At 48.2% G+C, this 135,795-nt stretch overlaps 5 protein-coding genes across 12 annotated transcripts; all 5 read left to right on the forward strand.

Annotated features, from left to right (window-relative positions):
• Window positions 1-6,842: 6,842 nt before the first annotated feature.
• On the forward strand, window positions 6,843-22,618 carry IFT27 (intraflagellar transport 27). Of its 3 annotated transcripts, XR_008822082.1 has the most exons (8): window positions 8,170-8,326; window positions 11,677-11,756; window positions 12,830-12,889; window positions 13,560-13,619; window positions 15,142-15,259; window positions 15,614-15,723; window positions 15,935-16,569; window positions 16,676-22,618. XR_008822082.1 is itself a non-coding variant. In XM_056340371.1 (7 exons), the coding sequence occupies exons 2-7, from the start codon at window positions 11,712-11,714 to the stop codon at window positions 16,031-16,033; spliced, it is 492 nt and encodes a 163-aa protein (XP_056196346.1). In that variant the 5' UTR covers window positions 6,843-7,155; window positions 11,677-11,711; the 3' UTR covers window positions 16,034-22,618. The 3 variants fall into 3 exon arrangements, 2 of the variants coding, with proteins under 2 accessions (XP_056196346.1, XP_056196345.1); XM_056340371.1 differs by lacking the exon at window positions 8,170-8,326 and adding an exon at window positions 6,843-7,155 and having other exon boundaries at window positions 15,935-22,618; XM_056340370.1 differs by having other exon boundaries at window positions 15,935-22,618.
• Window positions 22,619-33,464: 10,846 nt separating this feature from the next.
• CACNG2 (calcium voltage-gated channel auxiliary subunit gamma 2) lies at window positions 33,465-85,759 on the forward strand. 2 transcript variants are annotated; one of them, XM_056342098.1, is made up of 5 exons: window positions 33,467-34,112; window positions 34,656-34,801; window positions 80,640-80,723; window positions 84,510-84,650; window positions 85,154-85,759. In XM_056342098.1, exons 2-5 carry the CDS (start codon window positions 34,660-34,662, stop codon window positions 85,687-85,689), a joined length of 903 nt encoding a protein of 300 aa, XP_056198073.1. In that variant the 5' UTR covers window positions 33,467-34,112; window positions 34,656-34,659; the 3' UTR covers window positions 85,690-85,759. The 2 variants fall into 2 exon arrangements, with proteins under 2 accessions (XP_056198072.1, XP_056198073.1); XM_056342097.1 differs by having other exon boundaries at window positions 33,465-34,801.
• A 14,072-nt stretch (window positions 85,760-99,831) lies between these two features.
• EIF3D (eukaryotic translation initiation factor 3 subunit D) lies at window positions 99,832-107,664 on the forward strand. Of its 2 annotated transcripts, none has more exons than XM_056340024.1 (15): window positions 99,832-99,988; window positions 100,366-100,499; window positions 100,813-100,858; window positions 101,254-101,390; window positions 101,493-101,578; window positions 102,006-102,078; window positions 102,216-102,331; window positions 102,565-102,697; window positions 103,315-103,462; window positions 103,704-103,834; window positions 104,299-104,384; window positions 104,613-104,742; window positions 105,230-105,372; window positions 106,191-106,471; window positions 107,485-107,664. In XM_056340024.1, exons 2-15 carry the CDS (start codon window positions 100,377-100,379, stop codon window positions 107,496-107,498), a joined length of 1,647 nt encoding a protein of 548 aa, XP_056195999.1. In that variant the 5' UTR covers window positions 99,832-99,988; window positions 100,366-100,376; the 3' UTR covers window positions 107,499-107,664. The 2 variants fall into 2 exon arrangements, with proteins under 2 accessions (XP_056195999.1, XP_056196000.1); XM_056340025.1 differs by having other exon boundaries at window positions 102,219-102,331.
• A 263-nt stretch (window positions 107,665-107,927) lies between these two features.
• Window positions 107,928-117,075, forward strand: FOXRED2 (FAD dependent oxidoreductase domain containing 2). Of its 2 annotated transcripts, none has more exons than XM_056340028.1 (9): window positions 107,928-108,043; window positions 108,614-109,165; window positions 110,710-110,961; window positions 111,482-111,751; window positions 112,468-112,634; window positions 113,287-113,452; window positions 113,961-114,202; window positions 115,036-115,206; window positions 115,985-117,075. In XM_056340028.1, the coding sequence occupies exons 2-9, from the start codon at window positions 108,636-108,638 to the stop codon at window positions 116,248-116,250; spliced, it is 2,064 nt and encodes a 687-aa protein (XP_056196003.1). In that variant the 5' UTR covers window positions 107,928-108,043; window positions 108,614-108,635; the 3' UTR covers window positions 116,251-117,075. The 2 variants fall into 2 exon arrangements, with proteins under 2 accessions (XP_056196003.1, XP_056196001.1); XM_056340026.1 differs by having other exon boundaries at window positions 107,937-108,088.
• A 1,522-nt stretch (window positions 117,076-118,597) lies between these two features.
• On the forward strand, window positions 118,598-126,929 carry TXN2 (thioredoxin 2). Of its 3 annotated transcripts, none has more exons than XM_056340030.1 (4): window positions 118,598-118,719; window positions 119,394-119,593; window positions 121,210-121,333; window positions 126,181-126,929. In XM_056340030.1, exons 2-4 carry the CDS (start codon window positions 119,394-119,396, stop codon window positions 126,295-126,297), a joined length of 441 nt encoding a protein of 146 aa, XP_056196005.1. In that variant the 5' UTR covers window positions 118,598-118,719; the 3' UTR covers window positions 126,298-126,929. The 3 variants fall into 3 exon arrangements, with proteins under 3 accessions (XP_056196005.1, XP_056196006.1, XP_056196004.1); XM_056340031.1 differs by having other exon boundaries at window positions 118,666-118,687; XM_056340029.1 differs by lacking the exon at window positions 118,598-118,719 and adding an exon at window positions 118,807-119,009.
• Window positions 126,930-135,795: the final 8,866 nt, after the last annotated feature.

Below are 135,795 nucleotides of genomic sequence, written 5' to 3' on the forward strand. Positions count from 1 at the left end.
CCTTAACCAACAAATTCATAATTGTTTATGCTTTAAGGGACCTGCCAAGCTTTTAATGGAGTTTCATGGATCAACAATTTTCCACATGTCTTATTTTGGGAATCAATGGACTGGAGGCCATAACACCTGTTCACTTTGCAGAAGCTGAGCTAGGATTTATATTTACAGTCTATCCACCAGTCCTGAGTTCAACACTGCCTAATGTCATATGATTGCTTCCACACTTTATTCACTTCATCAAAGCAAAGCTTGCTTGTTTGCTTCTTTTGCCTTTTCTGACTTGGCATCTTTGTGGGGGAAGTAAGGACACTTTTCCCTAGTTTCTAAGTACTTTCAAAGGCTGGAAATCCAGTTCATGTTCTCCCTTCCAGCAACACACACAAAGTTTTATCAAAGCCTCTGTGCTATAGTATCTAAACATTAACAATATTCTGTCCAAAGGAGAGTTAATATTGTTATGGAATTAAAAACTGCAGCATGGCACAGTTTTTGCAACAAGTTCTGCCTCAACAAGATAACATTGAAGATTATGAATCTATACAAAGTTAAGTGAAGACACAAATTGGCCCACAACATTTTTATTAATGAGCATAGAGCACAGAAGAACTTCATTTGACTCTAAAATCACAGATTGAGATTTAAGTGGTCAGTGGACAGAGAACATATTCTTTTATTTATAAATCAATTGCAAATTAAAGAGAAATTATATGGCATGCATTAACACCCCAAAATTCAGCTGTGATTAGAGTCCATGCTGATGTTCTTCTAACACCACCCAGGAATCACTGGTAACAGACACAAGAGCACAGGCTCTAGCACATGCCAGTAATTAAAACACCTCCTCTAGGTCCTGGACTCTCTCATTGCTAATCTCTGCTTGAACCTGAACTGCTGCACCTTCATTCTGAGCCAGTATTTTTGACAATTTTCTTTTCCAAAGAGACACAAATCCCAACACTCTCTAGAGCTCCAACATTTAAAACAACTTTTCTCCTAAACAAGAGAGTGTGAAGCCAAATGTGTCTACAGCGGGTTAGCTGTGCATGTGAGATCAACCATCAAAACTTGCCCAGACTGTAGGATCTCCTAATGCAGGATAGTTACTTCACAGTGGAGGAAGTATGTTTCTGGACTTCACGGTGGAGGAAGTATGTTTCTGGTTAGTGCTCCTCTGGTCAATAAAGTAACAAAGTTTAACAAAGGTTGATACAGTTTTAAAGATAGAAGTTAATATAAATACAAATACTTTCCTCCACCCACCAGAGAAACAGAAGGCACTGCATGAGCTACAACAATAAATGGATTAGAAGATCCAAATAAAAATACTGGAAGATATTTAATAAGCCTATGGAACATGCAATTAGAAAAGTCATTTTTTTCATAAACTCATTTGGTCTTCCACCTCAGAAAATCTAAGTAAAAGAATCTTTTAAGTGCCTGAATCAGAATGTCCAACTCTTATTGCAACTACAGTTTTTAATTCTAGGAGATGCTTATCTGAGCAATTAATGTTTATGTACAAAAAATACAGTTGGTTTCACTCATGTTACAGTGGCGTGACACTGGCATTACCAAATGGATACTCAGGCCTTCAGGTGGTAAGAACACGTAACTATTAATCCCAACTTTGCCACTAGAGCTTCTAGACAGGTCATAAGAAGCACAGGACCAGAAGTCAAATGCTCAACCATTGATTACTGGAGGGAAGGTCAATGGGTTATGGAAAAGCCAAATGGCTCAGAGATATTTTCAGGTTTTGGAAACATTGCTTGGAAGGATTTTTTAATTCTAACATTTTAATTGTTAACAAACTCCACTTCCTGTATTTCCACAATGCAATGCAGTTTAAAAAAAATGTAGCACTAGAAAGATACTAAAACATACAGGTAATAGCAAATTATCAAGCATTTATTAGTGCTTTAATATAAAGAGGAATAAGAACTATGTGGCTGTGCTAATTTTATGCTTCCTTCTGCAGATGAATGAAGATTTTCAGTCTTAAAACATTTGCATTCCCCCTCTCCCCCCTTAAAGTAATTTTCAATTTTGCTGGATACAGCACAATTGCATCTACTTTCAGCTGCAATGGGTTGTTGAAATTGAGCTATTGCCCAGCACCTGCTCTTAGTCAGACAGCTGAAATCAGAGGTTAGGGGAAAAAATAAAGATTTTTTGTCATTGTAATGCAAGTCTCCTTTTAGCTTTGCTGCAGTCAGTGTTCAATTATGTTCTGTAACAATCTCCATTACCAGAGCCAGTGTTTTTCTGTTCCTCCTTGCATGTATTAACTTTCTTGTTCACACGTGACAGCCTTCTTAGCAAAGCAAAGGAGTCTTAAGAGATACTTGCCCATATATTTAATTAGTCTACATTCTTGTTTGGCCTGTTTAGGATCCTAGCATGTTCAAATGTATCTTTGTTTTCAGTGCTTCAAAGGAAGATAACTGATACAATAGAACTGAAATTATTTCTCACCAAAGGCAGCCTGATAGGTCAAAATTAACCTGAAATTTAATCTAGTCTATTGAATACAAAACACAGAACACATAACAATGAGGAATTCCCATGTAATTTTTTTCCTGGGTGTATCCTCTTTTTACAAGCTCAGGATCCTTCTCATTCAGAATTTTTATAAGTTCAGTATGTAGGCCAGATGTTTAAGACTTCATCAGAAGCAGGAACCAAGGCCCTATGTCTACAGGAACAAAGCCACAAAGCCTCTGACCAACAAGGCTCAGCAGTAAATGGGAAGGAATTAACTGGTGTAACAGCTACTGGGAGCACAGGAAAGGGAGTCTTGCTTTTGAAGTAGGAGAGAACAGCAATACACAGACAGCGAGCTCTGAGACAGAGGCCAGAGGGTGAACAACACAGAAATCTAGGGTCTGGGACTTGGGGAAAAGGAAAGCCAGAGCAGGAAGAATGGGAAATGATTAGAGGTAGGATTTGAAAAGCTAGAGCAGAGGAGGGTTTATTATAATATAAATACATTATAATAAATTGACCTTGAAAAGAAAGGACATTAATAGTGTGGAAAAGTTTATGCCTAAAAATTAACGTTAGACAAGTAAGCATGATAGAAACCAGAGTGTTGTAAACTCTCAAAAAATTAATTAGAAGCCTGAAATATTTCTCCTCTCCTTCCTCCATTAAACCTCCAGGTCCTGGAGTCACATGCCTGACTCAGTTTTCAGCAAGGGGAAAAAAAATCTAGCTGTCCTGCCTGCAGAGAAAACCTTGAACATTCAAACACTAAAACCATAAACAGAATATAAACCAAAACATAGTCTTCTATTTTGTAGTAAGCCTCATGATTTGAATGTAGTCAGTCTTACAGTTCTTAACATAAGATACAGCATTAGCTTAAACCTAGCAGCTGCTTTCTAAGCAGACAGCAGCTAGAGATCCAAAAAAAGATTCCCAGCTGCTATCATAGTCATCATCACCACATAATGACTGACATGCTGGAATTATGGGTAGCTTATTTAAAGATGTCATGTATTTGTACATTCTATATTCAACAGATTAACCCCTTCCCCATGATGCAGAAGCATACTCAACGCTCACTTACCAGCATCTAATCTCCCTATGCACGGGACTGTGCAAAACAGCGTGACAATGAGTGCTCCAATAATAGCATACTCACAGCTAAGAAAGCTTCAGGCCACACACAAGGCCACAGCAAGTCCTCAGTCTGTCATAGATATTCCCTCATGGAAAGATCTATACAACAGAAAGACCTTCTGTACGAAGTTCCAGATCCCTGATCAACTCTCCATGTCTAATGCTTTGGGATATATTATTAAAAACTAAATAAAGATTTAGGTTTTGTTCCCGGTGCTCTTCCTAGCTTACACGTACAGGAACAAACAAATAAAGATTCAAGCTGGAATTTTTTCAGACATGTGCAGAATAATTTTTCCCCCGAAATTCTCTTTATCTTTATCCTTGCGGATTCGAATGCATCCTTGAGAAACCTGCCCCTCATATCATATTCATCGGAAGAGAGGACAATTACAGTTACAATTAGCATACTCAAAGTTTACAGCCTTGTAGAGGTACCTACCCTACATCTAATAATTTATCGCTTTTCATTGATCCCACAACCATCATTCATTTCTAACTTCTACTTTCCCAATGCCATAGTCGACAGATATGCCAGATCAGTCAGAAGTGCTGTTGTAACTGCCAACAAATCCTTTGGCTGATTCAACCATTTCATAATCATCTTACATTTCAGTGCACCAAGTCTCAGCCAAAAAGCCTTCATATCTGTGTCTCAGTGCCTACCACAAAAGAGCAAAATCTGAAGACCTGGAACTATAATGCCATTATCAACAGTGATATAGAAAGCATCCAAATTCATACTTCTGTGCTAATAGCCCCACTCTGAAGAGAAACAAAAGGCTATTTTGGGGGATGCCAAGTGAAGTAGCCCTCAAAATATATGAAGTCTCTATTTATTCTACTGCTTGGCGAAAGCATAAGAAACGGAAATCTACAATAAAATTTACACATCCGTTCTTGCAGTTTTCAAAGCTCTCCAGACATATCAGTAAACACTCAGTCAATTCTGTAAGAATCTATACAGATTTAAAAGTGGCATGAACTTTGAATATTCATCCATTTGCAAGATACTTCTGATGTTGTCACTGTTTCCTTTTAGTAATGTAAGATTTAAAAAAGAACTGATGAAACACTTTGTATTTAAGAGATTTTTTTTTACAGAAAGATCTGTTTCCTTTCCTCAACGTTAATGCTCTCCTGCGAAGCACTGCTTACTCCAGAGAAAGTAGCTCTTATTACAGAGAAAGTAGCTTTTATTAAGCAGCATGTTCAAGTTACAGGTTGTAACCTGCTCAACTCTGAACATATCCAGAACATTTGCATCTATACACAAGTAACTATAAAAACAAGTCCTAGGAATATTAGTGAATTCTGCCTCACAAAAATCACTTTTTAACAGGTATATGTTGTGAAGGAGAGAACTAAATGATCTGCACAGTGCCCAACAGAATCTGAAGCACAAGCCATACATCAATCTAAAAGACTGTATGAGCTCAGTTTAACCCTTATTGTAAAGCCTTACCTTGCTCCTGAAATTCATTGCCACTCCTACTGGGGCTGCAGTTCCACCATCGCTGCCTCCTGTAGCCCGATGAAATGCAAGCCGCACACAGACACGTGCAGTTTATCTGCTGTTTGTGACCACTGCTAGAGGAACATGACTTGAAATTTCAGGATCTTGTGGCTGTTGGGGCAATTTACCCTGCTCACATAAGAGAAGGGGTGCTTCCCACTCATAGGAATCTTGCTTCATTGGAGGACGAAATGAAATGAGTGAATAAAAAGAATACTCTATTTCTCCTTAGCTGGTAAACACAGGATTTAAGCTCATAAACACTTCTCTAGGGTAAGGACAACATCCTCTGTTGTTTTTTTTTGTTTAAATCCACAGGGTTTCTCTTCCCCTTGCTTTCCCACGTATTCAAGATGAGACAAGCGTCAGTGAGCACAGCTACCAGTATTCCAATTTATTCAGTAGCAACCCCTGTGGACTGCTAAGAGCAGACTGCAATTCTGCTTGGATTACAAGGTGTAGATAAGTAATTCCATCCTTAATCTATCACTGCCAATGCCAGTAAGGGAACAACTTTTACCTATGAGAAGTCAGGAAGAGGAAAAGACTGAGACTGGGGGTGGGGAAAGCATGGAGCAAAAGGACAGCTGAAATAAGAGAGGACACAAGAGCTCCATTAAGAGCTCTATGTGCAAGTGCATGCAGATGAGGGAATGAAGGACCAGGGTGCTAATAGGAATGTAACAAAGGAGATAGCCAAATTCCAAGCAGAATTTTTCAATAGCAATGAAAATCTCACTTCCAACATAATCTATTCCTTCTATTACACTGATCCCAGTGTAAAATGGTAGAGAACTGCAACCTCAGAAAATGCTGATGGATACTACCACATTACAGCTATGATCAATAAATCTCAAGTACATCATAATGGAACCTCAAAGCCTTCCTATATAGACCTGTCAGTAAACTGGGACAATATTACAAATAGACAACAAAGGATAATGCAAAGATTGCAAAAATGGAACAACACAGAGACAGGTGAATTTCTTGGAGGATGGAGTGGAGTGGAAGGCAGAAAAGATGAAAAAGGAGGTAAGCTATTTAGATGTAAGTGATGGAGAACATCAATAACCGCACACCTGTTTTAGGTGATAGAGGATTCAGGAATGGAAGAGAAAACAGTAAAAGCAATAATGAGACATGGGATTAATTTTTCTTTTCCTTTTTAATGGTACCCCTAGTAGTGTCTCCACCACTATTTCACTACAGTCATCATCTACAATTAAAGCCACTGCCCACTCAGGCTACAGAAGTCCCTTTCATTTTTTTTAATCACAGAAACAATGCTTTTATCTGCATATAAAAGACTCCTTTGATTTTGCTATAGGTACTTATTATTTTTATGTTATTTGCTTGCCTGGTCAGATGTCTGGCAGATACGACATGTAGTCCCAAACATGTGAAATGGGTCACTCATACTAGGAAAAAAAAAAAAAAAAAGCAAAAAAAAAAGCAGCAGGGACTACCTTGAGATTAAAATAAAACTTAGAAAACATTATTTTCAATGTACTGTACTCTCGCAACATCCAATCGTATAACCCAAACATTGATGCATAATTGATTATTCTCTTCTTCCCAAGCTTACTTACTGCCTTTCACAGTAAGCAGATTCTGTGCTCCACAGTAAACAAACTAAGGTGTAGCCAAGCAAAGTTTATACCCTGAAAAAGTATTGTTTATTATTAACGGCATACTTTCTAACAGCATAAGATCTTTCGAAGAGATTGGAAGGAGGGGAAGACCCCCGAAGTTGCAGTCAGCTTTTTCAGCTCTAACCCAAACGCATTAAGTTTGCCTCGAACTGCTTAAGGAAGACAGAAGATCAGTATGAAGATTAAGAACAGGGCATAGAAATAGCTTAAGAGAAGTCAAGGCAGATATCAGGAAAAGTATTTGAAAAAAAAGAAGACAAATAATTGAAGGAACCAACCTACTGCTGTGTGAAAGACTACAAAAATAACAGTGGGAAAGGAGGAATAAAATTCTGAGATACTAAGAAAGCAACTAAGACACAGGTGAGCAAGGAACCCTCTCCCCAGGAGATCAGTAACATAGTCAAAAGCAAGACAAAGTACGAACTGGGAGAAAGGTCAACAGAGCAAGCGTTGGCTCAGGCCGAGAGGAAACGTTGCTCAGCGTCCACGCTGGACACGCAGGCCTCCTCAGCCGGCTGCTTTAACCGAGCGGACCCGACCGACACGGGGTCGGTGCCCGAGTTACAAGCACACGGGGATGCGGGGCTGGCTCAGAAGCAGCCGCAGCGAAGCACAAAGCGGGGCGCGGTTCCCGCCTGAGCCCTGAGGGAAAAGCGACCCCAAACGCGCGGCGCTGCAGACGGTGACAGGCCTCGGCCCGCAGACGGTGACAGGCCTCGGCCGGCACCTTCCCCCTTTGCGGGCGCCCCCGCCGCTGCGTGACCGACACCCACCCGCCGGCAACGGGCCGAAGCACGCGCAACTCCCCCGCCGTTAACGGCCGGCGCACGCGCCGATCCGCGCGTCCCCGCCGGCCGGGGGTGGGGGGAGGGGGACGACACAGCTGAACGTGGCATCGCGCGCATGCGCAGGAAGGCGCCCAGCCGTGCCGGCGGAGGGGCGCTCCGAACGGAAGGTCGGACTCCGCGGGGGCACAGGCGGGAAATGGCGGCTGCTCTCCCTCGCGCTCACTTGTCTTTTCCCGCCTTGGTGCTGCCGCACCCCTATCACGTAGCTCTTTGCCCGTAACTTTACTATTTTCTGCCCTGTCCCCGGTGGGTTAATGCGCCCCGTGGCACGGTCCCCTGCGTTCTGCCCAATGAGAAGCCGGCCCCTGACAGCGTACTTAGTTGCTGCGCGGAAACGACACCGTTGTCCCCGTAACACCACGGCCCCACCCGCTGAGCGCGCTGCCCACCTCGGCTACCCGAAGGGCCGGGGGGTCGGGTTTGAATGACAGCACGTTTGGTGGGCGGGAAAAGTCAAGTGACCCAATAACAACTCCGGGTAGCATTGATGAGCAGAGCTAACAGCCAACCGAGCTGGGCGGGCGGTCGCCTCCCCAAGGAGGCGGGGCGCTCGGTTGCTAGGGCCGCGCTGTTGCTAAGGCCGCGGCAGAGCGCGGCGACGGCAGCCGCTGCCCTCCTGTCGCGCTGGCGCCTTCCCCGGGCCGGGGCGATGGTGAAGCTGGCTGCCAAGTGCCTCCTGGCAGGTGAGTGCGGCCCGGGCGGTGCCATCGGCCCCGCTGGCCGCGGGGGCCCTGAGCGGGCTCCGTGGGGTGAGACGAGGCCGGCAGCGGGGCGGCGCTGGGGGCCCCGTCAGCGACGGGGGGAGCGGCGGGTGGTGGCGGCCGGGAGGCGGCCTGGCTGCGCTCGGCCCCGCGTCGAGGAGTCGCCCCGACGGAGAAGAGGTGGGGGAAGAGGCGACAGGAGAGAGGTGGGGACCTCGGCTCCCTCGGGAACGGTGGACATAGTGCTTGTTGTTAGCTACCCTGTGTCGTTCCCCTCCCACCACATGTGGAGAATCACGAGCTGCGTGGAGGGAGGGCGTGAAGCGGGGCTGGACCGGCTGAAATGCAAGGACAGGATCTGAAAGGAAGGCAGAAAGAAAGGAAAGAGTGTTTCTCCAGTGTGGAAAGGTGGGCATAACATGGGAGAAGTGTGAAGACAGCAGGATGGACAGCCGAGGCCTGCCTCAGACAGGAGGCTCCCTTTATGCTAGAAGCAAAAATCACATCAGAGGCTGGGGTGATTCTGAGAGTGTGATGGAAAGGTAGAGCTTTAGCAAAGAATAGAAGGGTGAAGCGTGTGCACTTCACAGAGGCATCTTTTTCCCCAAGCAAACTGAAGATTAACCTGGAAAAAAAAAGTGAGGTGAAGACACAGGCTGTTTAGTCAGGATGAATTATGGAGGTGCTGAGCATAAGTACAGCTGACTGTTAACACTAGGGGAAGAAAACTTTTCTTTTTTTCCTCCCTCTGTATATATTGAAGCTCTGTGCAGCCTCAGCTAGAAGCACAAATCCATAAAACCTTTCTGGGCAGACAACTCCCAGGTTTAACTCTGTTGCAATCCTCTTTTCTTTCATCCAGAATAAAATGTTTGCCTTTTTTTTTTTTTTTTTTACCCTCAGAAGCAGATAACTTGCACAAAGCCAGTGTGGTCTTTGGCAAATGCGCCAGAATGAATCTCCCTCGTGCCTCTGTTGACAGCTATCGTGGACAGCATGAGTATCTTGCCTGTCCTCCAGATCTGAAACTTACACATGGTTTCCAGTTTCAACGTTTTCAGGTCCCAATACACAGGCTTTGCTTAGATCTTTCCAGTTTTGCAGTTTAGTGTTAGGGAAGGCCAATTCCATGACTGTTCTAAATTCACATAGATTTTCTCTGGGTGACCTAGTTATGTGCTTAATCCTAATTGGGTCTGGAGCTGCCTTTTCAGTTCTGTTTGCAACACAACCAACAAGAAGGTCCTGTCCCATATGTAGTTCTCCTAAGTGCTACAATAATATCCATGTATTATTAAAAATAATAAATCAATGAAGCAGACCACGCAAAATACCTTCTTTCTTGCAGAAGAGACCAATATTGTGAAAGAGACATAAGGGATGAGTAACCACAACAACCTAAAGGGAACAAGAAAATGCAATTACATAGGTAGGAGAAAAACATCAGAAATAGAATAGGGAATTCTTGTGTACCTAAGGAAACGGTTATGAAGAACAGAGTGGCTCACAGGAGCTACACAAAGGTCAAAGAGAACAACAGGGGAAAAGGGCTTTTATTAGCAAAAGAGAGACTATTAACTTGACAATAGAAAGCGATTGCTGTGTTATCTCAAGGGTAATTTACAGACACACAGAAGATATTGTTGTTTGAACTTACTATGGAGACACTATGAAAAGGTTTTTGGTGTAGAAAGACAGTTGGCAGTAGCAGGCATTTTAGACACACTACAGATTCTGGCAGGATAACAGAAATATGGATGGAGTAAATACTGTGGGAGTACTGGCAGATGAGACCAAGCTAAATGAAAAGGGCAAGGAAACTTATTTTGAGAAAGTGTAGTGATCTAATGGGCTAAGAGGATGGCAAAGAATAATAAGAAGGCAAGAACAACTGGGGCTGTCAAATTGAAGAACGGCAACACATTAGTTAAGAATTTGCACTGGATGATGCGTTCACAGTTTAGAGCATGTATGCTTCTCTGTCTCATTTTACAAAGACAGATCTAATTGTCTATTGAAGTACAGAATAGCTTCCACTCAGAACAGACTGTTGTCTTCAGCACAAGTTGAACTGATCAGGGAACAAACAAGCTGGCTTACCAGATTTTCCTGTCTAAATATTATGAGCCCAGCTCAGCTCAAAGTAAGCAAGCATGCTGAAAATGTTTAAACAAGAGCTACATTTGGTTAATGCATCTAGGAGCAATTGTCACTATCCAAAACACCCTTCCTCCTCTATAATATTATGTGAGCAGATAGCTTCACCAATTTCCTTCAAAACAACATCTAGAAAGCTGTAATAGGGTCAATGTACTTCTCTCTGGGTTTATTTATTAACAACATAATGTAAAAGACTTGTATTCCAAGCTTAGCTGCCAGCAGTGTTCCTTTAAGGGTAAAGCTAGAACCGCTGCAGTATTTAATTCCTGGTTCCTGTCCTTTGAACTATCCAGGGTAGTGAGACAGTATGTGAAGAGAGAGTAAGCCCTTGGAGAACATTAAGTCTTTGTTTTGCAAGAATTATGATGTTATTCCTTGGAGTAATGTGGGCATATGTGAGTTCTGCAGTTCTCTGCCATTGCTTTGGATGTGATGGAGTTTTGTAACAGTAGGCCAAACCAGGCAGCTGCCAGGTTTGCCCAAAGTGTTGTGCAAGCCGTACCAGAAAGCCTTGGCTGTAGAAGAGCAAAAAGTAAAGCCCCTTGTTCTCCTTCCATATAGGGATGAATCAGCAGGCTCTTTTTCTCCAGCTAAATGACATTTGCTTCTGTTTTGCCTAGGATGCAACTAATGAGCCACCAGCAGCTCTGAGTCAGCAAGAGTTACTCTCTTAGCAGGGTCAGCAAGAAGAGTTCATCGAGGAATGTTACCAACTTAAGCAGCTTTGTAGTAAATAAATTACCTGTCTCTTCCCTAAACTCAGTATGTAACAAGGATTTGAATCTGGGGAAACGAGTAATCTGAGAGGAAATAGCTTCCTATGTAGCCCAGTCTCCCTATCACATTGCGTTTTTCTCTACATGATAACATATCTGGGATTTTTTAATTTTTAGTTAAAGGCTATAGAGTAGAGATAGATTTTAGAGCTAACAGCAGTTCCACTCTGATCTGGGAGGCCTTCACTGTTGTTCACAGAGCAGAAATCTGATGTCATAATGGCAGTATTAATTTCCTCACGTGGATTTTAGATTGTTTTGTGCTTCTTGTGACAGTTATCTTGCCTGTATTCAGAGTTCGAGCATTCGAGCTCTTATGGCATGAAGTAAAAGAACTGAGGGAAAATAAGATTCTCTAAGATGAAACAAAAATCTTTTATGTTCTTGGTTTTGCAGGAGATCCAGCTGTGGGGAAGAGTGCTCTAGCCCAGATGTTCCGCAATGATGGGGCTCATTTTCAGAAGAACTACACACTGGTAAGCATACAACAGCCTCAAACTGGTATCCAACATTTTTCTAGTTTGCATGAGAAAACTAAGAAAGTCTAGAACAAAATAAATACTACGATTTTAAGTTGAGGCATTCAAGGTGGAGTCTTACAGGGTTTTCTTTCTCTTACACCCTAGATTCTGAATAGAAGCCATTTAACATTCTGTAAGTCTTTATATTACATGGGTGCTGGTTTTGAAATTTAATGCAGAGTAATTTAGTTAATTTTGTAGTTTTCCTGCTGAACCAATGTTTTCACAAGCTTTTGTGGTGTTAGAGAGCTTCCTCCTTTAGGGAGTGCTCTGTGAAAAAGCATTGCTGAAGGAGAAAGCTTTTAATTCCAACTATTAAATGTGCGTGTGGACAGTGCGCTTATCACTATGCAAACACGAAGATGTGCTGCAGAGCCCCAAGATAATTATAATCTACAGAAACTGTTCCCAGATGAAGAGGATACAGTTTGCAGTCTTTCAGTGTGAGAATCAATGGTGATGACTAATCAGAAGCAGGATAAAAATAAAAGTAAATATAAGTAAAGTAAAAAAAGGAAAATATGAGTGTGGAGAAAAAAACCCTAAAATATGTTTATTCATTGAAATAAAGATGGAAACCAGAAGTTAAGGATAGAAATAGAACAAACAAACAAGCTACAAAGCAGAATGAGATAAAAGGTGGAAGAGGCACAAATAACTTCAGCCCCATATGTTAGTTGATCACATGGCTGGTGCTAAACATTCTAAGGCGTACTTTAGAGCAGCGTGATAGTGAACATAGCCCTGCAGATATCAGCTAAGAGTATTAGCTGTATATAAGCAAACCGATGGACATTGGTTCTTTTCTGTCTTTTTCCCTGCTCTGAGCAAATCTACGTGGCTTTGACATGTAGGTGGGAGTATGTTACCAGAACTATGAGGAGGACTGCAGAGTTCCCAGCAGTCTTATGTTTGATGGGATTGTAATGATTCACAAGAATTGCCTCAATCCAATGCACAGTTGGTATGCAGTCAGACAGGCTCTTAAAAACTCTTCTGATCCTTGTTTTCCTGATTCCTCTTGACAGACAACGGGCATAGAACTGTTGGTGAAGGCTGTATCGGTTCCAGAGACAAGTGATAGTGTGGTGAGTTTTTCTGTGACATAAACTGGGTCAGAAAGAGATATCCAGAGCTCAAACCTCATTTTAGTCTCATTCTGGTGGAAGATTGCTGTGCATGTTCATCAGGCCATTAAGTTGCATGAAGGAAATGAGGCTGATCATGTACAATCACTGATACTCCAGGGTTAGTTTAATTTTAAAAATATAAGTTTTACATACTTGTATCCAACACGATGTCTTAAACAAAAGCTGTTGCCAGCTTTTCGGATTCTGTTTTGTCCTTTAGGGCACTCAGGTTTAGTTCATGTTTCTTAGAACTACAGAAGCTGGAACTTACATGCTATTTTTCCTTAATGCCCTATACTCTCAGTAGTGGAATGTAGACCATATGTATAATGTTGTATAGATAGTGCAGGTTACTGTCCTGCTCCACGTATTCTGTTTCCAGCAGGGATGGAAACCAAACCTGGGGCTTTGGAGGTAACCCTTTTATTGGGTATACATGAAAATACCTATTTCTTTTCTCATACGATCTGAATTGGAGTATTCTCAGTGCAGGGAGCTTGCCCCTTAGTGATGCAACACTGCTGTACTGAACAAAATATAGGAGTTACAAGTTCCAGTATTTACTTACAAAATCTTGCCCTACACTGCATTTTTATGGCAAGAGCATTCTTTCTGCTTCCACTTTCAGGAATTCTTCATTTTTGACTCTGCAGGAAAAGATCTATTTTCTGAAATGCTAGAGAAACTGGTAAGTCTTATGTAACAGTCCTCTTCCTCCAAATAAGTGCTTTTGCTTTGAAGATCTGAACTCCCCAGTCTGGCAGATGTAGCATACTTTGTCTTTAGTGTAAATGGGAGCAATTACCTCAGTTGCCAATGCATCCTGTTCTATCTTTCTAAAACTTGTACAAGTACTAGAACTACTTTCTAGAGGAAGAAAAGCAGATAGTCATTCAGTTTTCTTACAGTAGAAATGGTGATGTTTAACTGAGAATTGCTGTCTACTGTCGGTTAAAGTTATTTTTATTCCTTAGAAAAACAGCTATTTTGCTGCTACTCCAACAGTGGGGTTTTTTTGTGTTATAGTGATGTGTTTGATCCAACAGGATTCGTTCTTGTCCTTGAGCATAATACTGCCCTTGTTTTTTTCCTTCACACATTTGTGTCCTTGCCTGTACAATTCTCCATTGTGTTATCTCATTTTGAGAGGTAGAATCAATTAATTGACATGAAATTTTTTAAGATGGTGTATTGGGTCTGGCTGAGCCCCACAGCATCCCTTATAGTGCTGTGCTTTGTATTGGTAGCTAGAAAGGTGGCATTTTGGCCACTGCTGAGCGGTGCTTACACAGCATCAGGGCTGTCTCTCCAACATTCCCACTCCCCTCACCAGTAGGCTGGGGGTGGGCAAGATCCTGGAAGGGAACATAGCCAGGACAGCTGACCTAAACTGACCAAAGGGATATTCCATACCATACGACATCTGCTCAGGTATAAAAGCTAAGAGAAAGGAGGAGGAACTGGGGGCATTCGTTATTTACAACATTTGTCTTTCGGAGCAACTGCTGCGTGTACTGAAGCCCTGCTTCCTGGGAAGTGGCCAAACATCACCTGCTGATGGGAAGTAGAGAATTAATGTATTTTGTTTTCCTTTTCTTCCGTGCCCACAACCTTTGCTGTTGCTTCATTAAACTGCCTTTATCTTGACCCACAAGTTATATTTTTTCATCTTATTTTTTCCCTCCCTTCCTGTTCTGCTGAGGAGGGGAGTGATAGAGCAGCTTAGTGGGCACCTGGTGTCCAGCCAAGGTCAACCCACCACAGATGGCTAACTCAACCTAATGGTTCACTGCTCCACAAGAGGCAATACCACTTCTGTCCTTGCACTAGGTCTGATTTGCAAGGGGCCCCTCTAGAAACTGGCTCAAACTGGAAGAAAATCTTCCTACTTTTTTCTCTAGGATTAATTTTGTGCTGATTCAGCATGAAGAATCAGCTTCCCCAGGGATCAGATGATTGCAGAGCCAGTGCAAGTAAAGGAGCAGGACTGTACAGACAGGAATGGGGAAAGAGAACAAGACCACCTCTCACAGTGCCAGCTACCCGTTTAGTCAGCTCAACTGAAATGTGAGACCTCAGCCAGGGCACAGGATTCCTGTGTGTTAGGCTTTTTATTTTTGTCTTAGCATCTGTGTATGCCTTGTTTACAGACTGGCTGTTGACCACATCAGTTTCATTAGAGCTGACAATGTTCCTTTCTTGCTGTGCAGTGGGAGCAACCCAACGTCCTGTGCCTTGTGTATGATGTCACTAATGAGCAATCTTTCAACAACTGTGCCAAGTGGTTGGACAAGCTGAGGGCTCACGCAGTTGGAATGCACATCCCAGGTAAGAAATAGGTGAGATTCTTGTTATCTGCTCTTCTCTTGTATGACAGCAGTTGTTCCCCTTAAGATGTGGCATAGAGCATTTCTTTTAAGCCAGGGGCAGGCATGGCTTCTTCCAACTCATTTGCTTTTATCACAAAGCAGATAAGGCATGAGTATGTTTCCTTTGTGGAACCTTTTCTAGGTAGTTGTAGACTGTTCTCCATGCCTCCAACTTTTTCAGCTACTTTTACAAATGTTCCAGCATTTATTGCTAACAAGTCAGCATTTCTGGGTTGTTGTTTTTCCTTTGTTTCAATCAAGGAAAATCAAAACGTTTTTGTTTTCCATTTGTTTCCTATGTTTTTTTCTGTAGGTGTCTTAGTGGGGAATAAAACAGACCTAGTTGGTCGTCGAGTTGTGGAGCAGAAACAAGCACAGGAGTGGGCTGAGAAACATGGCCTGGAATACTGTGAGATGTCAGTGGTGAGTGTCTGCTCCTTTCACCATCTGTGGAAGTGGGTGTTTGTGAAGTTATCTTCTCTTTCAGGTAGAGAAAGATAACTGGGGGCTCCCTTCCACTTGTCTGTCATCTAACTCGCCCTCAGTTGTAATCTGTCTTTTGTGAAGCAGTTAGAGCAGAAATAGTCAAATACTTATTCCATCTGTCATTCACAACTTTCTTGTTTCTTTACAGAAGGAGATGAAAAATTTTGAGGCCCCTTTCCACATCCTGGCAAAGTCATTCCAGCAACTGTACAAAGAGAAAGTGGAAACTTTTCACTCACTAGCTTGAGGGCTGTGACTGGCATGAGTTATTTATCTTCTAAGCTTCTTCAGGTGCCCAGAATCCTGCAGGATGGAATACAGTGAGAAGAAAAAAGATGAGCTATTTGCTTCTTCATGGTCATCTTCTGATAATTCAAAATTAACTAGAAATAAGCAAGTGGAAGGACTCTTCTGAAGTTGCTACCTCAGCATTCCTTTCATGTCCTCTAACTTGGTTCTCTGCTCGCTGGAAGTCTGCTAGGTTGGAGGAGGCAGGGAGTAAAAGGGGTGGGCAGAATGGAAACTGCCAGCTTTTTGCTTTGATATTGTCTTGTCTCTTGTCTGAGCAGACTTCCTGCTGCTACAAGCAAGTACTTAGAGGTTTGGAGAAGGTGAGAGGAAGCTGACAGAATGTTTTTCAACTTAAGCAACCCAACCTTGATACATATGTTGCAGGGCAGGACCGATTTGGCCTTGCTGCTAGAAAAGCATTTTCTGTAGGAGGCCTGTGCCCAAAAATCAACGTGTGGAGACTCAGTTGTGCAAGGACCAAGCTGGATTTAGGTGTGTTTCTAGGAGTGTCCAGAGTTTTAGACCTTTTTTAACAGTGTTACCCTTATCAGTTGTAGGACTGATATGCTAATGACTAATACATGTTTCTGACTTCTAGAATCTGGTTCTTTTCTTCAATGTGGCTCACTTTCACTGCCCGGTGGGAACTGTCTGGCGACTGTACTGTTGTCACTTGGTAATGCAGTGCCCTCTGCTGGTCCCAGGTCACAAGATTTCTCAAGAAGCTACCTCTTGAAGCAAGCAGGACTTCCTACAGGCACATCCAAATTGGCTTATCTGCAAAATGGGGTCAGATAGTAAGATACCTCTCTTATTCTAAACATGAGTCCAAATTTTAAAACAAATTATCTTTCCTTCTTCGTGTCTTTGTCATCTTAGGTGGTTTTATGTCAATTTTCTTTTTGTCAGCTGAACTTGGCAATACTATGTTCTCATTAGGTTCAATTCTCAGTCCCTTACTAGAATCAGAGTCCTCCTTCTTGTTAAACTTTCCCTGTTTGTCCTTGCATTTCATATTGAAGACCACAATTCTGATGTTGCTAGTGGAAACAGGACTAAGGAAATAAAAGACAGCTTGGCTAAGTTACTCTGACTCAGCTGTGTCTGGCTAGAAGTTTCATATCAGAAAGGGTAAAAGCCTAGAGAGAACTTCTCTTTTGTGTGGAGTACTGATGCTGCATGTGTAAGAGTCTATCTGCTAATGCATTATGTGAAAGCATCCACGGTAAGGTACTGCCTTGTTACTGAGTGCAACACCAAGAAGTTCAAAACTGTAACCTTTCTCTTCTCCCAGATTTTGTTAACCTCCTTTGGGCAGGGAAAGCTGAATTTTTTGGAGTGTAAGCACTGAGTGATTTTTCAGGCAGGCTTTTCAAGAATCTGTGTTTCAAGACTTTTATATGTGTGTTTTATAACCATTTTTATGCCCAATGCTAGGAAAAGTGCATCGGATTGAACGTAAGAAATATGGCTGCAGATGTTGTAGCAGATTTTATGAAGCACTTCAAGAATCTGGAGAAGCAGCTGGGCTCATTTCACTGGCAACAGTGTGTTGATAGGGAATTAGCCAGGGAGCATGAACAGAAGCTAAAGAGGTTAAGTAGGAGCTCAGCCCACAAGAAAAGCAAAGCAATAGGTTCTTTTGCTAGAAGCGACCTCAAAAAAATGACAGAAGAACTGGGAAGGCTCTTGCTTCCTCCAGAGAAGGAAGGACTCCTCTGTGGGCTTAGGGTAACTAGAAAACTCACTCTTTTGAACTGGATTAGCATTACTGGCATTTGTGTCTTTACAAGGGTTGTCTTGTTAATCCTGGCAAGTGTCTATTGATTCACAGGGGCTGGGTAGAGTTCTTGCCTGCAGGTGCTAGTACCTCTGACTATGAAGAATAAAAGTTATTTTGGATGCTGTGCTGATCTAGTTAAAGAACTAAAGAAGGTTTGTTTTGATTTGGTAGCTCATTTCCCCATAGTTCTATTCATGATGTGATTCCAACACAAGACAGATATTTTTTCATATTGAAAATAGCATGCCAGGTGTGTATGCCACCTGTGATGTATATAGAGGGGATGTACGCCTCGGGAATGGGCAATAAAATGAATTCTGTGCAATCTTTAACCAGGGAGTTCAATCTCTGCACCAGAAGGACCTCACCTTCAAATAAACAGTTTAAATGCACCAGTAAGATGAAGACTGGTGAACACTTTTTTATTAAATGAATGCAAAAGCTGGAGGATCTCATTAAGGGAATGCTTGCAGTGGTGATCTGTGATTTATGGGGAAGCTGCTTTTGAGAGGTTAGTGAAGAAAAATGCATCCCATGCAGGGAAAGATATATTGCCTGAGAGAGGAAATGTATGATCTAATTAGCTAGCAGTAGGGATTCACCCACTGCCCCTTTCCCTCTTTCCACAGGCCATGACTAGAATTAGAAAAGAGGTTGTGTCTAAAGCATGTTGTCCAATTTGCTTTTTAGAGGACTATTTCAAGCACTAATGTAGACACAATTTAATGTCCTTCAAAATGGTATGTTTGACAATAACCATCTCAGTCCTTCTGAATGTGTTTTAAAAGCACACTGTATTGTCCTTACTGGCTAATGTGCTATATAGTACCAGAATGAGGCAGGTGATGCTTGTTGCCATTTTCCTAGCTTATTTGTGACCTTGGTGGTAGAGGCTAGTAGTGAAGAGTAGATAGAGAACATGGGAGCCAGATAAGGGAAGGCTGTGGAAAATAGTTTTGTGTATGTGTGAATGAGTTTAGGGTGGTGAGTAGGTGAGCTGGACAAGCAGGATGAGTAAGAATCTGAAGCCATTATTGTTTCTCTTACTGTGTTCAGTAACTGTTGTGGTCACAGCTGTAGGGTGAGGATGCATGTTTGCTGCTTACAGCCTTAGCATTACTCTGAATTACAGACACTGTGGAGAACAGTGGGAGGAAGGCAGAAAGCCTGTCTGCTGACCGGCAAGCTTGTTGTCTTCTGACAGCTCCCTTACTTTGTCCAGCTGTGCAGTGCTGCAGGTGCTCAGCATGGGTGTTTACAACCCAGAAGAGACCCAGCTCAACCAGAACTGAAATTTCAAAAGAAGGGGGAGGAAACAAACAGGCCTTTAACTGTTTTTAAAATATACATGGTCCTTCTTTTTCCTGTTTGCTTGTTTGATGAGACAAAAACATTCTTTCCTCCTTGGGAGTCCCTCCTTCTTACCTTTCCTTTGGTCCTCATGGTTCTACTGCACAGAATCCCTGTTATACTTGTGCCCTGCTTTACTTAGCTTGATACATCACCAGCTGATTTTTTTTTATCCTTCTAATTTCTGCATTATCTATTCCCAAGGCTGCAAGACATTTCTTCTTAGAGAGATTAATAGATGAAAGAAAACAAAAGTGGAATTTTTAGTCAAATTGTCTTGGAAGAAAGAACCTTAAGAACAGTTTCTGACATTCACAAATTTTACTGGAAATTTGTTTGTGTAAAGTTGTCATATTAAAGATGCTTTAATGGTTTTGTTTTGTCTTGCCAGACATATTCTACTGCAGAGTGAAATGCAGAATGTAAAATTCCAGAAAGATCAGGTTTTATTGTGGGAGTTAATAGTTTCAAAGGTGATCATACTGTGATAAGATCTGCTAACAATGATAAGTCTTAATAATGGAGTGGTCACTGCTGTTCATAATAAAGCATTAAATATACTGAAATGGGGCTGTCAGAACAGTTTCTTCTGGAGATTTGTTCATTTTAGAGAATTAAAACTTAAGAAAGGACATCTTTCAGAAAACTGATCTGATACATGACACCATTTGGACCAGGGTTATTTCTAATACAATTTCAGTGACTTAAAGGGCCGGATTTAGTCTTCTATGCCAACTGGCTCCCCTGGGTAAGCTTCATTTCTTTACCCACTATACATCTTGGACCAATCTGACCTGATAGCAAAAGACACATGATGTTGTTGAAAATGAAATACTGCCCTGGGGCAGAAGGATAAACTGTGTGGCATCCTGAGGTCCTCCCAGCAATACTTTCTATAATTCTATTAGATTAAGTGGGGAAAGAAGTAGCGTGGAAAGCACAAAACAGGCTAAGTCATAAACTAGCAATTAAACTGGGAGCTGGGCGCTGGGCTACAGCAGAAAACGTACAATCTATCCCAATTAAGAGCTGTATCTCAAGAGAAACCAGGAGCCTGACGCAGGTGCTGACAGCAGGGAAAACACTGCATTTCTGTTCTGGAGGCAGCAACTGCTTTCTACTGGTGCTTACACAGATCCACGGGGGTCCATACCCTGCTCGACACTGTGCTCTGCTTGTAATAATTACTGTATCTATGATGTTCAGGTGGCAGCTGCTTGCGGTTGTTGTCTCATCTGCCTGTATAAAGCCAGCAGTGTGATGGCAGATTATCTGCTAGTAGCAGGACGTTCCTGTTCTTGACACCTGCATGATGGGACTCCTCTCTCCCCATGCCTTCTCAGTCCTTCTTTTCCTATCTCATATCCACTTCTTGATGGAGAATATCCACCTCTGCTTGTTCTAAGCAAGTAATTTTTCCATCTTGCAGACGGTACTCCATGGAAGCTGTGGCTAAGGGACTTCTAGGACCTTCTGCAGCAGAGGTGGAGTCTGAACAGGATCTCTTCAAGGGCCACATTGGGCCCTGCAATGTCTCTCTTTGCCTAAGGGCACATCATCTCTCTGCTTCTCGCATCCTATTTCCTCCTCCTGCTGTCATCTTGCCTTGAGAACAATGTCTTCTGCGCCAGTTGCCCTTCGCTTTGTTGACCCGGAACAGCAATGCTTGGGGGAGGGAGAAAGAAGAGCGCTACACAATCTCAAGTCTTTTCAGGGCTCTTTAGCTGTTGTGACTCCCTGTCGAAGCCACCTGAGAGACGGGGATGTTGCTCAGTCTAGAGCACAATTTCCTGGCAGGAGACCCCCCGCTGAGACCTGGCAGCCTCGTCTTGGCTCCTCAGAGCTTGCCGCAGTGTAACTTTCACAGACACTGGCTGTTCTTATTCTGACTTGGAGTTGTTATTTTTTGTTTTGTTTTGTTTTACTCCTTGGGGGTCTTTCTCTCATTCTTCTGTCACAGCTTCACATATTTCCTCCCCTGGAGCTGTTTGTCAAGAGAAGCCTGGAATTGCTCTCTTTCTTGGTCTCTGAGATCAAATCCAAATCTGGCAATGTTTAAAAGGGAAATGTGACAGACCCTACATGTCAGGCTGGGGTCAGGGCTGGGGTCAGTTTGATGAGTTTCCCTCCAGCCAGATATGCATCAATTGGAGAAATGTGGAGCCTGTAATCTTTCTGCACAAGTACTGGAAAAATATGCGATATGAGGGCTTCATGTTAGGGACAGTGAGCAGAAAGGTACAAAGGCAGAAATGGTTGGCTGCTGTGTCCCAAATGGGACACGCAGGAGCAGTAGGGGAATAGGAATATGTAGGAAAAGAGTGGGGTCTACACCTCTTCAGGAAGAGCCCAAAGGATTTGCTGAGGCAGAGTGGGAGGGTGGGAATTAGGGGTGGGAAGACCTAAGGCTTTTCCTGGCTTGTAGAATGATGTATGGAAATAAAGTGGGAGGACGAGTAATTTTTGCATGAGCCATTGAGGGAAAATGAGGATAGGGTAGAGCTGGATGACACTGCAGGTGGGAGGGCAGGTGGTAAGAATAAATAACTGAACCGAGATCTTCAGGGCCAAGATGTCGGGCCAAGGTCGGTTTGGGGAGTTCAGAGCCATGATGAGTAAGGTCAGTGGTAGCCATTGGGTTAGGTTCAAGACATAGGGCTTGCATTAGAACAAGGCAGAATGAATTGAAGTCTGCATGACAGGGTTGACACTGGGATTTGATAGGGCAACTACGAGAATCCAGAATGATAAGCCTAGGAGTAGTGTGGAGAGATAATAACAGCAAGCTGTGATGCTGTGAGGAGCAGTGGCTGGAGCAGGTGAGACCAGAAAAAGATGGAGTAGGTAAGCTAAGGACACTACCAGACTATCAGGGTGGAAGAGTGTGAAGAGGTGTTGGAAATTCAGATCAAGTACAGTTCGTCCGAGGGGATTTCTGAGTGGAGGGAAATAGACGCCTACAGTTGTTACCCACATGTATTTGTATCATTTAAAACACAAATTGGTTCCAGCGCTATCTCTGTTTTCTTTTGCCAGAAAGTGGGGTGATCTATTTGCTTAAAACTCTTTTTTTTTTTTTTTTCCTTTGGTGAGGGGAGGGGGCAATGCATAAATTTATGCCTAATTGTGCTGCAGCATCCCGAGTATATTATGTTCATCTATGCAGGGAATGGACACAGAACCTGCACCTCACCTGACCAAGCAGAAGTGCCCTCTACAATTTGAGCATTAACATCTCACAACAAAAACTTCACAATCAGTTCATACAGCAGAAGGTCTCCTCAGGGTATCAGTATTTAACCTCAAAAAACAGAAAAACACTATTGTGTGAGGTCATTGTAAAACAGATAGAAATCACTCTGTTCATGAATAAAATTACCTACAATAAAAAATGCTTTTCGCTGTGCATGGGAGGAATCTCTTTTATGTGTTGGTTTCCCTTCTCTGCTTGTGCTAATTTATTTTGATTTTTGTGGAGCATCACTTTCTCTCAGTCTAAGAGTTGTGCGTGGCCAGTGTGTGCTATTTCTAGGACTGTGGTTTTGTGAGGTTGGGTGGTTTCAGTCTGGGGACTGTGAAACTGGAAGTTCTGAAATTCAGGCTGCAGTTGAAGCATCAGGCATAAAATCAGCTTGTAAGGACAGCAGAACAGAGTATCCAGGAAAGACGTCTTATAGGGTTAAGATAATGTGTTTCAGTGCTGCTGTCAGCAGAGAGAGATCAGGCTGCAGTGAATGTGAAAATGTTAGTTGGGGAAGGAATGCTGGTGCGTTTGGAAATGGGTAACAAGTGTGGGTTTCTTGTAACTGAGGTAAATGCAGAGGAAAGGATGCTGCAAGTCTCTGGATGCAGATGTCTGGAGAGGTGGTGGAGGAGGTAAATGAGTATTCTTGGGCAATGTCATGAAACTGGGTAAAGGCAGGAGGACAGTTCTGGTAAGAGCAAAAGCAGAGTAATGCAGACCCTATCCTCTAGTTTCTGCACCTATTGAGACCTGGGGATATTTCCCTCATGTGGAGTAAGTCAGTTGCCCTTGATGGCCCTCCCAGCTAAGACTGCCAGGAGGGTGGCTTTCCCTCTTCACCAAGGCAGAAGTGATCACTGGATGCCATCTCAGTCCCCAACCATTTTGATATCTGGTTCCTTTACACTGTCCACACCTCTTGCCTTTTTCCTCCTAACTGTCTCTGCACAGGGACATCTTGTAACTATACGTCCCCACAATTCTGCTACACCTCTCCATGCTAACAGCCCTCCTCATTACCTTAAGATCCCCCCATGTACTTTTCTTGCTGGGACTATAAACTGCTGTCAGAAAAACCCCATTGGTCTTTCTATGCACTACCACCCTCTCCTACCCCTCTCCTCTCCCAGAGCTTGTGCCTTGTTTGGCTGGCTACTTCTGGCACCGAAACTGGGTGGGTACAGGAGTGAGAGAGCTGTGCCCATGTTGGATGTGTGTCTCTGCACGGGTGAGGGGCATCCAAGGCAGGCACTCTTTCCTCCTTTTATCAGACTGCACTCATTTATTATACCATCTGTTTTCCCAGTGCCGGAGATGATGCTGGGGATATGTGACTTGGGGCACTCAGGCAGAAACTGGCCTGCACAAGGCCGGCCATGTGTTTGCCTCCTAGCAATGCAGCGGTCAGCAGCAAATTCTTTGCCTCCGCCTCCTCTCAGTATGGGAGAGAGAACAAGTGTGGACCTGGGTGTGGAGGAGACACAAAGAGATGAAATGTGTGGAGGGGGGGGAGAAGGAGAGAAGGAGCAACTGGGGTACATTTGTATCAGCTGGAGACAACTGTGGGAAGGAGGAACAGGCAGACAGATGGGCAGAGTGGGGGAGAAGGAAAGAGGAATGGACTGTGGAGAGGGAAAGACAGACAGAAGAACTGGGGTGGGGGGAGACAAAGAAATGGACTGGGTGTGGGACAGTGAGAGAAGGGCTGAAAAGGAAGGAAAGAGGCAGATTTGGCAGGTGTGTGATGTGGAAATGGATGGATTGTGGGAGAGAGATGTGTGTCAGCTAGGTACTACAGTAATAGGTAAGTGGATAACTACAGATAGGTAAATGGGGCAGGGGGAGGGGTGTATGTAGGGGGGTATGTAAGGGGGAGGTGAACGAATGACAGTGAGGAAGAAGAGCCAAAGGGAAAGAGGAGAGAGATAAAGCAGAGGAACAAAATAGCAAGGCTGGAGATGAACCATGGTGAAAAGAGAGGCACGGGAAGGGAAGGCAGCCCCTGGAGTGCAGACAAGAACTGGGATCAGGCAGGGGGCTGGCAGGGGATTCGTATGAGGAGAAGGGAGACTAACAGCGCCCATGTGTCTGGGGCTGAGGTTTTCTTATGGGGACCGGAGAGAGGGCGCAGGGCAGAGATCAGAGCACGATTTCCCCATACTAGACAGAAGCATTTTTATGTATGCAGGGCTCATTGCCAGTGCCCGGAGAAACCCAGCAGACCTGGGAGTGTAAATGCCACCATGCTAACGCAGACTGTTTCCTGCCTGCTGAACTGCGATGTGTACCTGAGCATTTGCAACCTGTGGACCGCCTGTTTCCAGGGTACCTGCTTGACTGCTAGGAGCTGTTTAAGATGGCAGCTCAGGCATTTATTTATCCTTTTCTCCCCCCTCCTCTTGCCCTTTTCTTCACAGCGTATCCTCAGTGGAAAAGGAGACATGAAACAGAAGTGCCCAAATTCACTTTGAAGGCACCTTCTTAATTCTTCTGCCTTGTGTCATAGACACCACCTTGCTTTGCTGCCTGACTCAACATCCCCCCCTCCCCTCTGAACATTTGTTTTCTCTTCCGTTCTTTCCTCTGCCTTTTTTCATCTCCTCCTTTCTCTCTTCCTTCAACTTTCTATCATTTTAAATTGTTAGCCTTTCCTGTAACCCCATCCCCCTTTCTCTGTTGTGTTCTAGACTCCCAGTTTACACGCCTTCCCTTGTTGTTGCAGCTTATTCCTTCCAGTTGTCCTGTTCCCTTTCTTCTGCTCCTTTTTATCTCTCCCTGATTCCTCTGTCTCCTTCTGTCTGTGCCTGTCTGCCTGCTTTCTCTCACTCACTGTCTGTCTCTCTTGAACTGGGTTGTGAATTCTGTTGGCATCAGAGCGGGACAAACTGTAAAACCGAGGTTCCCGGAGGGCCAGGTTGTGATCATTTTATTTTTACAATGTCCTTGGATGTGTAAAGGTGTTTGTTTGAGGGGGAGGAGCAGTGCATGTGCTCCATGTGGGAGAAGAGAGAGGAGTGCAGGCCAGAACGAATGAAGCTTATAACTAATATAGGTCAGTTGCAGAGAAGAGTCCCAATGGTCTGTGAAATAGAGAAGTGCTTTGTCGCTTCAGACTGGCTACTGGGAAGATGGCAATGGAATAGTTTTATCTAACAGACACAAGCAACCTGGAAATGTGTCCTGTCAAAGAGTGCAGTAGTAGTGAGCGTGGGAGGAGGACCAGTTCTGCACAGGGGACTGCTCATCTCCCAGCCACCCCCTAACCCAGGGAATAACCAGCCTGAGATTCCCTTTTCCTGCTCTGAGCTGTCTTCTCCCGTGCATGTTCCTGTGCCCCTGACATGTAGTGGGGAGCATGGCTGAGATACGCTTGCCCATGCCCCCTGCCAGACTTGCTCACTGTGTCAGAGCAGACAACAACAGAGCAAAAAATTAGAGAACCACAAAGGAAAGCCATAACCCCACACCCTTGGAGGATGGCCTGGAGTGTTGGCCAGCCTCTGCTGAGGTCGGTGCTGCCAAGGAGACCCACATGGCCAGCAGAGAGGCATCATCAAGGCCCTGAGCTTGGACTGGTGGAGCTGCACGAGCCAAGTACTGCTGGGAATTGCTTTGCTCTGCAGTAGACTCCTCACTGCCCACGATTTGCCACTGTATGAGTAAATTCTGCTTTCAGACTGTTCCCAGAAATTTTCACAAGTGGTCAGTAGCTGCAGCGAATGACTGGAAGTGGCAAATCCTGATGAGCCCAGCATTTGGCCTTGGGACTTTTGATTTTGTTTCTACTAAAAATTTTGTTGTTATATGAGGTCATAGTTAATCTGCTAAATTGACATTAAGACATCAAAACAGACATTCAGATTTTCAGAGGTATTTGGAGCCTCTACACCTCTGCAAAATCAATGTGAGATGCTGACTGCTCAGCACAACTGAAAACCAGGGCAGTTCTTCGATGTCTAAATATGGAGTTAGAAGCCTAAATAGACATATGTGTTTTGCTTTCTTGTTAAAATAGGCCTCTATTACCAAGGCAGAGAATATCACCTCTCTACAATTTCTATCGATGGTATACTCTTCTGTGCATCACCATAATGCTCCAGTCTAGCATATGACTGCCTTAATCTGAGGTGTTTAACCTACTTCCTCTATAAGAATTCACATTGGGGATCCTAAACCATTACAATGGTAATGTAAAACCAAATCCTAGGAATTAATATAATAGCTCTGTGGACACAATATACCAGCTGGCTTTCTCTGAAACAGTGTCTAAAGTACATGTACATCTCATGGGATGCCTCCCTGATTATGTGAGACTACAGAAACAAACCCTTCTCACATTAAAATTGGTAGTCTGTTACTGACATCAGTGGGACTTGGTGATTTTGAATTTTCTAAGATTTCCCACTCACTGAACTCCTGAATAGGTGTTGGGATACGTTCTTTTCTTCATTTGTCCCTATGCAAAGTCAGTAGGACTAAATAACCTATCCCAGAGAGTAGCCCTTTCTCTTGTTTTTCTCAGGATGTTCCTTCAAAAGTGTCTTTTAACCCTGATTTGTTACCAAGCATCAGAGAAATTAGAAGTGCAATATTTCTCCCCTGATACCCTAAACAGTCTGACAGAAGAAGAGCTAGGGATGTCTTAAAGAAGACAAAAGTGTGTATGGCTAGCTGGCTTTCCGAAGGGTTACCTGTGTCAGTACCACCAGACCTAGGAGAGTAATTCTGCCCCAGCCCCAGTGATGCTTCTGTGGCTGCTGAGGGCCAGATGGCAAAAGCTCATGTTTGGGCTGGATTTTGGCTTTAGATGATGATACTGAATAGATAAGGCTGCACAGGATCTTCTTCTCTGTCCCCATCTGTGCCCTTTACACTGGAAGAAAGCCTGATATCATGGAATATCAATCGGTGTCAACATAATCCATCCTCACTGTAGGCCTCACCTTTCCTTCAGCATTTATCATTGTACCAATGCTTCTGGAAGATTCTGAAAACCTTCTAGTTCAGAAAAAAACCAAGGCTTTCCTCTTTCTTGCTTTATTCTTTCCAGTTCTCTGATTACTGCTATGTTTACATGCAAATAGGCTTTTTTCTTCTTTAAGAACCAAACCACAGCCAATGCACATTTCCTCACAGGAGTTTCATACACCAGTTTGTCAAGAAATTCTGGCTTTTTTAACTCATGGATCCTGAAGTTGACCAGGAGAGACCATCCATTCCATGAGAGGCAGATCAGGAGTGAGAATCTATTCTAGTTACAGTCAGTGGATGGATGGACAAAGGCTTTATTGGGAGCAAGACAGTTAGTTGTGCTCGTGTTTCATACACAATGGGCAGTGAGACCCATTGCTTCCTTGATCCATTCTGGAGACCCTTTCCCCATGCCTTGACCTTAGAGCAGATTCTGATTGCAAAACCTGTGCCATAATCTTTTCACCAACTTTTTGTTTCCTGGATTATGCTTCCAGGGTTGGGAGCATGTGGGTATCAGTGGGAACTATCTGTGCCGGGTTTTGGATATGAATGGGAACTAAAAAGAGGATTTCCATGAAGGATGTGGGGATATAGCAAAGGAGAAGGAATGGCTGTATGCTTGTGAGTAAGTGGGTGTCAAATTGAATTTCTAAGGTGTATAGTTTGTGTAGGGGTAAGGGTGTGTAGAGGCAAGTATTTATTTATACTGAAGATGATCCAGCATGAAGGTAGCCTGAGGTTATAGATCAAGTGCAGAAAAATGTGTGTTCAGGAGTGGGGAAGTATGAAGGATCGTATCTGGGGGTGTGTGGGTGGGCATAGTGTCTTTACCATAGCTAGGCAAATATGTGGGGATAGACATGCTGGTGGGAGGAGCGTGTTCTTACAACTTATTTTCTCTGCTAGTCTTATTCAGTAAGTTTGCATGTATATGTATGCATATATTCTCACTGAGGATATTTTACCAAATACTGGAATTCCAGCTAGAGTGGCTTGTTAGCAGCCTGCCCTCCGTTAGAGCTAATGGGTTTCAGGCATTGATTTTTTTTTTTTCTATTCCTATTGATTAGGAGGCTGCTGTACATACAAACCTCAGCACAGCATGGAAAGAGAAAGGGAGGCAAAACAGTTCACATCCCAGAAATTCATCATGGTGGAAAATTCATCCTGGGAATCCCAGTCTTCTCCCACTATCTCTTTCAGGTAAAGAAGGAAGCCTTTCCCTTTTTGAAGTAAACAACCCGTAAGGCTCATGAGATGACACGTTTTTTTCCCAACCGTCTTCAAGTAACAAACATTTCAAAGGTTACCATTCAATGGAAGAAAAGGTTGCATAAGAAAAAAGGAGTCTTGCACGGAGAGCACAGGAGTTCTAGCTTCAAGACTTGATCTGGAACAGATTTCTTTGGTATCCATGAGTAACCAACTCATTTATAACAGCACCCAGATCCCACTAAAATCAGTGCAAAAACTTTCACTTCGGGGGGCTTTGTGATCATGTTCTGAATTTTTCAGTGCCTTATTGCCTTTGCAAACTAATGACCGTGTTACTTTATAAGAGTGTTATGAGGCTAAACGAATTGTTTGCACAACATTTAGCTTGGAAGAGGATATAGGTCAGAAACTGAGGGAGTTAACTGTTGGAGCCTTATAACCTCATATTTGGTCCCTGCCAGAGTTCCACTCCTGCCTGACACAGGATTTTTTTATGCATTCAGGGCAGCACCAGCACCACTTTTGCATGGAAACCTACTAATTTTAATTGTTAGACCTCTGTTACCTGTATCTCCCTTCTTCTTTCTTCATTTTTGGTCACAGTGTTATATTAGAGATGACTCTTCTGTAATATTTGAATATTCAATGCTTAAACTGTCTTTTATGTTGATCTTTAAGTTATATGAACCTGAAGATAAGAAGAGAGGACCATTGAGGCTTTTTCCATCTGTATTTATCTCCCTATCTCTATCTCATCTCCATCTCTATCATCTCCACCTGAAGTTCTCTGGCAAAACCAGAAATCTTCTTTCCTTAATTTTCTAGTTTAGTTTGTAAGTTGATCTTAGAAAACCAGCAGCATGCAGATATTATGTGAATAATGTTTCTAAAGTGCTTTGGGACCCTCAGCTTTGGATGCCAGTGATTACTGCTCTGATCACACCCTCTCATTGTCTAACCATAGTTATGCGACTTTTCCAACTTTCTCCAGTGAAATCTCTTAACTTTGATTTCTCTTTCTGCATCATATCTCACTTCTATCTTCTCTGCCCCATTGTCTTCCAGTTCTATAATCATCACCCTAACCTCAATTTATTTTTCCTAACATCTCCTCTGCTGGTGCATCTGCCTATTAACACCTCTGCTCTGCCTGTGAATACAGCTGCACGAACTCCATCTCTTTTACATCTCATTACAGCAGCTCCTTCTGAGGTGGTCTCCCCTGGATGAAGATTCCCAGATACCAGTTTTCGTACACTATCGTGGTCTGATTTTCCCCTATGGACCGAAAAGCTCCACTGCAGCACTCAAACCACAAACACTCTATTCAGTTCCATTACCATCCCATGGAGTTGCTTCCGACTTTGTGCCCTTCATCTCCCTTCCTGCATCTTTCTTGTACCCCTTCTTTTCCTACAGCACTGCCCCTTCTCTCCACAAATAGCAGCACTCTTGGTTTGCCATTGGAAGCAGACTTCCTGCAGCTCCCTGTCTCATCAGCTTCTCATTTCAAGTAATTTAAAATGTAATTTAAAATCTCTCTATTTCCTCCAGACTATTAATTTCTCTCTCCTTACTCTTCTATAGATGTCATTCTGTGTTGCGCTGTTCAGTAAGATGCGCCTGTTGTAAAAACCTGCCACAGTGGTTTTATTCTGTACGCTTGTTTTGTATTACCATTTTTAATGATTCTTTGTAGGAAAGATGAAATCTCAGCACAGCATCTAGGCACAGCACAAGCAGTCACACAGGACATTCTGGCATTTGCATTGCCTTTGTTCCATTCTTCCTCTGTGGCATTTAGAACTGTAGAGGGATTATTGTGAATAGTCTAAGAGTATATAAGTAGGGTAGCAGGAAGAGAATTATTTCTGGAAATTGGGAAGTGTGAGGCAGGAAGCCGTGTTTAGTCCTGATCCTGAGATGACATGAGCCCTCACAGGCTGCACTCTTAGCCAGAGATGAAAAAGCTCACCACCCTGAAAAACTGCCCTTCTTACACTAGCAGTTTCTTTGGGGAGAATGTGCCCCTCTCCTGTTGCCATGGCACTTGAAACCAAACTTGTCAAAGCTGTAGAAATACATGATAAAGTCAACAGTTCTGGATCGGTTTGTGGGTCTCTGTTTTGGCCCAGCTGCTGCATCATCCTCTGGATCTCACCGGATTCGTTAAATATAAAGATATGTAATCCTGTGTTTCTTGTTATAGATGAAAGCTGTGATTCCTCACAGTGTTGGGGTCCTCTGCAAGCCCAAATCCACAACCACCGCAGTGACTGCTTGCTCACACTCCTAGTCTCACTAGGCACAGATACAAACAGAAGCAAGCTCCTCAGCCCAGAGCCAACCCCCTGTCTGTGCAGCCCAGCTTATGCTGAACCCAAAGCAGCACTACCATTTGTAACAGTAAAATAAACACACAATCACATGGGTGATACAGGTGAGCCCTAAGAGAAAACACACAGTATCAGCCCTTCTCTCCCTCTGCTCTTTGAATTACCCTGGCATGTAAGGACGGGTGAGCTTTCAGAGGGTCTAAGCCCTTTTTGCTTCCACTCACTCCAGCCAGGTTGCTTGTGTGGCATTGCTACAAGAGCTGTGCTACACTCTTTTGGGAGTACAGAGTAACTGAGGATCCCACCTTCCTTGGAGCTATGAGCTCCATGAATTTCCAGAGTGCCTTTCCCATCCACACATGTGATGGTGCCTGATGGATCTGAGTGTCAGAGTAACCAGCTGAAGTTTTTTCCTCTTCAGAGTCTTTCAGACTCCTGACCCAGCTTTTCTACCCTCCTTTGAAGAATGAGAAGACATGAACACAGGTTTGGGGTTGAGGAGGAACGGCCACCAACACAAAAAGAAAATGGCTTGGAGTCCCAACAATTACTACTCCCTTACGCCTTCCCTCATCAATGCTCCTTCCTTCCTTCGGTGGAAACATCTCAGAAGGAGAGGAGAGGTCCTCAGGTGATCTTCTTTAGCTTCCCCAACTAAAAGCCTCACAGAGCCTCCTTCTCAACACAGGCCATCCCTATAGAGCCATAATCTCCTGCCAGTTTAGGGGTCTTCTCTAAATCTCTGTCTCTCAGATTCCTTTGAATTCAGTACAACAGTTCAGAGAGCCTGTCCAGAGCTACCATCCTCCACACTCTTGCATCAGGCTGTACTCAGAGCGCTAAAGGTGTATTGGGGCCACCTCCCCCCTTGCCCATCCTCAGCCGTTTGGCAGCTCCACAAGTGCAGAAAGAGACCGCCAGATCCTGTGGCAGAGGGCAGGGCCAGGATTCCCCCAGGGGAGGCTAGGGACTGTGTTTGTCCCCCAGAAATGTGTCAGTTGTCCCAGCCTGCACTGTCTCCTACCACCCCTCCCTTCATCCCTTCTCCTGCCTCCCCTAGGGCCTTTTCCGTCTGCTAGTGGTGATCTGCATGCATATGGTTTTTGCCAGGCACCATGAGCGCTTGCTGGTAAACACCTCTGCCTTGGTCTCAGCTGTGAGGGAAGCCTGGTCTGTGCCCTACAAATGGGGGAAATGATTGGTGGTCTGTAGGGCAGCCAGTGGCCCCCCTGCCGCTTACTATAGAGCCCTTCATGTTCAACAGTCCTGGGGCAGCTTGTCCTGAAAGGGCAGTCCCGGTGTGCTCCCTGAGAGGGAGGAGAGAGAAATAGTTACAAAATTGCAACGTGGCTGAAGCCTTCCAAGTGGTTCAACTTGCCAGCACCCCCTTCCCTCCACCCTGCTCCCTGCTCCCCCGCACAGAGCAGCAGTGAACCTCAAGCAGCTCTTCTGGTCTCTTTTTCACCAAACAATGAATGTGATCAGAGAGAAACAAAATCACTAGCATCAAGAATTAGATTATTTCTTTTCTTTATGGTTGTTGCATTAATGAGCAGCTACATGTATAGAACCGGGAGGTGACTAATGTAATTAACCTGGTGTAATGATACTGCTGAGGAAGAGAGAGAGTATTATGACATACTTAGATGTCAGTATTGCACAATTTTGTATATGTTCCCGGTACTATCAGGTTGTGTCTGACACAGGGAACTTAAGCAGCGATAGATTTCAGTCTGCATCCATTCAGCTCCTGCATCTTTCTGTGTAAAACGAAGATGTGATGGGTAGATTGCTTTCTGGGGTTTGGGGGTGAGGGTGGGGGGAGGTATCCGGTTTTGGTGGTTCCTTTCCTCAACAAAATAATAGTAATAATAAATCGTCCTTTCTCGTGAAGGATCTTCCCAAAATGTCTGCTTTTTGGAGCAGGCATCGGGATTTCACAGAAAGCTACAAAGACAAAGTCAGAGCGCAGGGATTCACACAACACTGGTCAGGGGGAGACAGAGGGACGGAAAATGAGCAACACCAAAACACAGGCAACTTGCAGCACACCCGGGAAGAGTGAAGAGCAAGCACTCGGAAATCGTAACAACGGCAGCAGTAACAGCGATAAACGCTGATTTTTAAATTGCCCTTCCACGTTACATTTCACTCATCTCCCGGGGAGAGAAACGGCTGACCGAAGTTTCGTGCGGGTCTCACTGCGGTGTGCGGGTCGCGCTCGCAGCTCCGGCACGTACGGCGGGGACGCGAGGGAGGCTGAGCTGGGGGGCGGAGGAGGGGGGAAAGGCAGCAAGCGAGAGGGAAGGCGAGCCCGAGCCCCAGCTGCGCCTTCCCCCGGCTCCGCGGCCGCCGGCGGGGAGCGAGCCTGCCCGGGGCCGGCAGGGCGGGCGAGGCGCAGGGAGGGGGAGGCCGCCCCCGCCCCTCCCTGCCCGCCTGCCCGCGCAGCGCGGAGGAGGGCGGCCGCCGCCCGCGGATGCTGGGGCGCGGGCGGCGCGGGCAGGGCGGGCGGCGCGGGCAGGGGAGCTGTCCTTCAGCGCGGCGGGCCGCCGGGCGCCTCCCGCACCGCCGCCCGGCAGCGGTCCTGCAGCGCCGGGGGCCCGGCAGCGCGCCTCCCGCGCCGCCGCCCGGGAGCTGTCCTTCAGCACCGCCGCCCGCCGCCGCCGGGGAGCCGTCCAGCGCCGCGCCGCCGCCGCCGCCGCCTTGATGCAGTAGCGGGGCCCGGGAGCCGCCGGGGGCCGCCGCGGGGCAGGGGGTGCCGCAGCCGGGCTCCGCTCCGCGCCCCCCGCCCGGGAGGGGCGCCGCGCCCGTCCCCCTCCTCCCCCCACCCCCAGAAGCCCCCCTCTCTCTTCGCCCACCTCCGCCGGGAGCGAGCGCCGCGGCTGTGTGGAAAAGCCATGGGAGGCAAGACCTCGGCACCTGTTCAGCTGAAATCAAGGGCTTACAGTATACTGGGCAGTCTGGCTTGGTGGTAGGAGCGAGCGAAAGGAAGGAGAAGCGAGCGAGAAAAAGTGAGAGAGGATTGGAGCAACTGCCGCTGCCGGGAAAAAAAAAATAAAAACCCAAGGAAGATAACTGGGAAGGAAAAGGATTTTCATGGCGCAGGCTGCAGAGCTAAGCAAGAAGACTGAAGGTTGCATCTCTGCTCTTACAGTCTCTAACTGTCTAGGTCCAGATAATGAGAGATTGTGTTGAGGATGCTGCTGCTGCTCCCCTGTTCACTGTGGAAGCCATCTCCAAATTAGCCATTACATATGGAAACTGGAGACCAGAATTTTAGAAAAAGGGATTAAGGCGTCTCATTTTGGGGGGGGTTCTCTCTTTATTTGTTTGGTTTTTCTTGGTTCTTTTCTCTCTCTTTTTTTTTCTTTTTCCTTTTTCCTTTTTTTATATTTCAACCAGAACGTTTCCGATTTAAAAGGCAAGCCTCTTCCCGTGTGGTCTTTCTAATTTACACTCTTTTCCGTGGGCTTTCTTACCTCCCTTTTTTGATATCTATCTCTCTATATATACCCATTATATTATTAGTCGGAATTATTATTCTTTTATTTTATTAAACACACACACCCCAAGAATCAGAAGGCGGTTGGGTATTTGTATAATGAAGAATTATGGGGCTCTTTGACAGAGGTGTTCAGATGCTTTTAACCACCGTTGGTGCTTTCGCTGCCTTCAGCCTGATGACCATAGCTGTGGGGACCGACTACTGGCTTTACTCCAGAGGGGTTTGCAAGACTAAAACTGTCAGTGAGAACGAAACCAGCAAAAAGAACGAGGAAGTCATGACCCATTCTGGATTATGGAGAACCTGCTGCCTGGAAGGTATTTGATTCTGGATCTCCACACACACCCCCTTTCCTCTCCCACCACCCCACGTCTCTACCCCACCTCCCCACCCCCCCAAATAAATCCCTCCACATTCCACCATTTTCTCACTTCATTCCCTTCACCGTGGATCGAGAGTGGTGGGCTCAGTTACTTAGGGCACAGAGGCAAGAAGGCAGGCAAAACATTCTCTTCTCTGTTCCCTTCTCCCTTCCTCTTCCCCACCCTCCCCCCTACACTCCTTCCCAAAAATTCACTTCCCCCCTCTAACTGGAATGATGTGTGTGTGACAAAAACACTGAGAGACCCTTTCAAAAAGCAGCCGTGAGGTCTGCCTGTCTTCAGCTTGTTTGTATTGCCTGGGAAAGCAATGCCAAAATGCTGTATTATTGCTGTGCTCTGGCTGCAACCAGAGAGCGAAATAATTGCTCTCTTTGCAAACGGCTTATTTGCAAAGACAAGACTGGGAGTGAGGAGTGAGGTGGGGAGGGGGTGACTGCAAAGCGTTTTGGATGCAATTATTACTTCGCTTTAGGAGGGAAAAAGAAAGGGAAGCAACCCTGTTATGTCCAAAATGCCTCATACACTAAATCTAACAATTCCAGTCATCTCGAGCAGAGTTCAGAGCATTTCGTAATGTCTATAAGCAACCACATCTCTCTGGGCTGGGTGCAGGGGGGTCTAGTCGGTGGCTGATTGTTTTGGTTTGGGGCTGGGATTTTTCCCCTGTCTGTTTGTTGTTGGGGGGGTGGGTTTTTGTTTGGGGCGCTTTTTTTTTTTTTGCTTTTTTTTTTTTTTTTTAAGGTTTATGGTAGAGGCTAAAAATAAACAAGTCTCTGAATGGAAAAATCAGCCTAAGTCTGATGTGGTGAAACTGAACAGCAACTCAGTGACATGTCTGATGGCAGAAGAGACACCGCTGCAGCCAACTTCTGGAATCAGACGTTCCTAAGGGAGGGGGAAAGAAAAGAGGGGCCAGTGATTCGCTTTTAAATATGTGTTGCTCAGTACTGCGATTGGCGTGCATGTGGGCTGGGGAGGTGGTCTTCAGCCTGTGCTGGAGGGACAGGGGCAACCGATGTAAATGCGTGGTTTATGTTACACACGTAGCGAGGAGAGTGAGAGCACAGGAGCGCACATTACAGCCCATTGTAAAAGCCCTGTTTATGAATCAGCTCCCAGCTGGAGGGTGGGCTGCCGGGGGTTTATGGACATCCAGGGATAATGTCTGTATCTGTCAGTGTCCACCAGAGCTGGGTGTGCCTGGAGCTCCCAGATGGGAGAGAACGGGGAGTGGGTACCGCAGAACTGATTTTCTAAGACCGGCACTGGGAGATAGAAGACAGGGGGGAGGGGGGAATAAACTATGTATGTACTGATGTCTCTCACCAAAGCAAGCTAAAGCTGCTGTTTGGAAATGGTTGTGTCCGGGAAGAAGCGCGAATTTCCCCCCCATTCTTGGTGCAAACGGTTGAGTGATGGCTGGACATGTTTTGAATAGCTAAGTGACTTCATTGAGCGATGGTCTATTTGACGCATACTGCATTTAGTGCCCTTTGTCAACCCAAACTGCTGCCTTTTAACATATCCTGCAGAGGAGCTCTATGCTGAATACTATATGCTGTCTCCACGCCAGAAAATCAATAGCGGTAAATTAATGGGGGATGTTTTAAACACACTCGCTCACACACACGCACACATTTCCTCTGAATAGATAAATATATAGAGGTATATATTAATAAAAAATGAAAAGCCTTTCACACAGCTATTCATTACAACCAGGGAAGGAGACATCTCCTTAATTAAAAATTAATGAGAGAGGGAAGGGGAGGAAAAAAAAAAAAAAGCCCAAATGCAAAGCCATGCGGGGAAGGGAGGCTGCAGGGAAGAACTCCCTTCCTGAGCCGTGTCCCCAAGCTGGAGGGCGGAGGGAGGCTGGGGTGGAGACAGGAGGTGTGAGGACCCCAGCCAGGAGAGGCAGTGAATTCAGATCATGTCTATCTGCCCACAGAGCCGTACCCAGAGGGACTCGGTCTGAGGGGGAGGAGGAAGAGGCGGGTGAGGTTTGTCAGATCGGAGGAGCTTGGGGCTCCTTCTCCTTTACATCTGACAGGACCCCACAGGCACTGTGGAGAAGTGGCTTGCACGGCCAAGGAATGTGCCAGGATGCTTCCAATTAAAAGCTCTGAGGTGCCCCCAGCCCCCCCAGTGCTGTGCTGCCAGCCCAGCCCCCTGCCCTCCCCGCTGATGCTCTCCAGTGTGCTCAAAACACGGCCCTGCACAAGGGGTGTGAAATGCAGCCTGAGCGCAAGCTGCATGGCCCTGGCAGGGTGCTCCCACTTGCCCCAGCCATGTGAGAGTTGGGCTGGCCAATTCCGCCATGCCCTGGACACCGGGCAGAACTGGTGAGCAGGGCAGGAGGGTGCAATGCACCACACAGGAGTGGAGCCCAGTGCCGAGTCTCTAGCCTGAGGACACAGGTTGCACCACAACTTGGATAAAGGCTCAGTAGCAAGAGCATCTCAGCAGCAGGCAAAACCAGCCCTATGGCCACATGCCGAGCAGGACCCAGGCATGGGTTTGCCTCGTGGGGTGGCACGGCACAGGTCTGGCACCGCCACTGCCGGGATGCCTCTGCTTGGCTTCGCTCAGCCCCACGACCTGCATGGGCTGGTGACTGGCTCTCTCTTGCTCCCAGGGCAGCACAGCCAAATATCCCCAACAGCCCCTGAACAGCAGGCCTCTTACTGTGATGTCTGATAACCTAGCGGGGGTTATTTTCTTTCTCGGTAGAAGGAATCAGAAAGGTGTCCCTGGTTGACTCAGTCTCTGTGCTGAAAGCTTCCTGCTGGTGAGCAGGAGGGAGAAACGTGCAGCAAAGGCTCCTTTGCCCCATGATATGGAGAGTGGGAGATTTGTGGAGGAAAGGGCTTGGTCCTAGGAGGCTGTAAAAAGGGCAAAATCCTTGGACTGTGCTCACACCCTGCCCAAGGTGTGGCAAAGGCACCTGACAGGGTGTGGGACAGACTTGTTTCTACTGCCTGAGGTGCGTGTCAGGGCAGTCTATAGGGTGGGGGGAGGTAGTGGAGGGCAGGAGGCTTTGTAACAAGAAATAATCAAAGAAGGAGCCCAAACTGCCTCCTGCTACTGGTACAAAGCCTCTGATGAGGTTGCCTTCATTTCTGGGGATGTGGAGGAATGCTGGCATTAGTCAATGCTGTAGACTGTCAGAGATGGTGGACTTCTCGTGTTCTTGTTTTGTGCTAAACTGTCTTTTTGCTTCTTGGCCAAGATATCCAGTAGCAAAAATGGATGTGGGGACTTGGTCTCAGGCTGTACACACAGATACACTGTGGTCAGAATTGCAAGTTGTTCTTCTTGGAGAATTTGGTCCCCAGGCTTCCAATTTTCAGGTTCCCTTATTTTCAGTCATTCTGTTCCCCACTGCAGACTTTCAGTCAGCATTTTCAGATCTTTGTACTGCTCCAAAGAGAAGTGGGGTATTCCTCTTCTATCAGGATTTCTTTCCCCCTGTTCTTGTGTCCTACAATGAGCCCCTGCTCCATGGTAAGGCTAAAGCAGAAAGGTGATGTCAGTTCACATTACTGCAGATCACACGTCTGATTTTTTTCCTAATTTTCCTTGAGATAATTCTTTTTCAGACTTTGGGGTTGCCCAAACATGTCCCCAGTCCATTCAAAAATCTTTGCCCTTGAAGAAAAATGGCCTTTCTCAGCTCTTTAACTGTGTAGGCAGAAAACACACATGTGCACCAAGCAACTGAGATCTGCAAGCTCATGCCACACATGGATACTACACCTCTTACAACTTCGAAATGGCTGCAGATCTTCCAGCCTAATTCCTTCTTGGCACCAAATGCTTTAAAACCACTTTTTATTATGAGTGACGCCTTGTCTAATTCTTTCATTAGCTCCTGCAGATCTCCTACAGAATCTCAAAAAGTGAGCAACGATGTCTTATCAAGGTCTTATGAAGCAAGCAAATGAAATGTATTTTATATCTGTAGGTTATTGGTTTTGTCATGTTGTCATTATTATTAGGAAAGGGATAGGTCTGGGAGGCTTTTATGCTGAGAAGGAGGGAGAGAAGAGTCCAGGGCAGGCAGGCATGAGTGATGCACATGGGGTTAGACATCCCTGTAGATCTGACGGGTGTGAAGGCAAGTAATTGAACGGATGTTGGTGCAGAAAATAATTCCTGCCTAGAGACCCTTCCCAAGGAAAATTAATGAGCTGATCTGTTCCCTTTCCAGCTTGTTATATCTGAACAGTGCATGAGAGTTAAGTGCAGTTCCAGTGTTTGCAAAAATGAAAAGCTGACAGCAAAGTGAGGCAGGGCACAGGCAGTGGACATGCTTCTGCCAGACAATTCTGGCGCTGCGTTGCTTCCTTGCCCTGCCTTATCCCACTGCTGTTTGCTCCTGGGCCACCTTTCCTTTCACACTCATCTTATGAGTGTTTTTTTCCTTAACTTCCCTCTTACCTTTCCCAGTTTCTTTTCTTTTACCCTTCATTCCTGTCAGTGTCCCTAGTTTTGTGCTGCAAAATTGCCTGCTGTCGTTTCCGAGGATCCACAAATCTACTGGGGTCCATTCCCCTGACTCTTGCTGTCCTAATCCAGGGGCTTTTCTGAACACAGAATTAAAGTAGCAGTAGGTTATGTCAGGGTCTGCATGTCTTCGCGGTTCAGGACCAGGAGCAGCCTAGCACAGCCCTGAGATGCAGCAGGAGGCAATGTCCCGGCACATAGCTGATTGCTGCTGGTGTTGCATCTGCCGGGAAGAAGGACGCTGCAGAGCTGGACAGGCCTTGGATGAAGAGGAAGACAAAGGATCTTTAAAAGTGGGGTGGTGGATGGTGAGGGAGAATAACTCAGGGTCACAGACCTGGGTGGGTTTGGTTCTCCTCTCAGCTCAAATTCACACCTGGACTGTAAGATACCGTTCTCGGTATCGAGATCTGAGGCAGGGATCGATCTGAGAGGCTGAGACCAGCAAGCTCAGTTCCGTTGTAAGATTTCACAGGGAAATGCCGTTCCTCCTCACTGAGTTGCTAGCACCAATTTTCAAATTGCTTTTAAATTATAAATCTTCCTACTGATAGTGAAATAGGAATGGGTTAATATTGTCCTGAAATGCACCAGAAATTGCCTTGCTGAAGAGAGTGAGAGCGAAATGCAGTGGGAGGGACATGGAGATGCAGTGTGGCAGCAGTAATGTATAAAGAAATTACACAGAGATAGAACAAATGTCTCTTTGCCAGGGAGACCAGGAGCTATTCCTATCCAATGTTTTCTCTTTAACCCATCCCTTTCCCCACGCAGCCCACTGAGCCCCTGTCTCACTTCGCTGTGGTTTGGTACAATCTAAGCAAGAGTTCTGGGGAAGGAGGACCGCTGAGGTTTGACAGCAGAATCTCCTTATTTATTTAATTCCAAAGCAGTGTCGAGGAGGTTGCCGGGGGGAGCAGGGAACATTTCAGGCTCTCAGATGGCTCTGCCCCCTGCCCCTGTTTTAAGAGCAGATTCCCAATCAAGCATACCCGGTTTATCCCAGGGGGAGCCCTCGATGCTCCATTCTGCGCTGCTTCTCCCTTCCATATTGCACTCCCTGACAGGGGATGTGCTGCTGCCTTCCACGGGCACGAAACCTTCCCCCTTGCAGGGGGCTCTCAGGGAGGGAAGGGGGCTGCTGCCTGGGGAATAGGTTAGCAGCGGGGCTCTCACCCCATCTCCTCCCCGCACAGACCCCATCACAGGGTGACAGCTGCCCAACAGGGGAAACAGAGCGCAGAACGGGTCAGGCATACCCAGACCGTGTTGTAAATACAATACACCTAAAAGTTAATTTCCCCTTGCCTGTATCCCCAGCTTTTTTCTTGCCCTCCATCTTTGACTCATTCTATCCATCCAAAAGAACAGGGCATGTTCTTTTTTCTCTCCACTGTTTTTCCTCTTTATTTTTCTCTTTCATCTTCATGTCTCTTCCCTGCTTTCTCTCAAATGCAGCTTCTCCTTCATTATTTCTCCCTGTTTCTCTCCAAGTTCTCTGAAGCCCATCCCCCCTTGCTCTTTCTTCTGTTACATTATCTTGTCCTTGCTCTTCTCTGTCTCCTTTGCTCCCGCCGTCTCATCTCTCTGTCCTCTTTCCCCTCCTCTCTGCCATCATTTCCCCCGGCTTTCCCCTGTCTCACACACAGTCACTCCCCCTGGCTTTCCCCCATCTCACGAACAGTCATTCCCGCCAGCTGAAGGACCCTATTGCTTTGGAGCTGTGTTGCCTTTATGCTCTAAAGCAACTCTTTTCCAACCCCTCTGTGGCTCTCCCTCTCCTCCTGTCTCCGGCCAGTGTCCCCCTTCCTTGAAGCAACGTATGACACCAGTTGCTGTCACTGTCTTCTTTTGCCCCCAGGGCAGCCTGGCTGCTTCTGAGGGGGGTGAGACCCAAGCCCCTCCTTCCGTTCCCCTCATTGCTTGTTGCCCGTGGTCAAGCCAACATCTCTCCACTTTGCTGCCTCCAACCTCCCATGGCCGGAGGGCTCACTGGCAGCTCAGCTGATGAGCTGGCTCATCTGCATGCAGCCAGCAACTGGGCTGGAAGGAGCTCGTGGCAGCCCTAAATACCCTCCCTGGCAACCCTCAGACATGGATCAGGCCAGGATCCAAATGGAAAATAAGGGTCTCTGTAGCCATAACCCTAGGGCAGTTGTTGTGCACTACAGTGAAGGATCTCTGGTTGTCAGGAAGAAGTGTCTCAGCAAGCAGCCATCCTTTTCAAACTGTTTACAGGGGGATGATTTTCTCTCAGATTCTCAGGAGCTCCTGAGGGGGTGAGGTGAATGGGGCTGGGGTCTCCAGGCCCAGTGGATCGTGATGATCAGCAGAATGAACCTCAGTGAGTCAGCTCAGAGGGTACTGCTGGCTGGTGGGAAAAGGGGGACTGTGTACCGTGCAGGGCTCTGCATGAACCATGGCAGCTCACTGAATGCCAGAAACAGGGATATTGCTGCTAGTGGCCCAGTGCAGCACATGGCTGTAGACAGAAAACCCACCACCAGCAAGTCCCCAGGCATAAGGATTAGAGTGAGGGGACAGCAGAGAGTTGAGGAGCAAGGGCCATCCAAGGTGGTGGGGCTGCAAAGTCAGAAGAGGGCTCATAAAAAGGGGACAGGGATGAGGAGGAGTAGGAAAGGCCGTGTGTATGAAGGCAGCCTGCAAGATTAGATGTGCTTGCCTGGAAAAGAAGGTGAATGAAAAGGAAAATGATTGGATTGTATTGAATAATGAATGGGCTAGAGAAGATGGATCAGTAGCTCTTGATTTCCCCATTTTGTAACACACAGACAAGAGGACCTGACGTGAGTCACCGGAGACCCAGTTAAAGCTTTCTCATTAGATGTGTATCAGGGCTGTGGAACTCATTGCCACTGGAGCTCCCATGGCCAAGATTTTAACAACATTTAGCAAGTAAGTGAGCATTTACGACAGAGTTCACGAAAATTAAGCGTCCTCCTAATGGATGTGAACAGCATTTTGGGTGTTTTGTAATTCAGCAATTAAGCCAGTCGCCATAAAAAACTAGGATAACATTTCACAAGGGCAGTCTATCCCCTATCTGACTGCCATGTGGTTGTTGCCTCTTCCCTGAAACATTTGTCAGGGATTAAACAGAGCTCAGATTTACTTAGTCTGGCATTTCTTTTGTTTCTAGGTGCTATGCTATGCAGATGCGATGTAAGATGCAAACTAGGCCTGTGTTTCTGCTGGTGTCAATGACTGCTCTAATTTGACAAATTACCAGTGAGTTTAGGTATTTCTATCATATTTTGCTAGGAAGGATCTGAGACAGAGAGCAATTAAGAGCATATGGAATTAAGTGGAGTCCTTCTTCTTCACATCCCAGGGTGTAAAGTAAGTACTTAGCGATGAAGGGGCTATATATGTGCAAAGAATTATTATTGTTGAAGTCCCTGCTTCCCAGAAAGCAATAGGCTTTGGGTCTCTTTGATGTTATCATGACTAAATTAGAAACAAGGTTGTCTCTTTCCTCTTGTATCTGTGGAAGTGATTACTGAACTGGCATCTGATGACGTACAATACTGTAGTGTTTCTATGCACAAGAGATGAAGGCCCAATTCTCCCCTTGTTTGCACTAATGCAGCCTCACTGACTCGGATGGAGCCATGCTGCTTACGCTGTCGGTGCAGACAAGGGGAGAATGAGGCTGAGGAAGGGCTGTGCATGCTTTAAACAACCATGTCTCCAAAGCCACCGTGTGTCCCCACTTTGCCAGTGCCATACCCAACAAACCAGGGGCTAAATTCACTTCCAGTGTGGGGCAACAGCCCCAAAGTTAATGAGATTCTGCATTTATTTTTGCCAGCTGTTCATCCAGTCCAGCAGTTCCTTCTTTAACTACTTCCATTTTCATCATCTTTCACCCTCATTAGAAAAATTCAACCTGGCTGCCCTCCCTGTGGGGCAAAAATCCTCTTACGGGCTCCTCACCCTGGATCGGTGAGCGTGTAAAATGGCAGAGGTGATCATGAACCCCCGGTATTCATCTTTCTCTTTTTCTTCTTTCTGCATTTCTGTCTTTCATTGAATATTTTTTATTTTCTGACAGCTTTCTGTCTCCCAGCTCCGTTTATCCTCTTGGTCTTACAGAAAAGCTCTCCCATAAAATTCCAAAGTACACCATCAGAGTCTTCATACCAAGCCCAGCAGGATAGGTGAAATCCAGTTCTGTTTCTGTGGCACAGGCTGCTGAAGTTTTTATACTAGCTTCCTATCAAATCTATAACTCCCCAGAGAAGCATATGGACTTTATCCTACACCTCCTATTCCCCCAGAGCATATACTCCTACCTGCTAGCTGTGAAAAACAGAAAATGAGGATGGTATACAAAAACTTGAGAAGGCAGAACCATGTTATCCATGGGTAGGAATTTCTCTGATGTGTGTTTTTGCTAGAAGCAAACAACTATAAATTTCCGATTTAGCTTGTTGTATAAAGTATACATTCTGTCAAATAAAGAATAACACTACCCACCTCCGTCCCCTGGATTTTCTATCCCTTTCTGATTTTTCTCTTCTTATTTCTCAGTTTTCATTCTCCTCCTGAACATGATTTTTTTTTTAGTGTCTGTTTTCTTTTTCTCCTCCCACTGCTTCATAACTACATTTCATTCTTAAATTTGCTATCGCTCAGAGAACTCCTTTCTTCAGGTCTTGTTTATACCACCAGTGTGGCTGCAGTGCAATGGATCACAATTGAACACTGAATATTCTCCAGGTTTATGGTCATGCTCATTCAGTATCATAAACCAAGCACTGTCAATCAAATGACTTTTGATCCAGACCTATTTGCTGCCTCCTGCAACCTTACTGTGACCTGTCCATTGTAACCAGTAAATTTCTAAGAGCCTGTTCCTGGAGCTTTATTTTCTCCTGAAGAGGTTGCCTCATACTTTTATTTCTTAATTTCAATTTTTCTTTTCATTCTTGATTTCAATTTTTCTCCATTTCCTCCATCATACCCTTTCAGAATTCATTGTTTCTTTTCTTACCTTTTTCTGCACATCATCTCTCATGTCTGCCATTTTCTCCCCTAGCCCTCACCCCTGATGATGTTTCTTCTCTTCCCTTTACATTTCTAGCCCATAGTCTTACTGGGTAGGAGCTACTTACTCCCCTTGATCCCATCCCATTTAGCCTCTTTGGAGAGGTGGCGGAAAAGAACTGGCAACTAAGTGTGTTTCATGGGTGTGTCTGTGCACACGTGCACATGTGCATCTCCCTTCAGATAGAGTCGGTATGAAAGCTTGGTGGTTGAGATGAAGTGGCCTGGGTCTGACTTTTGCCTTTCAGGCAGCCATGAGGAGTCATTTCCAAAGGCAGATGCCCCACAGAACTGCCTTCAGAGTACAGGGTGTCAAGGGATCAATCATCAAGAATTTCTGCTGCTTCCTTTTAGATTCAAGCATTGCCCTTTTCCTTAGTCTGAGGGTCATGGATTTTTGAAGGGCAGTGGCAGAATCATGAAAGAACATTTTTCTCTTGCTCATTTTTGAGTGAGGGAGTGAATGAACTGTGATAAATATTTTTCTGTATATAGCTAGAACTGTCTCAAAGAAGTGGCAGAGGAAACAGATGGCAGAGGCCCTTTATAGGCAGCTGCTGTTGTCTCTTAAGGTGTCACCATCACAAGAAAAGTGGTTGTAATTGGGGAACTTCAAGATCAGCAGCGCCTGAAAGGACTCGAGGAGAAAAGAATGTCAACCTGCATGAAGACAGGGGGAAGGGAAACAGAAATCAAATATTCAGAGACTAAAGAATGGTGCTTGAGAGGTAAAATAAAGTACAGTGAATAGGTTGAAGCAACTATGAAGTTTTACTGAATGACATGACCACAGGATGGTTGGCTTTTCTGCATTTGGGAGTTCATACTTGACCACAGACAGTGGGAACATTGTAGGCAGGGTGAAAGAGTTGGTTTAGAGTATTTGGGGGAGAGCAAGATGGGCTGGTGTCCAGAGGGAACCACTGAGTGAGAGACAGAGATCCCAAACACACTATGGAAATGCAGCTGATGGGAGAGAAAAGGCCCAGGAATGGCTATCTCCAGGCTCCTATCCCCTCCAGCCTGCTTCAGGGCACCTCTGCAGTGTGCTTTTGGCATGGGGTGTGTGCGTATGTGCTAGAGTTTGGTGTAGAAGCTTCTGTCCCAGATATTCCTCAAATAATTTGCCTGCCTGGAGCCCTATCATCTCAGTGTATGCAGCACAAAGAGAAATTGTGTGTTGACCTGTAAAATAACAGAAGTGGAGACATGTTTGCTGCTCCCTCAAGAAATAACCAGGGCTAGGTTCCTTCATCTCTTCCAGGCTGGGAAGGAATGTACAGTGGGCTAGACCCCGAAAACTTCCAGTCATGGAGAGGAGCTGTTTAAATCTCTCCTGCTCCCCTTGTGTCTTCAAAAGTAGGAACTATGTATTCCTCCCAAGGAAGAGAAAATTCACATAAAATTTCAACAGGAGGGGAATTTGGGAAGAAATCAGGAGGATTACAGAGAAGTCACCTATCATGAAGTGCAGGGGTTTGGCGTAACGGAGCGGCTGTGAACAGGCTTGGTGTTGGAGATTAATTGGAGCTGAACGCTGCAGTGTGCTCTAGCTGAGACACCTCCATTGCAACCGTACTCAACAGTCTCAAAGGAAACTACTGCCAAGAGCAGAGCAGAGCAGTGCAGCTGTTTTGCTGTTGGGAAAGGGAGCAACAGAGAAACTAATATGTCTACCCTGCCGAGTCAACTGCAGCACAAACAGCAGCACAGCACACAGGAAAAGCATGGGATTGACAATTTTCCTAAATTTCAGGTGACCACCTAATCATTGCACCACTCTTGCCCAATCATCACTCCATTCTTCCCCTCCTCAATCATCGCTTTGTCCATGTGTTCACAGAAAAGCATAACACAGAAAGGCCAAGAACGGCTTTCGAGGAATTAATTCCAAGGGCTGTCTAAGATCACAGGAGAAAGGTGTTTTTTCTGTGTGCTGCATCATTACAGCTTGGCCCACATTTACAGGAACAGCGAGGGGGAAAGCATTCAGAGCAAGGCAAGACTGTGAGAAAGAGCATTGTGAGGATGTAAAGGCACTAGGGCCAGGGAGGATTTATGCTCTTCCGCAGAAACTGAAGGGATAGGTTGTTTCTGGGAGTAGACTGACTCAGCTGTAGAGCAGAGCACCTCTGCATGCTGGAAACAGGGGAATGGCTGGGGCTGGAAGGGTCTGTGGCAGCAGGAAAGCACAGCTGGCCAGAAGGAAACACTAGGCAAAGGGGACCCAGAACCTGGCCACAGCATGGCATGGAGAAGGGGTAATAGGAATGCAGTGTGAGTACTGGGAGGAGATAGTGGAGAAATAAGGTCTGAAAGAGAAGGATGAGTCAGGAGAAACCCTGGGACTCGGAGGCTCAAGAGGCTTGGATTGCTGAGAGAAGAAGGAATATCCGCTGGAGCTGATGGATGGAGAGACGGACCTCCTCATCCTTCTTCTCTGCCTTGTGGAATGGGACAGATTTTCACCTGTCTGATGCCAGCACCTGCCACCCCTAAAGGCCTTTTCTCCCTCCCTCCTGCTGCAGCCCATGTTTAGGGTTTAGACACACATAGACAGGGCAGGACCAATCACACCAACCAACAAATGATGGACCTGCAGCAGCTTGGAAAATGTGACTGGTGGTCACAGCTCCATGCAGTGAAGTGTGATAAAGGAAAGCTGGGGAGAGGAAGCATCAAATGAGCTGAGTATAACATTTTTGTCCCAACTTGGTGATGCCAAGAAATCTATCTATATAAGCAACTCAAGGCAGACATGGCCACCTCCTACACTGAGGCTCTCTGCTGGTCTCACAGCTGGTAAGAACATGAGTTAGTCTTTCTTCCGGAGGCCTGGGGTACAGTTTTCATGGCAGAGAACCCATGGTTTGGCCAGACTATCTTCGGTAAAGCAGGAGGACCAAAACTTAATGCTCCTCTCTGGCTGCTACTCTTTGGCAGAGGGTTTCTGAGTATTTCACCTTTTATTGCCGTTGTACCATTGGGGCTGCACCAAAACGTTTCATGTAAGGTGGAAACACCTTTATGCTAGACGCTGCGCATACACAAAAGTTGTTGTCCCTACATCAAAGAAGTGACAATCTAAGATGACAAATGACATATGAAAGGCAGCAAAAATGTAGAACTGGTTTCTGCATTGTTGCTTTTGACATCAGTAAGTTACACCTATAACCGACCTCATCTCCTTCTCCAGGCAGAGCAGAATGCAGAACAGAGCACGTCTGCCCAGTGCCAGGCAGTGCTGGAAGGAGATACCCAAGTAACTCTGAGCAAGCTAGCTTCAGTATTTCAAGCCCTAATGGCTACTCAAGCATGGTGCTCTGCACAGGCAAATTAGCAGTGTGTCTGAGAGCTGTCAGGATGCAGCGCTTACTCAGGTGTGCTGCTTCCAAGCCCTGTGCAAGGTCACACCACATTGTGCCATGGAGACTTATAGTGAGAGCCCTTCTCAGCTCTCAGTCCAAATCTAATTCCTGTATCCCCATATGGACATCCCTATGTGATTGGAGGGGGTCTTCCCCGTACCTGGTAACCACAGGTGGTCTGAAAGGAATGAACGATCACATCTCATTCCATTCCAATAGGAGGGGTACCATATTACCTGGGGTTCTGGAAGGAAGCTTGGTCCCAGATGTGTCTCCAAGTGCTTGAGAAATCTGGAGCCAGAAGATGCCATCACAGCTGGATTTCTCTTTTGCAGTCTTAGCAGGCAGGGCTGAAGGACACAGAGACTAATCTCCATGTGACCTGCGGATCCTGTCCTTTCACATGAGGGCTGAAGCTTGCTGAAGAGGCAATGCTGTAATGGTTTTGTCCATGTGGCATCTGCCCTGGGGATACATGGCCACTTCCGTCTCTAGGGTTGTCACTTACCAGTGAAAATTCATTGGATTCATGACAAAACTGCAGGATTTATCAGCAAAGAAATAGTTTGTTCTGAAAATAAATAAAATCTGATCTGGAGGTGGTAATTTACTCAGACACCCAAGAGATCACTTATTTTAAGTATCTTGTTCAATTCTCACTGAGACTGCTAGTTTTCTGTCATTCTTGATCTTAGTTTTCTTGGAAAAAGGTGTAATATGTTACATGGCTTCCTCCCTGTAACAAAAACAAAGGGAAGGACTCAAGGAGAGGAAAGCTCCATGGCCATCACTTCTCTGAGCTGCACCACAGCAGGGACAGAGGTTGAACCCACATCCAAACAGATTCTTAAGACCTAGATAAATCCCTGCTCTTCTTTGGGATCCACATGAAGAATTAGATCTCTGCAACAGATACACAGTCAGTAGCTTTTCCCAAATAATGAACTAATCAGAAATACTAAAAATAGGCTGCATTGGAACATCAGTTCAGCCATTTGGAATGTAGAGCAAACGGCACTGAATGTGTTTAATGAAGTGAAAGAGCTTTGTTTTTAATCACTGAGCTATTGATAAATTGTTGATAGGTGATCACATGTGGACTTTGCTTTCAAATTGTGTGGCTTTATGAACCTGCCAAGACCCTCTTGAGCCACCCTTGTTCTTTTCACTGCTAATGTAGTAGGACTTCCTGCCCTTTTCAGGACCTAAAATAAGAATAATTGTAATGTCATCCCTTTTTTTTCTGGATAACAAACATTTAGCCTCCGGGCCAGTGATCAATTTTCAAGAATAAACGTTCATAGTTGTACAAAACCGGACCCTGGGAACTGAGTTGGATATGTGAGGGAAGATGACAAGAAGGGAGGCAGATCAGTTCACATCTCTACATGCTGTTATGAGAATAACACCAGGGTATTAGCTTAGGAAGATGGTGAGAGGGAATGAGGGATAATCTGGGTTTTAATTGTACAGCAGCAAAATGAGTGGGGACTTGTGATAAAGCCTACGGCTGAGGAAAGATTTCATTTTCATGTAGGGAAGGAAGTGAGCTGGGACCTCATGGATGTTAGACCAAGGGACATGCTAAAGGTGTAAGGGAAACTGAGGCTCTAATAGGAAAAATTAAGTCTATTATGAGGATTGAGACAATACTATTGAACCAGTCTAGTTCATGACAGATGCTGTTGGCTGTCCTTCACATGTGGACTGGATCTTCCAGCATGTCTGGATTATGCTCAGTCCACAATGACAGAGGAGGAGAAAAGAGTCTTAAACTACTGTCACATTCACATGTCCCTGAACTTATGTCATCCAGGATTTCCCCTACATACAGAATGTCTTCAGATGGAATTTAAGCAAAATTCTTTGCTGGTTTTTTTCTACTAATTGGGGTGAAACAACTGGAATGAATTTGAAGGTAGCCCTATATCTATGCTCTTGCTGACATACGCCAACACATTAGCGATCTTAGTGGGCAGTTTGCTATGCACCTTGAAGCTGTCTTTACTTTTCCTCCCAGTGGAGAAGAACCACAGTGTCTTTCTCATGGTCTGATATTTGAGATATATTTTACACATTTTGCAACAACGTTTTAACACGGGTTTGCTTAGTACACACAGTCCTTAAGAGTTCTCTCTTAATGTTATTGGGGTGGGGGACATCATCCAACTTGTGTGCTAAGCCAGTATAGTAGTTCATTAGGTGACTGAACAATTGTATTCTTATTATAAACACACAAATTATTCAATTCTATCCTATTAGAAACCAGGTTTTCCTTTTAACCTCAGCTGCAAACTAGCTGTCCATCAGTTCCGATGTGCTCATACCTTAGGGTGATGAGAGCAGCAGAAAAGCCTAAATGGGTTGCTAGAAAGTGCTACAAGTAAAATAGAGATGTATTTCATTAGTGTTAGGAGGATTGGCTGCTTTTTAATTGGATGAATCACCCAATGGGTGGTTTCCTGAAGCCAATCCGAGCATGCCAGTTCAGCAGAGCCACAGTGAGCAGCACTGCTGCATCATTCGGCATTCTCCAGCGAGTGATTAAATCCATGTCACTTGTAATAAATCAAATGTTGTCACAGGGTCAATCTTGTGGGTCATGCTAGGTTGTGGTGATTTTGCACTGGTTATATCAGGTATTGCTGTGTCATACAGGTTTCTGCAGGGTCATGCTGGGTTCCTCGGATACCATCTCAAACTCACCAGGAGCCCTGCTGGAGCACATCAGGGAAATGATGAGAAGGGTTTGCACGTGGCCTTCTAGTGCACCTGGTTAAGGCCTCTTCTCATGACTGAAGTATCTCTTCCCTGGAAAATGTGCATTTGTCTCATTTATCAGTTTAAACAGATGTTGTGACTTTTGTGATTTATCCTCTCCAAAACAACACCTGCCCAAGGCCCAAAACAGGCGAGATCTAGTCTTGAGCCAGTGACTTCTTTTTTCAGAACAAAAGACATCATTTTATTATCAGTTATTATCAGTTAATTATATTGCTGCCTGACTCCATAGAGTCAGAAGGAGATCCTGTCCTCTGCTAACATTGCTGCACATCACTGGTTTAAGTTCCCTGTTATAAGGAAACCCCCGCATGGACAAGAAATGCATAAACCTCCCCTCAGTTAGGGGATGTGGCTAAAGGAGGAACAGTGCAAGTAACAAGTCATCATGTTCCAGGAGTCCCCTGCTTCACTGGTACCACCTTTTGAGTTATGATTTGGTCAGGTATATGTTAGAACAGCCCTGATGTACTCTTGACTTGCATCAGAAACTAAGCCAATCTTTTCTGGTCTGATGGTCAGAAAACTACAGACACAGCACAAAGCCACCTTTAACCCCCACACCACCCATCCTGTTTCAGATACCACTAAGAAAGCTGGAAATCCACAACTTCCCTACGGAAGTCACTTTGCACAGCAAGAGTTTAAATTGTTGATTTTTATGCATAGAAAGACTGTTCTAGGAATTTTTTTTTTAGATCATTATGGCCTCCTGTGAGGTCTGTCTGGTTAGTTGAGTAGTAACTGATGCTTGCTTTTACAGAGGAGCATAAGAATAGTCTCAATAATATTTTTAAACCTCTCAAAATAGATTTATTTTCCATGACATACATGGCACCTCCAGAATAGACAGTGGCAGATTGTGGTATGCAAGTTTTACTGGTACCAATCAGGATGACATTCCCAACCCACTAGTGCCATCGCTGGTCAGGTAAACAAAGACTATCAGATGATTTACTGAAGGAAATGCCCCATTTTTCATCAGCAAAAACAATGCTGCTGGTGAGGTTTCAACTTGTGCTTTCAATGCATGCTATTGCTGTCCTCTGCTCACAGCAACAGAAGTCATTCTGCTAGTGCATGGTTTTTCACTCCTTGATGCATTTCATCACCCAGTGTCCCTGGAGCATAAGAAAATGCTCCCATGCCCGTTCCATGTGTGGAAAATTTCAGGCGCAGGAAGGTTAAGTGGTTAGTCAAATATACACAAGGACTGCAGCAGAGCTGAACTCACTTTTTGCCAAGTCTTAAGTCCATACCCAGATCACTCCACCATCCCTCCAGAGCACTGTTTCCCTGGCCCTGCTGCCTATCACACTGTAGAAGGGTGTTGCCTGTCTTCCAAGTGTGAAGTACATAGATGATGCCTAAAGCACCATGGAAATGTCGTGGATTGCAATCAGCAATGTATTAGAGCTGATTCAAGCTCTGCAGTACTCCTTGCAAGCTCCCAGATTCTTTGAACATGGAAGGTCTCTGCAGGAGTCACATCAGATCTTGCTGGTCTTCTATTGGAGTCAGTGAGTGAGCCAGGAAAAAAGTTATTCCCTCTGCAATTGAAACTGAACTCATGTTTTCCTCTGCAGAACTGTTTTAAGTCATTCATTATTATCTTTTTCTCTCCAAAGCAAAGCCCGTTTGATACTCAGAGGTTGTTCGAACCAAAGGGGAAAGACAGAACTCTGGGGTATTGCTCTTGCTGCAATTGCAGGCTTACTTGGCACCTAAAAAGAATTTTATTAAAAAACAAACCAACTCTACAATGCTTTGAGTGAGAAGAAGAAAACAGCAAGGGAAAAAAGAAAAAGAAAATCCATGCTGTTGAAGTCTTGAGCAGTGTCGGGGAAGTAAGGCCTGAAGTTGACATATTGGGTCAAATCCATATATATATATATGGATAAGCTACTACAAATGAACGTAAACGACTGATTCTTATGTTCAGTGATGATGCGTGTGAGGCTAAAATGCAGATTGTCTCATTTAACCTTTCTGATGTAAGAAGGCTCCAATACTGCATTCACTGTGTTCCTGTGTACATCTACAACAGATGGTGTTTAATAGCAACAACAGTCACGGTGGGTATGCCTTTCCATGTCTTGCTGAATTCCAGCTTTCTCCTCAGGCTTTCCATGTCAGTTGTAACTCACCTGGAGAAATTTTCAGGCGTGTTTTTCTACTGCAAAAGCAAGACATGGAAATGCATCCACGTTAACTTGCCAGCCCAGCACAGCCTCCTGTGTTGCCTTTGACGCAAGGCAAAGACACAGTTTGGCATCTCACGTTGCTTGCTTTCTTCCACACACCAGCACAAGGAATCATCTCACCATCCTCCATGTCTTTCTCCACCTGCTTCTCTGTGGGTTTTTTTCTTTCTCATTCATGTTCAGCAGGTGCCTTCAATTCCCAAACATGTTCCCAGATCTTTTCCAATGTCAGCTATGGAGCTAAAAAGGGATTTTCTGAATGTGATTGATCAGGTTGTCACAAACCTGGCTGGGAGCCATTTGTTGGACACTAATCATATTGCTGCTGCAGAGTCCAGCTGCTGAATTTCCAATGTGCTTTTAGCTTCTGGAGTGTAAAGAGAGACAAAAGCACTACACCTGACTGGGCATCTCCAGGGATGTTTGAGGGGCACGAAGCCTCTATCGACCATCCATCCAGAGAGTCTGACCCTGCTGAAGTTGACTCTCCCTGCAGGCTCACACAGCTTCCCCAGGTAGCTTAAGCACAGCCTTTCACAGAATCCTATCGCAGGGCATGAGCCGTCTGGTTTACACTTTAATTCATCAGGCACACTAGATGTTATACATGTGATAAAGATGAGCTTGGCACATAAAGTCTCTCAGAAAACACAGATCATGAGAAAGCAAACACAATGTCCCCACCCACTGCTCCCTCTACCCCTTTGGATTGCCAGCTCATAATTTGTCTTTTCTGAACATGGCTATTTCCTTTGCTAAACTAGGCTTTTTTCTTTCAAAAACTGTCCACTCCCCTCACTGCCGTCAATTCTCTCCTGCCTCTTGCTGATGTTTCTGGTTTTGTTCTTTGCCTAAGCCTTTCTGTAATCCTTTCCACCCTTACCTGGCTTTGTTCAGCTTTTTGTAATATGCATAGGGCTCAGCAATACCCCCACCCCATGTTCAATCTCAATCATCACCCACCAGGGTTCAAAGACCAGCTACTGTTAATGATGTACGAAGGACTCTTCTGCCTAATACTGAGCAGGCATCCACACTGAAGCTACTCTCATGGTTACAGCAGTGTAATAACACTGTGACATCAAGGAGAGTGCATAATTCAAGCAGAGGTCCCACATCAACGTGAGGCTCAGGACCAGCTGTTCAACAGCTAGCACCCAGGGAAGAGGCATTTAAACCTAGTGCTATTCTAGTAGCATTGCAGGCTCAATAAGTACAATGACTTTGAAAGAGGTAGAGATATCTATCTCAACAAGCGATTGGGGCCTTCAGCTGCTCATCTGGCAAGCGTTCAGAGCTGCTGGTTCTGCCCACCCGCTCACCCGGATCTTCTCCACCCATTCAAGTTCCCTGGAGCAGGAGCTCAGAGCAAAAAGACAAGATCAGGACACAGGTTGTCTTCCAAGTGTTACATGAGTCAGGGACCCAGTGCACAGCATAACCTGCATGTTTTTATAAAGGGGAATAGGTGGAAGCATTACGTTAGCTGTGGCTGCAGCTCAGCAGATGCTCCATTTGCATACCACAGTTTATGAGCCGTGCTGAGGTATAATTTAGAGGACAGAGGACAGAGTGCTCTGGTTTCATCAGGGACATGGAGGGAAGGGAAGGCTTCCCATGAACGGGCTGTGAATACAGCTCAGGGTATGAGACAGAGTCTTCTCACGCTGACATGCCCACACACAGACCAATGCACAGATCACCCTTGGAGTAAGGATGACTCGATGGGCTCTTATTATAAATGATCCTTGGCTAACAACATAGACAAAGTAATTTATGGCTCTTCCTGCATTTCTGAATAATCTTTAGTAGGCTGAATTGTCCATAAATCTATTGCTGTTCTTTGGATACAGGTGTGAATCCAAGGACTCTCTGACTCTTAAAATGATGAAGTTTGGCAAGCAGAAATCGCTTTTAAAATCAAGGATTCACTCCTCTCTCATTTACATCCTGCAGGAAGTGGTGACACACTTACAGGAAGTAAGGTCTGATTCTGGTAAACTGGGCTGAAATAATGCCATTTTCAGAGAGGGATGGAACACATGGCAATTATAATGCAAGAAGCTTTATGAGGATGTAACTGTTTAAAAGCTGATTATGGAAAAGAGGGACTTGGCATCCAATCTGGAAGGGTAGTAGAGGGAGGGATGGCTGCATGGCAGGACCCCTGTTGGTGTATGAATGTCTGCACCATGGTGGCATTGTTATCCCCTTCTTGTCCTGACAATATACAGTCAATGGCACTTCAGGAGGTGGGTGGGGGACATCTGGTTAATGAGGAACAGATGGACATCATCGGACGTGCACTATACCTGCTCTTTCCTTCGCTGCTCCCTCACTCGCTCTCTGATTTTTCTATTCTCCCCTGCAGCTAAGCTCTTCCTTCTCCTTCCTTTTAAATGGGAGGGAATGTTTGTGTGTTCCTGAGAAAGAGCAATGAACAGCTCTGGTCACAGTCAAGTGCAATATCAGCAAATGCAGTTAGGAGATGTCTCAGCTGTAGCATGTGCCTTTCTCTGTGATCCCTACACGCTGTGCTGGTCCCCACTTACCATGTCCCCTTCCCACTCCAGTTCCTGGACCCATCATGACAGCGGGCAACAGAGGCCACTTTCTCATCTGTCATTTCTTTGATATGACCTGTTTAACAATTTGAGAAGGACTTTCTTTAAGTCCATCATTTTGGACTTGCCAGTTTATCCCCCTGCGAAAAAGTATTTGTTCATCCATCCTGGCTCTCCTCTCCTTAGCTGATGGGGGTGATTTTTAGAAGAGGTGCAGTGATTAGAGCTGGCAACCTGAATTTCCCTTCTATCCTTCTGGTTCCTTCACAGCACGTAGGTAGGATTTGTGCCTGTGCTCACATGTTCTCATCCAGTTAACGCATGCCAGTAAAGTGGGTTTGTTGGTCTCCCATAAAAATCTGAAAAGCTGAATAAAAACCAGATACGGAGAGAAATACAAATTCCCAAAGGCTTGTGCATCTCACAGCTCAGAGGAGACAGCATAGCATTCCTAGATATGCTTCTACAAAGGAAATCTTCCTAAATCCCTGTGTTCCAACCAATGCTGACAAAATAGCAAAATAATTCCTATCAAGTTCCAATTGGCTTTCATTAATACTGGTGGTTTTCATTGAGATTTTTCCCTGAGAAATATGACAGAAAAGTCAGTCCCTAACCCCCTTCTTACTCCTTCTCATAATAATTTTGCTTCACTACAGTTATTCCTGCTCACAGTTACAGAGTTGAACTGATCCCTCAGTTTAAGTTACACGATGTGCTCATGTAACACCAGGACAAGGTTTTCCACCATCACCTTCCTCTAACTCACCAAGTGTTTTAGTGTGGGTAGGTAAAGCCCTCTGAATCAGTCCCTTTCAAGGGCAGCAAGCAGAGGTACAGTCAGCAGTCCAGCCGTGCTACCTTCTTCTGCCTCTCTAGGCTGAGAGCTTTACAGTGTCCAAAAACGGGATTCATTTTCTGTGTAGGTCTGTTTTGGATAAAAGGCTTCTGTGTTCCTTCCATGGTTTCTACTCCAGTTGCTTTTGAGACACATTGGATTTTATATATAGGGCAGAAACATAGCACAAATGAGGATGGAGAACTTCAAAGGAGAATGCTTTAGCTTGGGTGAGGTGGAAACCAAGTTAATTCACTTGAGCTGATCATTTCAATGAGGAAAATGGACTGAGTCCCCATGGTATTCTCACCATAGGACACAAATGCTGAGTTAGCATCCAGATCCATTCTCTGCCAGGATCTTGACTTTATGGGCAACTCGGAAGTATTATTCAATATACATCCCAGCCAAAGCATTGTGACTATATCTGATTGTCCTTGGCTTTCCTTCCAAGATCTTTTCCATACTGCCTCTTTTTCTGCCTTTTCCCAAATGAGCTCTCGCTCCTCTCTTATATCCATGGGGAATTAACAAGCAGATTTTAACACAGTGAGCTAGCAATACATCAGCAGCTGTACAGAGTCAAATAGCAACTGGCAGGATGGGGCAACAACAGGGAAAGCCGGTTCACCCCTCTCCTTTCACCATTCATCAGAAGCTGAAGCATGCCTGTGTTAGATTTATTTTGTATGATCCCCCAGGACTCTTTTCCTGCCTGGGATATTTCCTTCATTACAGCAGAGGAGTCAAGATCCCAGCCCCTGCCAGAGTAACCTCTAAAGTCCAGAGTGGCAAGACTGTCTTTACACTATTCCTCTTCCACAAGCTACTGAGCATGGCAACCCAGTTTGGAACTGGTGTATGCTTCATTGAGTTCACAGGGAGATCCCAGTCTAAGGATCCCATCCAGATGTCCTCAGGGAGACAATGCGCTCAGCCATCCCTGGCAGCTCATCTCCAGGCTTCACCATGCACATACAAACAAGTCTGTCAAGCCAATCAGTGCTACCACTTCCCATCTGCTTGGATGGCTGTAGATTCTTTCCTTAGATACATCTCATATCTCTCCTTGGACACATTCCACAGGGACAAAAAGTTCTTTATGAAGCTCTCTACCCCCATAAAAGAAATATCTGCTCAAGGTCACTGATCATTCAGTCCTCCAGCTGCAATGGAGCTGGCATGGTCTGGGAGTTTCTTACCAGCATAACTCTCTGTTTGACAGCTCCCTTCCCTTCAACCCCAGGGTGCAAGTCTTGGCAATAATGCCATCTTCAGTGTTCCACCTCTAAATAGCCTTCCATCTGCTGAAGAGTGAAAATTGGTGTTGGTGCACCTGAACCTGTTCCCTCTCAGGGAGATTTTCTATGCACTGCCCCAGATTTGTCAAGTCCATTATGAAGAATCCTGTTGTGCAGAACTTCAATTCGGGACACACTGCTTTGCAAGATAAATGCAGGTTGAATGTGTGCAGCTGCATGCTTAGAGAAAAAGGCTACAATTCCCCAGAGACCCTTGAAGGTCCAAGGTAACTGCAGTCACAACCTCATTGCCTGCACCAGTCTCATCGGTGCAGTAATGGAATGAACTTGTACAAGCCCCACTGGAGAAGGGACAAAACTAATAATCCTGATTTTCTCTCCTGCAGCAAGTGTGTGCCCAGAAATGACCTGGTGTGCCTCTGAGGAAACCTTATGCCCAGGGCTAGAGAGGGAAGGAACTAGGGTTTGCTGGTGGTTTTAAGAGACAGTGGATTTTGGATTCTTGCTGTAATTTCTTGTGAACTACAAGCAGATTTTTAAATTTCCACCAGAATGCAGCAATATCCAGTGAAGTGCATTGCTTTTTGGCAGCTGAGACTGCTTCCCTGGGATTTCAGGATTCCAATTTTCCTGCTCTGTGCACAGCACTTCTCAAATGCTGACCCATGGTCACCTCAAGCCAAATAAAACACCCCTGGCCTGAGTCAGAGTTCAGTTTCAGTCCTATTTCTCTGAATCAGTTTCACTGGTAAGTTGGAAATAATAATGCATCACAAATCTTGGGTGAAGTCCGAGCTTCCATCCCAAAATGTTCTCAGAGGCTTACCAGTTAAGAAGAAAGTCATGACCAGCTAATGTGGTGTATCCGCTGGAGCACTCATCCTTCTCCTGTGTTTAGACTAGCACGGAAGTTTCTTTTTTTACTTTAATATATGATGCACTGACAGAAGTCTGTCAATATGTTGCCGGTTTGGGAAAGTCTGTTTTTCCCTGTATATGTTCTTCAATCTGATTCCTTGATTCCTTTCCTCCTTTTAAGTTCTAGTTATAACACAAGTTTCAACAGCTGGGTCCTGTGGTGGGTTGAAATTTTACAGTTGCTCCATAGGTATTTATAGTCTGGTCATTATCGTGCTGTGCATGCATTTTAGCACTGGCTTTCTAGGCTTTGCAATGACATAGCACTGACTTTCATCTCTGGTTGTGCTTGTTTATATACATCCTCCAGTTGCAGGGCAGGAGGTGTTGGTAAAGAAAAGGTCAGTCGGACAGTTGTGTTAGTTAAGTTTGAATCATAACTGAAGCATTCAGGTGGGAAGGGGCCTCACAAAGTCCCTAGTCCAAAACTACTGCTCAAAGCAGGGCTGGCTGTGAAGTCAGGCCAGGTTGCTTAGGGCTTTATCCAGCCAGGGCCAGGTTTGATGTCATATCCCAACAGAACTTCAAATGAATGTGGTACATCACTGAAGAACAGCCCTGGTCAAACTTCCACAGGCACATAGCTTTTTAAAAAGTAATACTTTGGTCTTAGTGGTTTGTGCATCATGTCTTTGAAACTTATCCCAGCTCCTTGCTCTAGCAGTCCTCAGTAGGTACAGATCAAGAACTGAAAATAGCCCGTCTCAGATCTCAAATCAATATAAGCTGTAAGCCCTGCTTGGGCCACATACTTGTAAGAAAACTACAAAGGAAGCACCTTGTATGACTTTTCCTAGGTGGTGCACACAAGTAGAGAGAAAGCAGTCCTTCATCTACCATATCACAATAACTAGAGAGTAGCCGGAGAGTGAGTGATGTAGGAAAATGTGATCTGCAGTATCAGGCTCCCTGGGAGCTCACAGTGTGCATATTAGAGGCTGTGAACCCATGTGAACATCTCTGATGCCTCTGCAACAGTAGGTGAAATCCCACACACCCTGTTTCTCGTTCTGGTAGTCAGGTGCACATGGGGCTCCCCTCTGTCCTGGGGATGAGTGGACCCTTCTTACAGCCACATCTTACAGGTTTCTGCACATGGAATAGGAACTCATGCCTTTCTGTTGGCAAAGGGTTAGGCTGGAGGAATCACTGTATCATAACCCATCCCAGTCATCCTCAGAGTCCTGGGAGCAGGGGTGGGTGTATGAGTGCAGTGAAGTTGCCTTTGGTCAGCATGGATGCTACTGGATTTGGATTCCTGCACCAAGGTATAATACCTGGTCAGGAGGGACAAGGAGAAAAATATCCCTCTGAAATCCTATTTATTTGGCTCCTTATTCAGAAAATTGTACAACAGCTCAGAGACTATGCTACTGTCATCATGCAGTGCAAAGTAGACAGGAAAGTTTTAACAGCAACACCAACCAATGTGGCTGTTTCAGACTAAAACTTCTTTTTTTTCCCTAAATGTGACAAAGGATCATAGTCCCCATGTGCTAAGGATCTACTGCTGTAGGTCTCAGAGCTGCAAAACTGTGTCAGCCAGGGCTGCTCAATAGTTCAATGGTCTATTGGACAAACGAGAGGATAAGAGACACAGTAAAAGGCAATCTGAGACCACGCGAACATCCGCCAGCCCGTGCCACTGTTCTGGAAAACCCTAGGTTGTAATTAGAAACATTTCAGGATATCATCATAGAAAAGTATTTCATAAAGCAGTATCTCCTACTGTGATACATGTTAGATAAACACCAAAAAAAGGCTTTAGGCTGGCCCACAGGATCTAGCCCAGCCAGGGCACTCAAACCTGGAGCCAGAGAAGCCTTCCCAAACTCTGGGCTGCTGGGAGAGGCTGCATCTCTGGGTGGCACGGCACACTGATGCTCCAGAGACAGCAGCCATAGGGCTGCAAACAGTTTCATGCAGACCCCTGGTAACAGCTTGGGCCTCTCGCATGATCAGAAGCTTTCCCCTTTGCCATAGCAGTGGCTGCATTGGTCACAGGCATCTCCTCCTTACTGTCACCTCCAGTAATTCCTTGCACGCACACATATGGGTTACTGTCAGCTCCACTTTCCTGGAGCTGGTTGCCTAGGCCAGCTAGGAAATGCGGCTATGTTAGAGAGAGATACTCTGCTCCAAACCTAATGATGTGCAGCCAGAGGAACCCAGTCAAATGACTTTGCAAATGGCCCAGAATCTGCTTGCTTGTATTCACTAGCACACCCCATGGCACCGAGTGTCACCGCGCTACGTATGGTAGATGAGCACTTGGTGTTTTGTTGGGTTTGAAATGTGTGTGATTCCCAGGGCTGCTTATCGGTTTTATAGCTGGCTTATAATCTATATGTTAGGCATGTAATGGTGTACAGTAGCATCATTGATCCAGAGCTAGATGTGGTGACACTGTCATCTCTGTCATCTCTCTTTTGAACAGTTCATCAGATGTTTGCAATATAAGTCTCCAATACCAACTTTATTTACCCGCAGCCATTACTTTGCACTGCAGCCATTTCACTGCACACAACATCTGGGATTTAATTTCAGGACTTCTCCACTCAGGAGCAAAGGCCTTTCATCCAGTGAGCTACAAGAGCAGTTTCACTGGCTTGGATGAAGAAGATGGAAGTTTATAACTAATAAAAATGCCAGCAAATCATATACATTTGGCTACATTCACAGTTTGAGCTGAGAGAATTGGAGGCAGTGTGAGCTCTTGTAATGTGTCATTTTCTCTGTCCTGCCAGCACATAACTCACACAACTTAAACTATCTTAACTACCGCTGGACTCCCCCGCACTTGTCCCTTGCTGCCCAATAAACAGGATAGTGATGTGGTGCTCCTAATAGCACCTGTAAGACTGCCCTGTACTACAACAGTAGTGTTCCCGGAGCAGCCAAGAAAAGAAACATAGCTTGGCAGACCAGTAATTGAGAAAGCTGATATATTTCCACCAGAAGAAGGTAGCAATTCATACCCTCTACCTATCATTATCCTTCAGTATTGATTCTCCAGTCACATTTTCTTTGTTAAATGGCTTATTTCATCAAGGAGGGATTCTGTGGTTGCAGTCAAACCTTGACTGAGCATATACGTGCATTTGGAGTGAAAAGTGCACATGACCTGAATTTTGGACTAACCTCTAAAACTACCCTTTTAATGAAAACTCAGCATGCTACATCTCCCTGTTAACTCCCACCGTTTGAAGGGACAGGTTATGCTCTGATGGACCTGTTGTTAGGATGTTGTGTCTTACTTTGCAAAAATTGTGTGGTAGTTATCAGATCGGCAAGAAAATAGGTTGTAGTAAATAACACATAAAGTATTTGTGTGTGATCATTCAGTTTACTTTAAACAAATTTGCTTCACTTGTGTTCCCACTCCATTTGTCTGCCTTCTGTGGCTCTTCCAGCAACATATTTACTGGCACTGGATTTTCACTCAAACAGCAACGTTTAAGTGAACATGTTCGTAAAAAACAAATGTTGGATCTATAATCAAATAGTACTCACTCTGATAAGACACTACTATTAATGAGTTAAAGCCACTACGAAATTTTTGTCTGAGGGAAACTTAGAATTTACACACAATTACAAGAGATGCAAATATATCTGTTTTTCTAGGCATATTTTTGATATATTCTTTTTTTTGTGGAGGCAATGGAAACTATTTCATGTTGATGGTACAGGATAAAAGTCATTTAGTGTGCATGTCAGTCAGAAAAGAACTGAATTTTACATTGCATATATGTAAAATAGTGCTGGAAGAAATGGATTAGCAAACAAATCAGAAGCTGACTTGCCCTTATGTTGTCAAAAAATGTCAATCAACAAACAAATTATGGGAAATTATTATTATTTCCCTCCAAGATTTATCTGAAAACAGATGGGAGTGAGGGTTAATGGTGTTGAGGGAGTGGATATCTGCCAGGGTCTTTGAAAGAGAGAAGGGTTTTCTGTTGATCGTGCATGGAGTTGTACTTTTACATCGCCTTTCAATCCCATCTTTTGTAACATTTGTACTGTGTGCTAGAGGAACGCAGGCTGGCCCGGGTTCACAGTGGAAAAATACAAGACTAAAGTTTTTAAAAAACAACTGAAAACAAATATGAGATCAATTGAAATCAAGACAGAGAGGAAAAAGAAAATCCAAAAAGCAGAGAGATAGAAACACTAGTCCAGGCCAAGGAAGCAGTATTGGAAAAAGATATGTCAACAGCTGGAGCTGTGGGACACTGAGGAAGCCGGCGGTAGCAGAGAATTGTGAGTAATGGCACAGACTGGAGCAAATCAGCTCAGAAGATAAAGGAGAGGAATCTCAAAATTCACCCCAAAACAAGTGGGAAACTGAGAGTTTTAGATGAAAAGCAAAGACGCAATACCAGTTGTGTTTAGTTGCTCACACAAATTTGGGAAAGCCTTGAGTAAGAACATTTCAAAGGTCAGACCATACTGTAGACATTGTGACTGGTAGATTTGCTGTTGTGACATACCTAGCTAGAGAAGACGAGTTAAAAATTCACAGAAATGCCCAGGTTATGCCTAGCATATGCAGAATGGGTTTCAAAGAAGGACAGGAAAGAAATATACATTATTTGAAGCATTTTAGAGTATTCTACCTGTGAAGGAGTTACCTGAGAAAAGCTGATACAAATCCAGAAGTCTTCTTAGGCAGGAAAGGCTACAGGTAAGCAGGGAAGAGCCAGTGCAGTTATAAAAGGTGTGTGTATTTGAATACTGCTGACATTAAAGTGACTGCTAGAGCTCACAGGAATTTTTTACTGAAACACATCTTTTGTCTGTGAATGTCAGTTTGTTGAAGCTGACACTCTGCAGGAACATACTTCCCAGTCTCAGCGGAAAAGGTTGCTTAGATCTGAGATGGGACCACTGGTCAGAAGAAGAGAAAGGCAAGAGGCAATCAGAAGAGACAAATAATTAACTCACTCATCTAGAATACAGGAAAGCCAGGGTGAAGTCTTTGCTGGGTGAGAAGAAAGATTTTCAACCAGTTTCCACCATTTCAATATTAAGTCTAGCTCCTAGATCACTAATTCTTCTAGGGCAAGGTTGTTTCCTCCCTTCCTCACAGAAAAAAAACATCCAAGGAGGTATGGATATGTCACAGCACAAGCTGAAGATTTATTCTGAAAGCTTTAAAATACCCTGATGCTTTACACCATCACATCTCTCCGCCACTTAAGGCAGAAAGTTGACCCTGAAGCAGCAGTATCCCTATGAACAGAGGTCTCTGGCTCTGACGCCCAAAGTAACTGAGCTCTGTGTGGACTTGATCAGATGGTATACAACTACATTTTCATAGGTACTTATTTCTCAGTGCCTCATTTGAGACACTTTGCACCTACTGTTCTATTCTGTATTGTTCAAAGGTGCTGAAGACCTATTGCTCCCTTTCAAGTCCTACAGCAAAGCAATTAGGTTAAGTTATTTCAGACTGGGTTCCCAGAAATGAAGATGCATAAAATGAATGAACACATGAAAATATTGGCCCTAATATCTCTGTGACTCAGCTCTTCCATCTCTACAATGGAGAAAACAATGCTTACTGATTTTGCAAAATGCTTTGAGCTCTACAGATGAAAAGCAGTATGAATGTTAAGTATAATTACAATTTTTAGTAGAAAAAGATGTAAAGGATCATTTATCCCCAGAGAAGGGATCCCAGCACAGAGGGGGTATCTCTGTCTGGAGAACTTCTTGAAAGTTGAGCAGTTGCTAAGAAACCAGAGTACCTTCATTGCAATGAATACCCCTAGATGGATGGAGTGGGCAACCATTTCACAAGGCTGCAACGAGGTAAAAAAGAAATGGGACCAGGCGTCATTAGCAGAAAGGAGATCATTAGATTTCTGCACTACAGTCTGCATGAACCTACAGCAAAAATGGACGAGGACAGTCATGTAGGAGAGATAGGAGGGAGTGACTCTCTTAAGTGCTCTATGAAGAATAAGGAGGCTCTGGGTGCTTGTTAAATGGAACGGCGGTGTCGATGGAGGAGCCTGAGGACACAGCAGATAATGGCTTATTTTCAAAGAGCTGAGCAGAGTACCAGAAGCTAAGGAATTACTGGAAACAGGAGTGAAGTAAAAAGCTGGAGTAAGGAGATAGGCCTAAATGATGAGAGGTACCAGGGTCAAGAGAAGTAGTTGTTTTCTTGAGCGACTGAATTATGTCAGATGTTTCCAGGGCTGCAAAGAGAGTAGGAGGAGAGGCATGAGAAAGGCTCAGGAAAGGGGGGTGTTAAGTCTAAGTGAGATAAATCAGGGCAATCTGTGACTGAAGGATGAAAAAGGTATATTGTACTTTTCTGGAAAAGGGCTAGGAAGTGAGAACAACATGGAAGAAGCACATGGAAGTGCTTGGAAGAATCCCAGTGTCAGAGAAACAGGGAGGAAGGGCTAACAGCAGCTTGAGAAATGAAGAAGGAATAGGAACACTATCCATAATAAAATGCCCTAAGCCTCCTGCTGGATATGAAGAAGGGATTCATACTGTTGTTTCTGAAAATATAACCCAGACGATTGAAAATCAGAGACTGGAAAAAGCATCCTGAATATCTTGAAGTGGTGGATTTTGTTTGGTTTTGGTTTTTAATGCACACCGTGTTGGACAGAAATAGAGATTAACACAGCACTGCAGGTATTGCTATAAAGGACTGAGAGAGGGAAGGAGGGAGCCAGTCAGGCTGCAGATGTGCACTAAAAAGCATGTGGGGAGAATGCTTGAAGGGGATCAAAGGTTCAGTGCAATCCTGAGATGAAAAGACAACAGGGATTGGTGCAAATCAAGCAAGGCACCGCTGGGCAGGGAGGGAAAAGTTGGGCTCATTAGGACAGCATCCCAGAGATCAGAAAGGTAGAGCTGAGAAACTGTGTGCCAATAGTTGGGAAAGACGAAGAATGAAGAAGGAGTAGCATGAAGAAAGAGTTACCGCAGCTGGAGTAATAAAGCAAAGACTGTAAGAAGTCTGAAAGATCACAGAAGGTAAGAAAATAGAAGAAATTCACATGCAGAAAATTGCTTCAGGATTGAAAAGAGAGATGAACTGTTAAAAAAAATAATACAACCAAGACATAGGATCTATTCAGAGTTTCAGAGAAGGAGGATGGGGCTTCTTCCAGGAGGGAGCCAAAGGAACAGGGATGTTTCTTGCTCATGCTACAGTTCTGTCCTGCAAGGACTACCCCTGGTAGGACATGATCTAGGGAAGCTGCAATAAACAACAGAGACAGTGGTATTGATCTGCTTGGGAACCTGCTGAGTGTGGAAAATGCTCTAGTGCTGGGATTATCCCCTTGGTCACCTTCTGGCAAGGTCCTGAGGTTGGAGGCAATCCCACTGCTTTCCTCTCTATAGAAATGCTCTGCACCCTACAACCTGTGGGCTGGGCTGGGAGATCCTCAGCTCCTCAGTGTCCTGTTGTTCCGCTGCTGCGATGGCACCCATCCCACTGCTCATAGACAGCCCTTCCCTGTGACTGCCTTCCCTTACAAATTAACACTCCTGATGCATGGCTGATTGATTAGGCAAAAACAATATAGAGACAATGCTTTACCAAGCTATTTAGACCAGATCACGAAAGCACAAACCCACTCAATTCTCAGAGCCGGAGAGGCCCAGCAGGACTATAGGGGAGGCTTAATACTGACACTAAAACACCCAGCATGCAGCAACTACATTACCTCTTCCTTACCTGCTGTTCCACTTGTGTCACTCTCTTCTCAAATCCCTGTGCTGACTTCCAGTCTCCTTCTACATCAAAGTTCAGTTCCCCATTTCATCTTTAAGGCCTCACGTGGCTCTGTCAGAGCTTGCTCCCTCCTTCTTCTCCCACCCTACTCAGTGCTCAGTCAGCACATCTCCCCCTCCCCGGCCCCCCTCCATCTCCCTGCAGCAATGACTCTGCTCCTTCTCTCTTGCTGCCCTCTCCCCTCACCGCACAACCTGGTTCACCTCCCTCGTGCCTGCCCTCAGGACTCATTTACTGCAGCTAGTCTTCCTGCATTAATGACTTCTACTTCTCCTATGCCTTTGGCAAGATTTGCCCCTTATGACTATTAACTTTGTTTACTATATTACATCTTTAGAATGGGGAATGATTCAGAGATACCCAGCCAAAGCCAGGAGCAAACAAGACACGAACATGCCATCGCTCAGCTCATGACCTTTCTCGGGCACTTCCTTCCCTCATTCCAGCCTGCACGTCTCAGACCTAATCTTGTCCCCACTGTTTTCCCACTGACCTCACCAGAAGCAAGATCCAGGCCTCACAGTTGCTGCCTAACAGCTGCTGAGAGCCTCTTCTGAAAGGTTGAGAAAGGCTGGGGTCTTTGTACTGTGAAATCCTGGGGGGCAAGATACTGCCTTTTTAGCTGCCAGTAAAACAGCATATACACATGATGGCATGTGGAAATACATAATAATGCTTAACACTACGAGCAGACAGCATTAGCAGGGAAAGGCTTTCCCCTCCCACTCACCCTTTGTCTATGCTTCTTTCCTGTTGTCAAAATTTAGCATCCTCCACTGAGAGACTCAGTTTTGCTCTGATGCTTGGAAGGCATCCAGTCCCAGCTCACTCGCTTTCCCTGCCAGTCTCCACAGGTATTCTGTACACAGGGCTTCCAGCTAGTCAAGAAATGCTCACTCTTCTCCCCCCCACAGGGGAGTCTCCGAGTGCCGGGGTTGTTACAGGATCCCAGTGGTTAGGCAAAGTCATTCATTCTTGCTCTGATGTTTTAATCGCCTCTGCTCCGCAGCGCACCATGAAGTGCACTACAGGAGAAGAGGAGCCCTTCAGCAGGAATGGAGGGCAGCCCTGAAGAGGCGTTTACACAATGAATTGTTATGTCAGGTCACAGAAGAGGCGACAGGAAAACTCACACGGCTGTGGTTCTAGCTTGGCCAAAACTCATTTTGGTGTCCACTAAAAGTGACTCCAGGAGAGACAGTTTGGATCAGAGACTAATGCGTAGACGGAATTTCATGGTTTAGGTTGACATAAGTCTAACGCTGGCTCGGCAAAACCAAGGCCACAGCTTTCCCAGGCTGTGCTGATCAAGAGGGCCAAGAGGTTCTTGGTACACAAGGTATCTCAGAGATCAGTTGGGAAGAAGCAGACTGATAGACTGAGATGTGGCAACTGTGGGTAGAGTTAAGCCTAAGTCCCCAAGGGCCAGCTGTACTTTCAACAGCCACAGCTGTCCCAGCAGGACCCAGAGAGAAGCTGCAAACATATGCTAAATAAGGTGCACAGTAGCTGACATGAAGTCTGGTAGATGAAGAGACCAGGCTGAAAAAACATGAAGAACTATTTTCCTGCCCCACAAAACTCTGAAATTAGAAAGCTTCCTCTTCTGCACCGGGTTGGGACAAAGACGGTTTTTAAAGGCTTTTTTTTAGACCAAAACCGTGAGTTAGATGCACTGAAATTGTCAGTAAGCCAATAGTTCAGGTATTCACCTTATTCACCTGGGATTCAGATGGTCAGGTCAAAGTCTCTGTATCCCTCTGAGAAATTTTCATTGAAAAACTCTGACCAATTTCAAGAGACAAAGACTTTCAGCAGTGGCTGTAGCATGGGCAATAAAAGGGATTTTATTCATGGAGGCAAACACACAGTGGAACTGAAGTGCTGCCGTTCTTTATCTTGGCACACTTCCTGACTGGCAGCTCCAGTTCAAAGGTAGGGTAATGAGGTTAAGATCTAAGGTGCGGCACAACATTTGTTGTTGCTTCACAGACTATAACTATAGCTATAGCAGTAAATTAGAAACTGAGGAAGGGGCTGGAATGTCAGACCAGCAATTCCAGTGCAGAACTGGTGATTTTTTTCCAGGGAAAAGTGGGCAAATATGGAAGGAGTTTGGGCCTTGGCAGTCTTTCAGAGACAAGTTCTTTTTTTACAGACTTAAGAGTTTCAGTTCTGAGACCTATGTTACTCTGTGTGGGGGGTAGGTGGGGAGGTACGGTTTGGTGTAAGAAGCTCTGATGGGCATGTCTCTAGGTAGTACAATCCTGGCCACAGAAGGTGGCTTGGTACCTGGCTTGGACTTGATCCAAAACCTTGAAACAGCCTTTCAGGTTTCTAACTGAGTGTAACTGGACCAGATCACATTAGAAATAATATTCCTTAGTCTAGTATTGCGAGTAAATTTTATCCCATTATGAATAGCCTCCTCCCCAGGATGCAAGAGTGATGTTATGTGTAGAGAGCAGCTGAAAACGCTTCAGAGATCAGCCCTAGCACATAGCTCACACCTACAGACTCTTCCGTAATAAATTAGCGTGCTCAATGGATGAAAAAATATTGGTGCAGTAGTGCGGCTTGCAGTCAAGCTTCAGAAGGGTTATTATGACTGAGCAACAGTACCTGCTCCCCTGTACGTCTTCTCTGGCTGCTCCACAGGTAGTTTCACACTCCTCCTTTGCAGCCTCCCCTTCAGCCTCCCCTTTCCAAATCATCCTTCCCTCACTGACCTCCTCTCATCTTTCTGGCACGCATCACCCTTAAATCTAGCACACTTCTCCCCTCCATGGTTTTCTTTTAAAAGCCAGCATAAACTAACAGGATACACACACACACACACACAACCATAAATGTCTCATGATCCTGTGCTGCCATAAACCTCCCTCTTCCAAACACCCTGCTGGCACTGTTTGCTTGTTAAACAAGCCCAGTGCTGTGCTTAAGTCTAACTTTTGTTGTAATCACTTCAGGAGAGGGCCAAGTCACTATGTTTCCTTGTAAATCACTGGGGTAACAGCAACCCAGAGGAAATAACAATAATAAAATTATTAATGTTCTAATAGCAGCCTCTAAAAGCTAACACCACTCGCAAGGCTTGACATTTGTTTTTTGCTCAGCTGCATAAAAAGGAACCTAAAATCAAATCCATGCAATATCTACTTTAACACCCAATGTTTGATGTGGATTATGAGTAAAGCAGCAAGTTGGAACAGCAGCAGCTCATCTGGAGACATTGAGAGCCACAGCATAGCTGTGCTAAAGCAATTTGATCATACTCACACGGGCCAGCTACCCTGTTCAGCCTGGTGGGGTATAGACTGTGTTTACCAACACTTTCTGAACTCCAGCAACCCAAGTAAAAAGTAAGCGTAATTTTTCTTTCGTGTGTAAGATAGGAAGCTCTGTGTCCTGGCCCTTTTAGCACAGAGAGCACTGCTTTCCTACAGCTTTCACAGACCAGGCCAGTTGTTACTCCAGATACTTGCCCTGCCAGCAATTGCACCAAAATAATCCCAGGGAATCAGGAGCCTAAAATTCTTTGGGACCCATACATGCAACCCATGCAAATCTTCAAATCCTGAATCTTAGCATAGCTGGGAAATGCATGAAACAATATTAAGCCGTATTTGGATTCAGTGTTCAGGCTGATTGGGAAGGGGCTGCAATGGAGGCTGTCCCCACCCTGGGGACATGGCCAAGGCAGGGAGCTCCCCTTTCTGGGATAGCTGGGGACACCAGTGGCTTCCTCCCCAGCTGTCTTCAAGAAGGGGTTTACTGTACATCAGATCAGCCATCCACTCCTCCTGCCCTGTCTTCCCCCCAGTTTCATATTCTTTATTAGTTGAGGAGTATTTGGGAGGCTTTGGATCGTTTTGTGAGTGAGGCCCAGGTCAGGAGTGGATTTACGGGAGGTGAGCATCCTGAAGAGGTTCGGCACACTCACATTCCCCTCATCCCGGGCTGCCCCCAGAGCACAGTGCTGGGCAGCCCTGGTCCGGCTGGGGAGCTTCTCTGGGTTGGCTTCTCCTGAAACACCAGTGCTGCAGGCCAAGATGTAGCGACTGCTAGAGGAAATTGCAAAATTAGAAAGTCCTGACCCCTTCCTCGAGGGTTTCAGTTTCTGATTTGAAGTGGTGCATTTCAGGGCATAAAGGGCACAGGGCAGAAAAGCTCCACGAGTGCATGGCCCTGCACATTGCAGCTCAACCCAAAGCACTGCAGTCAGCAGGGCTTTCTGCCAAGGAAATCCTATGCCGAGTTCCCTCCTGGCCATCTCTGGTGGGCTGCCTGAAGGGACAGCAAAAATTCCAGCATGCTTTCTGAACAGAGTAAGGGATAACCAATATTCCCTGCCTGGGTAAATCCGCCTCCACTCTCCGAGGGCAAGCGTGTGTGAGCTCAGTGAGCACGTAATGGCTGCCATGCTCCTCTGCAGAGCCACTGCGCTGGGGGATCTTTCTCAGTGTTGCATGAAGGGCTTTGGGTTCCCTGGGGTATAAAAAGTGCTAGAGAAAACCCAGCCCTTCCCTTGTTCTATTTCCTCGCCTAAAATAAACTTCACACTCACCTGCTGGGCTGGAATAGCCAAAACAGGTTGTGCATCGCCAGTGGAGCTGCTCACCCCAACTCAGGCAACCGTGGCCAGACCCCGAATTCTTACCCAGAGGTCATTAAAGGAATCAGACAGAGCCTACCTGCCCAGTCCTTTTCCCAGGGGCAGGGAGAGCAATGAGGTGAAAGGTCCTGAGAACCACCAGGGCAGGGCTGCAGTTTTCCCATGGGAAGCAAGCTGAGGAATTCCCACGCCCCGCTATTCTCCAAAATTTCTACTGCTGACTGTCAATTACATTACAGATTTGACAATTCCTACTGCAGGCTGACGATGTTGTGTGGGAGAACACAGGAGACTTGCTGAGACTGCCAAATTGCTAAACACGTGATGGGGGTCTCTCCCTTCCTCCAAGTGTCTGAGCTGTGGAGGGGAAGGGAAGGAGGGTTTAAGTGGCACAGAAGAGGGAGGATGGAGTGAAAGCTGCCTCTGTTGTTTATTTGCTCCACTCTATGGATTATTTCCCTGGGGTTCTCATGTATTTTTATCATTAATAACTAATAATATTTTTTATATAGCGCTTTGCATCCTGAAGGACCCTAAAGCACAACCCTTACTTCATAAACTAATTCCCAGCTGTGAGCCTATTTCCCCTCTTGGTTGTGACCGTATCTGCTGAAGGAGCAGCTCAGAGTCACACTAGATTTACACCAGTCTAACTGAGGACAGTGTGTCCCTATAGATCTGGCTGGGTATGTCAGAGACATATGCAGCGTGGAGTTGCAGATGAAAGATTTGAGTTGCCTTTTCTCCTCCATATTTTAAAAACGACAAAGGAAATTGCATTCAAAAAGCCTTGTGAATGCAGCATTACAATTGCAAGGTTCAAGATCTGGAGTCTGGGAATAGCTAAACCCAGGTTCCTACTGGGGCAGGGGCTCAGCCGGCATCTGAACCAAGGCACTGTACGCCTCGTGGCTGTGTCCCAGGCTGTGCACATCACTTTTCGTGGTGTAAGGAGGGATGGTTTTCCTTCTTTTTTTGCCTGGTAAAGCCATGCCTAGTAAATACTGTGCACAATAACTTCCAGTCACCCCTAGAGTTACAGTCTCTGACCCAAAACACGACCTACTGTACAAGGTGAGCCTGTCTCTGTCCTCTGATACATGCTCACGGATCAGCAGCACAGTTATATCTGAGGAGAAAAATGTAACCCGATAGGATGAGATGAATTATAAATTTTCTGGCGCATGGATTTTCTCTACATACTTCTGGGGAGAGACTAATCCATCTGAGCTCTAGGTCTTTGAGTTCAAGTTGGAGATGGTTCAGCCCTTACGCCCCCATATGGCTAGGATGCTCTGATTTCTAAGAGTTTAATGTTGTAACCCTGTATGCAAAACAATATTGTTGCTGTGATAGAAGGGGGGGAAAAAGAGAAGCAACAGCTCTTAAATACTCCCTTCATCCCATCCACCCCTTTCCCTCCAGGCTTACATTAGTATCTCCCTTCCTGTGACATCTGGATGTGCAGCCGTGGATTGGGATTGCCTGTGGTAGCTATGGAACATCTCCTCTCCTCCCACACCTTATGCACATCATTTCTCTCTCACTGCAGATAATTGCATCACCCTTCCTGTCACTCGGCTCACAGTTGTAGTGTCACATTTGACTCATTACACACATACACAAATGTTCTTGGTACAAATTGCCAGTTTTGGTTTGTTTTACTTTAATCCTTGTAATCTCTTGATTTATTTCACTTGCCCTTTCTGTTGTGCTTGGACTTCTCTCAATGTCCCGATCAACTTCTGCCTTTGCTTTTCCATCCTTCACTCCAGCAGCTCCATCCCTTAAGTTGCACTCCACGAGTTTAAAACCCAGCATCATGTTACAGCATATGAGCACAACTATTTTCAAACTCTTTTCAAGCTCATTTTCAAACTATTTTCAAGCTCATTTAAAGACCAGTTCTGCCTCTTCTTGCAAGGTGAAAGCAATAGCTTTTACCAACTCAGCTGATATACTTTGCAAGCTCTGCAACAGGGCTCGTATGCCAGAAAGTTCCTATGTTTTTCCTACCTACAGCGACACTAGTCACTCTAACAGCTGTAGAAATCGTTTCTAACCTCTTTGCTGAGGAATCAGAGATACTGTCAATGCTTTACACATTCACTGAATCACACAGGAAAACATCAGTTAGAAAAAACAAATTATTTCATTGACATAGATATGAAATCATAACATGCATTTGTTATATAAGTTTATATAAAGCTGTTTTCTATTTCAGAATGCCAGCACAGCAGGGAAATGTGAGAAATACAATATTAAGAGGAGCAAAGTTATCCACAGCTTTAGGTGATCTAGATGAGCCTAATACATTTTTGTGTTTAGCACTATTTTCAGAAGAAATTCAGCTCAGGTTTGATTCCGGCGAAGTCTAGAAAATAGAGGCCATTGTTTACTGGGGGAGATGTTTGTACTGGATGCATGCAAAAATTATTTTTTGAATTATTTTTATCATTGCTGTGTTGAGGTTTTTCATTTGTAACTTGGACAATTGTCTAGCAGTCCCTGAAAACCAGCCACCCGCAATGTTTCAGCTTGTAAAGCTCAAGCATGCTGGATTTGTGTTTGCACCAAAATGTGTTCCAGAGCCTTTGCCCAGTTTTCCCAGCCAATCTCACTCTCTGCCGGTGACAAAGCATGGGAAATTTCAAACCACAGTGAGGATATTTTTGAAAGTTACAACCCTGTAAAAAGAGGGTGTTTATAAATGGAAATCTTCATATAATCTTAATAATAGGTTTTGCTACCACTGCATCTCCACCCACGTACAAGGAATAGCTATAGCCAGCTCTAAGGCAGAATCTATCAGCTACTTAGCAGCATGCAGCAGTGTTACGGAGTGAGGTGGGAAGGCGAGGAGGCTGCCGCCTCCAAGGAAAAATGCAAAACAATTCAAGGCTGAGAGCAGGCGCAGGGTCCGGCCGTAATGCAGTGCAATCCCCGTTGCAGCTTCAGCTGCAGCGCCAGGCAGGCAGAGCGCTGCTGGGGCACCATGCGGGTGACGTTGGGACGTGATGGGGCTTTTCTGCACTCCCACGCTGTAAAGGCTCTATGGAGGGTATCCGAGCCGCCTCCAGTGGCACACGTGGTGTCTTCTGTCATTAGCCCCCTCTCCTTTGCCAGTGTCTCTCAGGGAGGGCTACAGAGAGCAAGCGAGGAGTAAGTGCTGAAAAAGGCAGAACAGGAGCTTTGTATTGGCTTGGATGGGACTTTTCTCCCCAGTGCTCGGTGGCCATTCACAACACCTCTTTCCTTCCACCTTGTCATCTTCTCTTCAGTGCTACCCCATACTGGCTTCATCCACTTTTTTCTCCCCTGCCCATCTATGTCTGTATTTCTTTTTCTATTTATTAACTATTTCCTGACTAAACTCATCTCCCCAGGATTGGTATTATCAGGCCATTTTACTGATGTAGCCTTGGTCATTCTAATGCGCTGTGATATACCCCTTCCTTCATGCCCGTCAAGGCAGCAATGGTCTATAAGGCAGTGTTTGTACCATATTTACTGCAGTAAACTCCCTTTATCATCTGATGCTTGGCAACAGCTGTAATAAACATGATTATTAATAATAAGGTGAGGAGAGCTGGTATAATGGTTCTACCTTGCAGGCAGCAGGGATATTCTTTCATAACCATAAGATTAATTTTTGTTTTCCATCAGTTCTTTTACAGGCTTCTTCACCACAATATCTGAATGATTTCCAGTGGCACACTAAGTGATGGGGCTTGATAACAGTCACATGTGGTTTGTTCTTTTATCCTCTCCCCAGGGAGAGAATTATGTATGCAACATACTGGTTATGTTGCTAGGGTTTTGTTTGGGTTTTTTAACATATGCACTGCTGCATGTTTGTGTTGGGGAAGACCGCATCAAAGCAGGCGCACTGCACTTAGACAGGAAGGTGGCAAGATTTCTGATGGTCCTTTGTTCACATGAGATCTCTGCTATCGTCCCAGGCTCATCCCTGCAGACCTCATTTGCTGCCCCACTGAGCTTTACCTTGTTCCTCTGCCCCTAAGGAGAGCTGCGAACTCTTTGGTCTTAAAACTAACTGCCTGAGTCAAAAGGTATTGCCACCAGCACAGCATCCCCAGCTGCTGTGCAGGGTCAGAGCTGTCAGAGCAGCACCTGCTCAAACCCCAGAATGACCATCCCTGGCAGCACAGTGGCTCTGTTTGCTGGTATAGCCCTACACCCTGTAGCCAAGGCCTTTAAATGCACTGAGGCACGTAAAAAGATGGTCTCATTTTTGTAAGGTGCTTATCTATGGAGAGATTCCCCAAAAGGGATAATGAACACTTTTGAAAAGCCAGCCTTTCTTCTGGGCATGTCAACCAGGTGGGTAAAAGCAGATGCCCATGAGCCCTGTCTGTGCTCCCTGCTGCTGTGCTCTTCATCAGCTCCACATCCCCCAAAACAGTGAGTACTCTCAAGTGCTTCATTCTTGGAAGGGTGGAGAGCACTCAAAATGCCTTCAAAGGGCTTTTCCTGTGCTTCCCTTGACGCTTCATGAAACCTCGTGAAGTCATGTCAGGTTGGGCATTAATAACTCAGTGCCACTTGTGTCATTCTTTGACAGGGACAGCAGACCTCCTTTCCTGGTTTGGAAGCCCTTTGCCAATACATGTAACAAAGACATGCCAACGGTTTGCCATGTAGCTGTGGAATTTGTCTTCCAAGCCCAGAGGCTGGCTCTGAGCCCCACTTCACCACCTGGTACCACATGGGCTATGCTCAGGAGCAGGGTCCTGGACCAGAAAGGAATGTTTGTGTCTGACTGCCTGCCCTTCATGCGCCGTTTCTCACATTTCTTTTGCGGCTAGATAGTAAATATTAGTCTAATCTGCAACGAAGATTACTTCTAAGGCAAGAATCACAAGTGTGAATTTGAGAGAGCTTTCACATGCATGCAGCCTTCACATTTATCTGAGAGAAGGTCACATCAAAGATGAGCACATCATGTTTGAACTGGAAGGTGGGGAGAATTATCTGGCCCAAATGATCCAGTGTCTGATCACTTCCATATTTTTAATATAAATATCCTCAGGCTATAGCCCTGAGGCAGGGAAATACCATTATTCTCATTTTGTGTGAAAGAAAAGGAGGGTTAAGTGACTTGCCTAAAATGATACAGGGAGTGTGTGGGAGAAAGAGGTACTGAATTCTTGGCCAACACCAAGCCATCTTTCCGAGCTTTCAGAGACAACAGCTATATCCAGCCCCCTTTATTTATTTCTCTAGAAGCCATCATGCCAAAACCTCTGCTAAATTAGAGAGTGAGACTGAAAGAAAGCTTTCAGTGGATTGCTTTTTTCCATAAATGGAAATATCACAAATCATTCTGGGAAAACAGGTCTTTCTGTTCTCATCCCTCTTTGTCTGCTTCTCTCCTTTTGGATGTCTTTTCCTCTGCCTCTGGCTCCCAGTTTTCAGATGTACAGTCCTGGCCATTTAAAAGTGTTCTTACCCCGCAGGAAGGGAGTAGCTTTTCATTCTTTGGAACTTACTATTTTGTGATGGATTGCACTCTGCAGGCAAGCGAGACCTCTGAAAGAGACAGGGCTGCACAAAGCAGCACAAAAATAAACTGTATTACCAACAATACCAAGCCAGGTTCTCATCGGGGGTAACTCAGTCTGACTCTCGCTGCAGCAGAGCTGACGGCTGCCAGCTGTCCTGGATAGACAGCCTGTACCCAAACGATGACCTGGCTGCATTGGAGAAGGGCTGATTTTCATGCATCTTAGACGTTCAGTCCCTCTTGGCAGCATGGCAGCTTGTCTCTGCTCTTATTGCCCCAGCTGGGCAACTTCTGTCCTGGTCCATGCACTGAGGGGATGCCTGTTGCACCAGTCCTAGCTCCTCCAGACTGCATTTTCCAAAGCTTGGGCAAGCAACAAGCAAAGAGTGAGGATCTTGTCTAAGGACTCCCAGTAATACCCAGGGCACTTGGGGGATGTTCTGTGATTTTCCACGGACCTGGGCATCCCCAGACTTTCTGTCCTGAAAAAAATCCAAGCTCCTCCCTGCCTCCTCTGCAGCCTGCACATCCCAAAGCAGGCTGCTCGAAGGATGCCCACACTGATATGCCAGGGAGAGGGAGGTGGCTGCGATGAATGAGAGAGACTGAGAAACAGGAGGAAGATCTGGTGGGTGAGCATGAGAAAGAGGATGAGAGGAAAGTCCAAACTGTGCTGGGAGAGCTGCAGGGAGGAGGTGGAAGCGCGTGGCTGAAGGTTCTCAGAGAGACATGCAGGAGAAGCCAGAGTGCTCAACACCAGCCTGTTCCAGGGTTTGCAGCATGAAATAGTTCAAGTTGGAAAGAATGGGAAGGGCAAAGGGACACAAATGCAGAGGAGACATTGCTCTCACTCCCTTGAGGGGCTCTCAGAGCCCTACTCACCTTCCCAAATAATGATTTGCTTTTGCTCAGGCATTCAGGAATATTAACTATAGGGTGGAACATGGCTTTTCCCTCCCTGGCTCTGCAAACTGCGTGTGCAGCACGGGAAAAGGCTGTTATGTCAGATCTCGGCAGCACTGCTGAGCTGCTCCATCCCCCTCCCCGTGTGTGGCCACAGCGCTTCCACCAACACAGGTGCCAGGGAGGCTGCTGCACCATCTCAGCAGGCCACAGATGTCTGTCAGAGAATTGCCGAGTGACCTTGGCGCAAGAAGCGATATCGAGGCCTTCCCTACACCAAGAAGGTTTCTGAACTGCCACCATCCATCACCCACCTACTCCATGTGCTTGCACAGCTGCAGGCACCAGCACACCCACACCATGCCCTCTTTAACGCATCCCCGCTCGGCACAAGGCAGAGCAGTACGGTCACCCCCATTTCACAGGGTGGGACTCTAAGGCAGAGGGAAAAAGCGGTTTTAACAGCATGCCTGTGGCAGAGCAAAAACTGAATCTTGTTCTCTTCTATTCCCAGTTAGCACATTAATGACCTAAATTCTGCATCCTTTCCCCATCCATTCCCCAGAGGAGCTAGGAGGCATTGGATGAGAGGGTGTGGTAGCACAGGCAAATAGTCAGCATCCAGAGTCACGGTGCTCTGTGCTGAGCACAGACAAAGCAGGGACTAAAGTGGGACCCACGCTGCCCACCCTGCCCTCATGAACCTTGGCAGGGTTGAGCCAGGGAGGGGGATCAGCCTGGTGCAGCATATCAGGCTGTGGTGAAGGGCAGCTCCTCAATGCCATGGCATTTTAAGCAAGCCAAGGCTGGACGTCCCAGTGGCCAAGCACCTTGCTGAGCTAGATCAGCAAGGCTTTTTGGACACTCAGCATCAGGAGCAGATGAGCTTCTCACAAGTCCATATAAAAGACTGCACAAGATGCAGCATCTTTCCCAAGCAGCTCGATTCTTTACATAGGAATTAATCAGGCTCAAATACAGCAAGAAATGGAGCAGGGGAGCAGGGAAAGGATGGCACAGAGTGAGGGGGTTTCCAGGTGCAGTGCCTCTTCCCTCTCTGGCTGATTCCAACTGGGGGGCTCTGGCTGTGCGCTGGAAGCCTCACCTGGGAGGTGCATGCAGTCTCTACCTGCCCTCCCAGCATGTATGGGCAGGAGGCATTCAACGTTCAGGATCTGCTGGGCAAGGAGCTGAGATCTTAGGCTGGAGACTTCCCCAGTGCCTCGGAGAGTGGCAGTCTTCACGTGCACTGTAGAGCAGTGACCGCAGCCAAAGGACCAGGGTGACGAGCTGCTCGTCTGTCGCTGGCAGGTGGCCCCAGGCAGTCAGGGGCAAGCAAGGGATAGGGCCCCCTTCATGCCGTATTTAAACGGGCGCGTTGCAGGGTGGGAGTGTGCAAGGGAATTTTCTCGGCTCTGAAGCTTTTCTTTCAGAATAGCCATGGCTGAGATGCAGGCACTTCTTGAATGAGGCAACTGGATTGGGGATGGGTGGTTAATAAACTATTTTCATAACCCACAGTTTCAGTGTGGAAATATACTTCAGAGGTACAAGGAGAGGCTTTGTTCCTACCTTCTTCTGCTACTACTTACCTCTTACATGCACACACACTCCTCTCTACTGTCTCTAGCCTCTTCATGGAAGCTCATTGAACTAGTAGTTAAAGGCAATAGGTATCTCAGAAGCATCAGACACAAGCTGACTGGATGCAGAAGGAGCTGAGCTTGGGGGCTGACCCACCTGCCTTCTACAGCTATTTGCTCAGCACTGCCTCCCAAAGCATCCCAGACCTTGCTCCAGGAAGACTTGGTCTCAAGAAGAAAATCCTTTGAGCTTGGTCCTTCTCTCAGCCATTCCCAAATCCCTGAAAGATCACTGGAATTTATCTGGAATAAACTTTTCAAGACATGACTCAGGGACCTGATATGATACCTGCAGGTCTCAGCCTGGGTAGGGTTGGCCTGGAAGAGCTCTGGGTTCCTCACGAGCAACCCTTCCCAGAAGCAACAACCACAAGTGTGGTGGCTTCACTGTCCCATCACCCTGCACATCCACCTGGTCCAGTGGCTGGGCTCAGGGCCTTCCCAGGTTGCCACAGCATTTGTCACTCTCCAGACTCAGGCTTCAAACTCTTCTGCTGACGGATCAGTCAGCCTGACCCACTTTGGTGGCTGACCTCTGGGGAGGGGGCCCATGGGATCACCATGCCTATCCATACACCTCATGTGGGCACTGCATTCCTCCTTTCTGGACAGATCATGCCCATCAGTTCTGTGCAAAAGTCCAGAGGGAAATATAAGGGAAGGCAGGATAAAAACTTTGGGGGAGCCCCAGAAGGTATAATGAAATTGCCTTCTGCATGATCACATCTGTTCAAGCATGAACAACCTGATCCTTTGAGATACTAATCAACTAGTGGTCGTGATGATGTGGCTTAAGGATTACCTGGAGTGGTATTCCTGATTTCAAGAGGGGAGAGACATGAATGATGAAAATAAGAGCCTGGTAGACATCCCAGATGGCAAAAGACTGGGAAGATGTCACTGGCTTCCTGCTGGGGTAGCTTTGCTGTCATGGAGTGTGTGAAAAAGGGTGGCCCATGAATAAAGCCAGCAGAAGGCCCTGTACATAAACCAGCCTGACAAAACTGAGGGTGAGCAGCCCAGCTTCCCTCACTTGTGGTGGAAGATTTTACTCCCCCATTGCAAAGGGTGTTTTGCTGCATACACACACTTGCACCAAGCTTCTTGTAGCCTTAGTCTTCAAATGGACACAAGAGGAGGCCTGACAAAGGTATGCAAAAACAAGCAGTCATACAGAGGAAGTAGATTAAGAGCTTTTGTTCTTCTCCTACGGGAGCAGAACAATAGCATGTATCCTGTCTGTGAAATGAATAGGCAGCAAATTCACAGCTGAGAGAAACACACGCTTTTCCACCCAAACCTGATCACCCCGCCGTACACAGCACTGCTGGGATCCACCAGGACCACACCAGCTGAAACACGAACACCCACAGTTATGCCGATTGATGCTGAGGGAAAGGCCCCCGAGCCTCATGCTTCACAGCCTGACCCAGACTCTGGCTTGTCTTCCCATCCCACCTCCCTCAGAGGTGGGCAGTGCTCTCCTGTCTGTTGGTGGCAGGAGTCACACCTGCTAGCCAAAGCCTCTGGTGCTCCCCACCGTTTGAAGCGAGGGGCATGGGGCTAGGAGGGCACCAGGCTTGATCTAGACAGCAAATCACATGTTCCTGTGCAATTAAGAGGGTATTTGGTGTATGAGTGTGCCAGGAGGGTACCTGGGCATTTAATGGGCATCCATACATGAGCGGGTGTGCTGCCTGGGAGGAAGGCAGAGCAGGCACAAAGGGCGACGCAGAAGGCAGCTGTTCTTGTGAGGCAGGTTTTGGTGTTCTCATTTGTTCTTTTTTTCTCTTGTTCCCTAGGGAATTTTAAAGGTCTGTGTAAGCAAATCGATCACTTCCCTGAGGATGCAGATTATGAAGCCGATACAGCAGAATATTTCCTCCGTAAGTCTGCAGGCTCTTCTCCTTGCAATGGCTTGTAGATGTTAGCATCGGGTGCCTTTTGCTTTCTGAAGGTAGGGTGGTGGCGACACTGGGATTTGTGAGGCTCACCAAGCCAGAGGAGGTGACCCCAGAGCCTTGCCACCACCCAAAACCAGCTCTGCTCACACCTCCCTGGGGCAATGCCCATAAGACAGTGCAAGTTTCAAACTCATAGTAACAACCAATAGTATAGTATATTTTTTAATAACACCAATTAATTACAATATAAATCCAGAGTCTTAATTCAAATCCATTGCAGAACTGCTGAGTGAGCTTCAGGTCAGGACTGGGCTAGCTGGGGCAGTGTGAATGTGTGTGTGTGTCCTCCTAAAGCAGAGGAAGGCCAGGTTGGATGTGGCTTTGAGCAACCTCATCCAAGTGGAAGGTATATCTGCCCATGGCAGGAGGGTTGGAACTAGATGATATTTAAGGTCCCTTCCAACGCAAACTATTCTGTGATGATATGATTTCCTTACCTGATATTCCAGTTGCATCAGATTTAAGAAATCAGCTGGACTGTGTCTGAAGAACACCTATTTCTGTCTTCACCTTTCCCCAAACACCACTAGAGGCTGTAAATCGGATCTTTGCTGGTTTTAGTGATTTTAGTGATGGGAATGGTAAGCAGGAATAAGGACAGCCAGAGCCCTTTGAAGAAAAGACCTGGTGCTCACTCAGGGCCCTGAGGACAGGTGCTGTATGCCAGGCACGTGGCGCCTCTGTAAGGAAACCTAACCTGAGCTCCAAGCCCAGCCTGTGATGTGCAGATGAAGCTCTCACTACTTTGTGCATGGGAACAGGGAAGGCAGCCTGGCCAGTGGGGCAGATCCACATCGTGTCATCACAAGTCAGCATTTTCACCTGCCCCAGAACAAGGACTTGCTCTTCCTTTAGCACAGCTGAACAGGGTTCACTCCTCCTCTTAGGTCCCTACCTTGCTACCCTACCCTCCCTCCACAAGCCCAATGCCTTTTGACATCACAAGAAGAGATCTTCTCCCTTCAGAAATCTGACATTTTGACCTCCCAAGGTTAAGTGTCCAAGGTCTCCAAAGGCTGGGACCCTTTCAGCATAAGGGTCCTTGTCACCCTGGTGTGCTCCAAGCCAGATGTGGAGACCCAGCCCTGCGGTAGAGAGATAATTTAGTCTCTGTGAAGCTCATTTGTATGTCAAAAGAGGCAGATCTTATGCTGCTTCCTCTTTGTTTCTCAAACAGTTCTTCATCCACTGTAAATAACCCAGGGAGACTGCTTCCTTCAGATGCCTTTCTGCAGCGCTGGTCTCTTAATCGCTGCATGGCCCCTGAACAGCAGAGCTGAAGACTGGGGTTTGATCCGGTTTGGCACAGTGACTGTGCAGGCTGCCTCTGAGGGCAAACCAGCTCTTGCAGAGTGCTTTGGGAGCAAGGACTCTGCTTGCAGCATCAGCAACACTTCAGAAAGAAGAGTTGGGGGGAGGGGGAGAACATCTTGAGAAGTCTCAAGGGTCTGTTCCCTCAGAGGGAACAAGATCTGAAGACAAAAATTGGCCCAGTGTCAGGACCTGACAGTATCCCCAGGGTAGAGCCCTTTTTAAGAAAGAAGCAGGTTCAAAGAGGGATTTGGCAAATCAATAAAGGACTGCTTGGGTGACTCTGGAGGGAAGTGGGATTTCTGCTGGCTTAGACCTGACTGGACAGGGACCCTACTGAACAGCTTCTTCCCAGGACTTCTGCCAAACCAGAGTCCCTGGGCACTCTGCATGGGCAATGCCTGGCAGTACTGGCAAGAACGGCTAGGAAGTTGTTTATTAGTATCAGCCCAGGCGATTTCCTCATTCAAGGGACCAGGATGATTGTGGGGCAGTGCCCATGGTCTGGCTAGAAGCGCTGAACTTTATTTCTGCCAGCCATCCACACATGTCTTTTTGAAATCAGGTGCCTGTTGTCAGAGAAGAAGCAGAAGCATCCCTGAATTTTTTTGCTAGAAGACACTTGAGTTAAGAGTAGATGGATGATACGAGGGAGCATCCAAACACCATCTGAGCCCCCTTCTCTATAAACCAAAGGCTCTGGACCCAGGAAGACTGGATAAGATTCTGCCCCTCTCTGGTATGGTCCCCCTGAGGGGCAGAAAGCAGGAGCTGAGCAAGGCTGCTGTCCTCCTACATCACATAATGCCCACAGCTCCCCATGTCAGCCAGCAACTTTGTGTCCTCCCAACAGATGTGAATTTCACAATTAAGACCCAGATAAAACTGATGTGGTCAGGGCCAGGTTGCGGGACTGACCAAGCATCCCTCTAGAAACCCCCTAAACAGTGGAAGTCTGCTTACTGCCATTTAAGCTTCACATTTGTCAAATTCTACCTCGCTTTCCAGAAGCTATTAAGATGGTTATTATCACTATCCTGTTCCCTGAAACACAGACCAGCAGAACTGGAAAGCAAGCAAGAGAGGTTTCTCCCTGCCTTTTGCACTCCCCATGTGTAGGCAGTGGGCTACAGCCCTCCTCAAAGAGCTGACTGGTTGTGCCTGGTAGGATCCTGATGCCAACAGGGTCTTTGAACCACAGTCTCTGCTCACTTAAGAAAAAGTCTTGCGATTGCTTCAGTTCATTCCTGCAGGCAAGGAGGGATTAGCTTTCATCCCCCCTTCCAGATCTTTGCTCCACAAGCAGAATTGCACCACAACCCGTCTGATACCTTTGTTACCAAGCAAGGCTTCATTTCACACTTTAGCAGCTTATTTTCTTTTGGGAATGGAGGAGGGAAGGCCTTCCTAGTTAAAAAATATGAATATTGGCAACACAAACTCAGGCAGACTGTTGGTACCCACTGAACAGCCCACGAGCAGTGTGTGCATGCGTGCGTGTGTGGGGGTGTGTGTATACACAGTCCTGGCCTTTCACTGCTTGAGTACGAGAGAGTCCCCCCAGAAGCTCTGGGGTATGATTTGTGTGTGTGTGAGTATATACGTGCATCTATGCCATTGCCCTCTGCTGGCTGAGCTCTTCGCGTATCGACCGATGGAGAGCGTGCGTGTGTGGGAGCTGGCACATCCGAACCCATCACTGCCCTCTGGAAGGAGCCCAGGCATTTAATCACTAGGATAAGCCCCGTGTTTCAGCACGCAGGGCTGAGACTCGCTTCTCAGTCCTCACTGCAGCCACAGAGCAGTGCACAGCACCAGGAGCTCCTTCCCAGCCCTTAAAAAAAAAAAAAAAATCTCTCTCCTTGAGATGCTCATGCCCTTTTGGGAGGATTCCAGATTGAGCAGCTCCACAGGAAGCATTTGGGTTGCTGCTCTTTGAAGAGTGGGCTTGAGCGGCAGCGCTCTGCAGGAGGAGAAGCCAGAGTGCCAGGGCTCCCCATGCAGCCCATAGTCCCCCCCAAAAGCAGAGGAAAAGACAGCACGAGGAGGGACAGGCAGCACAAGCAGGCTCCCAGCTCAGCCACTAGCCCCCTCTGCCTGCCCACACCAGGCCACTGGCTTCACGGCAGCGGCCAAAGCACAGGAGAGTTTCTTTGGACCACTCTCTTTTTCTGACACACTTTGTTTCTCTCTCCCTCCTTTTGTCCCCCAATGCCTTTATCCCTCCTTGAATTACTCCCTGCCTGCATGTTGCCCTCTGTCTCTCCCCTTTGCCCCCACCCACAAAATGTGCTCGCATCCCTCTGTCCCCCCACCCCGGCGCTGTTTCTGTGCCCCTTTTTCCTCGCTCTCACACTTGCACTGTTCTTTCTTCCCCTTTCCCTCGCTCCTCCACAGGGGCTGTTAGAGCCTCTAGTATTTTCCCGATCCTGAGTGTGATTCTGCTTTTCATGGGTGGACTCTGCATTGCAGCCAGCGAGTTCTACAAAACCCGACACAACATCATCCTTAGTGCCGGCATCTTCTTTGTGTCTGCAGGTAAAGGAATGCACAGGGCCTGACACCCCAGAGATGGGCTTGCGGCGGGAGGGTAGGGGGACTGCCCAGCCAGGGCATCCTGCAGGGGCACGGTTACCTAGGCTGAAGTGTGTGTGTTCCCCAGCCCTGATGAGCCTTTTTCGGGGTGAAAGCAGCATCCCAAGGATGCCTCTCCACCCTGCCTGCTTGCCTGGCAGGGGCAGGCAGCAGCACCCTGCAGGTAGGGGCTTTCCTGCTGCTTGGGAGCTGCTGGAGGGAGAGGGTTTCCTTACACCCAGCATCTCAGGGACCAGCTGGGAATGCAGTCCAGGGATGTGGCAGGCACGCAAGGAGGGTCTTGCCTGGGTTTCCCAAGGAAAGCTTCCCACCAGGAGGGGATGGGTGGCTGGGGACCCTCCCGTCCTCACCTCCCAGGGACAGGGGCTCAACCCCACAGCCCCCACCACTGCCATGTGTGACCCTTCTGACATCTCCCTCTCTCTCCCCCACTGGCTGGCTGGCAGGTCTGAGTAATATAATTGGCATCATCGTATACATATCAGCCAATGCTGGAGACCCCTCCAAGAGCGACTCTAAGAAGAACAGCTACTCCTATGGCTGGTCCTTCTACTTCGGGGCCCTGTCCTTCATTATAGCTGAGATGGTGGGAGTGCTGGCTGTCCACATGTTCATAGACCGGCACAAACAGCTGCGTGCCAACGCTCGTGCCACGGACTACCTCCAGTCCTCCGCCATCACCCGCATCCCCAGCTACCGGTACCGCTATCAGAGACGCAGCCGCTCCAGCTCCCGCTCCACCGAGCCTTCACACTCCAGGGATGCCTCTCCTGTTGGGATCAAAGGGTTCAACACCCTCCCATCAACAGAGATCTCGATGTACACCTTGACCAGGGACCCGCTGAAGGCAACCACCACCCCCACCGCCACCTACAACTCCGACAGGGATAACAGTTTCCTCCAGGTTCACAACTGTATCCAGAAAGAGAACAAGGACTCTATCCACACCAACACAGCCAACCGCCGGACCACCCCGGTATGAAGCCGTCACCAGGAGCTGAAAATGGGGCAGGAGCAGGCAGGAGGAGACGGGGTGGGCTGTGGGGTGGGGAGGGTGGAAGGGGTCAGGGGGCAGAAGAGGAGTGGGAAGGAGGAGGTGGAAGCACCCCTTGGGGGGGTGGGGACCTTCCCAACGCGCAAAAAAAAAAAAATCCACAAAAAGCAACAAAAACAAAAATGACAAAAAAAAAACAAAAACAAAAAAAAAACAACGAACAAGCAGATAAGCAGACAAACAAGCGAGCAAACAAAAAACAAACAAACAAATGAAAAGGAAATGTGAGGAAAGAGACAACAGTGAAAAAAAATTCTTTAAAAAAAAAAGAAAAAGAAAAAAGGAAAAAAAAGAAAAACTTTAAAACTGAAAGAGATTTAAAAAATAGAAATAAATTTAAAAGAAAATGCATGATTTCCCATGTACCATTATTTTAACATTTAATAAAAACAGACTTAAAAAAAATAAAAGGGAACCAAGAAACAACAAATGACAATAAATCAAGTGGGAGGAGGAGGAGAAGGAGGCAGCTCTTTGGATTTTCGGGGGTTTTATTCTTTAATTTTACAGTTCGTTTCCCACTTACCTTTAACCCAGCATGGGCTCCTCGGGGGACAGGGGATGGGACTTCGCCTGGCAGCAGCTTCAGTGTCCTTGGGCCAATTACGGAGGATCCTGGGGTGCTGGGGTCAACTGCGACCCACTCCATTGCCCCAGGATCCATGGGGATCTGCTCCATGCCCCCAGGATCCAGGGGGATCTGCTCATCCCCTACAAGTCCGTAGGGGTTAAGAGTGACTCCTGTCCCTAGGGAGGGTGGGAGCCAATGCTGAGTCACCCCTCCGCAGAGTCCCCAGAGGGGGCCCACTCCCCTGGCCCTGGGGACCCTGAGGTTAATGGTGACAGTGCAAAAAGCAAACAGACACAGTAAACAAAAACACACACACACAGAGACAAAAAAAAGGACAAAAAAAGGTTTCTTAAAAAAAAAAAAGTGGCAATTTTTTTAATAAAACAACAGCTATAAATAAATGTAAATATAATAAGTGGATTTACTTGCAAGAAAAGCAGATAGTATTTTTTTCTTTTCATTTTGTTTTCTCAAGCTTTAAACTGTGAAAAAAAAAAGAAAAAAGACAGTGGGGAGCAGGATGGGAGGCACAGGGAAAAGGTGGGGGCTGGTGGAGGGGAACTGGGGCTCCCATCCTTTCAGGATGATGTTGCTGGGGGTGGGGGGGAGGCCCGGGAGGCCAAAGCCGAGGGCAGCGTGCTGATGCCAGGGGTGGCACTCGTGAATGCCTGTGAATGCTCCGGAGGGTCCCCAGGGCAGCCACATGCTCCCTACAGCTGCCCGGATGCCCTTAGGTCCTGCCTGTGGGGGCACGGCAAGACCCACCCAGCCACCCCGAGATCATTCCTGTCCTCCCCTGGGCACAGCCAGCCCGCCCTGACCCAAAGCTGGCTGCCAGCTGTTCGGTCTTCACACGTCCCCCCCCCGGCCCCCATCCCAGGAAGCCCCCGGCTCCGGGCTTGAGCCCCCCAAGTCCCAACGGCCATGCCAGGGACAGGTGTGAAGCTGTCGGGCATCTCCATGCCTGCTGGGTTTTGTCCTCGTCCCCCTGTCGCTGGGGGTCCCAGCCTGCTGTGGTCTCATCCGCAGCAGTGAGCTGAGCTGAGCCCCCACCATCTACGCTGGGACCCCTGGCCTGGCCGCAGCCCCCTCCCTCCCTGCCGTGGCGGGGGAACAGGGCACCGGCGGTGCCAGGAACAGCTTTTAACCCAGCTCCCCCTCTGAGGACACAGGCAGGAGGGGAGGCAGTGGCAGGGGAGCGCGGGGCTCTCTGTGACACCCCGAAAGCGCCAGCCTGGGGCAAGGACAGGGCCCTTGCGGGTCTGTGCCCTGAGCCGGCGCAGGGCCGAGGTTTTGCAGGATGGGGCCGCCAAGCCCTTCGGCAGCTCAGACCCACTTTTTGACTTTTTTTTCCGTCCCCGTTCCTGCTGCTCCAGTTTTAGGAGCTGCACAGTCCCCCGCTTCGGGTCCCAGCGGGATTTCTGCTTTAAAGCAGCCTGATCCTCCCTGCACCTACCCCCCCTCGCTGCTTTAACCCCCCTCCCCGCTCCAGGGCAGGGCAGGGGGCAGAAGTGGGAGGGAGTCACCCCCAAAAAACAGCATTACAGGGCAAGAGGAGGATGCAAGCGGCTTGGCCGGGTGTTCAGACGCACCCCTCACCCTCCACCGCTGAAATCCCCTCCTGTGACCCCCTAGCCCTTTAAAAAAGATTCACAGGGAACCCCCTCCCCGCAGTGGCCCCCAAGGAATAAGTTAAGTCAGTTTTGCAGACCCCAGCATAGAGGGAGGGCAGCGTTGGGGTGTCCATCCCCAGCTGCCCTCGCCTGCCGACCCCTGCCGTGGGGCTGGGGAGCATTCACAGGGCCGAGGGCCCCCCCAGGGCCAGGCAGGATGGGGGGGCTGCGGCAGCGTGCCAGAGAGCACATGCGGGAGGCGAGGGCTGGCCGAAAAGCTTTTTTCTGAGGGTGTTGCTCATGTCCAGCTGAAACCAGTACAAGAAACCGACCTCCATTTTCTTTATTTTTTGGTTTTTTTCAGACTGTTAAAAAGAAAAAAATTTTAAAAAGAGAAAATGACAAAAAAAAATCCTGGTACATGAAATAAAGATTTTTTTTTTATAACTTGGTCCTCGTTTATGTGGCTTTATTGGGGCGGATTTATTGTCCCACTGTGCCAGAGGAGTACCTCAAAACCCAGCAAAAAAGTCAACTTTTCCAAACACTTTTGTCCCCTTTGGCGATTCAGCAGACAGGCTGCCTTCAGCTGCTCTTCTCAAGCCAGTCTTCAAGATAGAAGGAGGAAGGATGAGGTAAGAGGAGAGGGCTTTGCCACAACTTTTTTTAAACAAGAGTGGGTAAGCTCAAGTCACGCATGTGGGCTTTCCTTGCTGCCCTCCAAAACGTCTGCTCCAGCCCCCACTTAGCCCCCAGTGCCACCCCTCCAGCCCCATTCCTCCCAGGGTGGTGTTACCACAGGGGATGATGCTCCAACTCCCACCCGAAGACAGCAGCTCTCATGGCAGCAAGCCAAGGACCGCCGGCGAGCTCAGAATTTGCACAGGCTCGAGGGCTCAACAAGGAAAAAGAAAAGGAAGCAGGCCTAACATTGTTTCAGGGCTTTGTTCAGCCACTCATGCAGTTTCTGGTGATTTCCTCAGCAGCTGGGTTGGCAGTGGCTGTCTGGTGGAAATGCTCAGTGTCAGAGCCCAGAGCAGGGGCTGGCTTACAGCTGGAGCTGCAGACCCAGAAACGGGTGAGGCGGCAGCAGGGCAGGGAAGCGAGAGTACTGCAAAAGGCCCGGCCTCCCGGCATGTCCCCTCACCCCCCACCCCACCAGCAGCAGCAGGTGTGCCAGCAACACGCTGAGACCCCCTTGCCCACCACTGGGCTCCTGCTTGCCATGGGACCGGCCATGGCTTTCCGAAGCAGATGAGGATCCCCACCAGACACCACCACCAGCAGCTCAGAGAGGTGACAGGGAAGGGCAGCCACCTGAGTAAAAAAGCCCCTCCAAAATGCAGCCAGGGTTTGACCCATGGAGGGCAAGCAGGACCACGAGCTGAACAAGCAGGTGGGACCAGAGGGTTTAATTCAGTGGTGGCAGGGGGGCAGTGGGGTGAAGGCACACCTGGTATCCCCATTGGTCACAGTGCAATCCCAGCACCGCAGTCCTTCCCACCGCCTGATGCACCCTGTGCAGGCTGATACCAGTACTCAGCATCCAGATCCCCCGGCTGGCACCTCTGAATCCCCACCTTGGCCCTCCCCAGCCCCCAGCCTCCAGCCCACCCCCCTCCAGCTCACCCTTCTCCTTTGGGCCCCTGGCAGCACCTCACACCTCACGCTCACCCCGTGCCCCCCCAGCGAGCCTCTCAGCACACGCATTTCGTGGGCCCGCCGGTGGGACGCTTCAGCACTGAGGTAATTGGGGGCACCCGCCGCCCTATTTCTGCTCTTCCTCAGGGACCCTTCCCGGGAGCAGCTTCGGCAAGAAGGAGGGCATGAGGAGGGAAGAGGCCACAAAGCAGGCCAGGCACCGGCTCCAGGGGACGTGGGGAGCTCCTGGCCCTGCCATGAACACGTCTAGGACGCAGCTGCCTCCCCGCTCCGTCTAGCTCACAGACCCCAAAACTTTCTCACCCCTTTCTCATCCTCTTTCCTGGCTCTGAAGCCACCACCAGCGCTGAGTACCCCCACCCAGACATGGGTGGGATGAGCTGGAGAACCCCCCCCGCATATCCTCCATCCTCCCTGCAATGCTGTTAACACCGGCCCACCACAGAACTGGGGGCGAGGGGGTGTTCCCTCATCCCCAGCCATGCCAGTGGGGCACTGGGGAGATGTGTCTCCACTTCCCATGCGATGGCCCACCTGGGGGTGCATGCATGGCTCAGCCCCCCTACACAACTCCATGAGGTGCTCCTTTCTTGCAGGGTGCAGATGGGCTTACTTTTCCCTCTCTGCTTCTTCCCATCTCCTTCTGGCTTTTACAGGTTGGGGCAACAGAGGGGGAGAGGCAGGGAAACTGCAGCACCCTGAAATTAGGCATGGGGAATGCTGCTCAAACAGGGCCAGCCTCCAGGCCATAATAATTAATAGTAATACTCAGCACTTATACAGCACTTTTCATGTTCAAAGCACTTTACAAACATTAACTAAATAAAGCTGTCATATTAAGTGATGTCTTAAAGGGGTGTCACTGAAAGCAAAAGGCTTGCGCACAGGTGGGAGCCCTCATTCCCCCTCTCTCCGAGGGTGCATTAACACTTGGTGGGTGCAAGATCCTAAAATGTTACCCTGTGTCCCTCCTGGGTCTTAGTGCTCCCTGTGCCACTTGCTTGCTTCTCCTGGTGATGGCTGGTGCTCTGGCAGGCCCTGGTTATACCAGGGGTGAACAGGGCACCAGGGTCTTCTCCACAGCAGTGAGCCATTGAGGTCCTGGAGATGCCGGACACTTGTGACTGAGAGGTCAGTTAAAACATTTGGGTTGGAAAAGTCCCCCTGCCTCAGTCCCAAGATCCAGCAGTGGAGGAGGAGAGCCACCAGGCCCTTTGCAGTGGAGCAGGAGAAGAGATGCAGCAGGAAAAGCCTGGCCTGATGCCTTCAGCCAGGTTCCCATTGCACTGCAGTCCTGGGAGCTCTGTTGGGGCAATGGCTATTCCCTGCTTTCAGGTGCGGGAGGAAAGCAGCTCCCAGCCCTGCATGGGGCTTATTTCTGACAGCCCCCCCCCTCTCCCCCCGCCCCCCCCCAAAATCTGAGGACATACTTTCAAATGCTGGCCATGGATGGGTGGAAGGCAGGCAGGGCATCTGCCAGGGAGAGTGCTGTCCCAGTCAGATGGAGCAATCCCCTAGGACAGCTCTGGCAGAGGATCTGAGCTTGAGAGGGCACACTCTGCCCACAGGATGCTGGCCAGTGCTGGCAGCAGTGCCAGGTCTTCTCTTTCTGTGGAGGCAGCATGGCTGAAGAGGGGGCTCCCTTTGGGAGATGGTATGGGGTGAGGGAGTGCTTCCTGCTGAGTAATGCTCAGGTCCTGGCACTGGTGGGTCTGACATTAACTTATGCTCACTGCTCCCCTGCTGCCTCTCTCGTATGGACCACAGCCAGGGCTGGCTGGGTCTGTGGGAGACGCTCTGAGAGTTCTTCATGTGGGGAAACCCAGATACTTGGCCATTAAATTAATGTCGGGCATTTAACAGCATTACTGAAATGGTTTAAACACCTAGAAGTGGTAATTAGTAATAACGGTTTGGTGAGGGAGGAAATTAAGACCGAGGGTTGGAGCCCAGTACTTTTCTCTGCAGATAATTTTTAGTGCCAAATGACTACAGAGAGGCCAAGTGTCAGAAACACAAGCCTGCCGTCTCGCTTACGTGTGAGGATTGACACAAGGGGAGGAAGACAACTACATATCTCACCTTTCCAAAGCCAAGCACCAAGGCCAAGGATGGAGAGACGCTCAAGGAGAGCTGATGGAGAAAGGGGGCCTGTAAGGAGGTACAGTCAACATAATGAAAGCTGCTAGGTAAGCAAGGCTCTCAAAGGGCAGGACAGCTGAACGTTGTGGAGGTCTGTCCAAGGGGTAGAGGTGGCTCCAGATGACTCAGCATCTGCTCCCCGGGTGCCTTCCAGCTGCTGGGGACTTCCCCCCCTCCTCTAGACACCCCTGAAGAGAGAGAAAGAAGAGGAAGCAGGTTTTGTAGGGAAGGGAGACAGAGGGAGGGTAAATTTTAAAAGTAGCCAAGGACCTATACAGATTAAGGGGATATGAATTAAATGTCGTCACCAGCCTGAGTTTCCCCTCCAAGAGTAGAGAAGACATCATCCCTCTCGCTAAGCCAAGGCATGGAACTGGACCCCACAGGGGCTGCTGCACCCAGGCAGGACATTTACAAGAAGTCCTAAACAAACTGAGTGCATCTGCACCACAGTTTGGTGGCTCCACAGAGATCCAGAGCAGCTGTGCAGCCAAAATACCCTACAGAGAGAAGAAACTCCCCTCCAGCCCGGGAGATAGGACAGGGACCTGTCCCCAGGACATGGGACAGGTCCTAGAAAGACCTTTTCTTGAGGATCTGTGCCCACAAGGGTAGAGCGGATATCTGTAATGTCCCAGTGTCCACAGTGGATACTCCATCCTAAAGCCATCAACCACCAGCCGGTAGAGGGGTGCTGAGGACCTGCCAGGCATGGAGCTGCAGTGAGGAGCCCATCAGAGGAGCCAAGATCCCCGTGGACCATGCTGCTTCACGCAGGAGCAGAAGCAGGAGAGTGGCGGCTGGGCACTCACCCAGCCCGCAACTTCCTGGGCTGCAAATCCCAGCTTTGACCTGGCTCCAGCAGAGCCAATACAGGCATGAACCATTCTGGCAGGGTATTGTCATTTGTGCCAGTTTTACACCGTAGAGAGGAGTAATGTGTGAATGACGCTAAACCCTGCTGGCCTAATTTCGCTTGCCCTTTATTGAAACCTCCAGGCCTTGCACCCCAGGCACAGAATGACAAGGGTGGAACAGCTTGTGCGTGCAGTCAGGGCTGGGATGAGATGGCCTTGGCATCCTCTGCAGAGGTTGGCTCTTGACATTGCAGAAAGTCCGCAGTGAAGGAGCCGGCTGGCCCGGTACTGACAGCTTCAGCAAAGGGGTCAAGATATACGGGTATGGGCTGAGTCCCAGAAACAGATCTGCAAGGGCAAAGCACTAGGCTTGGGAAAGGGTTTTCTCTGCTGCTGCTCTTCCTGCTGCTCCTGATCCCCGCAGGGATGGAGAAAACAAGGGACTTTGCTCTCTAGGGACCTGTCAATCAGAATCTGCCACTGCCGTTTAATTTGCTGAATTTATGCCTGCCAGGAGCGCCGGCCTGGCTGCCCGTTCCTGAGCAGGCAGTGCCATCCCGTGGGACAAGCTTGGCACAGCAGCAGAGTCGCAAAGCCGCACAGTGTGGGAGCCGGAGCAGCCACACAGCTTCCACAGGAGACGCGGCAGTGGGACCCTCGCCCAGTAGTCCCACTGGTGCACAGACGTGGCGAGGGCCCACTTCCAGTCTGCCAGGGCTCCTCATGACCTGCTTCCCCTCATTCCCTCTTTCCTTCCAGCTGGAAAGCTCAGAGGGGCCACAACAACGTAACTCACCTGGACATGGGGGTTTGGCTCACTCCCACCTGCGACAGGCTCCAGCCAGCCCAGAGGCAGGTATGATTTTAAGTGGGGAAGGCAGACAACAAAGCTTTTACCCGGAGCTTGGTGTGGCCGTGAGGCTTGAGTCAGCATGTCCCAGCAAGCTGCCTGCCATCAGCAAGCCTCCCCATCTTTCCTCCCCTAAATTTTGCAGCGCCTCTTGTCTCCAGCTGGTGCGGGGCTAGTGATCATCCAGGAGTGTTTAGCAGGGAAATACTTCACGCATGCAGAAAACAGAGCGATCCCACAGAGCAGTTCCCAGGTCAGGGAGCCCCATGGCTGCCCCATGTCTCCTCCTGCCCTTGCTGCTCTCCCCCAAGGGCTTGGTGCTGCTTCTGGGCCCTTTTAGGGAGTGAGCAGTACAGGGAGGGTCCCTTCTCAGCCCCAGCCCCTTCCCATCCCCTCCTGCAGAGGCCACAGCAAAGCCTGAACCTGACCTTGGGAATCAGCTGCGACCTTGGGAAGTGCCTCATCCAGAAGGACAGGCTGCAGACAGAGAAGAGGAAAGGAAGAAAGACCTTGGGCTGCTGCAGTGGAAGCTTTCTGGAGCAAGGCTGAGAGTGCACATCCTTCCCAGCTGCCTCAGGCTGCCTGACACCCTATGGGGGACATACGCAGCATGGCTTTGCCGGAAGGGACAAAAGCGCCCTGATGACTCCTGCAAAGACAGAAGAGAGCAGATGGCACTGAAATCTGCTCAAGAGGAGAGGAAGGAATAGCCCCGAGGCTCTGCACTCCCTGTACCCCGACAGGCACATTTGTCCCCAGCCAAGCGTGTCAGCCAGACCCATCTTTGACTTACTGAGGGGCAGGGAAGGGGATGGCAACTGCAGGCTCGCGGGGCTCCTGCACGTCCCTTGCCACTATTGTCTTTAGCAGAGACTTTTCTGAGAGTCCCTGGGAGGGGAACAGCATGCTATACATAGGTAGCATCTGCATTCTGCTCCTTACTTTCTTGATAACTAGGTCTTGCACAAATGGGGTTCAATTCCCTAGCAGAAATCGCTTGAACTCTTTCTGCCTCTTGATGTCCTGTTAGACATCTTTGCCTGGCTGGCATAAACAGTAAGCCTTCCAGAGGAGGGACCAGTGAGGCAGGAGCATTTGCAGAGCACGTTTAGCCCCAGAAGATTCTGATTTTTCACTGAGGATAACTTAACACTGATGATGTTCAAGGAAATAACTGAGGGCGCTTCTGTGCTGGGCAAAAGCCCTTGTATAGGAAGCCTGTGTTGCCTGCGGTTCTGCTCACACACACTAGGATCCTTTTCAGGGCAGCGCTGAATATAACTCAGGCATTGCAGAACTGCAGGGCATGGAGCGGGGCTCCTGCAGCTGAAAAGCAAACTGCTAACTCAGTGGTGAGAAGGCACAGCATGCCTTGCACCCTCCATCACCCAGGGCCCCATCCTCTTGCCTGCTGTCGATCTGGCTGGATCTACACAGCATTTCCCAGATGCAGCAGCCGTGACCTGCTTCTGCCTCTGTTGACACAGTTCCCCATCACCAGGATAGCTTGTATCGCTAATGCATTTCTCCTCCAGTGAGGCAGGGAAATGTCTCTCCCTGTGCAGCATGGAGGTGTCAAGCTCCCACTGGGGAGGCTTACCAGGGTGGCCTGGAGGACAGCCACAGAGCAGGGACTTGTAGCTCAGCCTGCGGACTCCCAGGCTCATACCCCAGCCACTGCACCAGCCTTCCGCTCCTTCTGCAGGCTCAGAGCCAGTAGGGACACTGCCAGTGCCAGCTGCTCTAATTGAGCTTTGTAGAATAAACTTGTAGAATTAGCCTGTTGGCTGCCGGGATAAAATCCAGCCCTGAGTGCAGATCAAAGGAGGCAATCTTGCTGACAGTTTGCAGGGAGACAGCTGGACCCAGGCTCCTTCTACAGCTCTGGAAAGGGCAGTGTTCAGCAGCGGAGGATGAGGACAGAGCATGATATGCGCTGCCTCTTCGCAATACATGTGGCCCAGGCCCTGATGGTCAACGCTACAGAAGCCTTGGGAGACATCTGACACTGGTGATAAATTTCTGGCTTATCCTGGTAGCATGGAAGATGCAGACAACACAAGGCCAGGCTCTGAGCCCAGCCTACAAAAGCAACATGGGAAGGCCTACCCTTGTCAGGTTTCTGTCTGTCCTTGAGGGCAAGACGGTATGGCCCAGCAGTCATAGGGAAAGCTCAGCATGACAGGAGGAGGAGGAGGGAGAAAGCTTGCAATGAAAACAGTCTCTGATACCAAGAATAATAAACTCAGCACATTCCCTGCATGGACCTTACTGTATGGACATGGCTGGTATGAACACATGCAGCAAATCTGCCAGGTGCCACCTGCTCCCAGCCCCACTAAATTGCACAGGCAGCAAATTAAAAAATCAAATTTGCAGCACGTGCACAGTAAAGTTGCTTTACAGTCATTTTTCCAGGGTTCCTGAAAATCCAGTCAAGCATTTCACCCCAAAAGTGGCAAGCAACTGCCACGCAAGGAGGGCAGGTTTATAGTTCAGCCTCCAGGGCACCCGGGAGAGGGATGAAGGCACTGGAAAGGAGGCCATGCATCGCAGCGAAGCACCTGGCCTGGGAGAACAGCGGGCTGAGAAGGCAGATAAAAGTGCAATGGAAAAGATGGGATGCAAAGAGGAAGGCCAGGGAAGGACGGAGGGCTTCCCAGCCTGTGAACCCTGGCTGCCCTGTGCCAGGAGCCCCAGTTCACTCACAGCCAAGGTCAGTTGCAAGGAGAGCCTAGGAGCCAGCAGTGCATTTTGCTGTTGTAAAGACAACAACGATGACTTCAGAAGAAGAGTCTGACCTGAAGAGGTGTGTAAACATCAGGCTTCTCCACAGTGAGAAGGCGTTAAGGCTAAAGACTATTTCCCTTGGTTTCTGGGTTTGTGAAGAAGCGTGGGGAAGTGGAGACTAAGCATATGGCACAGGCATACGGTGTGTTTGTTGTTTAGTGAGGAACAAAAAACCAGCTGGCTATTTTTGATGCATTTAGTATAAGAATGAGAAAAGGAACTACTGGAAAATAGTGGTTTAATGTGAACATTAGTCTTCCAATCCTCAGCTGCCTCTTTAAGTGGAAGTATAGTCATCCAAGCCAGAAAGCAATCCCTGTCTTAAGGCTTTCTGAGGCATAATCAGTCAAGGCAGATGTGATCTATTTTCTAGAAAAGGACCCTAACGGGCTGGGCGCTTCAACTTGCTTTCCTTCATTTAAACCTGGCAAACCTCTGGTAACAGTGCCCAAGCTGCACGTTGTCCCCACTAAGCAGGAGGAGGCTGCTGCTCAATGCAGAGCCAGCTCAAATTGCAACAGCCCTCCAACAAGCCTCAAACTGTGCTGGAGGCTGATGGTGGTGAAGGTTTTGGTGCTGGAATGCCCAGGGTGCTGGAACAAGCCCTTTTTTTTTACAGATCTGCTAATACCAGCACACAGCCCAAAACCGGAGAAGTGGGAGACACGAACAGAAAACCAGATGGGAGCAATTTATCCTGGCTGTTCTTATGACCGTCTTCCAGGGAAGAGTGATTACCCTTATTAACTGATTAAGTGATTAATTAACTGATGAACTGAAATTATGGATCTAGGATCAAATGATTGCAAGAAAGTGTATTTTAAGTACTTTTCCGGGAAATGACATATCTCACGTGCCTTTAACGAAAGCTAGAGTAGAGGCTGGGTGGCGAACCATTTGCAGCCATGATGCTCAGGGTCAGCAAGACAGGACAAGAAGTGCAGGCAGTTGTGGGGCACTGGCTGCAGCATGGCATGGAACACAAGAGGTGCAGTGCCTGGTGTGAAGCAGAAAGTGAGACAGACCTGCTCCCTCCCCTCTTCTAGTAAATTTGACCTAAATGTGGCAGCAAGTCTCACCCACTTCAAGACTATTTTTTTTTCTCATAACCTTTCTTCCCTTTGATAAGAAACTAGAAGGTTATGTCTGTGCCCAAAGGAGCATATATCCCACGCTGCTCCCTCCTCTGACCCACACCTGTACCCAACTGTATCCCCAGTAAAGGTAGCTTGATGGGCTAAGCCTCAACTGCACATGATCTCTCATCTCTGGGAGACAGCAGCAGTGTTACATTCTCTTGTACACTCCTCACGCAGGCTCAGGAGCAGAGGTGAAGCCGTGGAAGGAAGGGATTTTCATTTATCAGTCTATTTGTCATTGCTTCTCTTCAATCATTCCTTAGTCCACTTTTTCCTTCAGAACTTTGTACTTTTTTCTGAGCCCATTCAGCCCATTGCCCTGGCTCAGGCAGGGTGAAGGACAGGCACCGTGGGGTTTACCCGGAGCTGGGATTGCAAAGAGCCACTGCCAGAGACCCACAAGGCAGTTCCAACACTAATTATGTTTATCTCCAAAAAGGCTGCTTAGGTGAGACAGTTACAAATTGTATTTTATAAAGTGTATTTCTATAAGTGGATCTTTTTCGCTAGCAGGGAAAAGTGCTTTAATAATCCCACTTCTGATTAATGGCGGGGTGTCTTGGCAAAGCAAAGATTGCTGCAGCTTCGGTTCTTTCTCAAGGAGGAATTATAAGCGGTAAATAAAGAAGAAAACGCACATCTCTGCCTGGAAAATATTGATCTAGGCTCTTCTTAGCTAAAAGATACCCGGTAAAATTCTCTGAAGAGGAAGAGTTAGTTTTTAGCCTGTGTGCTGAACAGATCTGTAAACTGGATCCTGCTCTTTTTAGGGATAGAGGAAATTACAATCATTTTGGCATGTGAACATCAGAGATTTCATGATTTATTGCCCTCACTCCCTGAGAAGAAATACTATGCCAGTCACAGAGACAGGGATCTGAGGCACATGCTGTATTAAATCACTGGTTCATGGTCTCCTAGAGAGGCTGTAGGGCTGAATCCTAGCTTCCAGGCCTCCCCTCCAGGTCAAGGAAAACTATCAGGGACAACGAAAACCTTGAATACCTCATTGCAAATACAGCAAGGGCAACATGAATTCCAATTCTTCGCATATCTTTACCTCTCAAAGCCAAGTGCTTTGTAACAGCCTCTAAAACACAAAGTCAGTTTAATAATCATACAACCACAACCTGAGAAGTACTTGCTTTTCTATAAAACCATTGCATAGTTTGGGATACATTTTTATTTCAAGAGGCTGTGTGTAGGAGAAAATCAAGAAGCACAGAATTAAGTCGTTTCCTCTCCTGACACATGGCTTTATTGATACACTTCATGCCCAGAGCCCTGTAAGTCTGTTCTCTATCAAAGTCATAAATCTCTCACTTTATCTCATTCTATCTCCACTTTCATCTGTGAAAACAGAAATTTACCTACCAGACTTTACAGCTCTGTCTCACATCTATAGAGCAACCTGGCACAACCAGACTGGGACCGAATGCTAGTAGTTGAAATCTTAATTTGACTAAGCTGAAGATCAATATTCTCCCAATGCGTTGTTTTAGGACAGCTAATTTTAATTCAAGTTCTTCCAAAGGAGAAAAAAAAATACTAATCTTGAGATTGGGCAGTCCTTTGTGGGGCCATGAAGCCCAAGATATCTTCATGAGTAGAGGACAGCCAGGAGGCGGCAATCTGTTAAACCTACCCCACTGTGCTGCTACTGGGCGAGTCATTTACACCAAAACCATTCCCAACAGACATTCGCCTACCCTAGGCTTAAATACTTCTGCTAAGAGATGTTCTGTATTTCTAGTAAGTTTAATCATCATTACCGCTGGAGGAGATGTTTCTGACACCTTATCATTGCTTGTTTGAGCTGCAGGCCTTTCAGCAGACACAGAAAACAATGTTTTCTTCCTCTTTGTGACAGCTGGGTACAAACCAAATGGTTTTGTCATCTGTCACCCCCGGCTTTTCTGCTTAAAAGCCAAACCCAAGCTTTTTAATCAATAGGGTGAATTTACTGTCATTAATGTCACTCTCTTCCCTCTCCTACGCGTTTCTGTTATTAAGCAGCAATTAAGAGGGAGCGAAATTTCGGTAAATGATACTGTAGTGACAGAAGGCACAACAAAGCGGGAGAGGCAGAGCGGCCCGGGCGGGCACACCTCCCACGGGAGGCAGCTCCACGGCGTGCGGGGGCCCCCGCGCCCCCCGCTCCGCGCCAGCACCCCGCGGCCCGCAGCGCCGGCCACAGGCAGCTCCAGCGCCCCCGACCACGAACCCGGCCACGGAGGGAGCAGGAGACAGGGCCGCCACCCGCCGTCCCCCGCCGCCGCCGTCCCCCGCCGCCCGCCTCGGCCCAGCCCCAACGGATCGTAGAGACTCGCATCTGCCGGCCGCGCGCCGCGGCTTTTCTAGCCCGGCCCTCCAGCAGCTCTATGGCCTTGGCGTACTGCGTGCGCTAAGGGAGGCGCTTTACGGCAGCCGCGCTCGGCTCCTTCACGGTTGGGTGGGTGGTTTTTTTTAATTTTACGACAGCCCTGTCGCGCGGCGCTGACGCGGAAAGGAAGGGCCCGGGCTGTGCGCGGCCTCTTTCCTTCCCCGCCGCTGCCGCCGCCTCCGCCATCCGCTGCCATCGGGGCCGTGACGGGGCCGCGCAGGTGAGGGGGGCGCTGGGGCTGCCCTGGGACAGGCCTCCTGCCCTACCGACACCTTCCTGCCAGCATCGGGACCCCCGGCCCCGCCCCGGCGTTGCCACCGGTTCCGGTGGGGGCCGGGTCCCCGCCCCTACCCCGACACTTACAGTGACAGCGGCGACCGGGGGTCCCCGGCCCACCCCGGCCGCTCCGCTGGGTGCGGACCCGGCTGGCGAAGGCGGCTCCGCGCCCTCCGCTCCCCTCGCGGCCGCGCCGGGGCCTGCACCGGGACAAGGCCGCGGGCCCCCGTGCCCCACTGCCGCGGGCGTCGGGGCGGGCGCGGGGCTCGCCATGCGGCGGCCGAGGGTTTAGGGGTTATTCGTGGGTTTTCTCCCCTCTAGAAGTTTGAAAAATGGCGAAGTTTGTGACACCCGTGATCCAGGACAACCCCTCCGGCTGGGGCCCGTGCGCTGTGCCCGAGCAGTTCAGGGATATGCCCTATCAGCCCTTCAGTAAAGGAGACCGCCTGGGAAAGGTAACGCAGTCGTGCCATGGCATGTTGGGCTGCTGCTGAGCAAGCCCCGTGTGCCTTCTGGCACCCCACCCCTGCACACTGCCCCCGGTCTTACTACTGCGGTTGCTCTTCTGACACCCTTTGCAGCACATCCTAGCATGTAACACACTTGTGAACAGTCAGCAGGGCTGGCAGGCAGAGGCGGGAAGTGAAAGGATTAGTTCTGGACCATGCAGTGGTGTTTGCTGCTTGAAGTCCTGCATATATGAAGTCAGAGGTTGAGGAGGAGGATGCCTAACACTAACTTATTTTGACTGTTTATGCTTGTCCTTAGGTGGCTGATTGGACAGGAGCCACGTATCAGGATAAAAGATATACAAGTACGTGTTGTCTGATGGCTGCTCCTGTGGTTTGTTTCCTGCCGAGTTTTCTCCAAGTGGCGTTCCTGCTTTCATGTCTCACACCCTCTCTGGTGGTTGCCTGCACACCTCAGCAAGAGAGGCTTCTTAAATTAGGAAGCACGCGTCACCCAAGGGAGGGCTCTGTGGGGCTCTCCCTGTCCTTAGGGCTTACTCATTATTTTTGTGCTGCCTCATAACTGGGGCTTCTCAGGGAGGCTTGGAGGGGTGGGAAGCATGCTGGTGTAAGGCAGGAGTCCCTATTTGTGCATCAGACTTGGGTGAAGGCAGTTGGAGGGAATTCTGGGGGAAAATGGGCAAAGTGTCAGAGGGGTTTTCTAGAAGCTTGGTGTCAAGGTGCTTTGTTTTATTTCCAGACAAGTACTCGTCACAGTTTGGTGGTGGAAGTCAATATGCATATTTCCACGAGGAGGATGAGACAAGCTTCCAGCTGGTGGACACAGCACGAACACAGAAAACAGCATACCAGAGGAATCGTATGCGATTTGCACAGGTAGAATGTTTTCAGAAATGGGCCCAAAGGAGAGCTTCAGCAGCACAGAATTACGTTTGCAATGCAAATGTTTTGGTTTTTTCCTTTGTTTCATTTCTGCAGAGGAACCTTCGGAGAGACAAGGACCGTCGGAACATGCTGCAGTTCAGCATGCAGACACTGCCAAAGAGTGCCAAGCAGAAAGAGAGGTGAGGCTGCAAATGTGAACATACCATTAACTGGGTTGGACTGTGTGAACATACTGTTGATACATTTATGAAGTTACTGTGACAGAACCCACTAGGGTGAACAGTCACAGCCAAGAAGAATTTCAGGATATAGGAGAATTTTTGAATCGTATTTGAAAAGCAAACATGGTGTTTTAAAGCAGAGCTTACCCTTTCTTAAAACTTTGTTGCAGTCTTTAGAGATGAAAATACTTAAAGAGCCGCTCAGAGTAAAGAACAGAGCTTTTAATGCTTCAGGTATCTTGATGAGCAGACAGCTCAGCAAATGTTTCAGCAGCTTGATGCCTAAAAGTATTGCTCCTCTGGTGGTAATCTAGAAGCACAGGAACGGTTGTGGCATGTAGGAGTTAATTTCTCTTAATGGCTTTGCTCATATTTGTCATTTTAGAGATCGTTTGCGTCTACAAAAGAAGTTTCAGAAGCAGTTTGGAGTGAGGCAGAAATGGGACCAAAAGTCACAGGTAAACTAAGAAGCTTTCTGCCCGCTGCGATGATTTGGTTCTCTGGTGATGCTCACGGGGCCCCTCCTCTTGCACAAATCCTGATGTGCTGTGTCTCTGTTTCTCTCTCCCTATCTGTCCTCCCTCTGGCTGCACAGCAGAAGCCTCGTGACTCCTCAGTTGAAGTTCGCAGTGATTGGGAGGTGAAAGAAGAGATGGATTTCCCTCGGCTGATGAAGATGCGCTACCTGGAGGTGTCAGAGCCACAGGACATGTGAGTTCACAAAACAGCCATTTGCTTGCTTCCTGAACTGTTCAAAAATGAACACATTTTGGGAAAGCAGCAGGGCAAGGGTTTCCTGGCCTGGTCGCAATGTTCTTTCTCACTGAGGTACCAAAGCAGTGGGAGGTAATGGAACACCCAGCGGGCCCCTCAGTCCTGGGCAGTTCATGGGTGGTGTTACATGTAGTGGGTGTATCAATGTGGTGCTCCTCTTCCCTCTGCAGAGAGTGCTGTGGAGCTCTAGAGTACTATGACAAAGCCTTTGACCGCATTACAACAAGGAATGAGAAGCTACTGAGGAGCATTAAGCGCATCTTTCACACCGTCACTACTACTGATGACCCAGTTATCCGAAAGGTGTGTTTCCTGCTTTGTAAAACGCAGTAGTGTGTTTCTCAGTGCCTGCTGTTAGAGACCAGCTGTCACCGTCAGACCAAAGTTAAGAGAAGGGCAGAAGAATTCTGGATCCCTAAGCTTGCAAAGAAGCATTAGCTGGTATCGTTATTTTTCTTGGGTCCAAGGCAGAGCTAGAATAATGCAAAATGAGGAATACTGGCAAAGGAACAGCTGTAATTCTGGAAGGGCAAGCAGACCGGTACTTGAGATCTGTTGGGAGAGAAACTTCCATATAAGAGACCTGGTTCTTGAGGTTTCTGCTTTTGGAGATGGGGAAAGCTTGAACATTTTTCTGTGTGACCCAGTCGGCAATAAGGAGCCATGCCTTTTCCCAACAGAATTATTTCATAATGCGTTTCTTGCTTTTTCCTTGTTTGGGTGAGGGTGGGCCTGGATTTCTGGGTAGTACCAAATGTTTTGTCTAGCTGTTGGTGGTGTACCTACCAACCCAGCTTCCTCAGCCTAGGAGAAGATATTAATCATCTGATTTGCTAACACTTTTCATCCTGGTTGGGGAAGGGAAGGGGTGTCTGTTCTGGTTGCTGAAACACAGTTTTCTCCTCCTCCTGTGTCCATAGCTGGCCAAGACCCAAGGGAATGTGTTTGCCACAGATGCCATCCTGGCCACCCTGATGAGCTGCACTCGCTCAGTCTATTCCTGGGACATCATTGTCCAGAGAGTTGGATCCAAGCTTTTCTTTGACAAGAGGGATAATTCAGATTTTGGTGAGGAAAAGCCCTGAAAGAAATTTCTGTTACAGTAGCTAAAGGTTATGCTTTTTTGAGTTCATTCTGTGTCTCAGTGTCCAGACTGATACCCCTGGAACAAACTGATTGCTGCAGTACAGTTGCTGGCTACAAGGATAACTTCAGTATTGATTTGCTCCCGCTTGGGGCTGGAGACTCGCTGAAGCTGATGTATTTACTCCCCCCGAGTATAACCACTTGTGCCTGGTTTTCTTCCCAGACCTCCTGACAGTGAGTGAAACAGCCAACGAACCACCACAGGAAGAGGGCAACTCCTTTAATTCTCCACGCAACCTTGCCATGGAAGCTACCTACATCAATCATAATTTCTCCCAGCAGTGTCTGAGGATGGTAAGGTTGAGCAGTGTTGGCTAGTAGGGTCTGTGTTTCAGAGTCTTGAGACTTCGTTAAGGCTGCTATAATAATGCAGCACAGGAGTCGTTTAATTGACAGAGGTTATACACTGTTACACACTGATTTTCCTTTACTTTTGAAGGAGGTGGGATTACTTCTGGTGAGGAGTGTGACTCTGTTGTAGGAAGTTTTTCACCTTTTTTCCACAAAGAAGAACTCACACTCCCATCAGTGAAGCAAGCAGGTTTCTGAGTACACCTAGTAAAGCTGAAGTGCCAGTAGAAGTACTGCTTACAGGGAAGTGACTGATGTGAAGATGGGGCTTCTTATCTGTCTTAATATTTTAGCATTTTTCTATATAAGGAAAATAATCTACTGTTGCTATAAGAGAATATTTAACCCATAGGGGAGAGCTGCCACAGGATTTTTCTTCTGACATGCCCTTCTGTTTCCTTCTGCAGGGAAAGGAGAAATACAAGTTTCCCAACCCAAACCCCTTCGTGGAGGATGACATGGATAAAAACGAAGTAGCCTCTGTTGCATACAGGTATGTTGATCTCTGTCATGCCCGGGTTTGGCAAGGGGTCAGGATGTCAGCACGGTAACGGAAACAAAACAAGTTAGGAGTGTTAGTGATAGAAGCTTTACCATGAGAGGGACGCCTGGACATCCTCACAGTGAACAGATAAGAGGGAGAGAGGATTTTGCTGTGTGCCTGCATGGATCTGAAAGAGAGCAAGGGTCAGAAATAACCAGGTGGATTGTTTCTTGGCAGATACCGAAGGTGGAAGCTGGGAGATGATATAGATCTCATTGTCCGCTGTGAACATGATGGAGTAATGACGGGAGCAAATGGAGAAGTGTCGTTCATCAACATCAAAACACTGAACGAGTGGGATTCCAGGGTGAGGAAGAACGGGATCCCAAAGCTAGCTCTAACAGCTTCACTGCTGCCTGACATGCCAGGTACAGCAGGCAAAATGAGACAAACATCTGGTGGTGTTCCCTGGGTGGTTACGTTCCACTAAAGGAGTATAACTTTGGTGGACAAGCAGTGCTGATGGGATTCACCCCCAGATGTCAGGTAGCTGGTTTTGAACCCTCTTGTCCCCAGGTGCTGAGCACAGCAGCCAGCCTGTTCCCATGCTTCCCTAGTGAACTCTTCCCTCACAAACTTCCCTTCCTAACCAGTGCTGCAAATGTTGGCCAGTCCCTGCTGTTTGCGTTTCTCCCTTTCCAGTGCAAGGGCTTTCCCTGTAGGTTACTATTTGCATTCCCTCATACAGTACCATAAGGTAAACAGAAGAAACTACCTTATGTGATGTCAGGATGGCTGAAGAGATGAATGCTGCTGGCTTGTTAGGTTGACCCTAGTTCTGATTCTCCTGTCAGTATTGCAATGGAGTGGACTGGCGCCAGAAGCTTGACTCTCAGAGAGGAGCTGTGATTGCCACAGAGTTGAAAAACAACAGCTACAAATTGGCCCGCTGGACATGCTGTGCACTGCTGGCTGGATCAGAGTATCTTAAACTCGGGTAAGCCAGGGTTTCAACACCAAACTTCCTTTAGGTGAATTTTCCAGTATTTAAGTTGGTGTACATAAAATTGAACTATTTGTAGAATGAGTAATCATAAAATCACCACATGTTTTGAGTGGCCAAGAGGGGAAAGTTTGTGCTGAGTGCACGAGTCCTGGTGTAAGCCGCTTCCCCTCAGTGCGTGGCTGATGTGCCCCTGCTGTGACTGACCTAGTGAGACCTGACATGTGTGATGGGCAGGTGGCCTCTGCAGCTCTCAGCCTGTTTGCCAAGATTGTCAGCGAGGGAAATAAGTGCAGTGACTATGCTGTCTGTCAGGAATTTGATTGAGATCCTCAAGTGCTCTATTACTGAGAAATTGGATGGAGGGGAGGATTGTCACATCCCTGTTGGAACTGTTGGCTTAAAACCAGTTGAGTCTGTGCTGTGGATAACGAACAGGAGGTATTTGCTAACTCTGTTCTGGGGTTCTGCAATCCTAGGTTCCACACTCAGGTATGGGACTGATGCATTTGTATCTGTTTAATTGTAAACTCCCAGCTAATCATGCATTGCTTAATTTTTGTCTGTGGGACTAATTTTTCTGTATCTTTTGTACCATCTCATTTGATTTGAGGTGGTGGAAGGATTCCAGTTACATTACTGATTGACAGCATGTAGCCAGGAGATCCTCTTAGCTTTTAGTGTGGGAGTATTAGGGTTTTTCAGCCCAGAAAACAAAACTAAGATGATCATGCTGCTTTTCTTGGTGTCATTCTTCTGCTGGTTGAGTGTAATGTCCCGATGCCCCTCTGGTTTCTTCCTGCCCCTCCTAGGTATGTATCCCGTTACCATGTGAAGGACTCTGCCCGCCATGTGATCCTGGGCACCCAGCAGTTCAAGCCAAATGAGTTTGCCAGCCAGATTAACCTGAGCATAGAAAATGCCTGGGGCATTCTGCGATGTGTCATCGACATCTGCATGAAGCTGGATGAGGGGAAGTACCTCATTCTCAAGGACCCCAACAAGCAGGTGATACGGATCTACAGCTTGCCCGATGGCACCTTCAGCTCTGATGAAGATGAGGAGGATGAGGAGGAAGAAGAGGAGGAAGAAGGTTCGTAGCATACTTGGTGATTTATGCTTTTAATGTACTGGTCTGGATGAAAAGGGGTGACCTGTGAGAAAGACCAGATCTGAAGGGTGAGATCTGAGTTCAGCAAGGCTGAAGAATACATGGTCTTGAGGATGGGACTCGGTGGTGGAAGTGGTGAGAGTGATATTGGGAGTACTCAACCAGAAGCACACAGAACTTGAGAGCTGGAAATGCAGATGATGTGCCTTTGTGGATACAGAGCGAGGAATGATTTAACTGGGGGTGGGGTGGGGTAAGGCCCCAGGTCCAGAGCACCGACTGGGAAAGTGAAGCTTGCCAAGGAGCCCTTCATTCAGCAGCCGCAGGATTTGGGGGTGTGGGTGGGTGCTGATTCCTCTTGGTACCAGGATATTTTTTTAATGCAGTTTTAGAAATGGAAGTAACTATGGCACATTTAAAACACGTGGTGACCTAGCCTCATTGAGGTAGCTCAGTGAAGGCTTCTATAAAGTGACTGTTGAAGCTGACAGTCGCTGCCTGTGGGAGTACAACTGCTGTCCCTCCTTCGGTGCCTAAAACTGTCTGTGAACCCTGACACGTGATCTGAATGCACTCTTGTCAACAACGGGAAACCATTTCACCTAAAGCTTTTGTTTCAGTGATACGGAAAATGTCTTCTAGCTTTACCCTCTTTTTCCTCCCTGACCCCCCCCACCCCACCCCCATCCCTTTATTTTGTTAGACGGTAAACTTAACCTGGCTGCTCTGGTCTTTTATTATAGAAATTTCAGGTCGCTGTGTAATTTGCTCAGGAATGTAAGTTGTGTAATTCCAAATGACGCATGTGTGGCCTGGGCTGATGTAGGGGGTGCGGGAGGGGGGTGACAGGGACACTGAGGTGCGGTGATTGTCCCTGAAGTGGGATATTCTGCTTCTTTGTGGCATTTCCTTGGCAGAAGGGGTGTATGTGGGGGGCTGTGTGCCAGCCTTTCGCCAGCTCCATATGCTCCATGACTGTTTCTCTTCTCTTTCAGAGGAAGAGAGCTGAAGCCCGCAGCCAGCTCGGGGGGCCTGGGGCCCAGGCAGTGTGTCCCCCCGGCGCCCTCTCCCCGATGCTGCTGGAGGGGTGGGCGGCAGCTGCACCCTGGCGCCCGGCTGCTCCGCGGATACACCACCCGGGGTGGGAGCGGAATAAAGCTGCTGTTGCTCAGTGACGCCGTGTTGCGTGTGCCTGGGGCCGGGGAAGGGGGTGTCACCGGCGGGGCGGGCGGGCCGGGGCGGTACCGGCGGGCCCCGGGGCGGGGCGGGGCGGCTGGCGGGCCGCGCTCCCGCCCGCGGCTGCCCCTTTAAACGCCCCTCCCCGCCCCCGGACACGTGGTGCGCGCGCGGCGGCGCCATGGTGCCAGCGGCGGGAAGCGGCGGTGTCACGTGACGCGCCGCGCGCCTTCCCCCCCCGCCCCCCCCCCCCCCCCGTCACTCGCCCCTCAGCGCGCGGCAGCGCTGCCCCCGCCCCCTCCCTCCCCCTCCCTTCCCCCCCTCGGCGCGGCGGCCGCGGCGCGGGAGGAGGGGAGCGGCGCGAGCTCTGCGGTGCAGGTGCGGCCGTTCGCGGGACGGGTCCGGCCGGCTCGCGGCAGCAAGGTGCGCCGCGCGTCACGTGCGGCGCTTCGCGGGTGGTGGCCACGCCCCGCACGCCATTGGACGGGGGCGGGGAGGGCATCGGGGCCGAGGCCAGTCCCTATTGGCGGGGGAGCGAGGGCAGTGCGGGGCACCCCATCTCCCATTGGCTGATGGGTTTGCACCTCCCTTTTCCATTGGCCGTTGGGGCTCAGAGGCGCGGCGGGGGCTTGCGGCCCACAAGTGCTGCCACACCTTTCTGCCTGCTCACCCCATGCTGTCAGCTATTGGCTGGGGCAGGGGGCCCTGTGTGCCCATTGGCTGGAAGGCCTGGGACCCCTTTTGCTATTGGCTGGCAGGGAGCAGGACCCCACCCCAACACCCCTACCTCAGCTTGGGGCCCTGAGGGGCGGTCGTGGTACCACTGCGGCTAGGCCTAGGCAGGGGGTGAGCACGCATGGGCCAGGCCAGGAGCCTTATGCAGGGAGGCCTGCGCCCACTGGAGCGCTCAACCCCTCAGTGATGCCTCCCTGGTTCTCTCCCCCGCAGGGGTAGCAGTCCTGGCCCCACCATGGCCCTGGCCCTGGCAGTCTGTGAGACACTCCTGGGGCTGGCCTTGTATGCCAGCAGCCTGCATGTGGTGAGCGGCACCACTTTCCTCTACCATGACTACTGCGTCATTGGGGCTGGCCCCTCAGGCTTGCAGGCAGCCTATTTCCTCCAGCGAGCCGGCCGGGACTACATCGTCTTTGAGCGGAGCCATGCTCCTGGCAGCTTCTTTGCCCTCTACCCTCGCCACCGCAAGCTCATCAGCATCAACAAGCAGTACACCGGCAAATCCAACAGTGAGTTCAACCTCCGCCATGACTGGAACTCACTCCTCAGCCACGACAGCCAGCTGCTTTTCCGACGCTACTCCCATGACTTCTTCCCTGATGCTGACACGATGGTGCATTACCTGGAGGACTTTGCTTCCCGGCTGAAGCTGCGGATTCAGTACAACACAGCTATCATCCACGTGACACTGGAGAAGGATGAGCTGGCATGGAATGGCCACTACTTCCTCCTAACTGACCAGGACAGGCAGAACTACAAGTGCAGGTAAAGGGCAAACCCAGGGCTAGGCATACCACCCTTCACGGGTGTCTTTGAAGTTACAAAATTGCAGAATAATTTAGGTTGGAGGAGACTCATAAAGATCATTTTGTCCAAGCGCCCTGCCCAAAGCAGGACCAGCAACATCAGGTTACTCACAGCCTTGGCCTGTTGAGGCATGAGTATCTCCAAGGATGGAGATTTCACAGCCTTTTAGAGCCTTAACCACTATCACAAGGGGAAAACATTTTGCTGAGATTGGAGGTGCAGATGGGTGGAATAACTGCTCCTGGAAAGGTGTTGCCTTTTGCGAGCGATGTTACGCCTCAGACAGCTGAGAGCTGGCAGACAAACTGGCTGAGATTTCCATCTTTGATAGATATGGTTGAAATCACTTTTGTTTTATCACTAAATAATTATTCTCTGAAAAAAATAATTTGGTCGTACTTCTTGTAGCCACTGGTGCCTTTATTACAAATTTGAGTGAGTCAATGTGAGGACACTTCACTTCCATTAACCCATATGTGTTCAGAAGTACACCCCAGCCAAATGAAGCCCTGGGCTAGCACAGAGCTGGCAGGGGGAAAACACTAAAATGTGGCTGTTGCTGTAGAGAAGTAACTGGTGGTCCCTGAATTCCCCTTCTCTTTGTCATAATTACACGTGTGTATCCCATACCACCACTGAGCTACATTACTAAAAACCTAGAAGTAACTAGTGTGAACATATGGAGTATATTTCTCACCTCTCCTGAGAACCTCAGCTCCACAACAGCAGGTTGTGCTGGCTGTCGCTTGGAGGTGCGCTGGCTGGCAAGCTCAGAGGGGACAGAAGGCAATCCCAGACACTTACACACCACAAGCAAATTGTTCTTGGGAGCTGCGTGAGCAAGGCTGGGACAGCAGACAGTGCTGCTAGCTTTGGCTACCTGTTGGTTCCATCTTAAGTCACAAAACTTTTGCTAAGATTTAAGTAAGAGCTCTTATGGAGAGAGATAAAAAGATTATTGTACTTAATTTTAGTGTTAAAAATTAGTGAGGTTGCCAACATGCTTTTATGACCAGGAGTTACATTTTTGAAATACTGAAACCGTTTTCTATCCCTCTTAAAAATTACTCTTGTTCTGCTGTACTAAAAGGCAACACAAATTTTAAACCAAAGTAATTTTTTGTGCGACTTATAATCAACCTGTGAAACTTCAGTATTATGTGTATTGTCAGTGGGTACATATGAGTAGTACTCGCACATTCATAAACAATGGAGGGAGACATATATGTGCAGGATCCGTGCTGACTTTTCCTAGATGTAGTGATGTTCCTAACAATTTTTGTTGGCCTGAGGATAGGGAAGAGAAGAGAGGGTCATTAAGTGAAGCTGAGGAGAGGTTTGTTTTGAAACCATGACCTGTGCAGCTGATCCAGCATGGCTGCAGGGGCCCCATCAAAGCTGTCTTCTGTGGACTGTGCAGGAGAAGGAAGGAGTGATGAGATGGAGCGATGCCTCCACTCCTGTAATTCCTGCATTCCCTGTTGCTTACCCTGTTTTTGCAGCTCTTTGTTGGTCGCCACTGGGATGTGGGTCCCCAACGTGGTAAACTTTCCTGGTTCAGAATACGTTGAAGGTTACGAGACTGTGTCCATCAACCCAGAGGATTTTGCTGGACAGACCGTGTTGATCTTGGGCCGAGGGAACTCTGCCTTTGAGACAGCGGAGAACATTCTGGGTGTCACAAATTTCATCCACATGGTGAGCCGGTCCCGTGTGCGCCTCTCATGGGCCACCCACTACGTCGGGGATCTGAGGTAGGAAACCACTCCTGTTCCTCTTTCTAACACAGCTGGAGTACAAACAAGGAGAATCGATTCTTGCCCAGGTGACAAGCCAGACTGGCACAGGAGGTGCTGTGGTCCTGGGGGTTGCAGAGGAAGCGTGGGGCCTTCTGTCTTTACGGTTTTTGTTTAAAGCAGTCCAGGTTGCAATTGCTGGACACAGGACCTTGAAGAGAGCTCTTTGAGGCCTGTGCGATTAGGAAAACGTCCCGTTGGAAACTATATTATTAAAAAGTGCTGGCTCCCAATTAGTTACCTTGCTTGCAGTCTCAGAGGAGAGATAAGAGGTTGACTACATCCTGCAAGGGCAGTGAGGCAGTGTTATCTGTGCTGTTCCTGTGAGCCCTGAGGCTCTGGCAGTAACCTTTGCACTAAAGGAGAGTGTGGGATGCCTGGTAAAGATGTCCTATTTTCAGCAGCTGAGACAGAAGTGTGGATCCCACGTCTCTTCCTTCTTTTAGCCCTTCTTACATTCTCCTTTTCTTTTTTGCAGAGCAATTAACAATGGCCTGCTAGACACCTACCAGCTGAAATCTCTGGATGGGCTTCTGGAGGGCAACCTGGAAGATCTGGCTATCGTGAAGGACAAGAAAGGGAAGCTGCACATCACGCTCCGGTTCTACTTGGAGAACAGGAACATCAGCGCAGGCATCGACTCCATCACCCTCCCTCAGGATGAACTGGATAATTTTGCTACCCGTGCACCTTACGACCGTGTTATCCGCTGCCTAGGCTGGAAGTTTGACTTCTCTATCTACAACAGGTGAGGGAGAACCAGGATCTCCAGGGAAGCTGGTGTTTAGAGTGAAGGGCCTGAGTAGGGAGAAGCGGGGAGAGCAAGTCCTCTCCTGGCAGCACTGCCCAGACGTCCACATGCTCTGAGCTACCTGGTGCTGTACAGACATCTGTTTACTCTGCAGCTATGGCCTTGTCCCTGTGGGAGTGTGTGTGCCACTGCCGTCTGACTGACAGGCTCTAAGGCTGAGCAGTTGGCAGTGGTGGGACCTGGGTGACACAGAAACATTTGTGCCTTTAGAACTTTAACAGCCTGACCTGCCAGATCACATGGAGAAGGCTAGCAATGTTTTATGTGTTGGGTTTTCTTTGCAATGAGGATGGTACAGGTACAGATTGCTACAGAAAGATTTTTTTTTTCTGCTTTTTTACCCTGAGGATGCAACCTTCACTCTACCTTGGTTTGTCTCCTAGTACATCCTGCAGTTGAAAATGGTACTGCTAACTTCCAAAATTCACTGTCAATGGCTCAGGCTAGAATTTGGTCTTGTCCAGAGCTACCTTGAGATAAGCATCCTTGTCTTCTGGAAGATCCTTGTTGTAGGAGCGAATCGCACTGAAGGCAGCGGGGGCATGAAGCAGTGTCTTGCAGTGGCTGCATTATAGTGTGTGCCTTATGAGAAATCAGTTCTATTTTTCCACCCCATCCTTCTTGACAGCCTGCTCTTCTCTTTTGCACATCAGATCTCTTAAAATGATGCCAGGAAAAGGGAGTAAAAAGAAATATCCTCAGATCAAACCCAGCTATGAGTCCAGAAGCACTCGGGGGCTCTTTGTTCTCGGCACTGCTAGCCATTCTGTTGATTTCAGGAAATCTGCTGGGGGCTTCATCCATGGATTCCGGTATACAAGTGAGTACTGGGCTGAGGAAAGGCAGAGCTGGGAATTGTTCTTCCCTTCAAAGGAACAGTTCATAGCTTACTGCTGGAAAGATATCACCCTTAGTCTTCTGCTGGCAATAAGAATGACAAAACACAGCCCAGCTGCAGCTGTGTCATCTGAAGTGGAGAAGAAGTGACTTGGGGTCATATCTGAAGTTTTTGGTTGTCTGTCTTTGTTTTGTCTTGTGTCTCTCTTGCCCATTGCCTCTTATTTATGTAACACAATAGATTTCTGCCTGCCAGATGCTCTGCCTCGTGACAGGCTGTGGGTGAGAGGTCTGTGCTGTGGAGTTAAAACCCAGCGGTTTTGGACAGCAGAGAGAATTTCTGTCTTTATTTGTGTGTGCCCATCCTTATCATTAAAGGACTGCTCAGAAGTAATAAAATATCCCTGAGGACCCCCCGCCCCCTCACCAACCACTTAGCATCACATCAGCTTTCGGAGGGCATCTCCACTGCAGTTAGCAGCGATTGGGGTGGGAGATCTTGAGCACGGATGAGCTGTAAAGCTTATTCATTGTGTCCTGCCAGTATCTGTGTGCTGCAGCAGAGCAATCAGAATTCTTAAAAGCATAAGCTTGGATTTTTAAATGAGCTGTCTTTGTTTCCCTCAATGACTTAGCTCGTGCAGTCCACCGCCTATTGGAAAATCGTCACCATGGTGTCCCCTGGCCATCCACAGTCCACCCTGTTACACAGCTGACCAATTCCATCATCAAGCGGGTGAATGAGGCCTCGGGCCTCTACCAGATGTTCAGTGTCCTGGCTGACATCATACTGCTGAGAGAGTGAGTGAGTAATTATTCCCAGCACTGCACTGCATCGTTTCATTCCTTTCTCTTTACCATTGCTTCTTGTGGTGCCACCACACAGATTGCTCTGTTGCTGATATTACCATCTAGTAGGCAGCCACCTCAAAACCTGTACCGCTGCCACAACTGGTGCCACTATGCCCAATTCTGCCACTTACTTAATCTCTCTTAAAGGGCTGAAATGGTCCAGACCTTCCCTCCGGGCTCAGAGGCGTATTGCGCTTTTACTGTACCCAGAGAAAAGCTTTCCTTGAGCAGTGCTAATGTAGAGAGGAATCCCATAATCTGTGAAAATAATGGAGTCTTCTAACAGTATCTGCAGCCTTCATAAGCTTTGCCTGTGGTCCAGCCCAGATCTGTAATGACCAAAATAATTACTATCCGATGGCTTTTTGGCCTTAGCCTCGACCAGCTGAGGGGGTGTTGGATCCCAGCTGGCTTTTCTTTGGTGGAAAAGTCTGATGGTTGTGGTTGTAATTCACAGGAATGCAACGACATTTGAATACCTGGAAGAGTACCCAGTTGGAGTCCTGGCTGAGCTGGAAATGCAGACGGGGAGAAAGGCTCCCGATGGGCTCTTTGTCGTCATCATGGAGTATGGGAGGAATTTCTCTGGGGCTGACAAGGATGTATTCTACTACAACCGAGCCGTGGGAGAGGCACAGCATGCCTGGCAGTCTAACTTTTTGCACCCTGTTGTTTACTATTACAAACACCTCCCAACAGGTAAGCTTTCCTGCTAATTATCTGATACAGGCAAAACGGAGAGGGATGAAGATACTTCAGAGCCAAAGTGGGGAGGGGGGTGGGGACCTGAAGGCACTGCACACCCTTCTCCTCCACTTCTTTCATGTCCATCCTCTGAGGCACCCACCCCGACTGTGAGCTGAAAAAAAAGCTGGGAGTTAGGCAAGAAGTTTTCATCAGACGAACCAATACAGGGAGGGAGGTGAGGGCTGTACCAGAGACTTCACATTTGAGAACAGGAAAAAAAGAGGAACATTGCTTTCCTTTAGCTGGTACCCTGCATGTGTTATGGCAGTCCTGGCAGACGAGGCTGGGCTGTTCAGTGTTACTGCCAAAAGAAAGCTGCTCTCTGTGGCTGGCCCAGGTCTGACAGGTCATGCAGTGACAGGGACAGCCAAAGGCTGAGAGTTATATCCAGCAAACACACATGCCTGGAATAGCTTTCCTTGGGAAGTAAGTGTGCTGAATCTTTGGCTCCAGAAACCTAGGGTCAGGGTCCAGCCTGCCTTACACGGAGCAGAGTGATGGGTAGCGGTATTAAAGCTTGCACGCAGCTCAGCTCATCTGGCAGTCCCTACCCAGGGGGAACAGGAGTGAAATGACGGGAATACTGTGGGCAGGAAAAAGGGGCAGCTGTGCAGTGGCAGGGTGGTTGAGGACAGAGCTAGCAGAGGGGATTGCAAATTAAAGTAAGGTAGGGATTAAAAGGTCGGGACAAAAGCTGAAACAGCTGTCATAGCTGCTTTCCACTCTCCAAGCTCTTTTTAATGCCATTTTGATTCCAAGAGATTCCCTTAATGTTCTCTTGGCAGAGCATGAGATGAGACTTCGGCCCCCAGACTGGCCTCTCCCCCGCCCAGATGCTGTCCATCACATTGTGGAGGACTTCCTGACAGACTGGACAGCCCCGAATGCTCACATCCTGCCTCTGAGGCGTTTTTTGGAGAACTGCCTCAGCACTGACCTGCGCAATTTTTTTGCAGGTAATTTGAGCACAGGGTTGAGGTGGCAGGAGGAGGAGGAGGGAGGTGAGGGACAAGCGACAGGAGCGATCTCTTCTGTAAATAGCTGAGATCTCCCTGTGGCACTCTGGTGGTCTCACTGTCAGTCACACCTCTTTGATGCACTTCACAGACAATAAAAAGTGCCTGTGCTGTGTGTATGTTCCCAGATAGCCTTTGCTTTTGCTCACCACTAGAAAGAGACCACCCCAGGCACACCTAGATTTGGGGAAAGGTGTATGAAGTTGGGTTCAATCCCTTTTCTAGCTGTAGCTTTCCTTTCTCCTCCATTATCTGAACATTCCTTTGTACCATTGGGTACCAGATCTCTTTTCATGTACCAATGATGGTATTGCTTTCCCATGGGAAAGGGGAGTGCTGGGATGTGAGAGCTGGAGAGCATCTGCTGCCTCTGTCCCTCCCTGGTCTGGGAACCTTCTGCAGGAACCCCACATGGCATGCAGAGGGAAGCAATCCTGTGGTATGAAGAAGATGCCAGAAGGCTGCAAGCTCAAATCCAGCTCCTTTTCCCCTCAGAGCGCAGAGTGGAGATCCCACCCTGCATCTCCTGAGCTCTGCAGAATTAAGTGGATTGATTACTCTGCTGCCATGCAGGGCAAGGTGCTGGCTGGGAAATCCCAGTCAGCTTCCCTCATCCTCTCTGCCTTTTGTTTTGAGTGAGTCCTCAAGAGTTTACGGGAATTTTTCTCTACAGGTTATCATCTCTCCTGAGCCTGATTTTTGATTCTTTCCCTTGCAGAGTCCTGTTTCATGTTTGCCTTCACCCATCAGAAGCTGCCTCCCTTCTGTCAGCAGGGGTATGTGAGAATGCAAGGGCTCATGGGGAGCGAGGGGCTCCGGCGCCACGCAGTAGAAGCTGGCCTGCTGGAGGATTATGCTCTCACAGACTTTTCAGGTGACAGACCCCCTGACAGCCATGAAGGGTCACAGGACCAGCTGCTGAGAGATCATGCAATACCGGTTCGCCCACTGCAGCATCTTGTTAATGCCAAGGATGAGCTTTAACCTTTCTCGCTCCACATTGAAACCCATTGGTGCTGTTGTGACAGTATTGTAACAGAGATCCACAGCAGGATTCTGCTCTTTCCCATACACCTTTTCCATCCTAATGCCTTCCACTGATCATGAGTTGCCAAAGACCTGCTCGGATCTTCCTGTTACAAAGAGGACCAACGTGTTCTGAAGGATAAGTGAGGGGCCGAAATCCAGTGATGCAGAGGCTCCCGTATTGTCCTTGTGGAGTTCAGAGTTGCCTGGAGGTGTTGTTTGTGTTTATCTCGCATACCAGAATCTGCAGCAACATACAGAGGTCACAGGAGAGATACAGGAATGCCTGGGTAACTTAAAACATCACATCCCTCTTTGGAGGTGACCTGCCTGCACCCTGTGGCAGCCCGGTTCAGGCTCTCTGGTCCCCAGATGCCGTACGCTGTGCACACTTGAAGATTTGTTTCTGCACCGAATCCCGAAGTGGTACTCCAGGCAAACTTCCCGTTGTTTTTCCTGCATTTGAGTTAGGCCAGTTGTGTAGCTTGAGTGGAGAAGGGTGGTTTTTAGTTACCATATAGGTCAGATAATTTGTCATTTTCCGGAGAGCACACCAAGGGTACCAGAATGAAGTACGAGTAGCTTGACTGGAATGCCTGGGACACAGAGACTTACACTGAGTTCGGCTTTGGTGTCATCACAGTTTTCTTCCCCCACACCAAGGAGCCTGAAAGGTTAGCCCCTGTCTTTTATAGAGCATGACCAATATTTCTCCTATTTGCACTACGTCCCATCAAGAAAGTTTTGGGTGGACTTTGATGTTGTTAAAATGCTTGTTCTCTTCTTCTCTGGTCACTTTGAGGTCTTACCAGTGCTGACTGGGAGGCTGTCTGCGCTTTATTGCTGCCTCTGTCAGCCACATGCACTTGTCTGTCCCCTCCCTGTGGGTTCCTTCCACGTCCCTGGGGTTGCAAAGCAAGAGCAGTGTTGAACTTGACCTTACAATGTCCCTATGATTTCTAGGAAATGGAGGAGGGGTGAGAGGGAACAGGCTTTGACCTCCCCACACATTTTCCAGCCCCTTAGCATCTAGAAGAATATACCCCCCTGCACCTGTGCTTCCTGATACCCTGAACTGGGGGGGGCTAAAACCTAAAATGCTCCCAGCCCTCCAAATTCAGCTGCTGTTTCTGTAAAGCCCTGCCACTGCTTTGTGCTGGGGAGAGGCTGGGGAGCAGAAGAGATGAAGGAGATGACAAATGAATTCTTCCTTATTTTTGGGGAATGCTGGGCTATGCTAGTGCTACTGCTGCTAGAAGATCCTATATTTACGCACAGCTGGAAAGGGGAAACAATCACCTCAGCTGGCACCGATCAGCATCCTTCCGAGGGCTTAACGTCCCATTGCCCCAGCTCCAAGGCCAGTCCGGGAATGGCTGTCATGGCCAGTAGATGCTGAGGTGGTGCCACTACTTCCTACACCCTTGGCACTGTAGGCTTTTTATTTTGGGATTGTCCAGGGGAAGAAAAGGGCTTGTGACTGAATTGGGTTGGCTGGAAGTCACCAAGCGCCCGTTTAATTTGTTCCCTGTACATGCTGGCATGGAGCAAAGCCCCGTTGTACCCACAGAAGCGCACGTTCTCCAGATGTTTCCTCTTCCATCCTTAAATGCCTACAAGGGACCCACAGGCTGCACGTCCACAGTGTATGTGTCGCTTTAAACTGTGACTCCCCTTAGAAAAGCAACAACCTGAAAAAATGGCACCCACAGCCAGCGTGCGCTGCGCCTGCCGCCTGGGTTGGACCTGGTGACTTCCAGGGGTGCTGGGGCATGAGGATCTGAGTCCCCTCACTTTGGGTGCCGCCAAGCGAGCAGCGCCTTCCAGCCTTGCTTCTGCTGGGCCCGACGCCGTCGGAGCTGGCAGCGGGAAGGAGACCGGCTCCGGTGCCGTTGGGCATTGGCTGCAGGCTCCGCGGGGGACAGTAAGACACGCGGGTCTGCCCGGGGCAGCAGGGTGGCAGGCTGGTGCTGCTGCCCGGCCCGGGCGCGCCGTGCGGGAGGGAGTTACCCGCGGGCCGGGGGCGCTGCAGGGCTGCGCTCTCCCAGGGCGGATCAGAGACACGGGCGGTCCCCGGGCCCGGCCGAGAGCCGCCGCGGGGGGGCGGGGCGGGGCCCGCGCCACGTGCGGAAGGCGCGCCACACCCCAGGCTGCGTGCCATTGGAAGGCGTCGTCGCCAATCAGCACTCAAGGCTCGCCTCGCGTGACACAGCCCGCCGGCCCCTATGGGGCTGTGGGAAAGGACTTTGAAGGACGACCGCCGCGGCCAGTCAGACGGGGGGGCGGGGCTTGGGGCGGCGGCCAATCGATTGTGAGGGTGGCCGTTCCGTCGTTGGCCTTCCTGTGTCAGCGGCGAATCAGTACCTGGGTGGGCGGGGCATTAACCGGAAGTTCAGTTGGGTGTGGGTCACCTCCGGGCCCGGGAAGGTGCGGGGCGGGGGCTGCGGCTTAGGGGGGTTCCGGGGGGGGGGGGGCGGGGACGGGGACCCTGTCCGTGTGGCCTTCTTGGCTAGGGCGGCTTGCTTTCAGGGGCTGGAGGAGGGAGCTGGGCCCCCTTAGCGGGAGTATCCTGCCTTCTGGGGCTGGAGGAGCAATGAGGCCTCCCGTGACTTAGGAGTGGCCTTCCCTACCGGGCTGGGGGGCTGAGGGAGGAACTGTGCCCTATTCCACTGGTGGGAGCTGCTGGGACCCTCTGGCTAAAGGAATCAAGCCCCATGGTATCGGGGGAATGGGGATCCCGTGGCTGGGGGGCCTGCCCTATGCGTCGGAAAGAACAGGCCCGGCGGGAGGGCTCTGCTCTGTAGGGCTGTGGGAAATGCGAACCCTGTGCCTACCTCATAGAAATAGGGAGGAATCTGGGGTCTGTATCTGGGGGCTCCGGGGTGGGTGGGACCTACAGCAGTGTGGCTGAAGCTGCACTGGGCTGGCAAGGGCTGGGCTTAGGGGGAGTAAGCGCTCCTGTTCGATGCCCTATGTGTTTCTATCTAGGGCAGGTCCTGGCTTGGGGGCTGCCCTGCTGAGAGGACTGTGAGTGAGGCACTGCTGCAGTGGGACTGGCCATGAGGTGCACCCACCCCACATGCCTCCTCCTCTTCCCACAGATGGCCCAGAGGCTGGTGCTCCGGCAGCTGCTGTCCCTTACCTCCAGGACACTGCCTCCCCAGGGCCCCCTGGCACCCCACGGCAGGGCCTTCGGCACCTCAGCAGCCTGCAGAAGCACCTTCAATGTGCAGGACGGCAGTGACTTCCAGGACCGGGTGGTGAACAACCCCAAACCCGTTGTGGTGGACTTCCATGCACAGTAAGTTCCCACACACACAGCTCTTGAGCCTCTTTCTGCCATCAAACATGTAGGTGTGTCCCCTGCTGCTTTCCTGACACAGTGGCATTCCGGGTGCACTGGGGATGTGAAGGCTTCCCAAGCTGTGGAGCTGCCACATCTGATGTGGAAAGGTGCTTCTGCCTCTGTGGCGCAATCCGTAGAGATTTAACTGATTGGGTTGCACCACTGTGGGCATAGCTACACCCTGCAGGAGTGTAGAACACTAGTGCCTGGAAGGCACTCCCCAGGGCAGCATGGCTGCACCTCCCAAGTGCTTGGGTGTCACCCTGGTGCTGGCATTGAATCATCCTGCAAAAGACACCTCAAGATAAAATCTCTGATGCCTCCCTTTTTTAACTTTGTGGATTAAACCTCCTCTTAAAAACACTAAATGATGTTAAAGAGCCATGGAAGAATACTGCGCTTGGTGTACCCCTGCACCATCATGTTGCATCTTTCAGGTTTTCTTACGCTGCATGCTCTCGAGGCAGGGATCTTGACAGCAAATGCCTTTATGTATTAATAATAGCCACTGATACCAACAGCAGCATTTGTTATCAATAAAAAAGTTGACATTCTCTTGCTAGTAAAAATATTCCTAGATGTTATCTGCTGGATTAACAATACTGATTATCTTTGTTTTCTCAAATATTTTCACAGACCCACAGTGCTGTCATGTGAGCCTGTTGTGGCCGATTCTGGGCAAACACTATGAAACAGCCCAAAAACTTCTGCTCTAAATAGACCAAACTGACAAACCAAAATGAATGTTAATTGGGATCATCCAGGGAGGAGAGGACAAATGATTGAAAGCCTGAAACCTGGTATAGAGGGAGGCTAAAGAGGAAAAAAGTTTTCCAGAGCTTCAGGGTTTTTTTTAAAAAGGGCACTTGGAGCTTTAATTTATGTTTTCCTTGAACTGAGTTCATACTATGCTAATGTGCAGTCAGAGGATGTAGGGGATGTTTTCTGTGTACAGGGCCTTGCAGTCTGCTGTTACTGCATCTGGGCTTGGAATAGGTGGTCTCTCTTTGAACAGATGTGATGCCTCTGTAAGTTTTGCAGCTAAAGGGGAGTTTCTGTAAACCCTGTGGTGAGTGTGGAGGGGATGTCTGTGATTTGATAATTGGCATAAAACGATTTGAGTGTGGGCTGTGACCCCCACACCTGGCAGCAGCACTTGCTCTAGGGCAATTTTGTGGTCAGCAGGGTCACAGCTTTGCACGTACACACCAGTGAGGATGCAAAGCAGGGTAGGGATGAACAGCTAAGAAGAGGAGGCAGGAGGACCACCAAGGCTGGCAGAGCAGACTGTGGTATGGTCAAAATGACATCAAAATGCTTACCGCAAATGCTGAATGGTGACCTCTTCTTCTACTCAGCTCCCACCACCACAGGAACACACAGATAAAAACCCTTTGACAGCTCTGTTGTGAGGGAAACGTTTTTCTAAATCATGGTTTGGGAATGGTATTCCCAACCTGGTTCTTGAATGGAACAGCAGTGGTGGTAAAGGCACTGCTGTACCAGCAAGCCTTCCACAGCTGCTGCTGTGCTTACCTCCTCTGATGTCCCCTCTCCTCTTTCTCTGTCAGGTGGTGTGGCCCCTGCAAGATCCTAGGCCCCAGGTTAGAGAAGATGGTGGCCAAGCAGGAGGGGAAGGTGCTGATGGCGAAAGTGGACATTGACGATCACACAGACCTTGCTATTGAGTACGAGGTAGGAGCCAGAAAAGTGCAGACTTTATTTTGCTGGTAGTGCAAAGAAGGTCCTTCCCTGGGGAGAGGTGTGCCTGCATGGCAGTGGTGTTGGTGGTGAGGAGAAGCCCAGTGCCTACCAGTTCCTGACCCCTTGGGTCACTTGTGAGTAGGTGGATTTCACTGCTTGGCTTTTCTTGCTCATGCTCAGCATCCCCACATCTAATTTTGCAGAAAGGTGTCCTCTGAGCCTTGCAGGCATCTGTCAACATAAATGCTTGCTTGGTGTTGAGGAGCCTGCAGCATATACAGAGTGTTTTACTGTGTGCATGGGCTGCTCAGGTGCAGGGCAGGAACATGAAGTAGCAAGCCCCAGTCTGCTCTGCTCTTGAATGTTGTTCTTAATGCAGACAGCCTGTCCCTCTCTTTCCCTTCCTTGTTCAAGATTTTTTGCTGGGTTTTGTTGGGACAGGTAGGAGCCAAGTTGGAGAGCACACATGAGCAACAGGAGCATTCATCCCGCTCTTGACAAGCACAGACCTTGGTGCTTACACTAGTTTTTTACGCGTCTGTTGGGTGTGTACCCTGCAGTGCCTTGCTCCCAGGAAGGAGCAGAGTGACTGGAGAAGGCCATGGCTTTGGTTTACATGATTTATGTATTTTTGCCCTGTGTCAATGAATAGGTTAGTTTAAGAAACACAAAAAATTCTCTGACAACTGTGCTCACCTCCGTTGTCTCTCCTTGTAAACAACTCGGTCTATGGAGACAGGGCATCCTGCTGCTGTGTTTTACAGGGAGGAAAGTGCTTAATTTTCACTTGTATATCATGCGGATGGAGCTACTCCCCCTCTGCAGATGAAGTCCTGCTCCCAGGGTGGAGGTTCAACAGGAAGCTCCTCAAGTTGCCCAGCAAAGTGTGAACCATCTCCTGAGCAAGCTGTCATTTTATTGAGTCTGGAGGAGACTGTGCCGTTCCCACACCCTGCCGAGCCAGAAGAAGAAGGAAGCGGAAACAGCTTGTTGCCTCCCACTCTTTCCCGAGGAGACCTTTCTGCCTGTGCTGTGGTGGAGTGTCCACCCAGCTGGCACCCACAATCGTGCCTTGCAGCTTCTGCAAGATGAGCATGGGAGCCTCCGGTGCTCTGGCAGATATGCCCCGGGCCAAGGAAGATGGCTGCTGGCTCCTGAGCAGTGCTCAGTGTGTGGCAAGCCCGAAGGCTGCATAGCACAAGGGTGCTGGTAAGAAGTTGAAGACCGTGAGATTGTTTCAGTGGTGGTCAGAAAGTGGGTAAATCCTAATAGATGCAGTCAAAGCTCTGGTAGCAACAACCCTAAGGAGAAAAGGAGAAGAGAATATAGAGATGATTAGCTCAACACTTGTATTGTTCCAAGCCTTCCAGAAGATTGAATTAGTTGTGATTACAAGAGGATAATATCAGATGACTGGAAAATGGCAGAGTGTGTGCATGTGAATAAAGGTCTTTTAAACAGAGGCTGAAAATTCCCCAAGTTGTGCAGGTTTGATGATAGGCTGCTTGTACTCTCCCACTGGCTGGTGAGTGAGCAGCTGCACAGCCTTCAGTGTACACGCATTTGTCTGCAGGGTCCCTGTTTTGCAGCCCTGGTGACGTAGGTGCAGGCAGGACTGAGGCTGCAGGCAAGGGCCAGCTTCCAGCAACTCATTCTAGAGCCTTATATACAAACATGATGAAGTTTTTGTTTAGCAGGAGGGTCTGGAGGTCGTTGCTGCCTCCTCTGCTGTCAGGAGTGATGTGTTTATCTGGTCTTGGCTATTATCCTCATGGCTAAAACCCCACCCCTAGGCAGTGTCTGAGAGTAGGATAGCTGCAGATGGTTAGGTGTAAAGGAGAAATTTTTGCTTTGATCTTTATAGTTTGGGGCATCTTTTTTAAGGCAGAAGTTTGGTTCGTGTGCTGAGCACGCGCTTGGTTTTGCTCGTCTTCTTTCTGGGAAGTTGCCACTTAAGGAGATGTGAGCATAAGGGCTGATGGGAAGACACTAAATCGAGATCAAAGAGGGACCAAAGGTAGTGTTTAGGAGAGATCAGGAAAACCAGAGGTGGTATTTGGAAGGGATCAGAAAAGATTTGCTTTAAAGCCATTCCATTGGGGATCAGATGTCTGCAGGCTGAGAAAGTTTTTGTTCTGGGGGTTCTCGGTGTCTGTGCCGCCCCCACAACTCCTCCACTAGCTGCCCGGAAGTCTTCATCCACGTTTATTCCCCTGCCCACACACGCAGCCGCCCGCTTGCTGCCCGATTGCACAAGCTCCTCTTCAGCAGCCTCCTTGGTGCAGGGGGAGGCAGGACTAGGGAGAGACACCCCCTGGAAGAGCCAAGGAATGCAGTCACATTCCTTCACACGGGCTGCCGTCTGCCCTTGGCTCCCGGCTGTCCCGGCTTAGCACTAAGCGGGGATGCATTTCCTGCGACTAGAAACGACCCTGGCGCCTTTCCCTGTCCAGTTATGCACAGCACAGAAGTTCTTTCTCTGGGGATTCCTGCTTATATCTAACACCTTTCATCTCTGGTTGTGGCTTTTCTCTGCTGCTCCAGCCCACTCCTGACCTCTCTCACCCCAAAAGCAGAAGGGGAGAAGGAATACTTTTTTGTTTAATCTGCTGTCTCTTGAAATTCTTTAGATTCATCTCTTGCCTTGGCCCATTGCCTGCATGTGTGGCCACTGGGAAAGGGCAGCCCCTTCTCCGGCCGCTGCGAGTAGGCAGCTCAGGAGAGCTGCTGGATACAGGGACAGTCATTCATCAGCGGAGCTCAGCCCTCTGTTACACCTTGTTCTGAAGCCTGGGTGAAATCCTTCCCCGTGCTGCACTGTGTGGCATCCAAGCTTGTATAAAATCCCAGTTTCAGATGGGAGAGAATTCCCTTAGTACGGATGCTGCCAGGAATAGCCTGGATGGCTGCATATATCTGTAGTCAGCGCTGATCAAAAGCAGCCTGACTTTTTCTCTAGAAATGCCTTGAGAGAGGAGGAGGGTTTGTTTAGATTCAGGGCAGATGGGACCAAAAAAAAAAGAAGAGGAAAAAAGTCCGCAACTTTGTGTTCTAGAAATTCCCATGACATTTGCTTCTCAAGCAGCAAAAAAAAAGTACGTGCTCCATTAATGAGCTGCCCTTGCTGCAGCTAGAAGGAAGGAAGCTGTCGGAAGTGTTTTCTGGGCAGAGGCAAGTTTCTCAGTGCCTTCTGTTCTCACCCAGCTCTGCAGTGCCAGCCCCAGGTCGGCCACACGTTCCTGGGGTTTGCTCACCCACACGAAAAGGGGAAGCTCATGGGTGCACTGGTCAGCGTGCAGAGCCCTGTAACTCTGTGTTAGCTTGTTCATAGTGCTTCAAAGAGTCAACCGTTCCCTACCCCAGGCTGTAACGGCCGGATGCTTGGACTTGCTGGTTGGGCATGTTGGTTTTTTGAATGGAGCTGGGGCAACTCCGCTCATTATTAACCCACTTTGCAAGAGGGAGGCGCAGTGGAGGTTTGCCCTTCTTAGGGAGGAAGAGACCAGCTGAGTGCAGCAGTGCTGGTACGGTTAAAATCACAAGGGAGCGTGTTGACGGCACCGTCGCCAGCGCCGGGGCCGAGACCTCTGGACACGCTGCCACCAGTCACTAGGAGGAGCTGAAGATCGTGCGATGCGGCAGCCCCGGCGCTCCTGTCCCTTCGGATGAGACTGCACAAGGCCTGGAGGACAGACTGCGGGGAGCCACGCCGGACTGGCCAGCTGGGACCGGGTGGGAAGAGAAGCACAAAATGTCCCTTTCATCTTCAGGCTCCCGATGGGAGAAAAGCCAGCCCTCTGGCGGGTTTCCCAAGGAAGGATTTGCAGATGCTTGCTGGCAGTAGGGGGGGGGGCAGTGCATGCGAGAAGTCCCTGCAGGCTGGCAGGGACGCGGAAGGCAAGATGAGGACAGGACTTGTTTTGGGGGTGCGAGCTTTGCAGAGGTAAGGGCACCAAAGCTGTGGGGTCAGAAACATGACCAGATGTCACTGCAGCTCTCTGAGCTTTGGTTGCTTCTTCTCTGCCATGTCCCTGGGGTCTCTTCTGTCGCTGGTCAGCCGGCAAGTCCCTGGGGAGCGTAGTCATTTCCACTGCTGTCCTCTTGGATAATTCTCAGAAAACTGTCCTGGGCTAAAAAAGCAGCATCCAGAGCAGCGCAGCTGCCTACTGGCTCTGGGCAGAGGGACTTTTTGACTTCTTACCTAATCATCAGGGATCTGCAGTGGACAGCCACTGGTGTGTGACCACCTAAACCACTGGAAACAGTAGTAGAAAAGGAAAGATGGGTTGGAGGAGGTTGTGGTAGGACGGAGCAGGAAATCTGCCTGTGCAGTGATCAGGGCGGGGACCTTCCTCCAGCTCCAGTCCTGTCTGAAGAAGAACATGGGTAGAGTTTGATACCAACCTGGCCATAAGACGTCCAAAGGTTGTCAAGTCTGAGAGATGTCCTGGTAAAAGACTGGGTTGGTTTGTTTGCTTATGACATGACAAAAGGGAAGGAGAAGAGGAATTTGTACTGGGGCAGGGGGGAAAGCTTTGCCTTGCTGTTTTTATATTAGCTTTGGTTTTGTCTTTAAAATGTTGGGTCTTTTTTAAACTTGGAAAGCTGCTCAGCCTTGACTTAGTGCAACATAAGTCAGTGCAGAGAGGAGTCCACAGAGAGAGGAGGAACATAGATCTCAGCTGGCCTGTGTTCTGCAAGCAGACACGTTACCCTTGAGCTGTATGCTCAGCTCCCTTATAGCTGCTTCTGTAGAGCCCCATTTGGGGCCACCAAGGTGCAACTAGGCTCCCTGCAGCCTCTGCTCACCTGTGTCTCCCTGTTTCTCTTGCTCCCAGGTGTCAGCAGTGCCAACTGTGCTGGCTATGAAGAATGGAGATGTTGTGGATAAGTTTGTGGGGATAAAGGATGAGGATCAGCTGGAGGCATTCCTCAAGAAACTCATTGGAGCCTGAATTAGAAGGGTGACTGTACCTCTGTCTCTGGACACGTCCGCATTGTGCATTCCTTGCCTGAGAGAGCTGAGGGGCATGTGAACTGGCTGCCTTGTACAGCCTGGGGTTTTTTTCTGTTTTGGGGTATTTAGGAGATGGACAGTGCTGTTACTCTTCCCTCCCACTCCCACTTCTCTTGAGCAGCAGTAGTTGTAAAGGGTGCTGAGGAGTGGGGCTGCTTTTTCTCAAAATGGGGAATACGGCTGGAGTTAGGAGCCTGTGTTTTATCAGAAAAGAGCTGACGTGCGAAGCTGCAGTTAAGAGCAGGAATGTTTTTCTCTTTGCCTAGCATCTGATAGCCCAGAGCAGAGGGCAGCTGCTCCCTGCAAGATGTGGGTACATACCTGCCCTGGGTGGGTTTGTTTAAAGCTGAGAATGCCTCTGCCTTGTCTGTGAAATCTGTCTCTTTGTCCTTCTCCTCGTGTTGCTGCAACAGGTACAGCTCCACTAATCCATGGGCTCCCATCATAATTTTATAAGAGGAAATAGAAAACAGAAGTATTTTATGGATCTCCTTTTGTATGTCTGTAATGAAGATAACTTTATTGGTCACTGCTGTCTAGCTGGAGAATAAAACTTGATTCTCAGAAATCGCAGGGAAGTCCCTTGTCTGTCCAGAAAGGTGAGAGGGGGTATCAGCAGCACACTGGCTGGTTTCTGCTGATGAGCTGGGAGAACACAGGTTATGACTTGATCCCTGCTAAAAGGAAATGTGCTGAAAAACAAACAAGTGGATTACTTTCACAGGGCTTCCAGTGCTGCTTCTAGGACTCCCTCTGGGTGCTGCTGGATCCCGGAGGAAGGACTGTTCTCCTGTGCACAGAGGAATAGTGGCTCACTGCACACAAGGAACCTGAGCTGTGCTCACTCCCCCCATGCTTTTCTCGCTCCTTTCCTGCCCGAGGAGCCTGAGACCCTCCCTTTCCCTTGTGTAAATGATTAAATCTGCTCATGCAGGTAAGCCCTGTTAAAAGGCAGTCTTTTGACTTTAATTACCCTGACCTTTAGACTAAGGGAGGCAGCTGTGTGCTCCTATCGCAAGCAGCCTTCAGCCCTTCCCATCTCTTCCTCCTCCTCCCTATATACACCTGTTACCAGTCAACCTGGCTTCTAAGTGCTCCCAGTCTCCTCATCTGCTTGTAGGTAGAGTACAGCACCACGGCTGGTGCCTGCTGTAATGCTTCGTTCCAGTGTACTTACCTAAAGCTGCACAAGAACATTGTAAGTGCTTAATGACTATGGACAAGCTGGTTGTGTTTTTTTTTATTTTTTCCTTCCCAGCTTCTGTTTCCTTCAGTCACTCTTACATCTGCTTTGGCTCTGCTCCATTTCACCTCCCTGCCATAAGTTGTTACAAGCCATGAGGCAATTTTTTTCTGCACCTTTGCAGTAACTATTTATGACCCTTGAAGGAGCAGAGGTGTGGCAATCCAAGTTCTGCATGTCTTGCTGCAACTGCAGTGCTGCAGGTATCACTACTCCCACCTGTTTCCATCACCCCCAGGGCCTGGGCAGCAGCACAAGGTGGTGCTGGTCCCCAGAAATGGGTACATCCCGGTTGAGGCTGGGCTATCTCACCACTGGTGTGCTGCTAGAGGTGTCACTTGGATGTAATTTGGTAAGGAACTGTTACTATCGGTAAAACCTGGCATTTTATTTTATGTGGGAGACCACAGAAGCTGTGCTGCTCGTGTCCTGCTCATGTTTCAGGCAAGGCCATTTCCCCTGCCGTTGCAGTGTTCCTGCTCTGTAAACACTTCTAGTAAAGGCTGTCTCCATTTTCCTGCATGAGCAGGAAAAATAGGGGAACAGCGTCATGTACCCAACAATAGTCAACTTTCATGCTTCACCATCCTACAGAACAGGAAAAAACACAGTGACTTTGCATTGTGTAATTAAGGGGCAGTATAAATTAGCTATTTTATCACTTCCTTCTGAGGAAAAGTGGAGCTAAGGTGTAATTCAGCTATTAAAGCACCAGCATGCTTTAGGGTGCATTATGTGAAAGCTGCAACTTGTTTCTTTAAGTGGTGAAAACCCACATACATGGTACCCTGTGGAAGCCCTTGAGAAACAGTGTTAACAGGTGGAGAGGAGGAGTGCGGGGGCAGCCTGAGATTCCCCCAGCGCTTTGTACAGTTTTCACTGCAGGATGAGACTTAAAAGCGCAAGGATGTTTTCTGTGGTGGGATCTTAATTCAGCTCCTTGTTTGCAGACTGCTAGGGGAGGCTTCAGGGATTCCCACAGCTGCTGTTAATAACAGAGGGCATGCAAGCGGGAAGCACTAGCAGCAGTGTATTTATGTAGTGGTTAAAAGCAGAGCTGGACAGCAATTTTCATGCCACCTGAATGTGATGCTGGTCTTTCCCAAGAGGAAAGAGTGAAACAACAGGTAATTCCTCAGAAGTAGCTGCTTTTTCCATGTCAGCCGTGAAAATGTTTGCTGTCTGCTTACTCCAGCAAGGATGCAGTTGGTTTTCCCTTTTGGAGTTAAGCACATAGAATGCTCCTCTGATCTGTTAAGCATTTGTTCTCTCCTGCCAGAGCCTACCTATATTACAGTAGCTTTCTCAGCTTCTAATGTTGCTATTTTAAAAGGACATGGCGGTCAGTGCCTTCCCAAGGGGAGCAAAGCTCAGCTAAACCCACTTCTCCCTCCCTAGGTATGTTCTGAAACCCAGTGCCGAGTTCCCTGCTGGAGGTCAGACACAGAGAGGCTCTGTCCTCACAGTCTTGTCCAAAGCAGAAGCTTTACAGTTGTTTCTGCTGGCTTTACAGTTGCATCAAGCCTTAACACAGCTGCTCCTCTCCCCACGATGTTTGTGCCATCCTGCTGACCTCCACGTTAGCCTCCAGTTGCTCTGAGCCACGGTGCGTGTGTGCAAGGAGGGAGAGCTGCGCTGCCTCCTCTGCTAGGGGTGCCACGCCAAGACCAGCTTCAAGTGCTGGTAGAGGATGGAAAATTCCGGTTGCCTAGCTGGCAGCACGCAGTGGGCTGTGTATATGTGGTCCTTTGAAGGGGACAGTTTTGGCCACATTTGGCTCCAGTGAGGTCTGGCCTCAGCAGCCCGGGCACCCAGCACTGACAGTAAATCCTTTGCTTTATCAACATATTACATGATTCCTCCTATGCAGAGAACAAAACAAAGCCCAGCTCCATGTCAACAGGGAAACGGCCGCCACTGATGCTGGTTTGGCAGGGCCTTTCACCAGCCCTGCCAGGCTGTTTGCCCTAACAGTTTGTTAATCAGTTTGAGCTTTTCCCCCACCACCTCATTTTTCTCAACTAAGTAATTATAGGATTCAGACAGAATCGGCAATTAAATTCTCCAACACTGCAAGGCTGTTAGCAGCAACATTAAGCATAGCGTTGTTCAAAACTGTTGCTGAATTGCGTTAAGCGCTCACTGTGAGCTTCAGTTTCATGCAAGTTAAAGAATAACCAGCTCGCACAGCTGCAATATCCTAAGCAATAAAAAAATCAAACTACCATGGGCTTGACTTCCAGAACAAAACCAAACTAGATCACTTGTGACACAGTCCTGTCCTTGTTACCTGCCCCTGCAACCCACCCAGACTCAAGTCCATCACCACACACAGGGTACCTTCCTGCCGCTCTCCTCAAGGGCGTGGGGTGCACTTGTGAGCTTTGTGGTTTCTCTGCCTCTGCAGCTTCATAACTTCAGCAACACTTTCACTCTTAAACCCTTTCTCTTGCAAAAGCCAGACGCTGCCACTTTTGGCAAAGCCAGAGGAGCCAAATGGGTGGAAACAGGAGACCTCTGGGGAGAGCTTGAAAATGTGGCACTCCACGTCCCAGTGGAGAAGGAGCAAAGAGAAACCCTGTGGCTGCCTTCCTGGTGGCAAGAGGTCCCTGCCGGTCAGGGACATGGGGAATCTGGTCCTGTGAGGAGAGGCCAGAGGGGGATGCTGGCCCTGTGGATGGAGGATAACTGGTGGCTGTGGGCAACAGGGCAGCACTCAACCTCCCACCTGCCCGTGTCGACTTCCTGTGCCCTGATAATCCAAACAGCCGCAATAAAAATGCACTGAAATTGTTGGGGTTTTCTCCGTGGTCTGCAGCTTCTGTGAAGTTATGTCTGAACATATATATGTATGTGTGTTTATCCACTCATGTACTCTTGTTCTCTGTTGTGGAGAGTGCCAGGAGCTTCTGGGGCTCACAGATGTCCCCAGCAGCTGTAGCTACTGATGGAACAGGACAGGAGCCAGCCTGCTTTCTCTCCCACTCAGGGGAAGGCATCTACTTCAAGTTGCCCAGAGGCTACAAAACGCTCCAGGTTTCCGGAGAGGATGGTGACCTCTGGCCACCCACGTGGCAGCAACTCCTCCACGCTGGTCCCACGCAGCTGGCAGCGAGAGGGTGTTTGTCCTGGCCGGCCGGCTCCCCAGGCATAGCTTCACAACCTTGGGACAAAGAGGAGCTGCGTTCCCCGAGGTCGTTTTCTTGCTCCATCTTGAGGCAATAACGCTTCCCCAGTTCCCCGTGGGGCCTGTAGCTGTGGGCACAGGCACTGCACGACTCCTTTCCTTGCAAGTGGCTTTAACCGCAGGGCCACGCCATGCTGCAACCAGCAGGTAACGAACGCCCTGGCTCTAGCTAGCACAGCAGCTGCGATGGAGACCGAGTGTCGTACTGTGTGCAAGCTCCGGCACGCCTGCCGGTATTTATATAACATTGTTTTGCTTTAATCTGGCTTTTAAAGTAAATTGTCAAAGCTCTGTTCACTAGGAAGCTTTTTTTTTTTTTTTTTTTTTTTTTTTTGACTGGAAGTTTTGTCTTTCAAAGCTCGGCTAGTTTTGAGTGATGCTGAAACACCCCATTTGCAGTGGCTTTTTGTTCCACACCGGTATTGTTCAGGCAAAGTGGTTGTTTTCTTTTCATCCTGGCATAGCTCAGGAGTGACTGCATAGTCTGAGCTCAAACTTTCTAAAAATACTCATCTGTGAAGAGAGATCCAGCATGGCAGTGTTCAGACCCAGAGATTAACTTCTTGGGAAGGTGTGGTGCTCTGAAAAAGAAGCTGGTGGCACTGTCATGCGAATTCTCGGCACTGTAATCCCTGAAGCTGCAACACGTGGCAGGCAGAGAAGACCTGCAGTGCTGCGGGTCTCTCTGGGGTGCTGGGACCCAGGTACAGGGGGAGTTCACGCAGTGCCTGCAGAACCAGCCCAGGGAAAACGCTGTCTGTGGGAAGGCTGTTGAGCGACTCAGAATTCATAAAGAAAAGCACTTCTTGCTGCTTGGAGAAGCAAGGCTGAACGATGAGGTTGCTCCTCACCAGAGGCTGGTCTTCATAACCACATCCTCTTGTCGGAGCATGAGACAGGCAGCTCCGGGGGAAGGGAGGATGGCAGAGGCAGAGCAAAGATCAGGCAAATGACAAATTGCAGGAAAGCATGTGGGAGTTCCTTTTTGTCTTTCCACTGGCTGATTGCAGGAAGCTCCCCAGGTGACGGCTTTAGCAGCTGCTGGGACAGGAGACCTTATTGTTCTGTGCTTGTGTTTACAGCCGTGCCAGTTTTTGGCAGGAAGCTACAAGACAAAACCCTCACGTTCTTCTTTCTCACTTCTGGGTTTGCTCTCAAGGGGATGATCCTTCAGTTTAGCTCTTTCAGCTGATCCTTCAGTTTAGCTCTTTCAGCTTAGCTCAGCACCTGAGGACATCCACCTTCCCAGCCAGGCTGGGTCCCACGGTCTTCCTCCTAAGATCCTGACAGGAGCATGGAGACTTCTCGTAGAGCTCGAGAAATATTAAAGATTGCTGCTGTCATGCCTGCCACTGCATTTTTCATGCTAGACTATGTGGCAGCCCGGCACACCAACCCCCTTGTACCTGTCTGCGCCCTGTTTAGTTCCTGTTCCACTTTCCCTGGCCTTGGTCTCAAGTTCTCTTCTCAGTTTAGGTTTTCTTCGTGACACTCAGAAGAAGCACATTTGAGGTTTTCTTAATCAGTCTGGCATTGCACAGGAAGGCAGAAACTGGTAGCACCCTTGAGATGAAAAAATATGGGAACATGAGGCGCCTGTCACTGCTGGTCTCACTGGAGCCTGCGGCAAAGAAACTGGCAGCACATGGCTGTGGTCACAAGCAAACCCCTTAGGTTTCTCTCATAGCCTTGTTCTGCTGCTCCCCTATGATTCTGTGCCTTCCTGTGACGCTGTGCCCAGCTCGCGGTGGCCAGCAGCACATGGCTGACCCAACAACATGGTTTCCAGCCTCATCTTCTCCAGCCTGCAGCCAGGGGCATGGCAGCTGAGCTCTGCCAGTGCTAAATCCTGAGCTTTGTTCCCCTGCCTCCTTTTCTCCTTCCCTCCATGGGGTTTTATACTGAGGCCAGGAATTAGGGTCATGTCCCCTCTGAGGTATCAACAGGCCGTGGCTATTCTGGCTGGAGTGGCCACATGTTGGAGGCTGCTGGCAGCAAATGCCCCTGCCACAGGGCTGACAGGGCAGGCAGGTTGGTGTGTCACCAGCTCTGCTAAGGGGTGTCAGCCGGGGTTTTGCACGGAGTGGATGTGCCCAGTGTTGTAATCTCACCTGGAGAGCGCCTGGCTGCAGTTCAGCCCCCCCACGCTTGCCTGCGCCCGTGATCTCATGGGGTTTTGCAAGCGCTGACTGGGCACAGCCAGCCCACGGTGCGGGAGCTGCGGGGAAGGCACAGAGTCTGGGGTGATTCAGCCAGGGAGCCTCTCCCCCAGCTGAGTCAGGCTGTGTTCTAGCCTCTCCATGCCCTGCTGCAGGGGAGACATGCCCTCACAGACTGGGTCTCCCCAGCACTGCCGTCCCTTTGTCCCCCCAGCCCAGCATTCTGGCCCAAGCTGGTTCCCGCTGTGGCTGCTTCCTCTCCGCAGCACTGCTGCGCGCCAGCAGCTGCATCATGTCAGCCCGGCTGGGCTTTGCCGCCCTGATAAATGATCCAATTCCCGAAAGCGGGGACAGAACTGCCAACGTACAACTATCTCCCTGGGCTGAGGGGAGGGCAGCGGATGGCCAGCCACGCTCTGGGGACCTGACCGTGCATCTCATTTGTCTCCCACCAACATCGTCTCTCCCGGTGGCGTCGGTGTCTTCTCTTGCCACGCATGCAGCAGTAAGGGTAGCACCCCGGGTGTTTATATCTGTAACCCCTGCTTTGCAGAAAGGGCAGACGGGCTCTCCCTGGACAATAGGCTTTGGGGGGTCACTGGCAAAACCACTGGCCCTTCGGCAAACTGTGGCTTGGCACCTATCAGCAGTCCCATGAGTTTGGTCTGGGCGCCTCTGGAAACAAAATGCCACCTAATGGGGTGTTCTCCTGCCCCATTTCTGCCACGGCCTCTGCTGGCTCTGCCCTCCCTGCACCAGGGCAGGGGGATGGGACAGGAAGGCCCTCATTATTCAGGGATTGCTAATTAGATGGGAATGTTACCTCCAGCCCAGATGTCAGCTCTGACCTCCCACTAACCTTTGCCTGCAAATCAAAACAGGCGCAACTCTGTTTTAAAATAATAAAAATAAGCATTTGGGGTGAAGCAGGAAAACCTGGTCCTGGGGGTAAGGCTGGGGAGGGAGGAGGGCACACGACCAGATAAGCCTGGTGAGATATGCCAGGCTGCAGAGCTGGGAGGGACAGGCCAACCTGCCCCGGGCAGAGGACAAAGTCTCATGGCTTATGGTGTCTGTGCATGTATTTTGGGCCCTCTAACCTATGTCCGGCAGTGCTGATGGCACAGACACAGCTTCTCCCCTCCCATCCCAGCTGGGACCAGTAGGTCCAGAGGTGGAGCTGATAGGGAAGGTCAGCAAGGTTTGTATTTTAACTCCCTGCCTTGCTTTGGGATTTACCAGTGGGTCTCAACAGTAGATGTTGATCCCTGGAATGAGTTCTGCCTTTCAAATCTGACCTGACTGTTTTGTTCAGGCCACCTCATGTCCCCAAATTGTTTTGGGCTAAAGGAAGCTGGGCAACATGAACAGTTGGTGATTCTTGTCCTTGGCTTGTAGGACAAACTTATTTTATAGCATTTCTGTAACAAACTATAGCTGGGGAGAAAACTGCCTGACTCTGAACTGGGCCAGTCCTTTAAATACCTCGCCCTGCGTTAACCCAGGTTTACATCTCTGTTCCCCATAGCAGACTGCAGTGCTTTGCTTTCCTCCTCTGGCCTGGGGCTTAACACTCAGGCGCTCTTTACTTGGCACCCTTTGTCCTTCTGTGCTGGACATCCAGGCACCCTGGGCTGCAGCACCAAAGCTCCTTATGACAGAGGCGGGATGGGAGGTCTTGCTGCAAAATGGGGAGCGGACATGACTGGCCGAGAACCAGCACTCTCAAGCTTTCTCATTCTGCTGCAGCCTCTACAGCTTGGGGCAGCTGCTGGTTCAGCCTTGGTTCTACTCTGCCCAGTCCATCTACACCACAGGAACAAGAGTGTGGCCTGCACTGAATCGCTCCAAGCCACCTCTCCAGGGACTCCTCCTGATGGGGCTTTCAGCTGCATTAGGCAGATTGCGGGAAGCTGAGCTGGCAGTGCAGAGATGCCCTGTCCCTGCCTCCCTCCTCCCTCCCTGCCTGCAGATCATGTCCATGACCTGGTTGTCAGCCTCATACCTGACATCTTACATCCTTGTGGTACATTTTCCCTGTCCACGGCCTGGAGCTCATCTCAGCTTTCCCCATTTCCCATCTGTCGTGAAGACTTCAGAGGTATTGCTCATCACACCGCAATCCTGATATTGCAAAAGGCATCACTGATTTTCAGTGACACGTCATTCTGCCTACCATTATCTCCAAGACAGCAAGCAGGTAAAAGTTTTGAGGTCTCCTCGCTTGCCTCCTTTGAAATCACCTGCTGGCCCACTGAGTAATGGGTGTTCTTTTTTACGCTCTGAAGGTTGTGCCTCACAGTTATGACATCACGGTAGAGATGCATTGCCCTCCAGCAACACCAGCAGAGCAGAACATGATTTCTGTAGACTTCCAGTCCTAGCTACTGCCTGGTACACCCTGTCTCCCTGCGCTTCAGGATTACTGGAGCAGAGTAATAGCTGAGAAGTGAGTAATCGCGAAGCTACCCGACCAGATTTAGACCTGACTGTAAACATCTCCAATAATAAGGGAAGGAGGATCTGTGCCTGCTAAGGTGCAGAGCTGCTGAAGGAGAAGCATGTGGTGCACAGGTATGTATACGGATGGCATTCACACAATGTACCTGCAGTACAGCTCTGCTCACAGAAACCAGCACAGCTCCGCGGGCCTGAGTGAATTTGCACCCATTTCTATGACCTAATCTTCTGAGCCAACATCTACATGACAGGCAGACGTACCAGCTCCCTGCGTGACACTGTGTACATGCACTGACATATGGTGGTACTGTGCATGCACACCCCAACAAACACACTCACAACTACTCGTGCTTTTAAAAGTAGGCAGAGACACCTGCTCTCCTCCAG

This window comes from Falco biarmicus, chromosome 5, assembly GCF_023638135.1.
Source record: "Falco biarmicus isolate bFalBia1 chromosome 5, bFalBia1.pri, whole genome shotgun sequence".
Lineage (NCBI taxonomy): Eukaryota > Metazoa > Chordata > Aves > Falconiformes > Falconidae > Falco > Falco biarmicus.

What these genes read in the sequence shown, in the direction of transcription:
- IFT27 (XM_056340370.1), top strand. Translation starts at nt 8,293, where the DNA reads ATGGTGAAGCTGGCTGCCAAGTGCCTCCTGGCAG. An exon ending in TGCCAAGTGCCTCCTGGCAG is followed by an intron (nt 8,327 to 11,676) that starts GTGAGTGCGGCC and finishes TTGGTTTTGCAG; the next exon opens with GAGATCCAGCTGTGGGGAAG. An exon ending in CAGAGACAAGTGATAGTGTG is followed by an intron (nt 12,890 to 13,559) that starts GTGAGTTTTTCT and finishes TTCCACTTTCAG; the next exon opens with GAATTCTTCATTTTTGACTC.
- CACNG2 (XM_056342097.1), top strand. Translation starts at nt 34,591, where the DNA reads ATGGGGCTCTTTGACAGAGGTGTTCAGATGCTTTTAACCACCGTTGGT. An exon ending in GAGAACCTGCTGCCTGGAAG is followed by an intron (nt 34,802 to 80,639) that starts GTATTTGATTCT and finishes CTTGTTCCCTAG; the next exon opens with GGAATTTTAAAGGTCTGTGT. An exon ending in CATCTTCTTTGTGTCTGCAG is followed by an intron (nt 84,651 to 85,153) that starts GTAAAGGAATGC and finishes GCTGGCTGGCAG; the next exon opens with GTCTGAGTAATATAATTGGC.
- EIF3D (XM_056340024.1), top strand. Translation starts at nt 100,377, where the DNA reads ATGGCGAAGTTTGTGACACCCGTGATCCAGGACAACCCCTCCGGCTGG. An exon ending in TCAGGATAAAAGATATACAA is followed by an intron (nt 100,859 to 101,253) that starts GTACGTGTTGTC and finishes TTTTATTTCCAG; the next exon opens with ACAAGTACTCGTCACAGTTT. An exon ending in AGTGCCAAGCAGAAAGAGAG is followed by an intron (nt 101,579 to 102,005) that starts GTGAGGCTGCAA and finishes TTGTCATTTTAG; the next exon opens with AGATCGTTTGCGTCTACAAA.
- FOXRED2 (XM_056340028.1), top strand. Translation starts at nt 108,636, where the DNA reads ATGGCCCTGGCCCTGGCAGTCTGTGAGACACTCCTGGGGCTGGCCTTG. An exon ending in AGGCAGAACTACAAGTGCAG is followed by an intron (nt 109,166 to 110,709) that starts GTAAAGGGCAAA and finishes CTGTTTTTGCAG; the next exon opens with CTCTTTGTTGGTCGCCACTG. An exon ending in GACATCATACTGCTGAGAGA is followed by an intron (nt 113,453 to 113,960) that starts GTGAGTGAGTAA and finishes TGTAATTCACAG; the next exon opens with GAATGCAACGACATTTGAAT.
- TXN2 (XM_056340029.1), top strand. An exon ending in GTGGTGGACTTCCATGCACA is followed by an intron (nt 119,594 to 121,209) that starts GTAAGTTCCCAC and finishes TTTCTCTGTCAG; the next exon opens with GTGGTGTGGCCCCTGCAAGA. An exon ending in ACCTTGCTATTGAGTACGAG is followed by an intron (nt 121,334 to 126,180) that starts GTAGGAGCCAGA and finishes TCTTGCTCCCAG; the next exon opens with GTGTCAGCAGTGCCAACTGT.